The sequence below is a fragment of the Neltuma alba genome, unplaced genomic scaffold (assembly GCF_004799145.2).
Source record: "Neltuma alba isolate B1F8T4 unplaced genomic scaffold, ASM479914v2 tig00011571_pilon, whole genome shotgun sequence".
Lineage (NCBI taxonomy): Eukaryota > Viridiplantae > Streptophyta > Magnoliopsida > Fabales > Fabaceae > Neltuma > Neltuma alba.
The window spans coordinates 15,610-159,788 of NW_021636225.1; the positions used below are offsets into that span (position 1 = coordinate 15,610).

The window sequence follows — 144,179 nt, forward strand, 5'->3', positions numbered from 1 at the left end:
TCCCCATCAATTTTGGTCAGTTTCATATGCCCTGTTGATTGATGAGCTGATCCATAATTTGGTTTTATCAATCAGGTGATCGATAAAGTAAGGTGTCTTCAAGGCATGGTTATCGATTCCTTCATCGATTACACCCTACTCTGTTCATCTCGGTTTTTCAGCGTTTGAACAGAGCTTCCTGCAAAACAAATTTCTATCTATTTTGATACTTAAGTTAGTTTCCTAATCATCAAAACTTTAAATCTAAATACTCAAATTGAAGAAGTAATGTGATATTTCTCACAACTCATTGGGATTTACCATTCCCAATTCTCTTCTAAAGTAATTGAACTTCTGCTGGTCGAGAGGCTTTGTGAAAATGTCTGCTATTTGATACTCAGTAGGAATGACATGGTCTTGAATGAAGTGATGTCGAACATCAATATGCTTGGTTCGAGCATGATGAACTGGATTCTTAAACAGGTTGATTGTACTTGTGTTGTCACGTAGGATAGGGATTTCCTTCAACTTGATTCCCAAATCTTGTAATTATTATTTTAACCATAAAATCTAAGCACAATAACTGGCAGTGGCAATGTATTCTGATTCTGTAGAAGATATGGCCATAGTGCTTTGTTTCTTACTAGACCACGAAACAAGACAACCTCCTATGAATTGGCATTGTCCACTAGTGTTTTTTCTGTTTGTTTTGTATCCTTCGTGATTAGTATCTGAGTATCTCATTAGATATTCTACTCCTTTCTTTAGATACCATATTCCCAGATTTAGTGTTCCGATAAGATATCTGAGGATTCTCTTGACGGCTTCTTCATATGATTGCTTGGGACCTAATTGATCTCTGGCGCACATTCCCACGCTAAACTAAATGTCTAGTCTGCTCGTCGTGAGGTAGAGTAGAGATCCAATCATCCCTCTATATTTAGTCAAGTTCACATCCTTGCCATTCTCATCCGCGTCCAACGATATGGTTGAGCTCATAGGTGTATTTGCACTCTTAGTTTGCTTCAGACTATATTTCTTTAGAAGTTCTTAGAGATACTTTGTTTGAGATATGAAGATCCCATTCTTCTTTTGTTTAATTTGCAACCTGAGGAAGAAATTCAATTCTCCCATAATTGACATCTCCATCAATAGAATTTTATCTTATAATTCTTTAGGATACCTACAACACAAATATTAGTTCTTCAGTACCCAACTTCTCTTGGGTCCACACCATGTTAGCTACAATGACTCTTATGCTCTTATATGGATTAAACCATATGATTTCTGAGCAAAGAAGGTATCAAAAGATTTTATAACTAAAAGATCATCAATCATAAATTCTTTTGAAATTAGATTTGATCATATCAACTTTATGAAAAACTAAAAGCTTGCATGAAAACAAGTTGGCTATGAATGATCATGAATTTGAAAATGAGGATTTATTCAAATCATGAGCGTTATATAAAAATATGCACATGAAGCTAGAAGATAAATAATGCTTCTTTTGAAATAAGGTTTTTAATGCACTTATTTAAAACATGAATGTTGAAAACAAAGTTTTAAAAAACTTGTTAAAAGCAAATACTTTTGTTCAAAAAAATGTAGAAGTCAACAAATTGAGAAAAAAATATCATATAGCTTCAATTTGTAAGACCAGATCGGATAACATGTCAAACAATAGTATTAACATATTAGAGAGTTTTTCTGAGAGTAAAAGTCATATGAAGAAGATGTTAGCCGAAAGGCTTTCCACGATGGAGGTTCAAAGACTTTGCTCACACTCAAATACATGATTTTTGAATAATGAAGTACATTAACTCGTTAGTCCAGATGACTAGCAGGTTAAATAGGTTCCAAAAGCTATATAAGTCATTCCATTGAAATGGTTAATCATATAATCGTGCTTGGAATAACTCAGTCAATAAGGATAAACACATTAAGCATAAGGCTTTGACGTATTGGAATCTTTCTGTAAAGATAGACTTGAAACTCACATGGATGGTTAACTTGTTAGACTGAAGGTCTAACTCATTGAAAAATAGGATTTACAAGTTCAAGTATAGGATAACACATTAAGATCAGGAATTAACACGTTAACGATGAAGAAAACTCTATTAGAAGGATTTGAAGCATTTCTGACTTTTAGCACTCAAAATATTAACTTCCAATTTTGAAAATCATTTGAATGTGAAACAAAAATGAATATCTTTCAAATCATTTGTATGCACTTTCACAATGAGTTTTAAAAAATTTGGATTGTGCATTTGAAAATACAAACACATAGAAAACTATGCACAATTCTATTTTCAGTCCATTTAGCAATTGGAAAATAATTTGAAGATCACAAAAGATTGATTGCTAATGGAATGCAACAAGAAACAAGTATTTATTACCCAAATATGAATTTCATATTAGTACAGTAAAGGGTAAATATTAGATATCACCATATTTTCTCTTGTCCTTGTGACAGCTTGCTTGATTTTGATGGATTAGTGTTGATTTTTCTTCTTTTCCACATTCAGCACCAAAATCCATATCAGATAAGTTTTCTCAAGATTTGTTTATCAATTCTTTTGTGGTCATAATCTTGAGGAAAGGCTTGCTCCTTTCTTCCTTAGGTACTTGGAGGATTGCTTTTGCATACCCAATGCATCTTTCTGCGAGGTTGAGACTTTTGCTTCCTCACTTTGGGTGCTTGCAATGTTCTCTCATAAAATGTAGACTCAAGGAGTCATTTGCTTAATGCTTGAAAGATTGTCCTTTTCTTGTTCTCCTCAAGGTAATCGAATTTTACACTATGGTAGTCTATCCTTGAGATGTAACGTATTCCTTTGGCTTGTATCTATTGCTTCCTATAATTGGACTTTATAGTTCTAGCAATAGGTGCTCTAAGAGTTTTCTTATTGATCATATGAATAGCTCTCTTAGGCGCTTTCTTCTTCTTTAGGCCAATATGTCCGTTCTTAGGAATATCCTACAAAATTAAAATACTAGAAGGACATTTTGGTACCCATTTTGCTTTGGATCCTTGAGTGTTAGCATTGGACCTTACTTATCCTTTAGTTCCCAAACAAATTTATTTCTCACATTCGGATTTCTTCTAAAATAGCATGTGTGAGAAATGTGATCTGATTTACCATAATAATTGTAAATAACAGAATGATAACCATTATGAGATTTTATGCAAATATTACGTTGGTCAAAAGAATGCAAACTTAAATGATTTCTTTATAAGTTCTTTCTTCCCAGGAAATTTTCCGGCATGATTAAAAACATTTTTACTTTTAAAAATAGAGTCAATGACTGGTTGAACAACAATTTTATGCAAACTTTCAAAATCATTTTTTTAAGTAATGTACGAGAACAATTGAGACCATTTACCTTAAGTGCATCTTGAGCTCCAAATAATGATTCATCATATTCGTCCATACTGAGCTCTTCTTGATGCTCATCTTCCTCTTGTTCTTTTGTGTTGACAAACTTATGGAAGTATATTGTGATTTCACCTTCTTTGATCTCTCGACTTCCATTTGTTCATTGAGAGTGGATGATTGTGTATCCTTTTCTTGATTAGCCTCAAGTGAACTGTCTTCACATTTAGCTTCAACACAAGGGTTAGAAGTATAACTAGATTCAAGAATATCCAAAATATCCTTGGCATTAGAACACAATTTGATTTTCTCATAATCAATTTCAGTTAAAGCACTACGCAGAATTTTCATTACTCGAATTTTCAAAGAAAACATTTTCTTTTCTTTTTCGATCCAATTCTTTCTTAGTTTAAAAACAAAATCATTTGTAAAAACATATCTCATATCAAAATCAATGGTTTTCAAAAATCGTGTCATATGAGCTTTCCAGAACCAAAAATCAATATCTTTGAGAAATGATGGAATTGTATAATCAAAACCTTCAAAATCAGTCATGATCTTTAACACTTGAGATTGTTAGATCCTTTAAACAAGTGACCTGCTCTAATACCAAATGTAAGAATAGCTAATCACCTAAGAGGAGGGTGAATTGGGTGTTAATTAAAATCAAAAACCTTTTCACAATATAATGAAATTCATAATAAATTCTGAGTATAAAAACAATAAATTAACATAAGCATAATCACAGTAGTAAAATGGTTTAGCTAGAAATATAAAGAGGTAAGACAAGATGTAAACTGTGATTTATCCTGGTTTGGTCCTCACTGACCTACGTCCAGTCCCCAGGCTCCCCCTAGGATTTTCAATCCACTATCTCCCTCATGTTTAACACGGGTACTTGAGAACCACTACAACCACAAGTTTGATCTGGGCACTTTTGACGCCACTTACAATCCTTAGGCTAATCAGTCTATTCAACAGCAACCTCACACTGAGGTAAATACTTCCCCTTACGCACCGTAAGGATACAATCTAATAATGATAATAAAGATTGAATATTTCTTCTCTCAAAGAAGTGATAGATGAATCTTAAGCACGTTTGGGAAACTCTCCTCTCTATCTTACGAATACATATGTTATAGTCTTTGAAGTACAGAGAAAGGGAGTTTTCTCTCGGAGCTCTAAATGAGAATATATTGATTCCGTATTTTAGCATTTGATGTTGTAAGCTCAAACTCTCTCTGTTTTTTTTTTGAATGCTCTTCTATTTATAGATGATGTTGGGTACTTAATCGTTGAGCATTTTCTTCCCGTTTGGCTCAAAGAATATGACCGTTGAAACTAGCTGTTAGAAGCTTCTGACAAAAGTTGATTCTCCACATCATAAATTTATTATGGCTCCTTACCTGAAATAATCTTTCTCAGATCAAGTGATAAGTATCTGATAATCTTAGAAACAATAAGTTGGAAAACCTAGAATCAATCATCAAATATTTAGATATTTAGAAAGTAAGATGAACTTACTTGACCGATGTCTTGATCGATAAAGCTTTGATCGATCAAGTTATCGGTCAATTATATGAAGAAAAGATATCGCAGATATATGCAATTATTGAATAGATTATGGATCATATGATGATCAAACAAATGATCGATAAATGATGAAGTATGAACACAGTGAACTCCAAATGAAATATGCAAGGTTAATCCCTTTCAAGTTTCGTTTGCCTTCATGTCTGTTCAATAGAGAGTTATGTGTTAAAAGAAGGCTGAGAAAAGCATGAAGATAAAGATTCAAAAGAATCTAAAGATCACAGTGAATAGTTGTTACGAAATGAACTAATTCAATGATCAAAAAGGTGATCAAAAACTGTTTGATCGATCAGGTTATTGATAAAGCTAAGTATGAGAGAAATAGATTTTCAAGCAGTGTTGATGGAATACTTTATTGATAAACGGATGACAAAAAATTTGATCAATAAAACGAAGTTTAACAAAGATATTCATAAAGAGCACAAATCCTAAGATGATCGAGTAAGCAATCGATTAACGATTAATCGATTAAATGATTGATAAAATATCATTGAAATCTCTTTTTGGAAAAGACCAAGAAAGACTTTGATCGATCATGTTATGTGAAAATAGAAGATTCAGAGATTTGAATGATCGATTATTTTATTGATAAATGAGTGATCGATTAGGTGATCTGAAAATGGCTTAAAACAAGTAAGTGCAGTGAAGGTGATGATAATCGATCATTTGATCGAAAAACAATTGATCGATTAAAGACCTTGAAAGAAAATTTTGATAGAACACATTATCAATTAATTATAAGTAAATTACCATACAATGTTTGAACAAGTTATCGATAAAATAATAATTGATAAATTGATTGATAACAAGTGAATTGTTCAATATAGTAAATAAGTCAAGGAAGCATACCAGATTATCTGAGTCCTAATCGATAATGACTTGATCGATCAAGTGATCAATATTCCTATTGTTACATGAAATGAAGTTTATTTCTTTTTCCTGATAGCTTATCAATCAACCAATTATCAATTAAATGATCAATAATTTACTGCAAAATCTTAAACTTGAACAATTTTATCAGTGATTGAATATATGATCGATTAACCTTTAATCGATAATGTTATCGATTACTTGTGCTTTCATATTTTCAAAGATAGATTATAACTTGAGCACCTTAGAAATGTATGTGAAGATATAAGAGAAGAATTGAAGAGATAGTACTAGGAACTTGATAAAGTGATCGAGTATATAGTTGCTTGATCATCAATCAAACATTAGTTTACTTGATAACTGGCTTTGAGTAACATCTGATAATGGCTTTTCATTTCTTCATTTCTTCTAGTGCTTTTACTCAACAACATGTTTGAGTAGCATGTTGCTCAAGAGCTTAATTAGTCAATGTAGAACTTCTGGTCTTTGCCTCAATAAATTCAAATTCTGATTCAAGCAAAACGAAGGTCAACTTCGAGTGATCATAAATCTTCCAATTCAACTCCAAATTTTGTAAATGACCTATGCCTATAAAGCTCTTTGAGTCTAATTTCTAATGCAACATTAACCACCCAAAAATTCATCATAGTCACAAAGTTATCTTCATCATAGTGACTGAAGGTTGGAATAAAGGCGTTAAACCCAACTGCAATATTTCAAGCAACATATCTCCCTCATATGAAAGTCTTTGAAGTTGATTTTGGTGTCCATGAACCATTTCTGAGTCTAGTTTCATATGAATCAAGTTTCACCTCAAACAAATTTGTGGTTTAAGAGATATTAGAGAAATATCGAACCTATGTCAAAGCTAAATGAAGAACAGAGCATAACAGAGTATGTGTTTTATCGATAAATTGATTGGTAAGTGGCTGATCGAGTTATTGATTGATAAATGCCCTTGAAAGTCACCTCTGAAGCTTATTTTTATTGTTTATATGAAGGGTGACTCAATATATGATGATATAACTTCCGGTTTGTGCATTTTAGCTTCCGATTGAGCCATGCAAACTTCTAATTGAGTATAGCAACTTCCAATATCAAATCTATGAATTTGAATCTTGATATTTTCATTTGATCTTCCGAGTTCTTATTTTCTCAATCTCTCTTCTTCTTCTTCTTCCTCTTGATCATTTTTCATAACTCAAAGTTTAGCATAATAACTCATTTCTTTTTGTGAAGAAACCACACAAGATATTAAGTACGGTAGTTAGTCAAAGTATGAGACAAATAATTTATGCAAACTTTTTGCTCTATTATTTGACATCATCAAAACTAATCATATCTAACAGCTCTTTCTTCCTTAAAGAACCCAATGACAAGGCCTTTTTGGTTGTCTCGCACAATCGGCCCTTTAGTAAGCTCTTCAATATCAACGTATAAAAGATTCCCATCCCATGTAGTTTCCTTAGGTGATGATTGGGAATTTCCTTCACAACCAATCCTAGTACAAGGTATCAGAATATCCCTCAATGACGCAGGGTTAGTTTGCAAAGTTGGTCTTTAAGAATCTTTCTTAGTATCTAACCATTCTTTCTTACATGGCCGTAACAGGACCTCTCTTATAAAGATACCTTATGTTCTTTATACATTTCTCGTAGCCTTTGAATCAAGTTTTCCAATCACTATCTCATTCGTCTTTAGGATTTCTACCTCTCTTGAAGAACCCTTGTTTCTTTCTCTCTCTAAAGTGCTTGGAATAAAGGAACTAGCTCTGTTCCCACCCCCTACTCCACCTACCAGATAGTCAGGAGGCCGAGTTTAGAGGTTCATGTCATTGGGATTCATGGAAAAGCTTAGACACACTTCTCTTCTTTCTCTCTCTTTGGAACTTCTTAAAATTTTTCTTTTGGTAAAAAAAGAAGAGAATAGTAACTACTCCCCATGGTTTGTAGTATAAGTCACTTTAAAAAAATAATTTTGTTTAAAATATAAGTTATTTAGAAAGTAATTAATATTTATTTATCAGTTTTATCTATGTAATTAATATTTGAATGTAACTTATTATATTTCTTTCTCCCATTTATAATCTCATTTAATATGGATAAAGTTGAAACAAAATTTCAATTTGAGAAAAATTTAATGAGCTAACTATTATTTCTTTATTATAATAAATTAGTTAAAGTGACTTATATATGGATGAGATTATCTAAAATGTTTTTGGGCGGAAAAATAGAAACAAGCCTAACGTGGTACCACTTTTTTGTTTTAAAGATAAAAATAGGAATAGTAGCCTTAAAAATCCATTATTTTTTTTTACCACTATTCTTCACTAAAATACTCATTTTTACCTTTTTTAAATTAAAAAATAAAAATAAAAATCAATTATGCATTTTACCAAACGTTAAATGATTTTCAATTATAAGGGAGGCCCACAATACGATCTTTGCTAGGGTTAGAGCAAAAATAATAAATAGAAGAAGTTGCCGTAACATCTCATAGTGGCCAAATCAAGCGTCAATCACAAATATGGTCTACAAAATCAAAAGTTCTTTTCCTACGTCTACAAAAAAAAAGAGGTAAGATTGGAGGTTTGAGAAGAAAAAAATAAATAAACATGGTTGCAACCAAAGAAGAGAACAGATTGTAGTCACTATGGAAAAAAACAAACAAGACCAAAAGATTCACCTGATGAAGAGCTGTTGGAGAATATGGGGCAGTAACCTAAAAAGGTAGGTCAAAGGACATTTCAAAGAATGTTAGAGTATGTTTTTAGTATTTCACAACAGGGGTACTCATAGGACAAGACTGGTAGAGCCAGGAAAATAAGCCAAGCCCGTCGGATCGGCCCGTTTAGGCTCAAAAGTTATGAGGGCTAGGCCTAAAAGTTTTCCCCTGAAATGGAAAATAGGCTCTACAAGGCTAGCCCTATAGGACCAAGAGCTTAAAAGGGCCGGCTCTATAGAGCCGAGGACTGGCCTGTTTAGGCCCTTTTATAATTTTTTATTGTTTTGAAAAGTTTTTTTTGTGTAATTCTAATATTATTAATTTTTTTTACATTGTTAATGATATTTTAAATATTTAGTTATTATTATCATTTTAAAAGTAAATTTCACAGAATTGTTTGATTTATTTAGTTTTAGCTAATAATTTGTCCAACAAATTTTTTTAAAAAAAGGGTTAATTTTTACTTTAATAATGATATGTGTTGATATTTTTAAATTATATATATATATATTTGATAAGAGAGTACTCTTATACTTATATAACTTGTGATTCTATAATTTGAATTAGAAATTTATGTTTTGCTAAAAAAAAGAATTAGAAATTTATGAGTTTTAATAATAATGTTTCTCAAACTAAAGTAAAATAATTGCTAGACTGCAAAATTTAAAAGTGAAATTTCTATAAAGAAGAAAAACTTGATATTTTTGTTACGAAAGAAAAGTATACTTATGAAGAAAAGTAATTGATTATAGTAATGATGAAGTTTTAAAAGATTAATGATAGTGTTTGTTTATTACACATTCACACTATGGATGAAACTTTTGGATGTTGTTATTTTGTTAATGAATGTTTTAGATGTTTAGTGGATGATGATGGATATTTATACATGATGATATTTTGTATTTGTGACTTAATTTTATTCATATTTATGTCTTTTATTAATAATTTCATTGGTTTATTGTCTTTTTTTTTTGGATAAAAAATGTGAGAAATATAAAAAATAGCATTTTTTCTTAATCAAGCTGAAAGCCCGCAGGCCGGCCCTAGGCCCGTTAGCTTAAAGATCGGGCCTAGTAAATTAGAGTATTTTTAAAATTTTGACATTGTGGGGCCGGCCCTTTTAAGCCCGCTAGTTCTGCAACGCTGGTCCATATTCCCACCTCTAAAGACTGGGAAGACTCTTGTCCCATGTCTTATCTCAGAAAATTGGATGGGATGCCTTTTGCATCCGTATCCTGTCCCATCCCAAAGTTGTTAATGTCTTAGGACAGGACAAAGATATCCTACCCAGTCAATACTTATACTCAAAAAAATCTAAAGCAAATTCATCCATGATAGTTGAAGCAAATGAATTATATAAATAACAATAATCTGAAGCAAATTCATCTATGACAGCTGAAGCAAATCCATCCACCAAATATAATAACAATAAATATAAAAAAAAACATATGATAAAAGAATTTCATTGATCACCATCAAAACCACATGGTCACGCAAAACAATATAACCTTAAACTCTCAAGAGGAACAATATGGGGTTAGAAGAATCTATAACCGCATGACCTGTAGAAGAGGCCAAAAGTGACCTTAAAAAGAAGTAATGGGTCAACAAGAAAGCACTAGGGCACCCTTCCTCTTTCAATATTGCCCACAGTCCATTATTTTCTCAGTCTTGTTTAGGTCACAAAGAGAGTTAAAAATCTAACCTTTTAAGTAGTAGAAGAAGGATTAGGCTAGATGTGAAATACATAAATCTACGAGACAGTAAGGTTGAAGAAAAAGGCTGCAAGTTCTCGAGAAATAAGGAAGGCAAACAAACGAGGTGGGATCTAGCATAGGTTTTGCATATAACCTAGATTTTGGACTGAATTGGACCTGTTGCATACCGGATTGCACTACCACCACATCTTTCTAGTTTACATGATGTGTTGCATGTGTTGTAATTAAAGAAGTATCATCTGGATCCGTCTCATGTTATTGAGCCCCAAGAGGTCGAGTTGCGAGATAATTTGACCTATCTAATTGAACCAAAGCAGATTTTGGACATTAAGGGCAAACAATTAAGAAACAAGACCATCCGCCTTGTTAAGGTTCTTTGTAAGGGCATGAGTCTCGGTGATGCTACTTGGGAGATTGAGGACTGGATGCGTTGCAAGTACCTTTACTTATTTTCTTAGTAAGCACCTTGAGTTGCTTCTGTTTTTAATTTTTGTGTGTGGTTATTTGAATTTTGAGGACAAAATTCTAATCAGGTGGGAAGAGTTTAGGATTTATGCCCAAAAAAAAAATTAGTAAATTTTTTTTAAAATAATAAAATAAATAATATAAAATAATAATATGGTATTATTATAATAAAATAATAATAATTCATTATTTTTTTAAAAAACCACATTTTCCACTGAATTCAGTGGAAAAAAAAGGCAACATTTATGAAGAAGAAGAAAATTAAAGATGGAAGGGAGAAACTAATGAAAGAAGAAAATAGGGAGAGGAACGGTTGAAGGTTACAGATAAAAAGAGAGTAAGAGGAAAAGAAAAAAAGAAAGAAAGGAAAAGCAAAGGAGAAAGAGAGAAAGAGTGTGAGAGGGAGCAAGAAGCAGATCGGCAATCATTGTAAGGAAGAGGGCAAGCTTTGGAGATAATTTAGGTACATAAAATTATTTCTTTTTATCAAAATTTCTTCATGAATATTTCCTATATATTTTAAGCTTTATAATGACAGTATTACTATAGTGACAAGAGAAAATTTTGAGATTTAGGTACGAAGTAATTATTGAGTTTTGATAATAAATGACTATAGGAATTTAGAGGTAAATGAGTAGTTAATTTTAATCGGTTTAGACTTGCCCATTTGTTGGTTTTTAGTATTTAAATTAATTTGTTTAATTGAAAAATCTGTTATATTATATATATATCATATTTTTTACCGATCAAAATTAAATTAAATAATTTATTTAGGTTGTTCGACATATCACTAAGATTTTAATCGGTTTAGTTTTATTTATTGGGTGACTGGAGGTTTTAAAATTTTAGCTAAAAAATTTATTTTTTGTGGAAACAAAATATGATAGTTATATCATTAAAATTTTGATTAAATCATTCATTTATAAATATTTGAGATACTATTGAATTTTTATGGTTTGACTTTGACGTTTAAACTTTAAATGAGATTTTTTTAGAATTTAGAACATAATAATCTCATATTTGCAAATTTTAGAAAATTCTTTTTATTAAAGTAAATAATTCAGAGGATGTAAATAAATAATTTGGCTTGTTAAAAAATTATAAGTTAGTTATAAAATACTTAATTTTGGATCATGCGAGTTACAAAAATTTAGAATAAAATTTAAATTAAATTAGAAATTTAACAAACTTAATTAATTAATTAGCTTATATTAATTTATGGTTAGATTAATTGTGTAGATTAATTATTGGTTGAGCAAAGGATTGACCTTGTGGTAATCCTTACTATTGCTTTGGCAAGAGTTAACCACTTTCCACTTGTTATATGTGCTAATATGTTGTTTGAGTATTTTGCTATTTTAAAATAATGATATTCTATTTGGAACTCGAGTAAATATGTTATACCTTTTGAGCTGTGAAAATTGTCTTGTGGGATTTTTGAAATTGTGATTGAGAAGTTTGAAAAAAATATATGATTTATATCTTATGGATTATACTGAGAAAAGATTGACATTTTTTGTTATATTGTGAATGATTGGTTGTTATTTGGATTTTGAGTTCAATCCTATTCTACCACGTGGTAAGGCCACCATTGGTACATATTGGTTGGCTTTCTTCATCTCCCATAATGAGAGATATGCCTTTGTGGCTTCTTATTCATCCCCCAAAGTAAGGGATAAGCCTATATGTTTGATGATCCCTCATAGTAAGAGATAAACTTATGTGGCTTGTGTACTAACCCCATAGTGAGGGTTTGGATGATTGAGATTATCTAAATATGCACGTTTTATATTTCTATTAATATATCTCTATTTTTGAGAATTAAGAACTATCCCACTTGATACCTTATAAGCACATGTTAGTATGTATGATGAGTTAGAAAGTTAGTTATTGAGGCTTTTGTCTTGTCCTGTGGTTTCTACCATCTTCAAGTGGTGGTCTATTAGGGAAGACCCCGGAGACTTAATGTGTTGTTGTAGCTTGTATTGCCTCCCTTCTTTTGTTTTGTGCTGATTTATTATATATTGCTACATAGGGCTCAACTCCTTTAACGTGTAAACTAAAATTTTGATTATTGCTTTTTGATGAGAGCACTGAAACATCCTTCTTTTAACCCCTCAAAGTACATATTTGAAAGTGTTACAATTCAAGTGATTCACGAAACAAGCACGTGAATTGAAACTTGTACTTGGTTCTCGGGTTACTATTTACAGGTTAAATTCTAAATTTTTTTTATCTAACTTGAAAAATCATAACTAATTATAAAAAATCATATTGAGGTGGTGCAAAATTCTATTTGAAGCTCTTTCAATTCTCTATAGGAAAAAAAATATAAAACTGAACTTAACCTTATCAATTTGTATAGTTTATTTGTCGAAGGTTATTGTTTATTTGGTCAAAACTGTACTTTCTAGTTCCTCTGCGCTAACTTTGATCAAGCATAACTCTTAGCACACACATTCATTTTAAGTGATCTATTACTTGTCTTCAAGCTCAGGATGTGTAATTTAACCATGCAAATTTTTACGGGCAGAATCAATCATTTACCTTACCTCCACTTTGTCACTAATATGTGGCTTCTTTAGGGATTCTTTATCCCTCTAACTTGCATTAATAATTCATAATTAATTTTTCCTCACATAATCTCATTCCATCAATCCATAAACTATTCTCATACATTATCATAATTAATTATACATGCCATCGTCATGATTTAATATCACATAACATTAATGACATATTTATGTCATACATTAACATACAAATTATACAATTGAATGTATTTCTTAAATTCTTTTCATCTCTTCCTTGCTTTACTTCTTGATTTCTTCTCCCATTCTCTTTGCACTTGTATCCTTAGGCTTTCTTCTTGCTCCTTTTTGCTTCCAACCATTAATGTTACTTGCTCAACCTTTGCCATTCCTTTTTCTTGATGTCTCATAGCCCTTGTTTTAGAACTTGATCTTGCATGGGACTTGGCCTTTCTCTCCCCTTATTCTTTCTCTCTCTAGAATTCATTTTGTAAGAGTTTTCTCATGGTTTTATGAGCTTAGATTGAAATGAGGGGAGGGGAGGGGTATATATAGAGTATGTGAACAAATAATCCTAGCCATTGATCTTGAAATTGCAATATTAAATCTTGGCCATTCGTTTTTTCCTCTGTTTTATGGTAACAAGTGTCCTCATAATATCATGCTTGCCCCATCATGCTTACATCATCAAACCACATGTCGTCAATCTAACCGTATACATGTTTTGCATCCAACTGTACACGTGTCTTTCATCTAACGATACACTTTTCTCTTCCATATCCCTCATCATTTTGGTATTAAAATAGGAAGAAAATTAATATAAAATTCATGCCAAATACAACCCTTATCGGTTACTTTTGGTATTAAAATAGGCATTCCTCCACCTATCTTGCCGTTCTACACTGTATCGGGTACTTTTTCGAGCGCTAACTTCCCTCGGACCATTGGGACATATTCTGGCACTATTTTCTTACCTCAAATAAGTCCATATAGCATTATAAAATATGCTTAAAGAAAAAGTAATGCACTTCCCTTGTTCTTCCATTAAAATAATTAATAATATTTATTTCGGAGTAAACTTGATCGAATTCTTTTTACCGATGTATGACTCCCAGAATATGTCTCTGGGTACCAATACTGTTTATTCATCATGGGGAATTTCTCTAATTTTTCTTCAGTCAATAGTCAACCTCTAAACAGTTGATTTTGACTTTCTTTGGATAGTGTATAAATAGGCATTAAATTCTATTAAAGCCAACCTCTTCACTTCTGGGGACAAAATTATTTTTAAAACCTGTGATAATTTCTCAAGTATTTTTTCCTATTTTTGCCCAATTATCTGGGGCCTCTCTGTATTTTAAATAATTCATTTTCAACAATGTTCAAAATTAGTCAAAATCCTGAGAATTCCACAAATTCCATCTAGGGGTATTTTCGTCACTTTTAGTCTCATACAGGCCTCTGAACCTTATTCCTATTTTTCTGAAATTTTTTTGAAGTATTCAGGCCAACTTTCCATCACTACTTTTTTTCCGGCTTGAAACTTTCTAAATTTGCGTTTTAGGTCTCTACTTAGGTTTAGCCTCAGGAATCCTCTCACCGAGGCTCCTAGTACAACTTTTAGCCCTTAATTACCTCAAACCCTTATACTGGACCCCTGAACTTCCTATATAGGCCTTAACATACCATTTCCCTTTTTTAGGGATTTTTCTAAGATTTTCGGGCACAATTTCTATTTTTGCCCTTACTAGTCGAAAACTTTACAAAATTAGAATTTTACCCCTAGTTTGGCTTGACTTATAATTCACCTCCTTGAAACCTCCAACATAACCTTTAGCCTACATTCACCTTTATTTCTTATTCTTGGGCCTCGAGACTCCACTAGAGTCTTTAACTTTCCCTTTTCTCAATCCTTGCAAACTTTCTATTTACAATTTAGTCCATGGGAATCCCTTTGTCCCTCAAGGGAACCTCTGGGATCTCTGTCAAGAAGGATCTGATATCCTATCCATTTTAGGCCTCTAGTACTTTTAGGCCTAAAATTCGAGATGTGACAAGGGCCATTAGAAGGCCAGGGGCCTTTAAGACTTTGCATGTGACACTCTTTTGAAAGTGTTGACTTTTGATTAAGGGACTCTATAGCTTATTTTAAAATGATTTATCAGTTCATATGTTTGAAAGTATAAGTTTTGTTTGAGTTAATGATTAAATAGTATTTCTCGACTTTGGAAGTCCAAAGCCCAAGTTAATGATTGATGTTACTTGTGACATAAGTTTATTCTTTTTAACTATGATAGCAATTTTATAATTTAAGGTTTCTTCTTTCTATCATGGTTAATCTTTTCAATAAATTATTTGATTTAATCTAAATGGGTTTATTTTGGAATAATAGTCGTCACAATTTGGTATCAGAGCCAAAAATTCTGTGAACTGGGGGTCATTACATTACATTTAGTGGCCATATACAATAATGTCATATAACCTTTCCTGTTACTTTGTGTTTGTACTTGACTTTACTTGTTGTTTCTTTTTTGTAGGTTCCATCCTTAGGTTGGTACGGACGCGATCCTGACAAACTGATCTGGGTGGGGACGAATTCACAAACCCTCTTAATCAACCATCAAATCCTCTGCAATTTAACCATGAGACCTTACTACAATAGCTAAAGGAAGTGGAAGTTACAGTAGTAGATAAGAGGGTAAGGAAGTTAGAGGAAGACTTAAAAAGCAAGAAAGCTGTTGAAGAGTTCGAAGAGAGGAGGTTTCATGAGCCGTCTGTGGGTAATTCTGGAACCCATAGGGGTTCTGTTGAAGGAACTAGAGAAGAGAGTAGTTTAGGAGGGTGCGACAAGAAAAAGAGGAGATTCTCAACCTTAAGAGTGTATGGAAGGACATAGAGTATCATTACTTGAAGACTTTTGATGGGGATATATGTCACATCCCGCAAAAATTAACACTGATAAGAGGGATGACAAATTGAGTGAAGGGCCAATAGGAAAAGTAGACTAACAGAAGAAGCCAGGCATGATATAAAATCTAGAAAAGGTCTGGACTAATATTTTCAAAATTATCGATCTAGGAACGGCAAAATGGGAAAATGTAAGAAAAATTCTAGAAAATTTTTCAAAAATAGAAAATTAGTAAATTAGAGGTTTTAAAACCTCAATGGAGGCCCTAAAAGTGAAAATAGTGAGAAAATAGCTTATTACAGAATTTTCGGAAAACAAAGGTTTTTTGGAAAAAATAGTGAAAATAGAGCAAAAGTAATTCTTTTAAACATGTAGAGGCCTCAATAATTCTTGAAAAAATATGATAAAATTACTTAATATTTATTTAAATTTATAAAATTGATTTCAAGCCTTGAAAGTGCAGGTATTAATTTTAGAATATTTATTAGCAAAATCTTATCGGTAAAGCCCTATTTTGAAGAAAATTCAAAATAATAGTTAGAGGTTGAGATAAATTTCAAAATTTTTTGAAAAGATTTCCTATATTAGAAAGGAGTTTTTGATAGAGAGAAGTAAATTTTTAGAGGCCTAGAACTATTTTTGGAAATAGTAACCAAAATAGTGAGTTTTAGTCAAAAAAATTGATATTTATGTGTAGGCCCCACTTTTTCTTGCTTTTTGAATCATATTTGGACTTCATATTAGGCCAAGAGGGCCCAAAAATTTCATGCAAATGGTGGCCCAAAAATTAAGGAGTCTTAAGCTCAAATTAAGTCAACATATCAATGGAAAAATCATGAAACAAGACACTTGGCAAGATCAAAAAGTTTGGGACACTTGATGAAAGCCACATGGCCTCTTAGGTGGCCACATCTGGAGCCACAAGTGAGGAGAGGGAGGTTAGAAATTTTCTCTATAAATACCTCCCAAAACACCAAAAATTTGACCAAATTGGAAAATATAGGGGAGGTGCTGCCAAATTGAAATCTTGAGCTTAGAAGTGAGCCTTAGACAGTGCATTTGAAGGAGGAAACACCAAGGTTTGGTCAAGGATTTATCAAGGCAAGTTTGAGCTTGATTTTAGTTAAGTTTAAAGCTTGTTATGGTTAGAAATTCAAGTTGCAACCTAAGGTTGTGGTGCTGTCATATTTTGGTTAGATTGAATATGGTTTTGGAAGAAAACCAATTTAGGGTCCTTAAGCATACCACTCGGTCATGATGTGTTCTAGGGGTAGGAGTTTGTTTCAATGTGATTCGATGATTCCAATGAGTTTAAAAGGTGTTTTTGCGTAGGGAACCACCAAGGAAAAGTGTTTAAAATCATTGGAATCAAAAATGAAAATTTTGAAAGTTGTACTACCCTATTCGGCCAATTCAAAATGGAAGGGAAGGAATGTGATTTGGTAATATCTAATTGGATATTTGGATTCTACATGAAAAATTGTGTAAAAATGGCCCAAGAGTTTAATTGAAACAAAGATTCTAATTATGTTAAAAATCAAGGAAAAAGGGGCTTAATTGAATTTAATATCAAGGCATTAGTGTTTATGCTTGAATTATTGGTGATTTAGAATGTGTTTATGCTTGGAATGATAGGCATATTGCAAGAAATCAAAGAGGAATCCAATATTCCCAAAGAGGCCAAATTGGTTCATCAACTAAGAGGTAGTATTGAACACATGCACATTTGATTGCTTTCTTAGTTGTTTAAATGTGTATGTGTTACTTGTTTGATATTGCCATGATGTGATTGAGCAAATTATGTGATTATATGTTGAATATGCCTTGGCAAAATGCATGAGGAATGGCTTGATGACTTGATTGATTGCTCTCTTTTCATGGCAAATGATATGCATATGATTTGTTGCGTAATGATGTTGATTTTATGTACATATGTCACATTTTTACATAGCATGAATTGCATGATGATTATTGTTCTTTGCTACTGAGATTTCTATGAAATCTCATTCTATTATGTTCAAAATTCACTATCTAGGAGTTGGACCAAGCAAAGACAAAGGGAAGGAGGTCATTTTGTGAGAGAATTGATCAATATGCCTCTTTGAAACAAAGTTTGTAATTATTATGGATTATTGTAAATTATGTTGAATACTTGTTACAATGATCAACAATGACATGTATGTGCATATTTCATCAAAAAGTCATGTTTCCCTATGGTATGAGTGATTACAAGGGTTATATGGATTAAAAAGAAAAGAAAAACCAAGAATGGTAACTTAAAGGGATAAAAGTTGACTTTTTAAAGGCAAAGTTTGACCAAAATTTTGTGTAATTGGTTAGAGCTGAAATTTGATAAGCTTATAGATCTCATTTTTAGCTTTACAAACAATGGGTATTTTATTAAACTTGGAGTTTTGTAAGGAAATTATGCCCTTCTAAAGTTAGGCATAAATTCTGAAAAGTTGAAAATTTACCAAATAAATAGTACCACTTTGAACAAAATCTGGGATTAATGAATGAGTTCTGGATGCCAATGATATTTTTTCTTTAAAGAGCATGTTAAGAGCTTTTCATAGAACTTGGAACTATCTCATTTTGATTTTTCTGGAATTAGTTATGAATTTTCAAAGTTTGGCCTTTATTAGGGTTACAATGAATTAGTAGCCACAATTTCAAGAAATTTAAAGTTTAAATTTTTCCAACTTTGAGCAATAAGAAACAATTCTAAATGATTCCAATTGAGGTTAAATGAGGTCTAAAAGTAAGGTGTGATGATATAGATCCTGATAAAGATAAGGCTTGGATCGATGACATAGAGAGACCAACCGAGCTAAGAGGTGGTGGAGGAGCATAAGCGACATAGATGACTTGGGGGTTACTTGGAAAGAATTTAAACAAATGTCCTTTGATAACTACTTTCCCCCAGCCATGAGATAAGGGGAAAAAAATAGCTTTTTATGCTCTTCAACAAGAGAACATACATGAGGATGAGTTTTTTTTTCAATGAGAACATGAGGATGAGTTTATTGCCAAGTATATTGACCTCTTCAAGCATGTTACCTACCTACAGCAGAAGGATAACCTAGAGTGGATGGCCTAACAATTGATTGAATGGGTGAGGCTAGAGTTAAAGCAACAAATAGCCTTATATGAGTTTAAGAATTTCAAGAATGCCTACACGAAACTCAGGATGGTTCCCGCAGGACCCGAGAGGTAGAGGAAAGCTAGTGCCGAGATAACCAAGGCAGGTTCTCCAATTTTATGAGGCTGATTAGAGGAATTAATAAGAAGAGTAGCTATAGTTATGGGAGCTGGGGGAGCTCAAGTAGAGGAAAGAGCCAGAGTCAAAAGTATTCAACCTATAAAGGCTTTATACAGAGGAGACAGGCTCAGGGGAGCCATATAGGAGGAGATCAGAGTGTCTACCGTGAGTCTGCCAGATCCACACTAAGTATTAGTGGTCCTTGCTTGAGATGTGGGAAGAATCATAAGGGCAGTGTTGGAATGCTACAAATGTCATAAGTTTGGACACCTAGCTCACAATTGTCTGGAGGCACAGCAACAAACTCCTAGTTTCAGATCCACAGTTCTAGGGAGAGTTTTTGCCTTGACTAGAGAGGAGGTCGGTACGTCTCCTAATCTAATTAGAGGTACTGTTTCTTTTCAAGGACATGATATACTTGTGTTATTTGATTCTGGTGCCACTCATTCTTTTATTGCTGTAGATTGTGCTTGAATGTTTAAATTTCCAATGCATGATTTATCTTGCTTATTGAAAGTGTCAACTCCAATAAGGATTAAGTCTCATGCTTAAATTTGATAATCATGAGTCTATGATTGATTTGATTTGTCTACCCCTTAAGGGTATTGATGTTATTATTGGCATGGATTGGCTATTAGCAAATAATGCCATTTGGATTACAAAAGGAAGATACTAACCCTTCCTTTGTGCACTATGATAGTTGAGGCTATTAATGGTCTTTTGTGGTTATCTGCTACTCAAGCAACTAAGTGTATTTAGAAAGATTGTCAGGCCTACACTATTTTCTTTTCTGTTAGTATGGATAAGGAAGTTGGTATTGAGCAGATCAAGGTAGTAAAAGAGTTTCCTAAGGTATTTCCTAAGGAAGTGTCCAGTTTACACCCTAAGAGGGAAGTTGAGTGCTAGGGACAGCTCTAATTTCTAAAGTACTATATAGGATGTCACTTCTGAATTGGTAGAGCTAAAAAAGCATATCAAAGAGTTACTTGATAAAGGTTTTATTAGACCAACTAGTGTCTCACCGTGGGGATCACCACTGTTTATGAGAAAAGAGGATAGGAGCCTGAGATTGTGTATAGATTATACGCAGTTGAACAAAGTGACTATTAAGAATAAATATTCTTTGCCTAGGATTGATGACTTGCTAGATCAGCTAATGGGCTTAGCGGTGTTTTCCAAGATCGACTTAAGGTATGGATATCACTAGTTAAGAGGTAGAGCAGAAGACATCCCAAAGACGGTATTCACACCAAATATAGGCACTGCGAGTTTTTGGTAATGCCTTTCAGTTTAACGAATGCTCTAGCGGTGTTTATGGACTATATGAAATAGATCTTTAGGTTGTACTTGGACAAGTTCATTGTGGTGTTTATAGATAATATCTTGATATACTCCAAGAACGAGGAAGAATACCAATAGCATCTTTACATTGCATTTTAAATATTGAGAGATCATCAATTGTATGCTAAGTTAAGCAAGTTTGAGAGGTCACGTAGTATCTACCAAGAGAGTGGCTATTGATCCTAGCAAGGTTAATGTCGTGTTGAAATGAAAATCCCCAAAATCTGTCATAGAGGTGAGAAGTATCATGGGTTTAGTAGGGTATTACTGGGGGTTTATTAAGGGATTTTCTCAAATTGCCATGCCTCTAACTAACTTGACCAAGAAAGCCCAACTGTTTATTTGGAATGAGAAGTCTAAGGCAGCTTTCTAAGAATTGAAGGCTGATGAAGCCTTAGTCGTTATAGGCTCTCCAAAACAATCAGTTCCGAATGGAATGCACTGTAGAGGCACAATCCGAGTCGTGTTCACTTCGAGGAGCCTCACTTGTTCCTATGCAATCTTGTGACAAAATTGTGCGGAGATAAAATTTGGGGGATTTTAAAACTGAATTAAATTCCAATGCAATCAAAAGGAAGCAGAAAAATCTTTTGGTCTTTTTTTCTTTCAGTAAATTAAAACAACAGTAAAGAAAACAATCAAAATGATAATTTGTAAAGTTAATTGATAAAATGCCCCTTAGAGAATTGATTAAGCCTTCATCACTTTAAAATGTGTTAGGAGTTTACTTTAAAACCAATCTTAGCTAGTTTGGAAACCTTCCAAACTTTGGCAAACTAGTATGTTAATGAAACCTTTGACCCAAAGACTCATAACAAAACTAACCACCCTCATGAATGAACACTTGGTGAGACTGATACAATGGTAACAACAACTTAAACACAATAACCAATAATGCTAGCAAGGTACCATAATTAATCAAAACCAAACGTGGAATAAAACCAATCAAATTCACAGGACTAAATGTAGAATTTTCATTACAAAACAAATACCAAGGCATAAATTCTTAGAATCCAATCCAAAATAACAAGATAGTAACATTAAAGTTCAGCTTTAATAACAACACAGAATTTCTAACCAAGAACAACTGAAATGTTATTAAATTAACAAAAAAGATGAAGTAAAACTCCCCAAATTAAGTCCTAAGCTCAAACCCTCATCAAAACTCCTTAGGGCAAAACATTCTAGCCTTCATGACCTTAGAAGCAGCTCCTCCAAGCTCTGAAATCACAGCACCAGCCATAACAGATGAAGGTAAATGATGGATGGTGCAGAAAACTGATGGAATGAGGTGGGAAAGAGGTTAAAATTGGTGGCAATCAATAAAAGAACCCCAAGAACCCTTGAAGAACCCTAGGAGACAAAAATAGGAGTGTTTGGACGGTGAATGGCGGCTGGCTCGCGTGGTCTATTTCCCAAAATCACAATCTGAGGTTTAAAACCTGATTCTATGTCAGCATTTTTTTGTCATGACCAAACATACATTTCATCGCAACTAAATAGTCAAAACGAACTGCTACATTTAGTTGGGCCTTTTCTGGAATTGCTGTAATCTGTTGGGCCTCAACTATAATTCCCTCGAACGTAGGTCCTTTGGAGATATTTTTCGCACAACCCATGACCTGAAAATCAAATTAAGCACTTGTAACATCCAATTCAATTTTGTAAATGATGATTACTTAAAATGATGCAAATTTGACCGTTTTGCCCCTACAAAGTGCTTAATGAGAATTTAAATCCGTAATTATAGATTACTAAAATTCACATCAAAACATGCATTTTAAACCAATTAATTCCTCTAAAAACATGCAATTGGACATGAATTAATACAGTAAAACTTGGTCAAATCAACTCCCCCACACTTAGACATTTGCGCTCCTGAGCAAAATGGAAAGAGATACAAGAGTTGTGAAAAGACTGGAGTCAGGCACAAACGATAACAAGTGCTCCTCACAACCAATCAAGCATACATCAAAAACTAATAGTAACTCAACTAACCCATGGGATGAAAGCGACAAATCAAATAATAGGACTCTCTAACAAGCAAAAATAGTGAGAAAAACCATGCAAAGTGTTTAACCAAAACAATCAATCAACCAAAGGGAATGAGCATCAGAGATCACTCAAAGGATAAAAGTGTATCGCTCAACTCACCTTAATTGGGTCATTTTCTCTCAAATCCACTTGACAAAACAAACTCACGTTTGTAATGATTTTACTATCTCCACTAAGAATGCAACGATACACTAGATCAAAAGGACTTTAAGGGGTGTAATAATGAATGAAGGCTAAATGGAATGAATAAAACAAGTACCAATATCCAAAATTGATTTCTAGCTAGCTTTTTATTGATTGAAGCACAAAACTTTAATCTTCAACCTACCAAGAAAATTGCCTATTTCAAAAATTTTATTCTAAGGATCCCTTATATATATATATATATATATATTTTCCTCTCTTTCTTTTCAACATTTTGGCATTTCCAAACCCAAGAAGATAAAGTACAACATCACAGATGCAGTAATGAAAAGTGTAGTTAGGGCTTTGAATAAACAATACATGTGTTGGTACTTAAATTTGAAGAAGGCTCAAAGGGGTGAACAAGGATTAAACGAAGTAGCTTGTGTTTGGATAAAGGGTTTAAAAATGAATGCCTTTATCTTATCCAGAACACCAATGCATATGAAGCTTTGACAAAGAACCAGAACAAGTTCTAGAGAATGTAAAATCAAGTGGACAAGTCACACTAGAAAGGAATTTGGCCACAAATAACTTCCAACAAGGTTAGATCTCTCATATGCATCCATAATGCTCAATCGAATGCAAGATTAATCCCAATGCATGAATAAATTCACTAAATTTGCAAATCACAGAATGAAAACCATTTGAAAAGTTTCAACCACCCATGAATGAGTCAAGAATTGAAAGAGTTTCAATACAACTTGAAAATCTTGAAAAAAAGTTTCCTTGCAAGAGTAAGTAATCAAAGTCCAAATGTGGGTGAGTTTTAGTTAGACCTCTGCACACCATACAAAACAGCTTCTATGGAAAACCTTGCATACTTGTCGTGACTAAAACAGTCATTTGTCGCGAGCACAATGATCATAGAGCCACAGAAGTGAAACTTCGTTGCGGCTAACTTGGCACTAGTTGCGATGAATCAACAAACTGAGAGCAAAACACACAAGAAACAACACTTTATCGTGACCAAGATAACTACTCGCTGTGACCAGAATAAAGGCAGAGGCAAAAGAAGAAACAAATGAGCACAAATACTCCCCTCCCCTATACTCGAATGCTATAATGTCCTCATTGTAAAAAACAACACCACAAAAACTTGAGGCCCCACGAAACACACGAGAATGAGTGAAACATAACAGAGAGCAATTAAAGCAACAGGGAGCTTATACAAATACCATTACAACTTAAAGTCAAAGGCAACATCAAGAGCAAATCAAAGTCAAGGTTCAAAACAGTATAGAATCCAGGTAACATCCAAAATCAACCACAAGCAGAAAAAGAGATACAGCAAAAGGGAAATAATTAGGGGTAAAATGGGCTCTAGTCCTTGTCATCTGCCCTCCTCTCCTCTGTAAGTGCTTCCCTATTCAACAGCTGGGAGCTAGAGGGTCCAGTAGGTGGTTCAAATGGCCCTTGTAACTAGAACAACTGGTGCTGAATGCTCCTTCAAACCTAGGAGGCAAAGGAATCCCAAACTGTGTAGTCAAAGCTAGCATCATAGGATCAAAGAATTGTTGTCGCTGGGCTTCTTAAGTGAGGACATAATTCTACAAAGCCGTAATCCTCTGGTCAAAGCTATCCTGGAGTGAGGCAATTTACCGGCTGAGGCTCTCCATAGTGATACTAGACCCACCGGTTCCCTCAGCCTCTTCTGCAGTGTCAGCAAGGTCGTCTTCAGCAACTCTCTTGCCCTTTTTTTGGCAACGCACCTCTGCAGCCCGCTTATTGGAGGGCTTGTAGCATTTAGTTTGGATTCCCTCAAATAAATTGTGATCATCCTCCACCGGCATTCTCATTTTAATACAAAGCTCAGAGATCAACTGGGGGAACACTAGATTGGCTTTGGTGGAGCGAGCACACTGCAGAATAGACTCCAAAACAATCAGAGGAATGTCAACTGGTTCCCCTGCCATTAGCAAATACAAGAGCAGGGCACCTTCCTTGGTGGTGTCACAGATGTGGGCGTTGGGCATAATGTTATAACACCAAAAGTTAAGCCAGATTCGAGCTTCGTCATTTATAACCTTCCTTTCCAAGTAGAACTAGTCTTTGCCCCTTTTAACCCAATTGCCACCCTCTACACATAGTGTACTGATGACGTCGTCCCAGTCCACATCTTTCAGATTCTTCCTGTAATGCTGGAATTTTGCACTCCTTCACCATCAGCAACTTATAATGCCATTGAATAGCTTCTTTTGTTAACTGTATACCCATTCGGTGCAGCCTGATCATCGGTTTATCCTCAACCCTTGTGGTAGTGTAAAACTCCCTAACCAAGTACTCATTGCCAGGCTCTCTCTTTTTCATCATTTCTCTAAAACCCCTTTTAATGGCACACATTCATCAGAATTCGGGAATTCCCTTTCTAGCAGCAGGTTCCGAGAATAAATAATGGTTTGGGCTTGCTCTTTGGTTTCAGTTGGGGCATTATTAGGAGACATCTGCAAAAGTAAAACAGCACACACAAGACACAAACACACATGAACAAAACACATAAAAGCAACTTCCTAAACTACTAAGAAGGAAAAAGAAACTATGCTAGATAAATCCTGAGACACTGTACTCCTCTTCTCAACTAAAGCTGAACAAGCTGAACTGGTTTGAAGAAAGGTTCAAAAGAATTAAAAGAAATCGATTGCAAGTGTAGTTCAAAAATAGTCAGAGAAATCCGGAACAGAAAGGTTTCAGCCTATTCGTTGTGACCAAACAGGAACCTTGGTCACAACGAATATACATAATGGTTCCTGTTCTAGCTTCTGTAAAAACAGCTGGTCATGATGAAGAAACATATGTTGCCGTGATGCAATATGACAAAAGTTCACGAAAACCAGGGTTTACGCAGAGAAACCAAAAAATCCAACAATACCAAGCACAAAACTTACAAACCAGTTCAATTTATCAACAAAACACAGCCCAACAACAGTGTATACATCATAAATACCATTCTAACCACTCTACCTAACACAAAGCATCAATGAAACCTGAACACCCTTCCTTTAAAAACTAAAAAAATGAATAATAGAAGGAACATGGAGGGAGAGACCGTAATCACCTTTAACATATAGGGAAAGGAGTGGAGCAAGTAGGTTGGAGTGAGGTGACGGCCTTAGGGAAGTGCACAAACGATTGCTGGTAGAATTGAGTGAAGTAGAGCAGGTTGAGGCAGAGGAAGACTGGGTTGGCAAACTGGATGGTTTCTGATGAGGGAAACTATAGAAATTGGGTTTTGGGGGTGAAAGGACTAAAAGACCTAGGGTTTTTGGAGGCCCAAAGGAATGTGGATGCTTTTGGGGGAAGATTCAAAGGGCAAATGGGGAATTTCATTGAATAAATAAGGGCAAAACAGAGAAAATACGAGTCTAAAATTTCTAAAAATAAAGCTTTTTTGTCACGACCAAACAGAATTTTAGTTGCGATTAAAAATTGTTCAGAGGCTTTCGGGAAGTCAAGAAAGGCAGAGTTGGTCGCGACAAACTAGGTGCTAGTCACGACAAATAACATAGACCGAGAGCAACCTTAGGAAACCACTAACAACCCTTCTGGCTAACAAACACTGAATTCTAAGCCCCTATACCAAACCAGTGACCCAATACCCTTAGCAAAACAAGCCCCAGTAACAAAAACCTCTAAACTAAAACAGGACTACCCCCAAAACAGCATCATGCAGCAATCATCAACTAGAAAAACAGCATACAGCACCACTCAAGCCAGAACTTGCAGCAAAACAAGGGAGGAATAGAGTAAAGGAAATACACCAGCAAAAAAAAAAACAACAAAGAACAAACAAGACAAACTATAAAAGCAAAGAATATCTACACTACTAGAGAGTTTCCTCCCTCACACAAATCCAACAATCTAAGCAACAATTGATATCACGAGCCATCTTAAAATGATAAAAGATAAAGAGAGTAAAGAAACAACCTGAGGTTATGTTTCTACAGGCTTGCCACAGAAAAGCTTGAGGAGATGTCCATTAGCTAGATGTGTAGTGCCATCCTTTTTATCCTTGAGCTCAAATGCTCCATAGCCAAGGACCTTTGTTATGGTGTAAGGTCCGTCCCATCTCTCCTTCAGCTTCTCGTCTCTAAATTTGAACTGGGCTATGAATTTAAGGACCCTGTCACCAAGCTTGAAACTCTTCCTCAAGATACTACTATCGTGAATGGCCCTGCAATTTTCCTTGTACATCCGAGAGTTGTCATAGGCCTCTGGTCTCATTTCATCTATCTCTTGAGGCTGAAATAGCCTTTCCTTGCCAGCTTTGTCTATTTCCTTCTTGCATGTCAAAACAGCCCAATAAGCTTTATGTTCCAATTCCATTAGTAAGTGGCATGATTTTCTATAGACAAAGTAGTATGGAGACATCCCTAGAGGGTTTTTGAATGCTGTTCGGTATGCCCACAGCGCATCATTGAGCTTCAAACTCTAATATTTTCTCGAAGGCTTTGCCATCTTCTCTAAGATCCACTTGATTTCTTGGTTAGATACCTCTGCTTATTTGTCTGAGGGTGATAGGCAGTAGAGGTTTGTGTGTGACCCCATATCTAACAAGTAGGCTACTAAGAAGCCTATTACAGAAATGGGTTCCTTGATCACTCACTAAAGCCCTGAGAACCCTAAGTCGACTAAAAATGTTAGACTTCACAAGCTCAACTACGGTTTTGGCATCATCTTTTTAGGTGGGAATGGCCTCTATCCATTTGGAAAGATAATTAGCTACTAGAAGGATATAATTGAAGCCATTGGAAGGAGAGAAGGGGCTCATAAAATTGATACCCCAAACATCAAACATTTCACAGAATAACATGGGCTTTTAAGGCATCTCATGCCTCCATCTCACTCCCCCAAATTTTTGGCATGTCTCATAAGATTTACAGAGTCCATAGCAGTCTTTAAATAAAGAAGGCCAGTAAAACTCACTCTTTAAAATTTTCCAAGCTGTCCTCTTCGAGCTGAAATGCCCCCCAAAAGACATGGTATGGCAAGCAGAGATAATTTGTTGTTGCTCTTCTTAGGGCATGTATTGTCTTATAATCCGGTCCCCGTATAGCCTCTATAGAAATGGTTCATCCCACACATAGTATTTGGACTCTACTTGGAGCTTCTACACATGATGAGTGGACATAGAAGGCAGGGTTGGTCCGGTCATGAGATAATTCACAAAGTGAGCATACCAAGGCCCCCAAGAGCTATGGAACATAATATCTCATCAGGAAAAGAATCAAAGATAAGGTGAGATTTATCAATTCTCCTTGTATCTAAGGGTAACTGGCTCAAATGATCGGCCACATGGTTTTCAGCTTCGGCTTGGTCCCTAATCTCAAGATCAAACTCTTGTAAAAAGAGAGCCCAACGAAGCAACTGAGGTTTTGCTTGAAAAGATACCGTGTTGCTACATGATTAGTGAACACAACAACCTTGGAATTAATCAAATAAGGTCTGAACTTATCTAGAGCAAAAAATCACGGCAAAAAGCTCTTTCTCAGTGGTTGTGTAACTGACTTGCGTAGCATCTAAGGTTTTTGATGCATAGGCGATCACCTTTGAGAGTTTATCTTCCTTTTGTCCTAACATGGCTCCAACAGTAAAATTAGAGGCATCATAAGAGATCTAAAAGTGTAAGTGCCAATTTGGAGCAACTAGGATGGTGGAGAAATTAGTTTAGCTTTCAAGGGCAATTTTACAAGTTTCATTAAATTGAAATTTGGGATCCTTTTTAAAAGGTTTGAAAGTGGTAAGGCAATTTTGCTAAAATCTTTTCTAAATCTCATATAGAACCCTGCATGCCCCAAAAAGGATCAAATTTCTTTGAGATTAGTAGCGTATGGAAGGAGAGAGATAATTTTAATTTTTGCCTTGTCTACTTCTATGCCTTTACAAGAAATCAAATGGCCCAAAACTATGCCTTCATTGACCATAAAGTGGCATTTTTCAAAATTCAATACTAGCTTCTTTTCAATGCATCTTTGTAAAACCTTTTCTCAGCTAGACAAACATGCAGCAAAAGAGTTACCATACATACTGAAGTCATCCATGAATATCTGTCACATCTAGTAATATGGTAATTAGGAATAAGAATATCCCTAAATATTTAAAGGCCAAAAATGACAAGGAGAAATAGAATAATTTTGGCGGAAAATAATTATTATAATTTTCCAAGCCAATTATGAAAAGTTTGACTAATTAAGGAAAATTGGTCAAGAATAATTATGGAAAAATAATTCTGAGTCTCAGAAAATTAAGAAAAAAATAAGGATAATGTTTTTGAGAATTATATGGGATTATAAAATTAGTTTTATGACCAATTTGCCCTTAAAGAAATTACAAAGGAATTTAAGGGCAATTTAAGCTAGTTTAAGGTCTTTATTTGGAAAATTCCAAATAAATATTTTTAAGAAGAATAAAATCCCAAGAAAATTCCTATGATATTCCAAGAAATTATAAGAGATTATGGAATTAAAATAAGACGCTCAAGTGTCCAAGATTTTTCCCAATTCCTCTGAAAAGTGGAAAAATCACTAAAGAGAAGGAAATTAGTTTTCTATTTTATTTAATTATTGGGAAATTAATTTTGAGACGAAGAGGGAAATTTGGAAAGATAAAAATGAAGAGAATAATTTATGGATCTGACAAGAAATAATTACAGAGGCCTGAGTACTGTAATTATAGAAAAAAAGTTAAACCCGGAGTAAAAGTACACTAATAAAGCAAGAAGTGGAGTCTTGCACTTTGCTTGGCCCACAAGTTGCCACTTGTTAAGCCTTTAATGGATGGTAATTAAAGCTTTCCAAGTGTCAAGCTGCCAATGGAGAGGATCTTGACTTTGAAATTAATTACATTATGATTTAAGTTAATTAAGAGAGAGGATTAAGACTAATTAGGCTCTTGACACATGGCATATCATTAATGATGGTTGGTGGGATATTTTGTGAGCATTGATGAGCTTTTCCTCCCCCATAATCAGACCTCATTTCATGCTAAAGAGAAAAGAGAGAGAGCAAGAGTGATTTTGTGAAGAGATCAAGCAAAAGCAATCATATTTGACCTTCCAACGAAGATCCAAGCTTGGTAAGTTGTCTTAAGATGTTGGTTGCTTTGTTTTATTGATTTGTATGGTTGGAAAAATTACTTCTTTTCCCTTCTTGTTGCTGGCCGAAATGGGTATAGTGTAGGGAAGGAGGTTTTGTTGTTAAACATAGTTAGAACACTATGATTTAAGATGGTTTCAAGTGGTTTAGTGTTGTTTTGAAAAGTTTTTCATGGTTGAACTTCAAGAGGTTTGGTTTGGCAAAGACCAAAACTGAACCCTAGGATGTGTTTTCCAAAGTTTTGAGGCTACCATTGTGTTCAAACTGAAAAATGGTGTAGGGTAAACCTAAAGAACAAGTGTTGGAAGCCATAGAATCAAAGTTGCAATTTTTGGGTTTTGAACCCTAATGGTTCGGCCAAGCTGAACCTGAAGGAAGGAAATTTATTTTGTTAAATCCAAGTAGATATTTGGAATCTACATGAAAAATCATGTAGGGTTGAGTCAAGAGGAAATTTTTAGGGTTTATGGAAACCAACTCTAAAAATTCAAGAACAAAAATGGAAGCTTTAAGGGGTTTAGGAGTTACTTGAGTTATGTTATTGATTTTATGAGGAATGGTTGATGATTCTTGCTGCCCTTTTTATGGATTGCCATGTTAGGGTTTGGCACTTGTGGGAGCAAGAAGGAACAACAAGAAAAACAAAAAGCATTGGATCAAGGTAGTGGGATCTAATTAGCCATTAATGTTAACTTTGCATTGTTATTTATGGCATGTATGCTTGCTATTATATGGTTGAACTATGATGTTGTGATATGGTTGCTCCTTGCATTTGTTGGCATGGCCTTGCATGTTGAGGTTGCCTATTTATAAAAAGATTAGTTCTCCTATGATAGCTAATGTTGAAATACTTTATAATGATGCATGTTAATGTTTTGGTTGATTGATCTTGCTACTGGGATTTCTTAAAATCTCATCCCCCAAATATAATCCAACATTTTAGGGCTTGAAACTCCTATGAGCAAGCTGCAAATTGGAGACTAAAGTATGGTGTCTTGCCATAAAATTCGTGGACCCTTTTTGGTTATGTATATATTATACTAACAGTGCTGTAGGAACACTGTTACTGCCCTGTTTACACAACTTTTTGATTATTCTCCCAAACGTGTTTAATCACTAATTTTGGCATGATTATAGATAACGTCCTGAGCTTCAATTTGATAGCTAATACATTAAAAATGGCCAAGTATACGAATTTTAATGATTTTTCAAAGTTGAAGGTCAGAATCTGGGAAAAAGGGTTTTTGGCAAATGGACAGTGTTGCATTTCACAAAAACCTGATGCTTTTTCATAAGGAATTGGATCATGAGATTATTTTTTCTTGAAAGAGGACTTAAAGAGCTTTAAATATAATTTTGAACCCCCCCATTTGGATTTTTGTGGAATAAGTTATGAATTTTTGACATTGGGCTAGAGAAACTGGATTTTTACCTAATGAACAGTAAAAATCCGAAATTTAGTGTTTTTAAGGTAAAAATTGAGTCCAAGACCATCCAATGTGGTCTAAAGTGGTTTTAAATGAAACCTAAGTGGATATAATAGTAAGGTGTGACAATATCTCCATGCAATCCCCTAAGAAATCATTGAAGATTGACATAATGCATCTTCAAAAAGTTCCTTAGGCATTGCAAAGTCCGAATGGCATTCTTCTGTAAGCATAAGTCCCAAAATCACAAGTGAAAGTTGTCTTCTCTTGGTCCTCCAGTGCAATAGGTACTTGAAAATAATCGAAAAAACCATCAAGGAAACAATAGTGGGATTTGCCTACTAATCTTTCTAACATTTGGTTGACAAAAGGGATGGGGAAGTGGTCTTTATGTGTAGCATCATTAAGTTTCCTATAGTCAATGCAGACAAGCCAAGCATTTTGGACTCTAGTGGGTATGAATTCATTCTTTTCATTTTTCACCACAGTCAACCCACTCTTTTAGGTACTACCTGAATAGGGCTAACCCATTTGCTATCTGAAATGGCATAAATAATTGCAGCACTTAGGAGCTTTGAGATCTCCTTCTTAACTATCTCCTTAATCAAAGGATTGACTCTTCTTTGATTTTGTTTTACTGGTTTTGCTCCTTCCTCTAAAAGGATTCTCTGAGTGTAGACAGTTGGGCAAATATCAGGTATATCGGCTAGAGTCCATCCTATGGCTTTCTTATACTTTTTCAAAACATTGAGCAACATGTCTCTTCTTCTAGGTATAGGTAGTTGGCAATTATGATTGGGAGTTGCTCATTAGATTCCAAGAAAGCATATTTAAGGTTAGGTGGTAATGGTTTAAGCTCAAGAGTAGGGGGTTGGACTAAAGAAGGAATCAATTGAGAAATATCAATGGAAGAAAGTGCAAGATTACTCCCCTCTCCCTTCTCTGCCATGGAATGAACCCCAAGGTTGACTGAGTTCACCACTGATCCCTCCATCTCTCCAGGGGTTAAATCAACTAGCTGTTGATCATTGTTAGCAATGACCTTAGAAACCATATTTGTATCACTTGAACAACAAGTTAGGGCATTATCAAATAGATACTTCAAAGTTAGAAGAAATGGTGCAAGAGATTGGTTCACAAGGTGAAGTAGGAATTTCTATGGCCCTTAAACTGAGGCCTCTTCTATGGAGCAGGTGCGAAGATGGAATAGTAACAGTGGATGGGCACTCTGGGTTTGCAATACTGTGAGGGGTTTATCACGGCAACTAGTACATTTCGTCATGACAAACTGAAGGAGTAGAGCTGACACCTCTTGTGATAGAATTGTTCCTCGCGACCAATCCCTCTTCTCGTCGCGACGAACATAGAAGACAGTAAGCTTTATCTTCAGAAATTGCAATGCTTTGCCTCTCGTTGAGATCTAAATCTCCTACAATACTAACAGAAAGCTCCTCTCTAAGAGAGTTGTCACTAATGACTGGAGGTATGGTGCTTATGCAAGATTCAGATTCGCAAGATGACAATAAAAGTAGACGTAGGGCTGGTCGTGTACAATTAACTATTGCACAGTTAAGACACGTCTCACTGCCACCACATGAACATGTAGAGGGAAAAGAATGAAGTGGAGGCTTCATCCTCATTAAGTAAGGATTTGCATGAATAAAATTTAGAAATATCAAAGATAACCTCACTTAATTCAAATTCAGAAATAGCATTATCAACAGCAACATCAATAACATTTAAACCCAAAAGAGAGTATTCCTCATATGGATGCCTCATTGCTTCATACATATTAAAAGAAACTACTTGCTCTCCCACCTCCATGGTTATAACACTGTCTTTCATTTGAATCATCATGTTCGAAGTCCTCAAGAATGGTCTACCAAGAATGAGTGTGGAAGATTCAGATTCGCAAGATGACAATAAAAGTGGACGTAGGGCTGGTCGTGTACAACTAACTATTGCACAGTTAAGACACGTCTCGCTGCCACCACATGAACATATAGAGGGAAAAGAATGAAGTGGAGGCTTCATCCTCATTAAGTAAGGACTTGCATGAATAAAATTCAGAAATATCAAAGGTAACCTCACTTAATTCAAATTCAGAAACAGCATCATCAACAGCAATATCAATAACATTTAAACCCAAAAGAGAGTAATCCTCGTATGGATGCCTCATTGCCTCTTACATATTGAAAGAAACTACTTGCTCTCCCACCTCCATGGTTATAACACCGTCTTTCATTTGAATCATCATGTTCGAAGTCCTCAAGAATGGTCTACCAAGAATGAGTGTGGATTTATGAGACAACTCATTAGCCATGTCAAGCACATAAAAGTCAGCAAGAAAAAGCAAACCCTTGACCTGAACTAGGATATCCTCTAGAATCCCCTCAGGTTTCCTAGTTGTTCTATTGGCCAATTGGAGTGTAACAGTAGTGGTCTGTAAGATACCGACTCCTAAAGCTCTATACATCGACAATGGCATAACATTTATAGCCGCCCCTAGATCAAGTAAGGCTCCTACTACGGCAACTTTTCCTACAGTGCAGGGAATAGTGAAAGCACCGGGATCTTGGCATTTGACTAGGATTTAGGGTTTGAACAAAGCTGAAACATTTGGGCTAACTTGAACTAACTCATTGGGTTTAAACCTTCTCTTATTAGTGCAAAGTTCTTTTAGGTATTTAGCAAAAGGTGGGGAATTCTTAATCAAATCAATGAAAGGTAAATCCACTTCAAGCTCACTAAAGAAATCCATAACCTCTTTCAAAGTTTTAGATGCTACAACCCTTTTAGACATAAGATATGAATTGGGAAAAGGAAGTTCTTTACAGTTTACCCCCTTACCATCATGCATTAAGGCTCCCTCTTTACCCACTTCTCCTTTTTTTGTAGCATCTTTTATTTGATTTTTCAGCACTTCCTTGGGTTGCTCCTCATGGCATTCATTTGTGTCACCAACCTCTTGGTCACCTCCTTGTGGTTCCTTAGATTTCTTGAGCAATGCCTTCTCTTTAGAGCTTTCAGAAAGCTTTATGGGTGAGAGAGGTAGGCTTTCTACTTCATTATCATTGCCCTCCTTTTGAGCGAATTGAACTCACTTCCCACTCCTAAGCTCAATAGCATTAAGAGACTTGGGATTTATGATAGTGTTTGAAGGCATTATACCACTAGCTTTAGCATTTATCAATCATGGTATTGAACATTTAAGTGACAAACCCATTCAGATTCTCATGTCTAGTTTCAAGCTGTTCAATCTTTGCGTACACAGTGGCAAAGTTGTTCTCAAACTGACTTCCTATAGCCACTATCTTCCCTTCCACTTGGCTCATCTTATTATCTAGGGAAGCTATCTTACTGTCACTCTTAGACATCTAGCTAGACAAGTTCTCAATCCCTTTCAAGATAATTTGCAACTTACTGCTTCCACCACTTGGTTGTTGTGGGGGATTAATCGGAACAACAACAGTAGAGGGATTAGGTCTCTGATAGTTACTTGAGGAACCACCTTGGTAGTTATTTCCTTGGTAATTCCCAACTTGACCTTGATTGTTGCCTCCCCCCAGTTGAAGTTAAGGTAATCTTCTACCCGGGGTTGTAGGTATTAGAATATGGATCCCGTTTTTGGTATTGGTTCGGCCTCTGTTGATACATAGTAGATACATTTTCAACAAGACCGATACAATCTTCAGTTCTATGCATTGGGGAGTCACATATGCTGTAAGAAGCAGCGATCAAGGTTAAAGGCTCAGTGTGAGGTTGATTGCTCCTTAGATTTTGGATTGTGGAAGCCAATTTAGCCATGTCTTGGGCCAGTTTAACAAAAAGTGGATCCCTGTCTCCCTTGTACCCTCTAGCATCTCGGGGGCTCACATGTTGGCGATTCAAGGCAAAGGTGTGAATTAAGGCCCATGCAGCTTGTGGCTCTATCAACTCAACTAATCTATTATCTGCAGCATCTAACACCTCAGTATCATGTGGCAATAACCCATTACAGAAATACTGAACAAGGTGCTCTTCAATAATCTGGTGATTCAAGCACTTGGTAAGCATATCTTGGAATGAGCTCTAGAATTAAAAGAAAGTTTCTCCTTCATCTTGCTTAGCAGAAGATATCTCCTTCCTAGTAACAAAGATCTTCGTAGATGGGAAGTATTTGTCAAGAAAAGCTCTCCTTAGTGTAGTCCAAGATTCATATGGATTGTCCACATATAGTGGCAGATTCATATACCACTCCTTGGCTTTCACCTCTAGAGATAGGTGAAAAACTTTCCACAGCACATCTTCAATCCTCGCCCCAGCTGGCTTTATAAACAAGCATTGCATATGGAGATACTTTAAATGAATGTATGGATTTTCACCTGAAAAACCATTGAACTTAGGAAGTGAGTGTATTAATTGACCCTTAAGTTCAAAATCATTTTCAAAAATAGGCAATACACCAAGTAAAGATTCAAAATTAGCATCAGACTAAGTAAGGTCTTTAATGGTTCTCCCTCTTTATGGCCCATTAGTACTATTGAATCCTATATCCTCACTGGCTCCCTAATGTCCATTACCATTCAACCCATTGCCCCTAGTTGGTTCATTCTGCCTAATGTCATTTGGGTTCATCCTATTACCACCTGTACCTTCCATGATCGGGACTTCTACAAGTGTTTCCACTAGGTTTTCCTCCTCTTCACCAATAGGTGGGTCAGGATTATGGGGCTTAATGGTTGCTATCCTACGCTTTCTCCTCAACCTTCATAAATATCTCTCCAACTCAGGTTGATAAGGCACTAACGGTGAGTCCTTCTTCGATGAAAGTCAAGAGATGCAAAAATTCCTTGCACACAAGCAATTCAAATAAAATGGATGAATGAATGGAGTGCAAGAGTATAAGGTATGAATGAATGATGAAAGAATATAACTATACACTCAAATGAAATATAGAGTGAGTATGTATCAGCCAAGACTTAAACAAATTTTTAGCTGAAAAAGGTTTTTCGTCACAGCTAAACTTGAGTTCATCGCAACTAAAGTGTTCACTGAAGCAAACCCAGAAAAATGGAAAGTAGCTCGTCGTGGCAAAACAAGGGTTGGTCGTGACTAAAAATCTTTACAGAATCGACTTCAGAATAGGACAACAACAAAAACAGAGCACTCACAAAACAAGAGGTATTAACTGCGCCCCACAAGGATCAGAAAGTTGTAGTAACAAGCCAATAACCACATATTGATGCAAGAAATCTAAAGAACTAACAAAAGAAACACAAATGCAAAACTTGAAAAAGAAATCAAGATATTTATGATTTTTCTAAAAATTTTCTATGCAAGAGAGAAAAACACTATGCTTAACACTAAGGACTCTAAGACAACTACAATGCAGATGCAACTACTAGACAACCTCGATCACATGGTTTGGACCCAAGCTCAACACTTAAGTTGACACCAAAATTACAGGAGGAACCAAATCAATGGCTCCTCAGCAACGGCACCAATTTGATGAAGCCTTAGTCGTTATGGGCTCTCAAAAACAATTAGTTCTGGATGGGAATGTACTATAGAGGCACGATCCCGGTTGTGTCCACTTCGAGGAGCCTGACTTGTTCCTATACAATCTTAGTGACAAAACCATGCGGAGAGATAAAATTGGGGGGATTTTAAAACTGAATTAAATTTCAATGCAATCAAAAAGGAAGTAGAAAAATCTTTTGGTCTTTCTTTCAGTAAATTAAAACAACAGTAAAGAAAACAATCAAAAGGATAAGTTGTAAACTTAATTGATAAAATGCCTTTTGAAGAATTGATTAAGTCTTCATCACTTCAAAATGTGTTGGGAGTTTACCTTAAAACCAATCTTAGCTAGTTTGGAAACCTTCTAAACTTTGGTAAATTAGTATGTTAATGAAACCTTTAACCCAAAGACTCACGACAAAACTAATAACCCTCATGAATGAACACTTGGTGAGACTGATGCAATGGTAACAACAACTTGAACACAATAACCAATTATGCTAGCAAGGTACCATAATTAATCAAAACCGAACTTGGATTGAAACCAATCAAATTCACAAGACTAAATGTAGAATTCTCATTACAAAATGAATACCAAGGCATAAATTCTTAGAATCCAATCCAAAATAACAAAATAGTAACATCAAAGTTCAGCTTTAATAACAACACATAATTTCTAACCAAGAACAATTGAAATGTTATTAAAGTAATGGAAAAGATGAAGTAAAACTCCCTAAATTAAGTCCCAAGCTTAGGCCCTCATCAGAACTCCTTAGGACAAAACATTCTAGCCTCTCATGACCTCAGAAACAACTCCTCCAAGCTCTAAAATCACAACACCAGCCATAACAGATGAAGGTGGATGATGGATGATGTAGAAAACTGATGGAATGAGGTAGGAAAGAGGTGAAAATAGGTGGCAATCAATAGGGGAACCCCAAGAACCCTTGAAGAACCCTAGGAGACAAAAATGGGAGTACCTAGATGGTAAATGGTGGCTGGCTCGTGTGGTCTATTTCCCAAAATCACAATCTGAGGTTTAAAACATGATTCTGTGTCAGCGTCTTTTTCGTCATGACCAAACATACATTTCGTCATGACTAAATGGTGATAGCATACCAAGAAGTGTTCAATATGGAGGTCTTGAAGCCCAAGAAATACTCATCCAATTAGAGGCCCAACCAGCCCTCCAAAGTGCTCAAAGGATTTATAGCTTCAGAATGCTTACATGGAGGATGATATGGATTATTGCTTGGACGATGATATGGACACATGTGGAGGTTGACGTGACATATGGAAGGCCACCTCGAAAGCCACCATGGCATATGAGTCATTAGAGTGTAAACACTTGGACCTTAAGAAAGACAAGAGCGCGTTCTAAGAGCCTAAAAGGAGAGTTGACGCCAATTCCTATGTAATTAAAGGCCCAACACAATCATATGTACCTGGAGGAGTCCATTGGAGCTATAATCTTTTAAATTGAGGCCCAAATGCATTGTGTTATGGACCATAGGAGTTCCAGAACGTGATTCAATCATATTCAGGCCCAAATGGGTGCCTAAAAGGCTCATACATGCTTATGAACGTGAATAGTAATTATAAAGATCTATTTGGACGGTCCAAGAAGATTGAAGAAGCATCAAGAGTGATCTTATATGATATTAAATAGGATTCTATTTGTTTTAATTAGTTTCCTATTTTACAGTTTCCTATTTTGTATTGATTGCTTCTTGAAGGCAAAGACTTACTTATTTTGTATTGCATTAATTAGTAGAGAGTCAAATAATATCCTTCTCATTAATGAAGGGATCCTGCTAGGTGGTGTGTGATCTAGATTATTCTATCTTGACTAGCAAGTTAGAGTATTCTAGAAAGTCTTTTGATTTTCCTAATTTTGTTGTATTTTCGCATCTATTTTTGATGTATTTTATTTTGTTAGTGTCTTAGGCTCTAAAAACTTATATTGGGCTTTTAGGGCTTAGGTTATCAATTAGGATTTTCATATTAGGGTTTTCAAGAGTCTTAGCCTATAAATAATTCAGTATGTATTGTTTTTAAAGAGATGATTTTGAATAATTAATAAAATGAGAATTTTATTTCTCTTTGTGTGAGCCTTGCTTGCATCCTCGTATTCTCCTGAGAATACTCGACAGTATCAAGGGATTGATTAACCTTGTGGTGTCTTCATGGCTAGGGTTATAAGAGACAGGTTCTCTTAAGGTCCTACTTAGATCAACCATACGTCCGTTACTTGATTCTAGCCGGTCCGTACTTCCCCTCATATCAAGTGGTCAAAACGAATAGCTGCATTTAGTTGAGCTTTTTTTGGAATTCCTACAACCTATTGGGCCTTAACTGCAATTTCCTCGAACTTAGGTCCTCTGGAGATATTTTTCGCTCGACCCTTGACGTGAAAATCAAATTAAGCACTTATAATATCCAATTCAATTTCATAAATGATGATTAATTAAAATGATGCACACTTTGACCACTTTGCCCCTACAAAGTGCTTAATGAGAATTTAAATCCGCAATTATAGATTACTATAATTCACATCAAAACATGCATTTTAAACCAATTAATTCCTCTAAAAACATGCAATTGGACATGAATGAATACAGTAAAACTTGGTCAAATCAGCTAAATTGACCACGGCCCTATTGTTGACCATTCCAGATCCTAATAAATTGTATACCTTTTACACCAATGCTTCACTTGAAGGTTTATGGTGTGTCTTGTTACAGGAAGGTAGGGTGGTTACTTATGTATCTAGGTAATTGAGACCACATGAGGAGAATTATCCTACCCATGACCTAGAATTAGCTGCGATGGTTTTTGCATTGAAGATCTAGAGGCACTACTTATATAGATCATAGTTTGAAGTCTTTAATGATCAACAGTGTCACACCTTACTTATATAATACCTTAGCATTCATTTAGAACCATTCCAGACCACTTTGGATGGTCTTAAGCTTAAAAATTTCAATTTGGACGTTAATTTTCGGAAAATTACTGTTCACTGTCCAGTTTTCAGATTACAGGTCCAACTTTGAAAAATCATAACTAATTCTAGAAAAATCGTATGGAGGTGTTCCAAAATTCTACGGAAAGATCCTTCAATGCTCTTTAAGGAAAAAATATTCAACTGAACTCATCCTCACTGAAAACGTACAGTTTATTGGATTAAAATTACTATTCATTTGGTAAAATCTGGACTTTCCAGATTCTGCGCCTTAACTTCGAAAATTCATATCTCATTGTATACACATCCAAATGAGGTGATTTACCACTCATTTTGAAGTTTGGGATGTGCACTATAAGTATGCCAAATCTCGTGATTTAACTCATTCATTTAATAGGTCAAACTAAAGCTCAAAACTAACTGCTTCAGGACCTACGTTTTATCCTTTAATATCTCCTTACTTTAATTCTTTTTATTTCTTTGACATACATAGGATGGGCTTAATCTTTCTCATTCATACTCATATACTTTCATTCATGCCATAAACATCCTAAGCATATACATTGAATTGGTGGCATTCATAACATAATTTACAGCATAGGAGAATTATACATTGAATATTCATATCAATCATTTGCATTAATAATTCTCCACTTCTTCTCCTTGCTTCTCATGCCATTAGTGCCCATCATTGATTTGACCTAAATGGTTGGTTAGGGAGGGGGTGAGATTCGGGGGAATCTCAGTAGCAAACAATACCATATTAATCATGCTAGATGGATGCTCATGCACTACACGCAACTTGTTTATTCTCTTGTTAATTAGTGACATACTAGCATGCTCAAAGCTAACTTCTTGATGCATGGCCATGGAGACATAATCTACTCATCATGAATAGCAATTACAGCAACTAAAACATGTCACAACAACATGCAAATAACATGTACACGGCAACACACAAGCATACCATATCAAGCAATGACAATAGGTAAGTTCACTACCTTGCACCTCAAGCTTTCCTTTCACTTTTCCTTTGACTCCCTTGACTTTCCAACCATGTTAGCTTTTGGTCAACATCATCAAACATCCTCTTGGATGTTCCAAAGGTCCTAAACATAGTCATAATGATCATACAATCTATTAGGACCACTATATTACATAAAGTTCAAAGCTAGCTCTCTTGAACCTCAACCCTTTCTCTTAGTCTTAGGGTTTTCTTTCTAACTTTTCTAATATAAATCTTATCATTTTCCATCCTTAAGATCCATTTCTTGTCAATTAGGACAAGTTTAGATGGCCTTAGATTCAAGAAGATCAAATCTGGAAATTTTGGTTCGCGGGTACTGTTCACGCAGAAACTCTATAATTTTTTACTCAACTTTGAAAATTCATAATTAAATCTAGAAAACTCCAAATTGAGTGCTTCCAAGTCTCACTGAAATATAATTAAGTTAAATTTAAAGGAAAAATAGTTTCAGGAACCAATTCTACTCAGAACAGTACCAGAATTGTACGGAACTCGACAATCTCCCAAAAGTTCAACACTGTTTCCAGATTTCAAACCTTAACTTTGAAAAATCACCATAAATCGTACACATATCCAAATAAAGTGTTCTGCCCATGTATTTAAAGCTCATAGAGTGTACTTTAAGCATGCCAAATTTTAGAACCAGATATAAACAGTAACTAATTTGAAAAAGCCATCAAATCAGCACGTAATTCTTCCAATTTTCACATAGATCCACTTGGATCTACCATACTTTGAGGTGTTCTAGCAAGATCTAACAACCAAACTCCCTTCCCTACTCATCAACCATTTCGACCAGCCATCAAAAGGGAGAGAAGACATATTTTCAACCATAAAAGAGAAAGAAACCAAGGCAAGAACACATCTAGAGTCAAGAACTCACCTTGAACCTTGATTGTATGACCAAAGTTGATGCATTTCTCTTGGTTTTCCCTCAAAACTCTCTCTTTTTCCCTCTCTTCATGCCTTGCACGAAATTCCCATCTGATTTAGGGGAGAGATGAGCTCATTAATGTGTACAAAATATCCCACCAACCATCATTAATGTTATGCCAAGTGTCATTAGCCTACTTAATCTTAATCCTCTCTCTTAATTAACTTAAATCATAATGTAATTAAATTCCAAAGTCAAGATCCTCTCCATTGGTAGCTTGACACTTGGAAAGCTTTAATTACCATCCATTAAAGGCTTGACAAGTGGCGACTTGTGGTCCAAGTAAAGTGCAAGACTCTGATTAATACTTTATCGGTGCACTTTTACTCCGGGTTTAACTTCTTTTCTCTAATTACTGTACTCTGGCCTCTGTAATTATTTTCTATCAGATCCATAAATTCTCTTTAATTTTAGAGAGTATCTATGAATTTTCTTAGCCCATAACACTTCCTTTAAGCCTTGCATAAAATTCATTTACTAAAATATCCTTTTATCGGCAAAACCGGCTCTTTAATTTCTTAAAGCCACTCTACTGGCCTTTTGGTTGCGGGACTAATTTTATAAATTAGTACAACCTTTCAACCCTTTAACCTCATTTTTGTATACACTTTTGAGGTCTCTTGCTATTTTAAATAATTACCTCACATGGTATACTTTTTACCGGTAATAACCTCATAAATTCCGTTGAAGTTGCCTCAGGGGTATTTTCATCTTTTCTCTTCATAGAAGAGTCTTAGAATATTATTTCCCATTTTCTAGAATTTTTCTTAGAATTTTCTGTACCCTCTTCCATTTTTACCCCTGTTGGTCATAACTTTCGGAATTTACAGTTTAGTCCCTGCTTGGACTTAACTTCATTAATCCTCTCTTTGAGGTTTCTAACTTAACCTCTAGCCTGCGTCTAGTCTCTTTTCTCTCTCTCTGGGCCTTCGAGACTTTACTAGAGTCTCTAACCTTAATTATACTCGAGTCCCTGAAAACTTTTACTTTGCAGTGTAGTCCCTGAAACTGCTTTAACCTCCTTTTTCATCTTTGAGACTTCTGCTCACAGGGGTCTGGTAACCTATTTAATTTAGGCTATTTCTGAAACTTCTAGGCCTAAAAGTCTGGATGTTACAAACAGAGCCTAAAGTATTTAGTAGATCAGAAGAAACTGAATAATAGACAACACCAGTGGATGGAATTCATCAAGGACTACAACTTTGAGCTTAAGTATCATCCAGGTAAAGCTAACGTGGCTGCAAACGCTTTGAGTAGGAAAACAGTGCATATGTTTCACATGAGTTTGAAGGAACACTGTTGCTTAGAGAGATTGAGAGATCTCTAAGTGATATATGAGGCTCCAACTACTTTATAATCTATTTTGGGTGATTATCAATTCTTTCAAGACTTGAAGGCCGCACAGATGGAGGATGACCGGTTGTTGAGGATCTGAGAAGAAGTGGAGACCTATGTTGTGCCTGATTATGAAATTATTAAAGAAGGAATCCTAAGGTACAAGAAGAGGATTTATGTCCCTGATAATGATGAAATAAAAAGAATATGAGCAAATAAAAAAAATATTATAGAAGAGGCGCATCAGAGTAATTACACGATACACCCGGGGATAATCAAGATGTACCAGGACTTGAAAAAGAACTACTGGTGGCCAAAAATAAAGAGGGCTATCATGGATTTTGTATTGAAGTGTTTGACATGTCAGAAGGTCAAGATAGAACATCAAAGACCTTCAAGACTATTAAAGAATCTTGATATTCCCTAATAGAAATGGGACAGTATTTGCATAGACTTTATCACTGGTATGCCAAGAACCCCAACTGGCTATGATGCTATATGGGTAATTGTGGACAGATTGACCAAGTTAGTACACTTCCTGCCTATAAGAGTACTTACTCCTTGGAAAAATTGACAAAGTTGTATATAGATGAGATTGTTCAACTTCATGGAGTATCGGAGTATATCATTTCAGATAGGGACCTGAGGTTTACATCAAACTTCTGGCGATTATTACATGAAGCCATGGGCACTAAGCTCAAGTTTAATATTGCTTATCATCCTCAGAATGATGGATAACCGAGAGGACTATTCAGACTCTTAAAGACATGTTGAGAACCGACACTATAGAGCTAAAGGGTAGTTGGGACACTCACTTGCCATTAGCTGAGTTTGCTTATAACAACAACTATAAGTCTAGTATTCAGATGGCACCTTATGAGGCTTTTATATGGGAGGAAGTGTAGATCTCTACTTTATTAGACTGAATTAAGTGAAACAACAATTATTAGCCCAGATTTAGTAGACATCACAACCATAAAAGATTGAGCTGATCAAGCATAAGTTTTTTGATGGCCCAAAGTCAACAGAAGAGTTATGCAGATCATCGGATGAGACCTTTAGAATTTGAAGTGGGTGATCATGTATTTCTGAAGGTTTCACCTGTCACAAGTATGGCCAGATCCATCAAAGCCAAGAAAATTACACCCCAATTCATAGACCTTTTTGAGATTTTAGAGCTAATTGGACCTGTTGCATACAAGACTACGTTGTCGCCACATCTTTCTAGCTTACACGACATGGTCCATGTGTCCCAATTAAAGAAGTATCATCCAAATCTGTCTCATTTTATTAAACCCGAAGAGGTCAAGTTGCGAAATAATTTGACCTATCCAGCGGAACCAGAGCGTATTTTGGATGTTAAGGACAAACAATTAAGAAACAAGACCATCTGCCTGGTTAAGGTCTTTTGGAAGGGCATGAGTCCCAATGATACTACTTGGGAGACTGAGGAGCGGATGCGTTATGAGTGACCTTACTTATTTTCTTTATAAGCACCTTGAGTTGCTTCTGTTTTTAATTTTTGTATATGGTTGTTTAAATTTTGAGGACAAAATTCTAATTAGGCGGGGTGAGTTTAGGATTTATGAAAAAAAACATTAGTAAAAGATTTTGTAAAAATAAAATAATAATATTTTATTATTATAATAAAATAATAATACTTTATTATTTAAAAAAGACCACATTTTCCATCGAATTTGGTGGAAAAGGAGGCAACATTTATGAAGAAGAAGAAAACTGGGAATGGATGGTTGAAGGGAGAAACTAATGAAAGAAGAAAATTGGGAGAGGAACGGTTGAATGTTACAGATAAAAAGAGAGTGAGAGGAAAAGAAAGGAAGGAAGGAGGAGCAAGAGAGAAAGAGTGCGGGAGAGAGCAAGAAGTAGATCGATGATCATTGTGAGGGAGAGGGCAAGCTTTGGAGATAATTTAGGTACATAAAATTACTTCTTTTTATCAAAATTTCTTTATGAATATTTCTTATATATTTTGAGCTTTATAATGACAGTATTACTATAGTGACTAGAGAAAATTTTGAAATTTAGGTATGGAGTAATTATTAAGTTTTGATAATAAATGACCATAAGAATTTAGGGGTAAATGAGTAGTTAAAGTTGGCCAAATTTCTAAAGGTTGCTGTGAATAATAACCTGAGAATAAAATTTTTTGAAAACTTGATTTTCTAGTCTTGTGGCCAACAAATGTGGTTCCAAATGCTTCTATTTGCTGCATTATTAGGTACAAATATAACATGTCATACCTCGGGTCCTATTTATAAGGGAGAGAGAAGTTTTTTGTTCTATTTATAAGTCATATAATTAAATTTTTTGTATAAATGTACAATTCTATCCTTAAGTTATCATTATGTAGATTGCAACATCCTAATTTTCATTTCCAATTATTAGTATTGGTTAAGCTATGATTTGTGTGGGAATTAAGGGATTAGGTGTTTGATATTGATCTTGTTAAGTGTCTGGAGGATTTTAGGGTGAAGTATTAGAATGATGGCTGTGTAGCTCAATTCTATGTCATTCGCTGCAATGAATATTGTTTAACTGGGGGATGCATAGAAGGGGGCTTGAAGTCTTTGTATCGTTTATTGTAATGAACATGTGAAGCATTCAATTTTCAACCTACTAAGTCATTTGCCACAGCAGCTGAAAAACACTGAAATATAACAGCATTATAAGTTGCAAAAACATAAGAGAGTTTGAAGGTGGGGTGATTTTTCTCTGCCAAGGCTTATGGACTTTAACCTCTAGATCTATCTTTGAGCTTCCAAACTCTCAATTCTAACTTGTGCTCTCTCTTCTCTTTGATTTTTAGATTTAGGATTTTGAAAATCTAGGGTTTATGTGGGTTTTCAAAATGGCTAACCTTTTAACTGAAGTTTTTGTATCTAAATAATAGTTATATAGACTAAAGATTAAGTGTTTAAACGATTTAGTTTTGGTGGATTTTTAGTTATATAAAGTTTTGAGCTAGGTCTTGATTCTACAGTTAAGGATTTGGTTTGAATCTAATAATGTGGCGATTCAGATTGTGATTTAACACTTGGGTTATGTTTAGGAGCGGTAATATGGGTCAACTAGTGGGTTGTAGGTTGAGCCTATGTGGTACAGGTTAAAAAGGCCCGTTTGCAGGCAACTAACCTGCCAACAATTATTTACTCTTTTTTTTAAAAAAATTATTTTAAAGTATTTTTTCTTATAAAATATACAAAAAATATAATGAAATTTTTGTTTTCACTTAAATACTTGGTTGAAAGTACCAAATAAATTATATAGGCGTTTTTTCACTTTTTCAAACGGGACATAACATATATATAATAATATAATTATAATCATTAATAAAATTGAAAAAAAAATAAATACCAGCCTTCTAACTCTACTCGTTATGAAGGGAAGCAACGCCAAACATAGGCTTTGTAGGCCTCTTTTTGCGATTATTTATGAGGTTAATTATATATTGCCATCTAGGATCTTCGCATTTCTTACTTTGTTTTGATACTTTATTTGATGATGGTTATGAGTTTTGGATTATTGTATTATTAGTAGAGTGCTGTTAGAATAGTTGGAGGCTGTAAGACTTTAGCATGGGACTTATTGTGGATTCACAATGAAATTTTGTTTTAAGAAACCATTTGTGAATTGATTTGTCAAGTTTCTTGGGTAATAATACGCTGAATGAGTTTCTTCCTTCTTTCTTTTATCATAATAGTGTTTAAATTGTTTTAAAATGGCTAAATGTTTGTTTCTATGAGAAAGAGCGTTTCTGATAAATCATATTTTTCATATGCTTATAATGTATATTATAGGCTATTTTAAGGAATAGATTGAGCATTAATTGCATAAATAAATAAATAAAATGTTGATGCACCTGAGTAAAAGAATTAAACAATTGGTTTATTTTAATAGTTTTTATGAGATTCCACAATTGGATATTACTTCTGAGTTATTGTTCTAAATTCAGGGGCAGAATGGTAAAAATAAAGTGGCAGAAACACATTTCCAGTGAGGAAGGAAAGGGGAGTCCAGAGGAAAAGCAATTCCATCACTGATAGAAATTCATTTCTATCACCAATGAAAAAGAGTTCCCACCAAAAAATACTTACACTCAGTTCCGGAAATTTCAATCAAGTTGGGGGGAAATTGAAAATGGTTCAGAAATTCATTCCAAGCCAGCGAAGAAATTAGTTCCAGCAACTTGAACCCAATAACAAGATAAATAACCGCATAGGAGGAGGAAGTGGGGGAAACCGGATGATTTCATTTTCTGGCTACCTGATTGCGCAGATTGACTGATACACAGGGGATACTCCTTTGTTCATTGGTTCTCATTCATCTTTGTCTTCTCGAAATGCCTGCTTCGTCACTGATCGTAATTGCCGAATTTGATATTTTCATGGCAGAGCTACAACTTGAGTTTGAGGGAGGAGAAGTCATTGTCATGTGTAGCTAATTCTGTATATTCTTCCAAGAGCAACGCCGAATCTGAGCTACTGGATTGTAGAGGGAGTTTACATTCATCTATCTCCTTCAATTGCTTTATTAGTTGTAGAGCAATTAGAATAGAGTTCCGTAGTACTCTGTTCAGATATTGAATTGAATGTTGTGTAACCGAATGTTGTAGAGAATTTGGTAATTCATTCTTGAGTTAGAAATTAATCAGATTCTTGTTTCAATTCAGTGATTTGAACTTTGTGGTTTGATTAATTGAGTCATTCCAATGGACGTTCTGTTTGATTAAGAATGATTAGTTATCTGCACATTCAGTGATACCTAGCTCCAAATTAGATAATGCGATGAAGATGAAGCGAAACTCTTGGGAGAATTGATACTCTGATTGGTTTTTTTTTAAGTTCCAAAGCACTGTCTACGTTTTCATTTATTGTCATTTTGTTACTGCACCTGAAAATTGACAAAGACTTTTCCGTATTGATCTGAATGTTGTCCTGTCTCTACACTGTTTACAAGTAAATTGTGTTAATTTTGCTTAGAAATTCAGAGTTATTAGACCAAGTGATTCGACACCTAGGTTGCATCATTGTACTACACATCCTTTCTTTATTGTTTTTTATTGCCTATACGACTAAGGGAAAATCAGTTTCGTAAACTTTGTTATCATGAAGTATATTTTATATTAAATAAAGGTAAAGTTGAAAAGTTATTAAATTTTAAGACAAAGTTGACATATTCAAAAAAATTTTAGTTTCAACTAGATATGTTAAGAGTAAATTATGCGTAGAATAAGAGAAGTCTTTTGTTTTTTTGGGTGAAGTCCAAATAGTTAAAAGAAGGGAAAATGACCACAAAATACCATATGAATTTCAAAAAAACAAAAAAGGTACCTGAATAAACAAAATGACAAAAAAAGCATCAGGTACCAATCTGGAATTTTGATTTTTGGCTTAAAGACCGAAATGCCTTTATTATGTTTTTTTTCACAAAAAAGTTGCCCAGCCCCTCAAAACAGGTTGCAAAACCCATTGACAAAATAGTAACTTACTATGAAAGTTGTAAATCCCACTATGTGTTTTGTAAAATTCAGCATAGAATTCTATTGTCTTTTATAGAAAAGTTACCTAGCCCCTCAAAACAAGTTGCAAAACCCATTGACGAAGTAATAAATCTCACTATAAAAGTTGTAAAACTCACTATGTGTTTTGTAAAATTTGGTGTGGAATTATATTGTTTTTACAGAAAAGTTGCCTAGCCCCTTAGAACAAGTTGCAAAACCCATTGACGAAGTAATAGCTTTTACTATGAAAGTTGTAAATCCCATTATATGTTTTGTAAAATTCAGTATGGAATTGTATTGTTTTTTATAGAAAAATTGCCCAACTCCTCAAAACAAGTTGTAAAACCCATTGACGAAATAATAACTCTCACTATAAAAGTTGTAAATCCTACTGTGTTTTGTAATAATAAGGGCATTTCGGTCTTTAAGCTAAAAATCAAAATTCCATATTAGTACCTGATGCCTTTCTTTGTCATTTTGTTTGTTCGGATGTCTTCTTTGTCTTTTTGAAATTCATATGGTATTTTATGATCCTTAAAAGAATGAATTTTAAGAGATTCATTATCACTATCATGTTTTGATTTATTGGTAAAGTTGTAGCCAAAATAAAAATAGAAGTTATTTATTATCATTGACACGTCAAACCTTATAAGCGGCTGTCAATAAGAACAGGATACCTACGCAATGTTTTTCTTTTTTAAATTCGCCCACAAAATTTCTTACTTTTCAAGATACAAGGAATTATCTATAATAATGTTTGTAAAATTACAATAAGATATGATGATTCAATTGGTCAAATGAATCTTATTATAATGCAACATCATTAAAATTAGGCTTTCTTAGTATCAGTCAAAATAGATAAAATCTTGTTCTTTTAAATTGACTTCATTTGCTATGTTCAGATGAATGCATGATGTATCTATTATTCGGGCTTTCAATAAATCAAATAAATTTTTAAAACTTTTATCAATGATATTACAATTCAAGCTTCATTACTAATTGCTAATTTGATAATTTACCACATGATACAAACAAGTTCAATCAGTTAAACAGTTATTTATAATACTATTGTAAAATTCCCATTGGATAGGATATGGTAAAATGAATTTTAGTTTAGTAAAAAACGCCATCCAAATTAGGCCTTCTAGAAAAAGGTTAAAATATGTAAATTCTAATTCATTAGATTTTATCATACAAATTAACTTGATTCGATTATTTTCAGACTAATGAACCTATCATTTGGGCTTTCAATAATCAAATAAAATTTTAAAGCATTTATCAATACGAATTTTCTTACAATTTAATCTTCATTATTAATTTCTAATTTGATGATGCACAACATGATATGAGCAAATTTAATCAAACAAACAATTATCTAAGTAATGTTGTAAAACTATGATAAGACTAGATGATTCAATTGATGAAACAAATCTTAATATAGTGCACAACACCATCAAAATTAGGTCTTTTAAGAATTTGTTAAAATAAATAAAATCTTCTTTTAAAATTTTATTATATAAATTAACTTAATTCGATTATATTAAGATAAATGTATGTCAGTTTTTCCTACAATTTCATCTTGCTTATTCTTATACAAGTCTTAACTTGTCAATTCAATAAAGAGTAGTCCAAAATTTTGATACTAGTGATAAAACATACCTCAAAATGATTAACATGCAATGAATCAAAAATGAGTTATACCTTAAAAAGTGTACAAATTTATGTAATTTAATCAAACTACATAAAATTTTTTTCTTAAAATTTGACTGTACATGCAGATAAGTTTTGTAACCTATACATTTTATAATATGTTCTCTTGAATTTTTAAATTTGTTCAAATGACCCTTATTATTAGTTTATCATTTCACTAGTTAATATATGATGCACATCAAAAGGATTTTTTGGTCCATCTTCAAATGGCTTATTTTTACATGATTTGAGGTCCAAATAGTTATGGAAAAACTAAGCTTAAGAGCTAGGCTTTCGCTATCATGTTTTGATTATTTTTTTTACCAAAAAATCATGTTATGTCCATTTGTAAAACAATAGACAAAATAAAAAGAAGTAATTCAAATTATTGACATGCATGATGGACACGTTAGCTAATAAGAATACATGTTATTTACACAAATTTAAAATGTAATCAGATTTACTCAGATCCTCCGCCTATGAAGGCATGCACACGGAATTATCTATAATAATGTTGTAAAATTTTGATAAGACATGATGATTCACTGTAGAAATTAATTGTAAGATTTTGATAAGACATGATGATTCATTGGTCAAGTGAATTGAAATGAATGCAATTAGATGAATGTGCATACCGTTTCACTATTCAACAATTATATAAATTTTTAAAAAATTGATCAATATCGATTTTCTTACAATTTAATCTTCACCACTTATTATTAATTTTGATAATTCAACACATGATATGAGCAAATTTAAGCAAATAAACAACCAAATAAATAAATAAGACAAAAAAAAAAAAATGGCGGGATAAGTAGCTGGAGGGAAAACAAAATACAATAAATTACTATACAAAACATAAGGACATCAAAAAAGGGCAGGAACGTAGGGAAATATAAGTACACTGTTTTGTCCTCACTTGGGAGTCATCTGACTGTGAAGGTGGCTCACGCACCTCTCCGTCTCCCTCCCTCTTTGCTTTTTGGCGCTTCTCACATTGAGGAACGCCATTTAGGCATTTACTCATACGATACCCACTCAAGCACAAAGCTCTTGTGATTTTCTCTTTTCCCTCTCGAGGTGATTTTTCTCTCGTTTGATTTTTCCCTGCTACAATGAAGGGAAGCGCGAAGAAGAAGGCTGGTTCGGAGGCACCAATTGATGCTTCTAATGGTGGTACCGGTGATGCTGGCACTAATGGGGCTGCTGATTCATTGGCTCCTTTTGCGGAAAACAATGATGGCTTCGAGCAGAAAGGGGACGAAGGGGAGGAGACCCCTTTGCAAGCTTCGGAAGGAGAGGATGAAGAGGGAGAGGAAGAGGAAGATGAAGAGAAGGAGGAAGAGAAGGGGGATGGACATACGGTGGCTAGAGATGGTCAGGGTCCCAAGCTTGAAGATGACTTCTATGAAGTCGAAACAATACGTCGCAAAAGGATTCGCAAGGTATAGTGCGGCAAGTTCATTTCTTTTTCTTTCTGTTCTTGTTTCCTCTGTGGTTTCTTTTGCCTTGATTCCCTGCGAAATGGAGAGATTTTTTTGTTTGTTTGTTTGTTTCGGTTGGTTATCTTATAGAATGTATTGGAGGGGGTTTTGGTAATTTCTTTTTCTTCTTCTTCTTCCTCCTGAATATGGCTTTTCGTGTTCAAATTCATGACAAAAGTAAATTTCAAATGTTACAGGGTCAGCTTCAGTACCTTGTCAAATGGTGAGTGTTCCTCTCACACTTTTCTTGTCATTTTATTCTCATTGTTTTGCTGGAAGTGAAGGGGAGTAATAATTTCTTTCTTTTTTTCCCCTCAAAGGCGCGATTGGCCTGAGACTGCTAACACTTGGGAGCCCCTAGAAAATCTGAAGTCAGTTCCTGATGTCATCGATGCTTTTGAAAAGAGGTAAACCCTTTTTTTGTCTGAATTTTTTTTTCATGATTTTTTATGTTTATGTACGAAATGAGTGAACGTGAAAGACATGTCTTTTCAAAAGAAATTACGCAGCATTTAGAGTAGGTAGCTTATGAGTCTCAACGGCTGAAAAAGTTTTTAGCTTTGCCTTTCTGTTGTTGATTTTAATTAGAAATTAAATGGACTCAATAGCTGGACTAGTTAAATATGCTGGATTACAAATGTTTGTTGTTCTTTTGGTCTGTGAAGCTTGAAATCAGGGAAGCATAGGAAGCGCAAGCGCAAGCATGTTGTTCAACACACTCAAATCAAGAAGAGGCAACAACGCTCTGCTACTTCTTACAGTCTTAGACGTTTTGCACCTCCGGTTGCTGATAACCATCCACTATCTGCTCCTCTCGTTGATCCCAGCACTCCTGATATTCCTGCCCGTCCTCATACTGTGATCTTTGCTGATGATGGAGAAAATTATGGAAAAGTCAGTGGAACTGTCGAAAATGGGTTAGCAAATGTTTCAAAGCAAGGTGTTGAAAGGAATGAGGAACCTGATTATGACCCAAAGATTAGTGAACTTAAAGCAATTACAATCAATGGAAATGATGCAGATAAAGTTGCAGTACACTCCCAAGAAGCCAAGACTTCAACTGGCAATGGTCAAATGGGTGGTCAATGTAAGGCGGATTCTGGAGAACCAGGTCAAAGTGGCCGCTGCCGAGGAGCAAAGAGGAGAAAATCTGGTTCTGTTAAGAGGTTCAAGAATGATTCTCACTCAGGAGAGCATGTTGATGCTCTAAAGCCCTTGTCAGGTGGTGCAATGGAACATGCAGGCACAGGCACTCTTGCTTCTGCAGGGAACAATAGTCATCAGATAGTGAATGATGCTAAAACTGCTTGTAATATTATCAAGCTTATAAGGCCAGTAGGCTATCAAGCTTCTATAGCCGAGGGCAATGGACACAATATTTCGGTGACTTTTGTGGCTTTGAGGTTAGTTGTTCAACTGATACTCCATTTTTATTTAGTCATTACCTCTGATAATTTTTTCTAATTCTTTTTGGTAATTGCACCGCTGATCTTATTTGATGATATGGAATATCAGTAGAATTCTTCTCTGATTGTTTGACACCTTAGGAATGGGAAGAATGTTTCTGTTGGACGTATATTTCCTCTTACCTATAATATTCGTTGAGTTATGAGCAAAGGAAAAGATCCTTTCACTTTGAATAATTATTAATAATTAGAACTATTAAACTCTATAGCTCGTTGATGTTTAACATGTATTCTGTTTCATTTTGTTGAAGGTTAATGTTTCTTGTATTGTAACCATGGTTAATACTTACTAGAACTGCAAGGTATCTAATTCTGTTTGGGCTGTTCGTTCACTGCTTTGATAGTTCGATCAATGGTTGATCAGTTGACTATCTTATATAGTACAAACATTAATAATCTTATTAAAATGGAGCATACAGGAAGAGTGAATATCATATACGTGAATGCATTTCCAGTTTTGGTAAATTAATGAAATTTGTACAATTATTTATTATAGTTAACACACGACAACTGATCAAATCTTTAATTATTTAACGTAAAATACTTTAGTGCATTAGATATTATATTTCTTGGAGGTTAATGTGCAATTTGATGCCAAATGCTGCTTCATTTAATACAAAAAAGGATGTCCCTTGGAGTAGAAAGACATTTTGATTTCTACATTCTACAGAAAGATGTTATGACTGGAGGAGGGGTCAGTAAGGAGTTTCAAAGGAATTTAACAATTAACTGACTGATAGTTTAACAATTTGTCTCCTATCTCGTGACTTCCTACTAGCATAAATGCCTTTACCGATTGACCTATCAGTTTGTCTAAAACTGTTCGGTTGTGTAACAAACTGATTGTTTGAGTTGATGAATGAAAATTTAAACATCTGTGCTTCGCTTGAAATTGAACAGATGGTGGGTTTATTGCGTTCCTTGCGAGTTTATGTTGATGCACATTAGTAAACAGATGCTGACATCATCTTTCCGGGACTAAAATAGGATTTTCGAAAGAGCAAGCATCTTTCCATCAAGAATTTTTCATTCATGATTGCTCAGGGAAGAAAACAATCAAGTAGTTGAATTCTTTTAACATTTGAAGATATTAAGCCGTAATCAAATAACCTTTTGAATAAAATCACAATAATCCATGCATCTATTAATCAGGTTTTGGGGAACTTTGGGAACCATCATTTTTAAGTTTAGTTAGCTTAGCGTATGGGTTTTCGGGTGTAATTAGTACAATATGTTTGATTTTGGAATTTGTTGATATCTTTGTCTCCCATTTTGTGGGGAGACCTTTTCAAGGTTTTGGATGTGTGACCTTTCATTGATTTGAAGCCATTTATTGGTACGCTCCCCCTTGTTGGAATTTGTTGATCTATTTGTCTCCTTGACTTGGATTTCATTTCCCCTATTCATTCGTTCTGGTTGGAGATGGCATTTCTATCCCATTTAACCTTCTTTCTAAGGGGTGAACTGGATGAATTATGAAGCATGCTTTTTCACAATCGCCTTTTCTGGTTTATTGTCCAGGAATGATGGAGCCAAAGTGATGGTGGATAATAGATATCTCAAGTTGTACAATCCAATTCTGGTAATTAGTCATCTAGATGCAGAATGTTCTGTGGAATCTTTGCTTATTAATGTTATCCAGCTTCATAAACTCACAAAAATTTGTTTTGCTTTCATCAGGCTCTTGCCTAAATCTAATTACCCTTTTTACGTTGCAGCTGATCAATTTCTATGAGCAACACCTGCGGTACACTCCCACACCGACACCGTGATTGGGCAAGGAAGAGTGGCAAATTGACTTGTGTAGCGAAAACTTGTTGCTGTCAGTAATGTAGAATCTGTTGTAGATGCAGAAGAAAGTATAGGGTCAAAATCTCCTAGCTGGTTTATGATTTAGTAGTGTATGAACTATTTAAGTATCTCTGTTGTGTTTTAAAATACCCCATTTGAGTACATTCCGTGATGTCTATGTATTTATCATTGTGATAGTAATTTGTTTTCGGGTCATAGTCTCTTGTTGGCTGGTGATTTTGGTGTAATAGCTATTAAATTAGCTCAGTTCCATATCACGTCTTATAAATTGTCTATTTTAATGAACAATTTTAATATGAAGTCCACGGTATGGTTTGAATTTAATAGTACCATTCAAAGCCTCCGGTTTTGTTATACAACTAGAACATTTTTAAATATTTAATTCAATATTTCAAGTCCCGGCCACCCCAGATATATGATTAGTATGAATTTCTGAGAACATTATAAAACAGTGGCTTAGAAGCAACAACAAATGCTAGTAGTTACCATGAGCAAGTCTTGAAGAATAAATGAAGTTAAATTGATGTATGAACCAATTCTAACTATATCATGTTTGGGGCAGTAAATAAAGTTGATTTGTACCAAGCAATCACTAAAACAGTTCAAATAAATTCCTAGCATAAATATGTAAGAAAGAGGCGTTGGAGTCCCAATGAAACTCACCTAAATGGACTCCAAATCTCACCACTCCATTCTACACAATATATTTGCACAGAACATGCAATACAAAAACTTTTCCTTTCTACACAATATATTTGCGCGCCTCAGCCTTGAGCTTTAGGGGTTAGGTGGGCTCTTTTGTGGTGCAGATGGCTTCCGGAAAACTGAACCAAGCTGAACTACCCCTGCAGAAGACCCATCCCGTTGGTTTTCACCTGTTAGTGCTTTCTTCTTCTTCACCCTTTCTGCCCAACCAGCTAGGCCCTCTTGCACATGTTCATTAAATATTGCCGCCTTGTAATGAGTTCCCATCTACAGGGTTTGGAAATTATGAGAGTCAATGCATCACAAATTCTCAGGTGCATACAATCCATGTAATTATTACATGAACGTGTACTGGTTCCATGGAAATTCATCGAAATTGGGTTTCAAATGATGAAGTTTAATGATACCTTCTAATGACTATCTAACTTCACTTATAGTCCCTAAAAATTTGTATTGAACTCTTAAACTATCTCATTAAAACTTGTGAAAGTGGATGCTCACTTCAATTGATTTTTACATTGACAATCGAAGAGGCTATGGTTCCTGAAAATTTCATCACAATCACATAATGATCCAACGAAAACTCGTTTAGTTGTTTAATTTTATATTGACTTCTTGTATTACATAACTGAAACTTTCAGTTTCTAACGATTTCCTTACAACTAATTCTTGCTAGTACCCCAAACTCACCTGTGTAACAATGGCATAAAGGGGTAGAGTGCTGTAGCTACAAAGTACTTGAATAAAAACCCTGCAATTCCAAAAGAATAGATGAAGAAAGAGGAGGGAAAAGAATTGTATGAGCTTCGGCTCTTACTATGAAAACCGTTAAGAGGAAACAAGTGTAGCATTTACCCAATAACAAGCCTGGGGACAATGTAACCGACTTGTCCCATTATGCAGGAGTCAAAACCATAAGTAACCTAAGATATAAAGAAAATAGTGTTTAAAATTTACACTACTCTGAGTACTCCATGAAGAGAAAAATGGAAGAGAGAGAGAGGGAAAAAAAAAAGAAAACCTTCAGAAGAATCTGCTTACCAATATCCAAAAAAAGAATGCTATCTCAAAAGCATTTTGGAAAAGGGTAAAATGAATCAAGAAGAGAACAAATTTGGGCCGATGAAACCAAAAGTGATCATCTGATGGTTGGACAACTAAAGCACCTTCTACGGCTGCATGCTTCTCAGCTACTTCATGAGCTAATTGAGTAATTACATGCTCCAGCTTAGTTCCCACAGCCAGTAGAAGCTTAAAGAACGGAAACCAGCAACACAATCAATAAAGAGGAAGATGCAATGTGAACGACAAGAACATGACTTTTAAAAACAGAAACATATGGACCAATGTATGACTCATCTCTACAACAAAAAATGAGTTGGAAAAAAGACAGACGATTCCCACATAATAGTAAAAATGCATTCTCAGTAAAACTCTGCAGGCTACAGAATGTAAGCACAAGCTCATCTTCATGTTACCCATTAACCTAGAGAATGACATGTTAGATGGGGTCACAGCTTCACTTGATCCATTGCCAAAGAGATTCTCCCACTAGGAAATGATAGGTATGGAACTGATTGGTATAAGTTATTCAATCCACACCTGAACTCTGGTACAGGATCCACGAAATAATTGGCTTCGTGTTCAGCTTTTTGGGCCAGTGCCTTCACTGTGCTTGGATGAATATTATATACAAAAGAAAGACTTCAGTTTTTAAACTTTTAAAATGATACAGTGGCTTTGGAGGAGAAACAGGGAAAAGGTCTCTCTTTCAACATCAAAAGGGGGAAAGCACAAATCTAATGGATCCCTCCTAAATTAATGGTTATTTGATTATGATCTCTTATCTAAAACTCTAACCAAAGGGATCACGCGTATTATGCATAATTGATTCTTTCCTCCTAAAGCATATTTCAACCTTCGCATTTATCCACTCTTATAAAAGGACAGTGAAATTGGTGACTATTCAAAATTTACATCATCGAAGATGAGATATTTTAATATATTTGCAGAGTTGGAAACCCTTCAGACCAATTGTAAGATAAATAATTTGATTAAATATATGCACAGCCTGCACATATCAACAAGAAATAAGCAAAAAATTTCGCCAAGAAGCTTACAATGAAAGGAATGAAGGCAATCCAGAAATATGTATGCCACCCTGGATGAGAAAAGAAATCATCTTAGTTAAGAAATTGAAGTAATCCTTGCTGTCAACTAGCAAAATCAAAAGAAGCAATTCGATTGATCACTCTATGCTTGCAGGCAAACTTGCAAGATTATATCAGTCATTGTTGTTAAAAAAACCCATGGATCTAGAAGTTCATAGTGAACCATATAGCTTTTCTTCCATATTACACCAGAAGATTTTTATTGCAAACGAACATGCAGAAAGAAAGAGAACAATCAGAGCAACAGCATTCACAAACAACATCAGTGGCACACAACTGCCAACAACTAAAGGAGTCAAAAATCAAACAGCAGCCACAATAAATGCCTGTAAAAACATCCATTAATTCAAAGAGATGATGTGTCATATAGCAGGAAGCCATACGGCTTACCATTAACATTAAGCAGCAAGAAGATGATCACGAAGACCCAAAGGTACCAGCTGCAGCCATGAAAATATAAAGTGACTACACAGGTCAGAGAAGACAAAACATAAGATATTAAGGGCAATTAATTTGCTAATTATGTATGGTAACCTAAGAAAAACTATAACTGCAAAGTCATTTTAATGAAGCACTTACCTTATGCCAACCACTTTTTTGAAATCATCTTCAAGTGCACGCATCATATATTTGTGGAAGTCAAACTTTCGATTTTCATTCCAATGGGTCTAAAACAGTAAGACATGCAAAGAATTATGCTATTATTCCGGCTCTCGTTCTACTGGCTGATAATCAGTCAAGAGGATATGGAAAAGCAAATTCCATAGGAACCATACCATGATAAAACCAAGCCGTAATGTCTCGTAATCTGACTTTGTCATGGAGCCATAAAATTGCTTCAAAAAGGAATACTGAAAGGAACATACAAATTTATAAGGAATAAGTTCAGTAAACAAGGGATAATCATTCTAGCTGATGACCTAGCATCCATTAATAATGATGCTTCAACATGTCCATAGAATTAATAGGTTACATTGTCCAAACAAAGGATCAACCATTTTTTTTTAATCCCTAATGAAACTGTTAATCTGGACTAGAAAATATGACAAGCTTCCTAGTTGTAATCAAACTAAAATTAAAAATAAATAAATAGGAGACCAAATACCGAGTTTTAGTTGTTTCATCTGAGTTATAACCAGTAGTTAGGCAGATGGATAGATGAGTTTCTTGTGACTATAAAGCATAGAATAACTTACCAACCAGCTCAGCAAAACTGAATCTTTACCGAAACCCAGAAATCGACCCTTAATAAAAGCGTGCTGCTGAACATGAGTGACTGCTGGTTCTGTAACTGCACTAACTCAAAATGGAGAAAAAGAGCAATTAGGGAAGATATAACTACTTTCAATAGAATTTCTGGAACTTACATAAAAGAAATTTAACTTGCTTAAGCTTTAGATTATTTATTGTGATCCTCAAGCCAAATACTGACATATTTAAAGTGTCATTTTGTTGAATTAAAGACTATTAAATTAAAAGACTATCAAAGACTTCAGAAGCTAACAATAGTATTGGAAGCACATACACAATAAATGGTCAAATTGCTTACCTGGCTTTGTTTCATTGCTTTCTTTAGCAATTAAATTCTCCCAATGCTTCCACTGACGTATCTATATAAAGAAAGTTGGGTTATCAATAAAGAAGACTGAAGAGAACTTAAACAAGCAGAGGCATTTGTTAATAAGATTATTCGATACTTACTCTTGCACCTCCAAAAACAATAGTCAGCACACAGAATGTCAGGTGGACAACAGCTAGAACAAAAATAAATATATGTAGGTGATGCAGTGCTTCTGAAGATATTAATGGTACCTTGCCCTGAAATTTATTTCAAACAGATTACAGAATAAGATGCTATAGCATGCGGAATAAAATAAACATATTACATGAGGAAAATCACAAAAGGGATTCAATTCAATTTAACACTATCTATATTGTTTGAAACAGAGGGCAATAATATTTTGATAAAAATAACAGTCCAGTGAAATCATTTTGATAATCAGTTAAATGTGAGACTGAGGTATGACACAATCTAACAAAGGCTCAAGTAATCAATATGCAAAATTAATGGAATAGAATAATAAAAGTGTTGTAGCATAAATTCATAAGTTTTTTGCTGTGCCGGCATTTATAAGTAATGTTCTACTTGGCATATCAAATAAGAGAATGGAAGAACAAAAGGAACGTAAGAAAGTTATCTTGATCTTATCACCCCTAAAATGATTGGGGACAGAGAACAATCGCTCCTCAAAATAAATTTGAATATGACACGATGGTAATAGAGAAAAGGGAATTAAGGAAAAAACAAGCACCCCTTCAAAAATATTTCTACATCATCTCCATGTTCAAGCTGGTAAGAGAACCATGTCGTTCAAAATGCTTAAGCTTATAAGAGAAGGCCCATGGATGAGCTCACCCCCTCAGTCCATGCATAACCTGAACCCATCAGGATTGGAGCTCTGGTTACCTAAAGATCATGCTCAGTCCACGCTAATTCCCCTTCTCAATCAAAAGCGTACATCTCTCCCCATGGGTCTAAATTTGAATATATTATGAAGATTCATCACTGCTTGATTATGACATATTAAAGCTCCATTACCATGTAAAGGATAAGATGCTTAGTCATCTTAAAAGTTTAAGCAAACGAATCAATGTTTTAATACCCCTAACGAATATTTTTTGAATAGTTTTCCATGTAATTGAATCTGACTTACAAACTAATAACATCCTTCTCTAAATTTACTTTTATAATAGGTTGTCCAAATGACCTTAGTTTGACCAGACAGGGGATAAACGTTAAGAAAAGTAAGAATTTTTTTTTTTTTAAAGAGAAACATGGGACCAGAAAAGGATATATTATTCATCAGAAAACTTTCCTGTTTTATTCATCAGAATGGTTGAATTGGTCAAAATATACCTAATATTAGCATAGTATACTTCTTTGAAGCCAGAAATAATAAGCCACTATGTCCTACACTGTAGAAGACTCACAAGTATCTATTTGCCAAATAAGAAGGAAAAAAATAGCATTAAACTGAAGTCAGATTTTTCTTTAGAGCTATAAAGCATAAACACGATGATTGTGTATTCATATTTAAAATTTCACAAAACTCGGACGGCAGACAATATATACTTTCATAAATACATATGCTAGCTGTCTGTTTGTGTTATGCTGTGTTATGATATAAAAGCAAATGTAACATGCCCAAATCCAAGTTTTTTAAGATCCCATTCAATGAGCCCTTCAAAATAAACTGATATCAGATTTTTCTTCAGAGCTATAAAGCATGGACACTAATGATTGAGTATTGATGCACGACGTTTCTGATAACTCAAACAGCAGACAACATATACTTGCAGAAATGTTTGTTTGTGTCGTGTCGTGTTGTGTTATGATGTAAAGGCAAATGTATCATACCCAAATCCAAATTTTTAAAGATCCCATTCAATGAGCCCTTCATAAAAAGACACATTCGAAACCATCCTCTGTTTCAAGTACTTTCCAGAATTATTTCGAAAAATCAAAATAAAACTGATGTTAAACTATCCATTACGTCTATTCACGCAAACCAAAAATTGGATAGAATTGCTATGATCTGATTCTATCCTTTTTTTTTTTTTTTCTGTGTCCCCATTCCTTATTCCAATCTAATTCCAATGCATGTCAGGACTCAGGTGTGTACCAGAACCAAAAAGTAATTATTTTCATTCTAATACATAAAAATATGTACTGTACATATTTTTCTGTGCACTGTGGTAGCTTTTGTTTCTGACACGTGTCAAACAGTATCATGTATTTAAAAAAAATGCGTTGGCAGTTCATGATTCAGGACTCGATGTATGCAATGACAATTGACTGTTGGGTTCTTATCATAAACCAGTTAGCAGTAACAGTAGTCTAATCCTTCTCATTGGTTTTTAGAGCATAAACAGAAACAGGGCAGCTGGGTGTTCTAAGGAAAAAGCTAAAGTCACTGCAAGACTAATTATGTAAATGTAAAAAATAAATAGAGTAACTGCTGAAACATGAAAGGATTAAAATGTATTTTGTTGTATAAGGCAAATTACTGATTAATTAAAAAAAAACAGGACATCCATTATTCCAATTTCCCCATCATTTATGCAAATAAAGTTTCAGAGACCTAGATTTCAATTGTTAGAAACATGTAAAAAGAGAATCTTATTGCCTTAAACCTGCATAGCAATTTTATGACAAACAACTGTTACCAAATACTAACAATAAAACACCTAAATCACTTGATATGATCCAACAAAAATCCAAAATTGAGATGATATATAATCAACATATGATCGATGTTGTTTATATGATGGTTGAGGAACGGAGCCAACTATGTACAAGAACAAAGACTGGACAATTTTCAGTTGAACCATTTATACACATGCATACTGACATAAATGCCACTGTGAAATCTAAAAAGATCACAGTTCCAGAAGAATCTCAAGAAGAATTCATCAATAAAAATATTTACATAAAACAGATGGTCTAGATTATTGACCAACTAATTCCATTCACTACACAGCCCGTTGCCAACAAAAATCCATTGTATTGTAATATTTAAGGGAAAACGAGTATCTCATGAGTTACTCCCATCCAACAAAGTTGTTGTCATAACACGAGTCATAGCATGGAACGAAACTTGGGAAAAATATATGGACTGGATAAGTGAAAAAGTAATCAAACGCAAAATAATATAGCCGAGACTTACAAAAGGAAATGATAGGAAGAAAAAGAAGAGACAATGAGATGCCGAAAGGGAAAAAAGGAAAAAAACAAAAAACAAAGAAACCAAATTATAAAGCCAATTAGTCAAATGTCTTCATATATTGGTGCACTTTTATCGCTCCCGGTGCATTTTCAAGTCTGCAATAATGCCAAACGTCAAAAAAGCATTTTTGTTTTATTAAATTTTGTCATAAGGAATGTTAGATCCTCATTCCTAAGTTATTTGATGGCAAGACACTGAAATCTCGTCACTTGTGGAATAATAGTTCCCTTGTCTCCTTTTTATAAAACTTCGTCACAAAAGATGCTTTAGATCGTCCTTCCTAACAAAAGTGATTTGATGATTCGATACTGAAATTGTCCATACCCTTTCTGAAACGTTTCTTTCTCTCCACAAATAGGAAAACTCGTAATCGAAACCAAGTTCATATCGTCCAAAGGAGACTTTTCTGAGGAACAAACCCCTGAATCAGCTGAAATCAGATTACAATAAACTGATCGACGCTAAATCTTATTGCTTATTACCTTACGAGCGCAGTATCCAGTCGCGGACTCTGACGATGGCCCCTCAGCAAGAAGGTGCCTGAGGCCAGGAAAAGACAAGGATGTCTGAAAATGGGCAGAGCCATTTTCTGATTCTTTATGTTCCTTTTCATCAAGCCCACAAGGAAGCATATGGCGAATCAAACTCGGATGAACACAGATTTTAGTGATGCCATTTTGCGTTACCGTAAGAAGCAAAGATATAAAACCCATCAGCATCAGTTCTGATCAAACAGAGGGAGAACAAAAATTAAAATGAAATGCAACCTTCAGTTTTCAGATCAGAAATGTACGGACGTCAAACGACATTAACAATGCATGAAAGTGAAATAGGAAAAAGAAAAACCTTCTTTGATCTTCTGCAACGCTTGGAAAAGTGGCTTCTGATTCTTCTTCTTGAGGTACTTCCCCCCATAATGAAGAAAACGTTCGACGGCGAAAGAAACGGCGACGATGACAGTGCAAACGGCGGCCACTACCCATGTCGGAGTGAATTCTAAATTGTTTTCATCATCACCACCACCACCTCCACCCATTCTTCTTCTTTCTCTTCTTCACGATCTCTCTTTCTATATATCTGACCTTCGCCTATCGTCTTGCCATCAATGGACCCTCTGCTTGTGGAGACTCTGCACTGCTGTCTCTATATTTTTCGTGTTCTTCGACACAGGCACGGTTATTTTCAACATTTTCTACTCGTCATTCAACTTTTTTGGCCGACGACCCCAGGCTTTCTGATCTCTATTTGGATTTAAATTACAGGCTAATACAAACTTTAGTCTTTTAAATTTGTTTTAATTTTAGTTTTAATTTTTTAAATTTCAAATCATAGATTTTAGTTCCTCAACTTTTTTTTATTTATAATATTAGTCTCTATAATCCAATAAAAATTTGAATCATTTTACCCCTTCAAAACCAAAACTTATGATTTAAAATTGGGTTAAGGTGTACCTAGCACCCGAACTATTTTTCTAGGTGCATCCAGTGTCCTAAACTAATTTTTGGTGCACCCAATGTCCCAAACTAATTAAAACAGTGCATCCATATCTCAGGCTAATAGAAATGTTTTCTTTGACCGTTAGTCTGCTGACTCAGCATAAGTTGACTCCAATCATCCCACATGGCGCACACATTGGCATCCGACGTGTACATTATGACTCAATTCGGTTTATTTCCCTCCAATGCCTCCAATGTTTTACTCTGCCACTTCACAACCAAAAAACGGAGTGCCACCGGTCCAAAGCAAAGGAGAGAAAAGAAATTAGGGTTCAATCCTCAGCCCCATCTGTCATCGATTGATTGAGGTAATCGACGGAGGTGAGGATTGAGAGCAACAGAGGGAAAATTAGGGTTCAAAGCTTATACCCCATTTATACCCCATCTGGTTGGTGAGCGAGCCTGGAGCTTTTGATCGACTCAGAGCAGCAAAGGGAAAAAAGTGAGCGTTTAAACTTGTTCCCCATCTATCGTTGGCGAAAGTGGAGGTTTCAGGCGATTTAGAGCAAGAGAGGAAAAAAGTGAGTATTGAAACCTTCGACCCCCTCGATAGCTAGTGAAGCTGGCTTTATATTTCTATTCTGTTCTCCTTCGTCGGTGTTGTCATCATTGCTGAAACCTCCTCCTTCGTCTATTGCAGCCCCCTTCAACGTTTGGATGCTCAATGGGTGAATAAAATTTTGATTCAACGGTGACGAGCAGGAGAAGGATTGCTTTGGTTAAGCAAGTTAAAGTGGAGACGGAGTATGAAGGGCCGAAAAGGTTTTGTCACTGTGGTGTATTGGCTCCTAGATGGACAGCTTGGAGTGAGAAGAACCTTGGTAGAAGATTTTATGGATGCCGAAAATACAATCAGGTAAGTTAAGTTCACTGTCATATCGTTTGGAAATTGGTAGCCGAACCCGTTTGCCATTTTTTAGAGATATGCTATTCTGTTAAAGCTTTTCCTGGTCATGTCACTGCTAGTATTCATACTCATATCTGTTAAGTTCATATTGATTTTCCGAAAGAAATTGATTTTGGTAACTTGTTGAACCTGTCAAGGAGGAGGCTACGGTTATTTTAGCTGGCGTGATAAAGAAATGGGTCAGAGACCAATTGAAGTGATCACTGAGTTGTCACATAGATTCACTGTATGATGGGAACTTGAGGCTAAAAAGAAGACTTGAGGGTGAAGAGTTAGGAGCAGAGATGTGTAGAATATATCAAGAATTGAACAAGATGGAGAGGAGGCACGGCAAGTTTGTAGCTGCAGCTGAAAGTGGGAAAAAGAAGATGAAAATACTGCAACTTGCTTTGTTGTTGTCTTGGCTTTGTGTTTTTTATTTCCTTGTAAGGTAGTGAACCATGAAAATACTGCAGCTTGCTTTTTGATTTTGTTGGGATGTAAAGTTGTTTAAAGATGGAAGAAGCACTGAACCATGTGATATTTTTGCTCATAATCTTAAATGATATCCTATTGGCAGTAAACATTTGTGATCATGTCTTTTGAATAGAAAGCAATCATGGTTCCATGTTATGGCTGTTAATTTAACTGTTGTGATGAAAAAACAATGAAAGCCATATTCTTTAACTAACCTAGTATGAATGCAGTGATATTTTTCCCCTTTCTGAACAAATTATGCAGAGAAATACGGGCTGTCATGACTATTGAAGCAGTAGGTGATAGTAACACAGTCTAGCTTATTTGTTTGATTCATTGGCTCCATTCCATTTATACCTGACTTGTGTGGCTTCAAGTCAGAAAACTCATACCTGACAGTAACATATCAAGAATATTTGTTTTGGAATTAAGTAGATTGTGCAAGATTTGCTCTGGCTCATTTTATCAATAAGTATTTCAACTTCATCTGAAGAACCTAAACCGAAGAGCCTCTTCCATAAGGAAGAGTACCAGCTTTGGTAATAATACAAAGAAATAATACAAAATAACAATAACCTTTGTTGATGGCTTTCATTTACAAAAAAAGCAACAACTAGTTTGTCATAACATGGTCATTCCAGCAGCTTTGGTTTAATACAACAAAATGGAAGCAAAATGACAGGATATAAAAGTTATGCATAATCATTTGCATCAATGAGGAACTACTCTTCTTTTTTGAAAGAAAAATATTTACATGTACATATAGGATTAGCCTTCAAACCAAAAAAGGACACAAAAGTTGTACAAGATATCATTGTTTCTTTGCCTTTAACTCAACTATTCTTTTCGTTCATTATGCTTGAAGTTGTGAAGTAGTCTGGCTTGGTTGGCCCATCCATCTTAGACCGGGTGGCTTGAATGGGAGGTTAGTTAGGCTTGAGACTGTGGCCCCATCACCAATGAATGAAATTCTCCTCTCTTCACCATTTGAACTTTGAATATTGTACATTGGGGATAGGAAACCGTATGACAAGATCAACATCATGCTCTATATCGTCTCTAGCATTCCCTTCTTCAATGATGACTTGACCTCACATTCCAAGCTGTTATACCAATAGCCATTAATTATAAGTGACATTAATATATAATAAAACATATATACCCCAGATCGGTATAATAAATATTGATCAGTAAGTAAACAAATGCGATACAATAAATATTGATTATTATGCCAGCAAACACATGCGGTACAATAAATATTGATCATACATGTGTTATAACACGATTTGGAGTCAGCATTGCAGATATAATATGTAAAGAAAAGAACAAGCCATGGTCATTATGTCTAAGTAACTTACATTGTACACAACCCTTCCAGCTTCTACATCAAATGAAATCCCCATACCACAGTCAACTCTCTTCTTGTAGGCACTCCTCCTTTGTGGAAGTTTTTGTCTTAGTGGTTGAGAATGTGCTTCTTGACTCGGCTGATTGTGTTGACTACTACTCGCTATATCTGTTTTGGGTCTTCCTCTTTTCTTTTGTGTCGCATTTGTGCCTGTGGATGGAGGATGCTACATGAAACACATAAGAAAATTACATTAGTCACACATATTATGTGTCACGAAAATTTTTTATACAAATGTGAGAACGCAGTAAACATTACCTCCTTCCATGTGGACTTGTTGTGGCCCTCTTGCCTACATATGCTACACCTAAGATGTGGTCCAGACCTATTCAACTTCTCAATTGTTGGGGCAGGCAACACAGTATGGTCTTGTGTGGCATTTTGTTGGGCAATCCCTTTCTTTCTCCTCCTTGTTGCTTTCTCAGTTCTTCTTCTTTTGAGACTTGGTCTTCCGGGCAACTTGCACAATTGTGGGGGGTCCATATGTTGGAAATTTGTTATGTTTCACAATTTTTTCCCCCTTACAGGCTGAAACTTTCTCTCGTATGTAGCCAAGAATGTGGTCTTGTGATAGTATTGTGAGATGTGATTACTGGGTTCCATTTTCTCATGATAAATTGTGCAAATTGCATGCTGGCAAAGGATCCAGTCAACTCCCATGCTCTACAAGTGCATAATCTCCTCCTCAAAAACACAGTATGTCTATCTGAGCCCTCAGTAATTTCATACCCATCATCCTCGTTAAACACAACTTTACAACCTGCAGCTAACTTCCTATTTGTCTCATATAAATCAACACACTTTGGGCTAAACTCATTCTTCTATTGGCTAGCAACTTTCTCACTATTGGCCCATTTTTGCATCATTTTCTCTCTTATTCCTTCAAACATATGTATGATTGGAAGAAACCAATACTCATAAATCCAAGCATTCAGGCTTTCGTTACAATTATTGTCCATAATCCACGACTTACACTTGGTGGAAAAATATGTGCTCTTACCCATTGCATTGGATTATAAGACAAAATTGCTTCTGCTGCTTCTTTGCTCAACCCTTTCATTTCTTTCAAGTTATCCACATACTGCTCTTCATATGTACTTCACGTACAAGAGAAGAATTTCTTTTGCAGTTCACGTCTCCTCCAACATTTGGACCAATTAGCATAAATATGTCTGGCATATAGCCTGTGCTCAGACTTGGGCAATATCTCTTGTACGGCTAAGTGTAACCCCTGCATGGCATTAAACATTAATTATAAGTGAATGGATTTAAGTAATAAAAAAGTAAAGCAACAAAAGTAACAATTAATTTGTCTAAAGAAAGTCAACAAAGCAACACGGTTGAGCTAAGTGTGTACACATACACAGTTTAGTGTTGAATTCATGGAAATATAAGTGAGGCATGTGCAAGTGGGCAACTTGGCTTTTTATTAATTTAATTTATGAGCCCAATGTGTCCAGATCTAAAATAGTAGCAGTAGTTTTATTATTGTGGTTAACATTTATTCCTGTGATGTGGCAAGAAAAAAACAAAAAAAAGACATTTATTCCTGCACAGTACTAATTAATATCATAATCAAAATTTTTGAACAGCTTGGGGGACACATGTCAGAAGCAAAGGCTAGAATCATGGCTGGTCACGGCATAAATAATTGTAGAGCACAGAAGAGATAGAAACAAATAGTGGAGATGTGTTTGGTTTCTTGTGGCCACAGTGTCAGTGCCTTCCTATTTCGATTTTGTCATCATGGAACATTTGAGTTGCCATAAATAATCATTTACTTTTGTTCAAATTTTAGGTGCATTTACTTAATTTACCCAAAAAAGGAAGCTACAACCAAAAACATATTTTGCTTTAACAAAAACAACAAATATGTTTGTACACACGGTTGAGCTAGGTGTGTGCACATACACGGTCTTGAAAGCAAAATAAATACTACCTTTTGCATATTTGACATTAGCATGAATTTCTCTCCATCCTCAAGATCAAGTGATCACCTCAACTATTGTAAAAACCACCTCTAATTGCATTTATTTTCTTGTTGAGTTAATCCAAATGCTAGTGGATATAGACAGTCATTTGCATCAATGCCAGTTGCAGTGAGCAAGATCCCTTTGGCTTTACCTTTCAAAAAGGTGCCATCTAACCCAATAAATGGCCTGGAACCCGCCTTCCACCCAACCTTCATATTAAATGAAAAAAAAAATATTATTACAACATGAGCGATTAAATTGAAAAATCAACAAATATAAAGTGGCATAAAATTCTTAAACCTTACCTTACAAGCATTGAAGCATACATACATCCTCCTGAACTCTCTTCTCCCGTTTTCCAAAGCTTCTTTGCTCAACTCAACACTAACATCGGAACCTGGGTTTGAAGTTCTCAGCTCGTTACAATACGCTTCTAAATTTTGAAATTCGTCCTTATAGCTTCCTTCCATTTCATCCATTATCATTCTCTTTGCTCTCTTGCATTTATGGATGCTCACATGTACCTTAAACTCAATCTCAACATCCTTTTTCATTTTGTTAGCTTTATATTGTGGCATTTCTTGAATCTTCCTTTTAAAGTGGTTAGCTACCCACTTTGCACTAGCTCTTTTGTTCTTAAAAACCCCAAGGCATCTATGCTCATAACATAGGGTCTTCACTTTCAATCATGGCTTGGACTGCTCTTTTGAAGCATACACAACAAAAAGACAATCCTTTTGACATACAACTTTAATTCTTGATGAGTCACTCTTTATAAGTCTCAAATTAACTCCTTTTAATATTGCATAATGATTAATAGCCCTTTTCATTTCTTCAGCATTGGCAAATGTCATGCCAATGCTAAAGAATGGTGCTTTCTATGATTCCGATTGCACAAATTCTTCTTCTATCGACACATCCTCCTCCCCTTCAGATTCAATGTCTTCTTCTACGGACTCGTCCTCCTCCCCTTCAGATTCATAATCTTCTTCTTCGAACTCATCCTCCTCGCCTTCATATTCATAATCAAATGAAGCATTTGTTACAATACAAACCAATTCATATTAACACATGGGTTCAAGTTACAGATTAGTCAATATGAGCAAATGGGAAAAACACCATGTTGTTAGTTGGTAAATTTGTTGCAACTCTAAAAATCAATCAAAGGGCACTATTTGATATAGAAATTCGCAGCCTTTTCATGTACAGACTACTCCATCATGGAAACAAGTAATTCAAAGTATGGTTTAGATAGACTTGAAAACTTTCCCTAAACGAAATCAGTAGTTCTCTAAAAATGACTCCATCATGGAACTAATGCTCACTAAAAATGACTCTGTTTGCGAAAGAATGAAGCTACAACAAAAACATTGCAGTTACGTGACTTACTGGTTTCCCCGTATGGGTTCTCTGCGTCGACTCTGACTCGTCTGAGTCCACCTCTGAATTGTTCCCTCCTATCACCACATCATCTCCATCAAGCTCCACGTCATCCAACTCCTCTTCCACGTCGACGGCCTTTTCCCTCTCCATGTCATCTAGACCCACTGCCAGATCATTCTCACCGAGGTCCACATCGATTCCAACATTCTCATCTTCTCCCATTGTCTTCTAGCTCACCTCCATCGATTACCTCAGTCAACCGATGACAGATGGGGGTGAGGATTGAACCCTAATTTCTTTTCTCTCCTTTGCTCTAGACCGGTGGCGCTCCGTTTTTTGGTTGTGAAGTGGCAGAGTAAAACGTTAGAGGTAGTGGAGGGAAATAAACTGAATTGAGTCCTAATGCACACGTTAGATGCCAATGTGTGCGCCATGTGGGATGATTGGAGTCAACTTATGCTGAGTCAGCAGACTAACGGTCAAAGATAACATTTCTGTTAGCATGAGATATAGGTGCACTGTTTTAATTAGTTTGGGACACTAGGTGCACCAAAAATTAGTTTAGGACATTGGATGCACCTAAAAAATAGTTCGGGATGCTAGGTGCACCTTAACCCTTTAAAATTTGAGGGATCAAAACCAAAATAAAGGTAAATTTAAAAGACCAAAAATTCTATTAACCGTAAATAATTTAACAAAATCAAATCATATTCCAAAATAATCTCGACTCTTGTCCACGCGTAAATGACCATAGTATTAAAATTAACCTGGTTACCCAAAAAAACAAAAATACGATCCCCGTACTTAATATATTAAAAACTAATTTTACATTCAATTTGATTTTAAATACTTTTTTTTAAGATAGTCATTACACTACTAGCTATACATGTTAAAGGTTTCATTAATTGTGAATCTAATTAATATACTCATGATTAGTAAATATATTCTAGAAAAGATAAAACATATTTATTACAAATAACTAACTTAACAAACTTTCTTAATCTACTCAAATTAGTCAACTAATTCTTATATTAAGGACAGGAGGTAGCATAATACTTCTTCTTTGTATTATATATAAGAGCTAATTAACTAATTTGTGTAGATTAAAAAAATAGGTCAAATTCGTTATTTATAACAAATATGAGTTAATTTTCATAAAATACTCTTTTTAATTATGATTATTCTTGAATGGCACTTTCTCAACATGTATAATTAATAAGGATACTTTAAGAAAATGAGTTATAAATTTGAAAGATAAAGTAAATTAAGATTTTATATTTAAAACCAAATTTAATCATTCAACTAGCTTTTGTACTTAGAACTAGTAATAATAATAACCCGGTCACCCACTCCAATACCTTGTTCAACGTTTTTAACCGAGTTGATTGGCCTCTTTAAGCTTCAAATGAAATTTTTGAGTTAAGAAATTTTGTGCTTTATTATTCTATTTTGTTGAATTAAGTGTGATTTATAGATAAAATATTTATTTATCCATGAATTAATATTTTTAATTTGAATGTTACTTTTTTCATGATTACACCCTGTACAAATATTTTTATCCTTTTTCATTAGATATATCATCTTAATTATGATTCGGTGGCTCGATCGTGATTGGATTACTGGCTTGTAAATTATTGATTTGACTATAGTTTAATGACCACTCTAATTATCAATACCTTGCAAAAGATGGATGATTCCACGTAGTCCTTAAATTTTTTAAAAATTAAATTAGGTTTTTTTGGCCAATAATTAAATTAGGTTTCATTCTATGCGGTAGGTATGTATTTTCTATTGGATTTTGGGCTTGGATCCGCCCTTGATGGGCCGGATTATTTGACCAGGTATAAAGAGAATATACCAATCAAATATTTAGACGATATTGTGATATGTTTGACTTGGTCAAACACCCTGAATCATATCCAATCGGTTATGATATAAATCTAATTAATTTATATTAAATTAATTAATTTATATTGTGTAGATTAAATATATATATTAAGTATATATATTTAGAATTAATTGTGATTGATTCTGGATTTAAATTCAAATATCATGATATTAGGAGAAAAGGATATATTTATATATCTTATCTCAGATTTTATCTGATGGGCTCAGTGGATATTTTTGGCTATCCAAAATACCCCTGACAAAAGCTATAAATAGAGGCTTCCCCCCTTCAGTTCAAATTACTCCAGTAGTAGAGCTTTCCTACTATATCTCTTTCTCTCTCTCTTATTTCTTTCTTGCAAAGAGGTGCTCTACTGTGCACTTAAAAAGCTTAGACTTTTATAGTCTAGCTTAAACGTGGGCTAAGAAGATCCGACCAACCCGACCCGAGATCCGACCCGGTATGTTTTCGATCCATTGTCTTCTTATTCTAACATTGGTATCAGAGCCATAATGATCTTGAGGCTATCAATACATATTATTCGTTTTTTCCGCTGCCATTAATATGCCCGTATATCATTCGAATTCAATATGCTTGTGTTTTAAACTCAAATACACACTCTGCCTATATATTTGAAGCTCGAAAACATTACCTGTAATGCCGTGAGGTTCAAAAACATGATCAAAATCCATTTTCCAAAAAGCTCCAGCGTCGGCCGTACAATCCCATTTTTGGATCTTTAAAAATGATGTTTTTTAAAGACAATGAACCCATAGAGTTGTAGAGCACGAAAATACGAGTTCATAGACACCTAAAATGCATAAAACGGAGCTCGGAGGTGGAAGATATTGAGGTTCGAAAATGGCGAGTCGCGACGGACCCGCCAGAGCTCTAGCCGGATCTGGGGCGACCCGGCTGGAGGTCAGGGACGACTTGACCAGCCCAAAACGACGCCGTTTTGGGCTAGCCAGGACGCAGTGTTTCACTTCAAGTGAAACGCAGTGTTTCGGGTCTGGTTGACCCAGATCCTCCATGGAAGTCAGGTTGATAGACCGACCCGACCCAAAAAAAACTTTAAAAAAAAAATTTTTTGAAAATTTTTTTGGGGTCCACCTAGGGACCCTTTGGTCATAAAAAGCATATGTATACACTCCTTAAGACGTGAGGAATCAGATGGACTAGGTCAGGTAACGGCGAGAGGCCAGAAAGATACACGCGCCGGTTCCGAAGAGTGGGCAAGCCTACCCCTTATTTAAAAAAAAAGGAATGTTTATTGGGGCACGTGAGGGCACGTGAGGGCCTATTTTTTAGCCTTGTTCGACCTGAAATATTTCTAAAATCATGAGCTACAAATTGATATATTATGTGCTTATTTTTTATGATCTTTTGGGTACGAAAAATAGCAAATAAATGTTTTGAATATTTGTTTTTATATTTTTCTTAACTTCTTTTTTTTGGTTTAGGAAATGGCAAACTCAAATTCTAACCACTCTTTTGAAATATATCCAACTTATTCTCTTCTTTCTGATGCTCCAAAGTCTTCAAACTATTATGTTGAAGAAAGTACAAATAAAAGAAAAGCGCTTCAATCACAAGTAAACTCTAATGTACCTAAGGGGAGCAGTGGTAAAAGGAAATATGTTTCTGTAACATCCCAACTTTTAGACCTAGAAGTATCACACATAACCTGAATTAGATAGGTTACCAGACCCTTTTTGAGCAGAAGTCCCAAAGATGAGAAAGGAAGTCAAAGACAATTTTAGGGACTAAACTGCAAAGTAAAAGTTTTCAGGCGCTCAAGTATAATCAAATTAGAGGCTCCAGTAAAGTCTCGAAGGCTAAGAGAGAGAAAAGAGACTAGACACAGGCCAAGGGTTAAGTTAAAAATATCAAAGAGAGGATTATATGAAGCTAAGTCCAAGCAGTGACTAAACCGTAAATTTAGAAAGTTGTGACCAACAGGGGTAAAAAAGGAAGAGTATACAAAGAATTCTAAGAAAATTTTAGAAAATGGGAAATAATATTCTAAGACTCTTCTGTGAAGAGAAAAGATGAAAGTACCCCTGAGGTAGCTTAAATGGAATTTATAAGGTTATGGCCAGTAAAAAGTACATTGTTTGAGGTAATTATTTAAAATAGCAAGAGACCTAAAAAATGTATAAAAAAAATGAGGTTAAATGGTTGAAAGGTTGTACTAATTTATAAAATTAGTCCCGCAACCAAAAGGCTAGTGGAGTGGCTTTAATAAATTAAAGAGCCGATTATACCGATAAAAAGGCATTTTAGTAAATGAATTTTGTGCAAAGCTTAAAGGGAGTGTTGTGGCCTAAGAAAATTCATAGATATTCTTGAGAATTAAAGAGAATTTATGGAGTAGGCAGAAGAATTTTCTGAGTTTCAGAAGGCCATAAAGAAAGTTGGAGAAACATAGGCCAAGTAAATTTGGAGGAAACTTAAGGATTAAGTTTTGATCCAACAGCTAGGATTTAATCTCCCTTCTCCTCCACCACATGTGACACTTGGCATTTTCTAGAAGAATGAGGTAAGCATGATGCAAGAAAGTGATGCAATGATGATGTAAAAGTTCACTTGAACTTCCAAGATTGCCCTTACTCCTCCTTCTAGCTACCAAGGGCATTTTGGTCCATTTAAGCCAAATTTTTTGCTATAAATAGGCCCTCCCTCCTTCACATTTTTAGCCAAGCTGAAGAATACTAGGGGAAACTTTTTCAATTTTGATTCTTGAAGCTTAAATCAAGAGGAAGACACCTACTTTGATCAACCAAGTTTAGATCTAAGGTTAGTAAGTTGTTTCCTCTTGTTTCTTGCTTTGAATCTTTGGTTTTTATGGTTGAAAAGTTTGGTTTCCCTTAGGGCAAGGTGCTGGAAGAAATTAATAAGAGTTAAGGGAGGATGATTTTGATGTTAAACTTGGTTAGAACACATTGATTAAAGGTTGTTTCAAGTGGATCTATGTGGAAATTGGAAGAATTATGTGATGATTGATGCCTATTTCGAATAAGTTATTCTTTGTATCTGATTCTAAAATTTTGCATGCTTAAAGTACACTCTATAAGTTTTAAATCCATGGGTAGAACACTTCATTTGGATATGTTTACGATTTATGGTGATTTTTCAAAGTTAGGGTTTGAAATCTAGAAACAGTGTTGAACTTTTGGAAGAGTGTCAATTTCCGTACAATTCCGGTATTGTTCAGCATAGAATTGGTTTCTAAAAATATTTTTCCTTTGAAGTTAACTTAAGGAGCTTTCAGTGGGACTTGAAACCACTCAATTTTGATTTTTCTAGAATTAATTATGAATTTTCAAAGTTGAGCAAAACTTGTGGAGTTTCTGCTTGAACAGTACCCGCGAACCAAAATTTTTAGATTTGATATTCTTGAATCTAAGGCCATCTAAAGTGGTCCTATTTGACAAGAAATAGATTTTAAGGATGGGAAATAATGAAATTTGTGTTAAAAAAGTTAGAAAGAAAACCCTAAGACTAAGAGAAAGGGTTGAGGTTCAAGAGAGCTAGTCTTGAACTTTATGTAATCTAGTAGTCCTAATGGATTGTATGATCAATGTGACTATGTTTAGGATCTTTGGAATATCCAAGAGGATGTTTGGTGATGTTGACCCAATGCCCACATAGTTGGAAAGTCAAGGGAGTCAAAGGAAAAGTAAGAGGAAAGCTTGAGGTGCGAGGTAGTGAACTTACCTATTGTCATTGCTTGATGTTGTATGCTTGTGTGTTGCCGTGTACATGTTATTGAATGTTATTGTGACATATTTTAGCTGCTATGATTGCTATTCATGATGAGTAGACTATGTCTCCATGTCCATGCATCAAGAAGTTAGCTTTGAGCATGCTAATATGTCACTAATTAACAAGAGAATAAACAAGTTACGTGTAGTGCATTAGCATCCATCTAGCATGATTAATGTGGTATTGTTTGCTACTGAGATTCTCCCGAATCTCACCCCTCCCTAACCAACCATTTAGGTCAATCAACGATGGGTACTAATGGCATGAGAAGCATGGAGAAGAAAGCGGACAATTATTGACGTTAATGATTGAGATTATGTTCAATGTATAATTCTCCTATGTTGTACATTTATGTTATGAATGCCATCAATTCAATGTATGCGTTTATAATGTTTATGGCATGAATAAAAGTGCATGAGTATGAATGGGAAAGAGTAAGCTCATGTTATGTATGTCAAAGAAATTAAAAGAATTAATGCAAAGGTTAGTTAAGGGATAAAACGTAGGTCCTGCAGCAGCTAGTTTTGGACTTCAGTTTGGCCTATCAAATGAATGAGTTAAGTCACGAGTTTTGGCAGACTCATAGTACATATCCCAAGATTTAAAAGGAGAGGTAAATCACCTCTTTTGGATGTGTACACAAGGAGATATGAATTTCTAAAGTTTAGGCATAGAATCTGGAAAGTCCAGATTTTACCAAATAAACAGTAATCATTATCCAATAAACTGTATGAATTGGGTAACAATAAGTACCATTGGGTATTTTTCCCTTAAATAGAATTGAAAGAGCTTTCCATAGAATTTTTGAACACCTCCATATGATTTTTGTAGAATTAGTTATGATTTTTCAAAGTTGGACCTGTAATCTGAAATTTGCATAGTGAACAGTAATTTCAGAAAAGTAACGTCCTAAAGGAGATTTTGAGCTCAAGACCATCCAATGTGGTCAAAAAGGATTCTAAATGGATCCTAAGATATTATATAAGTGAGGTGTGATAGTTCCTGACCAACGAGAGGAAGAAGTTTGCAGACCCAAGGACATAAATTTAATAGAACAAATAGCAGAAAAGCATGCTGATGAATACAAACATCAAAAGTGTCTATTTTCAAAATTGAGTTATTATGCTAAACAAATTATCAATGAGCAAGATGCACTCTTTTTCTCAAACATTGCAATCCAATATAGAGAGGAACTGGCAAGGAGGGGACACATATTTAGTGAAGGATTTTTTTAAACAAAGTCTTTGTAGATGCTGGAAAGATGTTAAAGAGAGTTTGAGAGAACCCATGATAAAATATATCATGAACGAATGAGGTTTTTTTTGTTCACGTTTATTTTTCCCTTTTTCATTTTAATGTTTACTCTTTGAGACTTTATTTTTGGATTATCCAAATTTTTGTAAACATTTATGCTTCGTTAAATAAATTTTTTTTTATTTTAAATGCTTTATTTGAGTGGGAGTTTCATGAGAAAAACTCAAATTGGGGATATGTTCAAGGAAAGTCAGAGATAAGAAAGGTAAGAGACTAACCAGGAGTAATAGGATGGGAGCCAACCTAGTTGTCTCCTGATCATGAAAATGGTAAGACTCTTACCCGGACGACCTATGACCTACTTGAATAACGTGTATGTTGCATACCGTACTAAAATGCATTGTTGCCTATGTGATAGCACGATGTCTCAAAGAGGAATCAAGTCTATTATAGCTGACCTTGTAGGAGGTGACAAGTTGAACAGAGACAATTACAACATGTGGCGTTGTAAGATATCATATGTCCTCAAAGAACAAGAAGTCACTGATGTGTTGACTATTTTTCTTCCAGAGCCTGAGGCGAATGCATCGCGAAGGGACCAGGATGGCTACGCGGCCTAGAAAAGAAGGGACACTATCGCCAGAATTACCATGCTAAGTGCCATGACTGACGATGTGTTGGTGCAATTCGAAACACACCCTTCCACCTCTGCCATGTGGGCAGTGCTGAAATTCGAATTTGACGGTACCTCTACTGCAAGGCTTAGGAGACTCATCGTCAAACTTGATAATTTCAAGCTGGGTCCTAACACTCCCATAAGGCATCACCTAAGGGCAATGCAGAACTTAATCAGGGAGCTTAAGGAAGCCGGAGGCGCCTTATCTGATGAGCAACAAATTCAAGCTGTCATGAGATCTCTCCTAGCAAGTTGGGATACCATGAAGCACACTATTACTCATAACGAGAGTATAAAAACCTTTGCTGATGTAGCCCGCCACCTCCAACTGGAGGATGACCGGATGGAAACTGTGAAACCTATTTAGTAAGGCATATTTAACTGAAGGGAAGGGAAGGGTAACCTCCCAAAACCAGTCCAAGAGAAGCAAAGGCTCTCAAAATAAGAAAGGCGGCCCTAAAGTGAAGAAGGGAAAGAATTCCTTCAAGAAAGGCAAGAAACCTACAAAGAAGCGGAACATAACAACCATCAAATGCTATGCTTGCCAACAAAAGGGGCAGTATGCCAAGGATTGCCCTAAGCAGAAAAAGACTCAGGGGCTACAGACCACGTGAGCAAGGATCATGGCAACTTCACAGAATTTCATCGGTTACCAGCAAGAAGCAGATGGCTTTATGTTGGGAACAACGCGAGAGTAGAAGTCAAAGGGATTGGTACTTGTGAGCTGACCTTGCATGGAGGAAAAACCCTAGTCCTGCAAAATGTCCTTTATGCTTCGAAAATCCTACGAAATCTTGTGTCTGTTATTTCCTTAGTTAAATTTCATTTCAATGTCTTTTTCCATGATTTCACAGTAGACATCTCGTATGGGACCAATTTTTCAGTTTCTGGTTATGTTTCAGATGGTTTCTTTGTTTTAGAGAATTTCAATGACAATTTTTCTAGTTCTTGCTATGCACTTTCTTCCGATGTCAATTACGATATATGGCACGTTAGATTAGGACATATTGGTCAAGAACGCATAACCAAACTGGCAAAAGAGGGTTTGCTAGGAAACGTGTCCAAAAAGGAAATGTCTCTGTGTGAACATTGCCTTACTGGCAAGAGCACAAGGAAACCTTTCGGAAAGGCAACCAGGGCTAACCATCCTCTTGAATTGGTACACTCTGATATTTGCAGACCAATGAGTGTTAGGGCACGTCACGGAGCATGGTATTTTATTACCTTCATCGATGATTCTTCCCTATATGGCTATACTTACCTGATTTCCCACAAATCTGAGGCATTAGAGTGCTTTAGAAAATATCTCAATCTAGTGGAAAATCAGCTAGGTTCAAGAATCAAAGCCTTAAGAACTGACCGAGGTCAAGAATACCTCTCTGATCAGTTCAAGGAGCTCTGTGAAGAAAGGGGTATTGCTAGGAAACTAACAATCCCCGGCACTCCTCAACAAAACGGAGTTGCTAAAAGGAGAAACAGAACTCTCCTCGATATGGTTAGATCAATGATGGCACAAGCTGAGCTTCCAACCTCATATTGGGGAGATGCTCTTTTAACTGCCACATTCATACTTAACTGAGTGCCTTCTAAATCAGTCACAACAACCCCTTATGAATCATGGACAAACCGCAAACTGGATCTAAGTATTCTAAGACCATGGGGGTCAGCGGCCTACATTCGTGATTCTTCCCATAAGGATGACAAGTTAGAACTAAGGGGCAAAAAGTGTATCTTTATAAGATATTTTGAGAACTCTAAGGGGTTCTTCATTGGTGAAAATGATGACAGCTTAGTGATTGAGATAGAGTCAAGGGACGCAACATTCATAGAAACCGAATTTCCTAGCAGAGGGAGTATTGATCGAACAAGCTGTCTTTATGAGGATGATAGCAATGAGGTACAATAAAGTGTTTCTCAGTCTATTGATCTGAGTGGGAGGGTTGAACCATTTTCACGAGGTTGAATCATTTTCACAACAAGGCCTAACCCAGCCACAGGAAGAAAGTCCCGCAGCAACCCCACTTAGGAGAAGTAACAGAGACAAAACTCCTAGGAGACGCTTCTCAATTGAAGGAGCAACCTTCATTGTTAGTCCAGAAAATGATGAAGAAGACCCCGTAAGTGTTAAAGAAGCACTAATAGGACCTGCTAAGGAAAAATAGCAAAAGGCCTTACAAGAGGAAATGGATTCCATGGAGTCCAACCAAATATGGGAATTAGTTGATCTACCACCTGGCCGAAAGGCAATTGGGAGCAAGTGGGTTCTCAAGTATAAACATAAGGCTGATGGATCAATTGATAAACCCAAAGCAAGGTTAGTTGCCAAAGGGTATACACAACGGGAAGGAGTGGATTACGGAGACACCTTCTCACCTGTAGTACATTTCAACTCGATACGACTAATATTGGCTCTAGTAGCAAGTTTAGACTTAGAGTTACATCAGATGGATGTAAAAACCGCTTTCCTGAATGGAGAACTAGATGAAGAAATCTATATGGAACAGCTTGAGGGCTTCATACAAAAAGGGAACGAACAAAAGGTTTGTAAACTCCTGAGATCCATTTATGGACTCAAGCAATTATCTAGATAGTGGTACTTAAGGTTCCACAAAGCTATAAGCTCCTATGACTTTGAAATGATCGAAGAAGATCACTGCATTTATGTCAAGCGGTTTGGAGACAACTTTGTCATTCTATCCCTCTATGTCGATGACATACTCCTAGCTGGTACCAATCTTAAACTAATAAAGATGATCAAAGAGTGGTTATCCTTGAACTTCGAGATGAAAGACATGGGCGAAGTAGAATGTATCTTAGGCATTAAGATAAGAAGAGATCGTTCTAGAAAATTGCTGTCATTGTCACAAAAGGCATACATAGCAAAGATTCTTGAGCGTTTCAATATGAGAGACTGTAAGCCTATGGATACCCCTGTGGTTAAGGGACATAACCTAAGCGAGGAAATGCACCCTACAAAACAATGCGATATAGAACGCATGAAGAGAGTCCCATACTCAAGTGTTGTTGGTAGCCTAATGTATGCCATGTTGTGTACCAGGCCAGACATATGCTTCGCAGTCGGACTTGTGAGCTGATTCCAATCCAATCCAGGAATAAAACACTGGGAAGCTGTAAAGAGGATTATGAGATATCTAAAAGGAACCATGGACTATGAGTTGTGCTATCAAGGAAACAGCCTTCGTGCGGAGGGTTATTTCGATGCTGATTGGGCAGCAGACCTGGACAAGCGACACTCGACGTCAGGCTATGCTTTCCTACTGAATAACGGAGCAATCTCCTGGAGCAGTAAGAAACAAACATGTGTGTCTCTTTCATCAATGGAAGCAGAATATGTAGCATGTTCTGCAGCTGTCCAAGAAGCTGTGTGGCTCAAAAGATTCTTAGTATGATTGGGAATCCATGGTGGAAGTGAGGGACCAACTCTGATTCACTGCGATAGTCAAGCAGCAATAACCTATGCAAAGGACCCAAGTACCACAATCGTACTAAGCATATAGACATAAAATATCACTTTGTAAGGGATATGATCGCTAAGAAACAAGTGATAGTTCAATACTTGTCTACTCATAAGATGTTGGCAGATCTCCTAACCAAGCCTATAGCTAGAGATCCTTTCGTTAAGCATGTAAAGGCCTTGGGCATGCGTAGAGTATGATGTATTGAACTCCTTTTTCTTTTTGATCCTTTTTCTTGTTCAAATACGCAGGCACAAGGCATGTTGTACTAAACTTTTTGTTTCCTCTTACTTAGTAATTCAATGCATTTTATCTAGTTCAAAGAAAATTTTCTTGTATATACATTTGTGTATTTATACATGCATAGGCACGAGGTATGCAATACAAATATGTCGGATAGGTCACAAGGTTGGCTCACTCACACGAGCAGCTGCCTCGCTATGTTCTTATGGCATATAGAAGGTTTGACAGCAGATGATCACCATGAGATGGTAGAGAAGAATCACTGCACAAATGTCGCCTCAACTAGACTGAGATGAGACCCATAAAAGTCTAGGCCGAATCATGGATAATGTGTCATCCATGAGACCTGTAGCCAGACAAGGAACTCTTCACTAGTAAGACGTCATATATAATTGTGATGAAAGAGCTCCTAGTTCAAATGTTGGAGTGCATTTAGAACTTAAGTCTGTACGGTGCTATTAAAACCAAAAGCGACATACTCCACTTGGTGGATTGAGCACCGTAGTATGCAATTCATACTGCATGAGCTCACTCAAATCCGCAACATGGGGTGTAGATGGAAGATCCCTGATCCATTACGATGTGAGTCCCAGAAAGGAAATAAACCTTTCATAATGCCCTTAGGACTTAGATAGCATCACAAGGGTTTGGTTTAGTGACAGCTACTCTAGCCTAAATCCCATGATCAAGAATGATGCAATCTAACGGGTCAAGACTGGGAAAGCGACTATGCCAAGTCTAAATGATGAATAGTCAGAAGGAAGATTTATCCTGAAATACACATCTACGTTGGTGTCTGTGACATGTCCCTTGCAGGTTGAACATAACAACTAAGCAAGTGTGGGTACCATACATATAGGAAGGCAATCTGAGTAAACAAAATGACTCGAGAGGGATTAGATATGCCACAAATAAAGTGTATGGATAAAACTAGGGCATTTGAGGCAACAAGCATACAATTTGCAGGTACACCAAGGGTGTTCTTGTGTGCTGGTCCTACATAAAGGATTCCTAGTGCACAAGTACCCGAATCGATGACGTCATGCCCACGCAGTCACGGCAAACACTTGGTATGAAGCAATGAAAGATTTAGCTATCGCATGATGGGTAGCCCATCAAGTGCGAGTGGGAGATGTTGGATTTTGGGCTTGGATCCGCCCTTGATGGGCCGAATTATTTGACCGGGTATAAAGAGAATATACCAGTCAAATATCCAGGCGATATTGTGATATGTTTGACTTGGTCAAACACCCTGAATCATATCCAATCGGTTACAATATAAATCTAATTAATTTATATTAAATTAATTAATTTATATTGTGTAGATTAAATATATATTAAGTATATATATTTAGAATTAATTGTGATTGATTTTGGATTTAAATTCAAATATCATGATATTATGAGATAAGAATATATTTATATATCTTATCTCAGATTTTATCTGATGGGCTCAGTGGATATTTTTGGCTACCCAAAATACCCCTGACAAAAGCTATAAATAGAGGCTTCCCCCTTTCAGTTCAAATTACTCCAATAGTAGAGCTTTCCTACTATATCTCTTTCTCTCTCTCTTATTTCTTTCTTGCAAAGAAGTATTCTGCTGTACATTTAAAAAGCTTAGACTTTTATTGTCTAGCTTAAACGTGAGCTAAGAAGATCCGACCGACCCGACCCGAGATCTGACCCGGTATGTTTTCAATCCATTGTCTTCTTATTCTAACATTTTCAATTTTAGGTGATCTTACCTATATCCTAGCATAGTTTATTAATTAAATAATCAATCAATTAATTAAAAAAGTAATTATTTTGCCATCAATCATAACAATATTACTTATACAAATTTGTATGAGCAAGTATTACTTTTACAAATTTAAACCTTAATATGTAAACATTTGGAAGAAGCAAATAAAAAGCACGGTCATTAAAACCGCTTACGTGTTCGACCCTATGAGCACGTAAATTTTTTTTAACTGAGTAAAAGATGGAATTAAAAAAAGGCATAGCCATCGCCACATTTTTCATCGTGACTTGGTGAGTGCGTAGCCATACACTTAACGCTAGCTATAGTACTCTATAATATTTAAATATTTTGAAAATATCTACAAACCAGCACTCAACATTTAAAATTTTTTTCTTTTATATACTTTAAAAGTTTTATTTTGTAGTAAAAATACCTTGACCGACATTTATTGCTAAGTTTAATTACTAAATTATACGGTTTGACTGATATTTTTTATGGTTAAACTTAACATTGGATAACGATTCATGACAGAAACACTACAAGAATAAATTTTTAAAGTATTCTTTTGTGCATACTTTTAAGGTATTTAAGCTCCTTTTTTTATAATATCATTTTAATTAATAAACATGTAGAAATTGAAATTTTTTCAAATATATCGTTATTTAATAGGGTGATAAAAAAGAAAGAGAAATACTAATAATGAGATAAATAATAAAATATAATATAATATGAGAAAAGATGAGGACAGGGAATGGAAAATTAAATAAGGGCTTAGTAAAATAACATTTAATGTTTATATAAATAGGACGTTATATAAAAAGAACTAAACTAATTCAAATTTTGAGCTCATATAAAATGTATTGGACGGATTATTAAAAATAGGACGGAATAGAATATTAGTGTTTGACCAATAAAAGTTGGTCTAGTTAGTAAAAAATTGATTCATAACTCACAAGGTCATGAGTTCAAATCCCGCTGCCAATGTAAGAATCTTATTGGTAGGCGATCTATAAGTACTTCTGTAAATGCTCTTTGAGTTTAGAGGCATGTTTTGGTCCTGGTGAGTTCTCGGGACCCAACTCACTTAAACTTTTATTGTATAAATAAAACAAAAAGAATATTAGTGTTTGGACCTTTTTGATTTAATATGAAAAAGGCTACTTTAGCCTATAAGAAAAATAACTTGATTGGTCTTTGTAATATTCAAAAGCAATTTTTTTATTCGTTGGAAAGAAAAAAGGTAATTTTTTATTATAAAATGTTGGAAGTTGGCTTCTCCGCGGACTTCACTACACGAGTTTCCAAGCAAAGAACCAAAAGGGAGATTAATGAATTAACTAAACAGAAAGGTCCTTCGCTTCCGACGCGCAGTGTCATTAATTATTTTCTTAATCAGAGAGGGGAAAAAAAAACCTTGTTTGTTTTGTTTTTTAAAACCATTTTTTATTTTAAAAATAAAAAATAAAAAAATAATTTAATAATTTCTTTTTGGTTAAATATTTTTTGAAAAAAGAAATCTGCTTTTAAAAACTAAAAAACCAAAGCAATTTTTAGTTTTTTTTTTTTTGCATTTTTTTAAGAAAATTGGGAAATTTTTTTCTTCCATGTTCGATGACTTTTTTTTCATTTAAGAATTTGAGTTCTCTTCAAAACTTTACCGTCCGACTTAGTATGTTTATTTTTAAATGTAATTTTTTAAAACAATTATCTAAACAGATTTTTTTGTTGTTTTTCTAAATTTATTTTAAAATCTTTTTTATAAAATTGTTTTGAAGAACAAAAACAAGAAATATAATCAGCCAGGCCATACAAAAAAAGATCAATGGTTTTTATTTTTATTTTTTCTTTACCCTGCCGACCTATCCTAACACTTCCTTAACAATAAAGTTATAAGGCTTTTGTCTAAGATCAATTATATTAATCACTAGCATCATAAGATGAAGCTATCAGCCACCTGTTCTCCTCTGGCATAGTCCTTTTTTGTTGCAACGCCTTAATTGGAGGTGCGAATATGTCAGTTGTTCCTATTGTTCGTTGTTAGTTAATCTGGTTAGAAGTTTTAAGAAAAACATTAGTCTTTTGATTCTTACAATTTTGAATTATTTGTATTTAAGTCTCTAAACTTTAATTTGATACAACTCAGTTGCTATGGTTTTGATTCGATTCTAAACTTTGACTCATTATTATAATTTAATTCCTATTATTTTAATCATTTGAAAATTTTCATATTTTAAAAAAATAAAATTATATATTTCATAAAATTTAGAGATTAAAATTTGAAATAGTAAAAAATGTAGGAATTGGGTTGTAGTGAGTTAAAGTTTAGAGACTAAGTTAAAACGAGTTAAAACTACAGGGATTAAGTTATACTGAATTAAAGTTTAGGGACTAAGCTTGTCAAACAACCAAGTGACCATCCCACACAACAGAACTGCTTGGGAACGATCCTCTACGGCCAAGTCGAGCCATCAAGATAGACGACCCAGCCAATAATCATGCTCTGATCACCCGGTCATGATTCATCAACCAAGCTGCGGATCTTGTCTCATTGATACTCAAGGACACAGAGGTACAAGCCTATAGAATAGATCCTGTTCAAGTAAGGTCATCTACAATTTAATCCCAGGCTAGCTGTCCCACCCTTCGAGGTGCCTACAAGCCAACAAAGGGATTAGTCACTGGGTCCGCCGATGGATACCTTGATGTTTCATCAAAAAAAGTTTAGGGACTAAGCTATAATTGAGTCAAAACTATATGAAACAAAGATTAATTTCTTCTAAATTTTATTATCTGTCCAATTAAATTGCTTTTTTGTAATGTATTGCTGCTAATTGCATGTAACGGATGTTAACTTGCATATAACAGATGTTTACTTACATTTGACGAATCCCTACTTGCATTTGATGAATGCTAATCACATATGATGGATCCTTATTTGCATTTGAATTTTTGTTTTATACAATGATATAAGAATCCATATACAAGTGAGCACCCTTCATATGCAGGTAAACATTCACACTATGCATTAAGTCCATATACAAGTAGTGATTCACCATATGCAAATAAGTATTTATTATATCCAAGTAAGTATCTGTTATATGTAAATTAGCATTCATAGTACACAATAAAGCTATATACAAGTAGGCATGTGTCATATGCAATGAGTTATATACAAATGAGCATATATAATATTCAATTAGTCATATGCAAGTCAGTATTGCAATTAGAATCCGTTAGGATAATACAGTTTTTTTTTTCCTATCAAAATAACATTTGAGGACCCACATCTTTATATTCGCTGTAAGTCCCATTCTCCAATTGATTTGTCAAATAGAAAATTTTAACCAATTTTTTCATAATTAAATTACTCAAATTTGTTAAAAATAATAAATACGCAAAAATACATATGTATTTTTTTTTTTAAAAAAAATACTCTCATATATAGAGAAAAAGTGAATAAAAATTGAATGAGGTTTAAAAATGTTTAAAAAAAATTAATACAATGATATAACATATAATTAATAGATGTAAAAATGAAAAAAAAATTAACTAAAGTTGTAGATATTTTTTAAGAATATTTTATAAATAGGACTGCAACACCCGTAAAATTTTATTTTATATGTAAACTTAGAGGAGTATAACTTATTTCTAGCCATTCATTAGAATAAGTAGGTTTGGTCATTAATTTTATTTGAAAATCACTTTTTAACTTTATATTCAAGGGCATAGAAAAGCACTATATCCTCCTAATAGCTAGCCAAAAAAAAAAACTCGCCCTAAAAAATTGGAACGAGGGTTTCCATTAAAAAAATTGCATCAATGATAATATCAAAAAAATTAAGGGTGTAGAAGCAAATTTGTCTTGAGAGTTTTCACTCAAGAGTAATGTTCTCTCAAAAGTTTTTGGGTTTAAAAATGTCCCTTAAGTGTTAAAATGGAGAATATTATCCCTTACTATTAAAAATATTAACAATAAACGTCAATTTTTAATCGTCAATATTACTATTTTCATGGTTGACATTTCTACATTTTGAAACTTTCATGGAAAAATTGAATTCCCAAAAAAAAAATTGGGGTAATATTACTTCTAAGAGAAAACTTCTGAAATAAATTTATGCCTTAAGCTAAAAATTAATTAATAACCCATCAAATATCTTTTGTTATTATTAATTTTCTTCCCGTGGCCCAAACGCATAGCCAGCCAAGAAAATAAATTTTATATTTTATATTAAAAGAGGGGCAAAAGTCCAAAAAAACCAAGTCATGGTAATATTATAAAGATTAAGATTATGATAGAATGAGACTTGGTTTTCTCAATTAATTTCAACGTAACCGAGTGGAATCCAAAGTTAAATTCAAAGAGGGAGGGGTCTTAGTCTAAAACCACACAATTATTTGTTGGGAAAAAAAACCACATAATTATTACTTTCGCAAGGGATTAAATTAGGGCTGAGCAATGGGCGGGGTGGGCTAACCCGAAGGTTAGTCCATAGCCCGCCCATTTATTCATAAATGGGCATGGGCTAACCCATAACCCGGTAGTAGCCCATTTAGCCCGTATTAAATGGGCTACGGGGCAGCCCGTTTGGGCTGACCGGATTACGGGGTAACCCATTTATTTTTTTTAATTTTTTTTTTCAGTATAGTTATTTTGTATATATAACCTTATGAAGCTGTCAATAAATTTTACATGCCAAATAGCAAATCAAATATGAAATAACATCAACCATATTCAATCACACAACCTCACTTAGATTCGCAAACAATTAAAGTCTGATAAAATCATAAAAGTAGTTACCAATCATAAAGTCTCATAAACTTTGAAAATTCCAACTTTTACCTAAAGGATAAAATAAAAGCTTAGACAAGCATGAATGTTTGATAAAAGATGAATGAGAAACAATATCATCAATTAAATGAAGAATAAAAATATTTTTAAAAACTTAAAACTTAAACGGGCGGGTATGGGCAGCCCAATACCTTGCCCATAGCCCAACCCATTTAATGGGCTACCCCGCCCATTTAAGCCCGCCCGTTTATAATCTCTTATTTGGGCTAATTGGGCGGGCTTAAATGGGCAAAAATTTCATGGGTCATGGGCGGGCTAGCGGGTAATGGGTTTGTTGCTCACCCCTAGATTAAATGAGGATAATCTTTTTTTTTTTTTTTGCCTGAAATTAAATGAGGATGGATGCATGTTCGTGCTTTTATTTTCTTGGACAAAATTTGAATATTAAAATCATATTAAACATGTTAGAATACTCACTCTTGTTTTATAATTTATATATAAGAATTTCTTTTAGAAATAATATATTTTTATTTATAAAAAATACTAATAATTTATCTGAAATTTTCTCTTTCTGTCTATTTTATTGATTATTAATAACCCATCAGGCCATCAAATGGGAATAGTTATTATTTTTTCTTCCCGTGGGCCAAACGTGTAGCTATCCAAGAAAATTAATTTTATATTGTATTTCAAAAGAGTGGCAAAGGTCCAAAGAAACCGAGTCATAGTAATATTATAAAGAAATAAATAAAAATTATGATTATGATCAAACGTGATGCTTTGCTAATTTCAACGCAATTAAATCCCAAGTCTGAAACCACACAACTATTCCTTTCACAATGGATTAATTCATGATGATGAATGCATGTTCATATTTTTCTTTTCTTTTATTATTTTTATGAAAAATTGAAGATTAAAATCACATTAAATGTGTTAGAATACTCACTCCAGTCTTATATATAAGAATTTTTTTTAAAAAAATATTTTTATTTATAAAAGATACAAATAGCTTGTCTGAAATTAATATTATTTTTTATTTTTGTCTCATTAATTATTATTTAATTTGACCGTACTGGTTATTCTTTACATAAAAACAGGTATTTTGGAGGTAATCTTGATCGAAAGAGTGTTGAGTGATGTAAGTACTTTCTGAAATTTGGAGTCCGTCTGTTCACTCACTTTAGCTATACACGGCACATAACTCTTCAATTTGTGTGAGACAAATATAAAAAAGGTTAGGAAGCAAAAATGATTCCAGTTCACCGTTTTCTAGTTGCATGTGCAGCCAGACCGTTGTAGCACAAGACAGGCAGATCTTTACAATATAATATAATAGAATCGTCACCCTTTTTTTTTTTCCCCCCTCCCGGATGAAGTGACAAAATGCATTACTATTAAGAGAAGTACATCGTTAGAAGCTCATACAACCAGAAAAAAACTGAAAAATAACTTCCTAATACAAGAGGACTAATATTGACAGCAGAAATTAAACCTTCAAAATCAAAGAAAGATAAAAACTGAAGCACATCGGAAATGATGATGCTGTTGTTCCCCGAATTTGCAAAGAGAGGGATACGCTTTTTCACACATGTGATGGTCAGCTTTTCTTTGTGAGACTTAGCATGGAAGGGAGAGTTGATAATCGAAACTAGAGACGCTCTTAAGCATGCTGGCATGAATGAGCAGATGAGTGATTTGGGTTTACTCCATATAAATTTTTGGATGGATTTTCCCTGGAAGCTGATCCATGCGACACAACAGGATTTCCTGCATTTTTAATTGGAAGCAAAATAATGGTCCATCCTTGCAAGCGGAAAGCTGCTGTAATACCTGAGGAGAGTTCGTTTAACTTTGGATGAAGTATAGGCAAGGCAATTGAAACTTTCAATTCCATTAACTTTTATCAGTCTTTCAGGTGTGATTGAACTCCCAGAGTGAATGATTATGTTTCTAGCCTTCCATAAAGAATTGAGGAATGACTATCCAATTAATAAGCTCTACCGTGTTGTCCGTTTTTAGCTGAGGAAGAGTAATTTTTATCCATGAAATTAGTTCTGCAAATGTGCCAAAGTTAAATCGGACGGTTATAGCTCCAAACCACACTGCCCTAGAAAAGGGGCAGGATAGAAAAAGATGATCTAAGGTCTCATTACAATCGCATCCAAGTGGACAGAGGAGTGTGACTCTAAGATGATGTTTGACTAGCAAATCTCTAGAGGGAAGAGCTTTATTAATAAGTTTCCAAAGAAAAAGAGAGTATTCACTTGGAAGTTGAATGGACTATAAGAATTTCCATAAAGCGTCCACTGGGGGAATGATTTTGGGAAGAGACACAAATTTTGGAGCTTTTTCACTTAGTAGGCTTCATGGTTGTCTTTGGCCCAATTTATTTTATCCTTAGTGTCCTTAAAATGAAGAGGGGAGGTAAGAATTGGACTGACAATTGATGGCCTATAGCATTTGCTAAATCCCATTATCTGCATACAATTCTAGTCCTAAACTTATGCTTTTGTCATTCATAATTGCATATTTTGGATATAATTAGTACTCATTGTGGATAAGAGTTAGTGAATGGATTGTAAGGTTTTATATATGTTTTTGTGTGTTTTGTATGATTTTATATGTGTGTACTTTTGATTTCTTGTTTAGTATGAATTGCAGGAAGATTTATTAACCTTTTGGCTATTCTATCTCAGATGCCACGGGGCATCCCCTTAAGCGCCGCAGCGCTTCCATGAAAAGGACTCTCTGAAATAGGTGCCGGGACGGATTATCATAGGCGTCATGACGGATTCAGTTTATGAGGTACACAACTATATTAATTCAAACGACACCGTTTTGGCCAGGCGCCGCAGTGAATATTCAGAGGTCCCACGGTGGACGACCAGATTTCCAGGTTTAAAAGCCAGCTTGCGCGCCTTTATATCGGATGGGCTCACTGTGCTCTCTCTCTCATCCAATCTTGCAATTCTTTGTTCTCTTCGCCTTCTCTTAGTTCTCCCATCATCTTCGTCCGGTCCCTCTCATTCTCTCCATCTTCATCTCAAATTCTACAGCAATTTCTACCATGGTCGATCATGTTATGGAGCTCCATGAAGCTACAGCTATGAGAGGCTAAGCATTGTGTTCTTCCTAGAAGGGAATCTGAGCCGGAATCTTCGCATAGCAAAGGAAGTTTCCTTATGATTCATTTGTTCGACTCTGTTTATATGATTCGATTGTATCAGTGCATCATTCGGGCTCTTAGAGTTTTCCATAGCAGTTGCTTGACATTTGAACGTTTGAATTTGATTAGAATTTAATGGATAATGATTCTGTCTGCGTAAATTTAGTTGAAAGATTGTATCCCCTATTGTGAATAGAATCGATCTTAGTGCTTGAATCGAGTTGAGTCTGGTTTTAGAATTGATTCGATAATATTTAACGTGATGTGCTGTAGCCATTATCCTAGAGGATTCAGTTTCACTATGTCATAATCTCTGCCAAATGAGTAGCCTAGAATCAGATTACTAAAATCCTATCTCAGTTGAGTAGCTTTTGTAATCTGATTATAGGAGAACCGGACAAGGTTTTAACTCACATGATGACTTTGGTTGAAGGAACTTCAAAATCATAATTGGACTAGGAAGGTGAGGTAAAGCTTCTAGGGAAACAATTCATCACATAAGTAACAAATCCACTTCTGTTCTAGTCACTTCATCCATATAATCTCTAAGCCAGAAAAATTAGATATCTTAGACAATTTAGTATAGATAAACCAAAGGAATTGGTTCTACAATTAATTTGTTAAATTGATATAAAGTGAATTAGCTAGGAATTAAGATATAAAAATGTTCCTTTGTGAATTGACCTAGGTTAGGCTACTGTATTATATTTTAGCTTAATTTTAGTTTCTTTGAAGAGTCCTTATGACAAGGCTTTTTCAGCATTGAAGAATGAGAGTTTTGTTCCATTGTGAGCAAGAGGGAAAGAAGAAGGGTAATGCAACACTAGGTCAACAACTTTCTCAATATTAAGACTTGATGCGTCGACCACCACAAGTAGTGATTAATATTGATTGAGTTACCATTCCCCACTTCCGATGTGAGGTAGGGTTTGATCATATGACTATTTTGTAAGATTCCTTTCCAGATCCAAGAGGTGTTTGTAGGGGGATTTAAATAAATTCTTACTTAAGAGATCCAAGTATTTAGTTCCTAGCTAGAGTAATGCCTAGAGATAAGCAAGCAACCGTAACTTGTCCTACTGGCTCGTGACCCACAAAAAAATTACACATTTAGGCCCTCCTAAAAAGTGTGCAAGTAGGCGGGCTACTAGAATACACAAGAGGGTTGCGGGCATGCCACTAGGCTGCCCATTTTTTTTTTTTTTTTTTTATAATATATTTCGTTTCTACCATTCTAACAAAACTTACCACAAGTTCAAAAGCCAAAAGCAGCTTAGGACCTCTCCTCTTTCCTTTCCCTCCTCTTTGCTCCTTTTCCTTATCTAACCATTCGATTAATATTTTAACGATTAATATTTAAATCTTTCTAAAACTATTATTAACATAGTAAATTATTAAAATAAATAAATAATAAATTACAAACTATATTAAAATTTAATTCTAATAGTTTGCAAATGCACTAAATGTTTTAAAAAAAATTTTATAAGTAGTTTATAAAAAATTAAAATCTAAACCGTTGAAATATGTTAATCTAATGGTTATAAAAAAGAAGAGGAGAGAAGAGAATGGAAAGGGAAGAGGAGAGGTTCCGAATCGAAAGCAAAGGAATGTGTTCCAATCCGATAGCAAAGGAATTAATGTTTTCCGATTTCAAGGGTCTGGGGTTCGATTCCCATGCTCTTCAAAGTAAAAATTTTTAATATTAAAATCTTAATTTTTTCAAATTCTAAAAAACTCAAAGTAACCTACCTTTTTCACCTCCTCAACTTCGTTCCTTCTTCTCCCTTCCTCCTCTGATTTTTTTCTCACCTCATCAATTTGATTCATTCTTCTACGTCCCTCCATCAATCATCTCCTCCTCCGCCTTCTCTCTTCACTCTCTCCTCCTCTTCCACTATCGTTGTGGGGAATGGTTGATCATGCCAATATCGTTGTCGGGAAACTCAAACAGAGATTAGGCGATGGTTGAAATATTCCATTTAACCACCATTTTGGGTGGCCCATGCAACAAGATCACAATCGAATTGCCAATGTTGGATTCGCGGCTGATCTTTAGTGTATGCCCCTTCTACTTGCAACATTTTATTCAAGAGAAACAACACATTCAATTCTTGATTTGCTGATCTCTATTTTAAATTCATCTGATCTCATCACTTGGTCTGGTGATTCCTCAAGCCTTTATACGGTTAAAGATGGAGTTAAGCAAATTTGGCCACAGATAGTTAATTCTAATGCAATCTTTAATGCATTTTGGTCTCCTCCTTGGAAAATGAAGTCACCTCATAAGTCATATTGAAGTATCACCATCTTAATATTTCTGGCTTTTGTGTCTTTAGGTGTGATATGGAGGAAATGTTGGAGCTCTATTTATTACTTGTCCATTCACTAAAGCAAATCTAGCTTGGAAGTCTATTGATTAAGCTTCTAGTTTCCAATTTTGATGATTTAATCCTTTGGGTTTAGCGAACTCTCATTAAGCTTTGTAAAGATAATCATCTGCACATTGCTCTTGGAATCATTTTCCTTCTTAATACTATTTGGAGGAAAAGAATGTGACTCTTCATCAAGGGGTGAGAATTTCACCAATTGCTACTATTCAAGAATTTAAGCAAATCAGTCTTTTGTCTTAATATGCTTTTAAGCATTGCTTCTATGCTAGACTAGCTAATAAATCAGATCAATCTAATAAGGATCATTGGGTCTTTAGTGCCAATGGTTAGGATGTCCTTTTCTTTGAATACGAGAGGAGAACATTTCATTATTGCCAAAGAGTAATTTGTTATTCCGGGCAATACATCAAAGAATTTCTTTGGAGAAATACGACCATTTGTAATATCCAAGGCATGATTAGGGAAAATATTTTGAAGGAATTGTAAAGATTAAATCTCCTGAAATATGGCCCAAATAATTATAAATTTAATTTTAGGAATTTGGGACTTTTTTGTTAAAAAATTCAAGAAAAATAGCTAGGGGTTGATTTTTGACCCAAAATTTTTAACAAAATTATTTTAGGGTTCAAAAAGATAATGGAAGAAGGAAAACCCATATAAAACATTACGGATTAATTTCTAAATTCATTCTTTAATTTCAGGAAAATAGGTGAAGGATACCAGTGAAAATAGGAAACCATCGGAGTTGAAGGGCAAAATGGTCCTTTCCTTTCCCCCTTCCTCACAACCTGTCATTACGCCTTCTCCCACTTCATTTTATCATCTGCAAACGCGAAAAAAACGAAGAGAGAGCTGAGAAACCGAGAGTTCAGGAGGAAAAAGGAGGAAAGAGTGATCAGAGGCCGTTTTGCTACATGCAAGCTTGGATTCTAGACAAGGTGAGTCGATTGGTGGCTGTATGAGGTGTTGATCTTGCTTGGAAGTTGATTTCTAGTGACAGAAACTTTCGCTTAAGTCTGAAACTTAATGATGAGGAAAGAGTAATGTTTGATAATGATAATGGAGTATGTTTTTCAACTTGCATGTTGGTTTTTTTCGCTGGTTCTTAACTTCCGAAATAGGGTCTAATGATTTAAATGAATGTCTGGTTTTTGGGTGTTAGATGATAAAAGAATAAGGCCTGTATGTGCGTTCTAGGATTGCATGTTGTCTAACTTCATCGCATGCAAAGTTTCGAAGCCATGACTCCTTGCTTTGGTGAGTAAGCCATCGGGTTCAATGGAAAAGCAAGGTTGGGGATATATAAATGTATGTGAATGCTATTACATGTTCTTTGGGTTCTGTTATGCGATGACTTTTGGAGATAAATATGTAAATGTATATACGTAAGTTGAATAAGACCTACTCATCTATGCAATGTTGACCGTGCTGTTAGAAGAATTTTAGTAGGAATTGGTGATTGAAGTTTTTGTGTGCAGGGGAGAATGAAAAAAGTGTGCGCGCGCGCGCGCGCGTGTGGCTGTCAAAGGTGGCCGAATGGGGCGGGGAAAAAAATGAAATAAGCAGAGTTTGCATTATATATGGTTGGGCTTCTAGTTCTTGATTATATTTATGTAATCATGGGTTTTAGCACCACGAATTACCGTGTGTGTATATATAAGCGACTAATTATGTGTATAGTTGATGAAAATAAGTCAAGCGAACTAAATTGTTGAAGAAGGAAAATGAGGTACGAAAGAAGTTATTGATGTGATATTGAAAAGGATTCTTTGATAGTGAAGGTTTAATTATTAAAGATGGAAAATAGAAGCTAGGGGTGAAATTTATTGGGATTAAGGTATTGAACTTTAAAGTTAAGACTAGATATGAGGGTTATAAACTTTAGGAAGAAAAATAATGCCACTATTTTAACGATATACACGCACACACAATAATAGTGATGTCTAAAAGGTGGTAGGAACTAAGAATTTAATGATATTTAAACATACGTTGTTTAATACACTACAAAAAAACATGCTTTTAGCGACGGAATTTTTTTATTTAGTCACGGAATTAGCGACGGAAAAATTCCGTTACTAATTCGTCGCTAGCCCGCTTTTTTTTTAAAAAACTAAAAAATGCCACGTGGCACCTCTACCAATTACCACGTCATCACTGGGGATCACCTCCACATGTTGCTGCCACCTCACATTTGCCTGCCACGTGTGCTGCCACCTCACCTCTGCCTACCGCGTGTACTATCACCTCACCTCTGCTGCCACGTGTCGCCACCACATAATTCCCTCCTCAAAGTGACTTCTCCATGGCTTGAACCCAGGGACCTCCTCTATGCGCACGTGCGGCTTTACCAGTTGAGCTGCAATGAACCTGTTAACTTATTATGTAAAATTAAATATATATATATATATATATATATTCTACACAAACAATTATATATACATATATATTATTAAAAACTAAAAATATATTATATGATAATTTTAATCATAACTATTTTAATGAAAAAATAATTTTTAAATATTTGTTTTACTATTTGTTTTATAATGTTTTATTTTTAAAAAAAATATTTTTAATATAATTTTAATTTCTAACGACACTAATTTTGAATTTTAAATCATAAATAATTTTTTTATAAATATTTTTTAAATTTATTTTTTAATTGACATTGATAAGATATACAATTTAATTATATATGTATTATATTACATTATATTATATCATCTATATGTGTTTTATATATTTGAAGAAAATCATTTATAATTAGTCAAAAAATCTTGTTATTCAAAAAATAACTACTATAATAAAATCTAATAAATTATTCTATATAAAAGATTAAATGATTTGAATAGATTATGATAAACAGAATTCTACTACTTGTATATATATCCTATGTAATTTATTTTCTTAAAATTCTTTGCATATACCATTTGTTTTTGTATTGAAGACCAAAATCAATCTATATCATGAGTATTAATTATATCATGATTAAATTTTATTGTTTAATGATTGAAATTCAAAATTCACTTCAATATTAGTTTGCATTCATATAAATTCATTTTTTGGTTTTGAATTTCTATCATATATTATATATCTCAATATATTTTACATATGGTAAAATTATTTCTTTCTTATATTAGTTTGTATAAGAAAGTTATTAATATTCTTATTATATTTCTTAATTATTATTAATAATCAAGAGGAATTTATTTTAACAAAATATAAACAAGTTTTCCAAGAAATTGTCTTTCTATTTTCAGTGTATACATAATGATGACATGAATGATGACGATATCTTCATTAACACTAACTCCACAAATATATCAATTTATTTTATAATTAAAAATGTTTTTAAATCATTATATTCTTAATTGTTATTATATAAATTTTTGTAAGATTATAATTTAAAATAAAAAAATTTAAAATTAGTGACAGATTAGTGACGGAATTGCGACGGAATAGAATTAGTGACGGAAATTTCTGATGGAAAAAATTCCGTCGCTAAATATTTATTGACGGATTAGTGACGGACAGAAATTCCGTCACTAATAAGCGACGAAAAAATTCCTTTGCTAATCCGTCAAAAAAATTAGCGATGGAATTTCCGTCGCAATTCTGTCTGAAATTAGCAACGGAATTTGTTTCTGTCGCAAATTCCATCAGAAATTAGCGATGGAACTTTTTTCCGTCGCAAATTCCGTCGCTAATTTGCTGTTATTTTGTAGTGATAGGAATGTGTTGATATGTGTAATGTCCCTTTTCTCGGTCAAGTGTATTATAAAGGAACAAAGTTGGAGATACTTGATTAATTATAATGAGTCAAGAATGATTGAATTATGGGAAGGACTAAAGGAATTGTTCTTAAAAGTAGAAGTTAAAAACAAAACTGATTATTAAAAGGGAGAGTCTTCAATGACATAATATAAATATAAAAAATATTGTTCAGGATGATAAAAAGAGTAGAATTCATTAATGGGTCAAAAGAAATTATATTTTGATAATAAAAGATAAATGGACTAGGTATTGACCCAGCTCTACATGACCCTATATTATGGGATTTGACATTTGCCCAAGCCTGACAAGAAAGCAAGCAAAGAAGAAATCTAGGGAAGGTAAACTAGAAGAACAGACTCTAGGTAATGACTCTTTCCTTCTTATACACTTATGTAATAGTTCTGCATGTTTGTATGTGTCACATTGCCTATATTCTTTAATGAATATATGATGGTTATGTTCTGTAGTGAAAGATTGGTAGCTTATAGAGCTGTATTTAGGTAAGAGTTGTTGGAAATTGTGCCATAGGGGCCAATCATTGTGTTATGAACATTGTTGATTTATGAATTTCTTAATTATGTTATCATATTATTTGCATATTTACTCTGATGACTATCCTTGGATAACTCATGATTTATCCTAAATGTCCCTGGTCGGTCATCTATGTGGAAGCAGAGATGAAATAAGACTAGTATGACTTTGAAGATATATAGAGATATAAATCAAAGTCATAGGCACATATAAGAGTACATGGTGTTGGACCGACCCACTATGAGAGAGCTGCATGGGTTAAGTCATAAGCTTCTCTCATATACAAACCATGTCACTGTGCCCTTTGACCTGAGATCATCATGGATTCCTACATGAGAAACGCTCAGCTTTGACCTAGTCAAAAGTCACTTTTGACCGAGTGATCATAAAGACTATGTTCAGGCTTAGTGGTTTTTCATGCGGAGGAATGTGAATGGTCAAGATGGAATTTGTCCCTCACATTCGTAGAGAGATATTACTGGGCCCCTCGATGAGTGAGTCTGAGAAATTTATGGCCATACTATAATGGAAAGGTAGTTCCGTTTCTATACTCAGACTACTCAGGGATCGAGAAAGTAACGGTCATGAATAGGAGGATGACGTTCTCCATGCCTCATCCATGACCAAAATGTCGTGTGACAAAAGGGACGTGATATGGTTGTATGAAAGGTTACATCGTTCAACGATCCTCATATGATTTGGGTAGTCGTGATGTCTTGCTAGAGACCGCTTACGACTTGTGAGTCATTATAGTTAATGGCCCACTGCCAACTTCATATGGGCCTACAGGGTCGCACACAAAATAGCCCAACACGAGCTATGATGTCTAGATTCATTGAATATAAGATATGTCCAGATTCAATGAATAATATAGGGTGGACATATATATATATATAAATTCGTATATATATATATACATATTATATAAATATAAGAGATATTAATTATTAGATTTAATTTATAAGGATAAATTAGATCTATATCACTTTTAAATTTGAAATTTAAATGGATATGATATCTTAGATTTAATTTATTAGGATAAATTAAATCTATATATCAATTTTAAATTGATAAGAAATATATATCTCTTAGATTTAATTTATTAGGATAAATTAAATCTATATCAATTTTAAATTGATAAGATATAATATAATATCTCAAATTTGATTTATGAGAATAAATCAAATATAATTCCGTCATATCTTTATTTTGAATTAAATAAATAGGTGAATTAAATCTGTGGGACTTATTTAATATAAACCATATTTATTTAATTATTTTCTTATTTGTTTACGTAATATTTGATATTGTATTAATTTCGGAATTAATTTAGGATTAATTTCGAAATCAAATATCCTTCATAATACCTATAGCATCCTATATATTTGATATTAGGAGCTAGGATTTTGGGTGTGAGAGTGCAAAAGCTTGCAGATAAGAGATGGCCAGTAAATAGAGAAGGGAGGACGGATTCTTCGAAAATAAACCCTAGAAGGACAAGAGGCGCTAGCACGTCGTTCGTGATTGAAACGCTGTTCGTGTGTATACCGGTAGAGGAAGCCGATCTGAGTTGTTGACTTCGAGCGATAAAAGAGGCGAGCAGAGGCATCCTAAACGGCGGAATTCCTGAGCCACCAAGAAATCGAACATCGAAGGTAGTACTTCTTACTACTTGACTTAAACACAATCGGTAGATCCGGACAAGGGATTAAAAATTTTAAAGTTATTTTCCGTTGCGCGTCTTTCAATTCCCTTCAAGAGTATATGAAATTTGCTTTGTATTGATCATCTCTTATTGAGCCTGTAAAACTATACTTAGTTATGATATGTAATGTTTGCTTTGCATTGATTTAATTGCCATTGCCATGTGCATTACAAAGTGTGTAATGCATGAACATTGTTGATTAAATTTGATTGCAAAGCTTATAATGTTCGAGCATCGTTGATTATGTGTGGTTGCAAGTGTTGTTGATATGGCTCGTTTTGTATGTGCTAATGAATTTTGTATAACTGTGTGATGGACTGTTGTTACTACTGAGATTCCTAAAATCTCACTCTTATCTTCCATGACATATAGTGAAAAACAGGGCTCAAAGGGCAAGGGAGCAATTATTGAAGGAGTTTAGTAAGTTGGAAGCCAAAGCAATTGAATAGTTAGTCATCGAGTCTTATTTTGATGTTTTTTGTTATGTTTTTGTAGGCATGTGTGGCTAAGTTTTTGTATATATTTGTATGTAATTATGTAAAGTAATTAAGGGCTGTAAATACCTCTATAATGAGAAGAGCGATGACTTTTGTAGCTGACAGGTAAGTGCCATTGGCTCATATGGTTGTTTTTTGGTAGATGAATGTTTAGCTATTATTGTGACATCAAATACTAATTGTTTAGTCAGAAATAGCTCATGGATATTTAAGCTAGGAATTAATTAAATGTTTGAATCTATAAATAAGTCATTTTTGAAATTGTTGTGAAGAGTTTAAACTTTCTTTTTAAAAAATCCCATCCCTTATGGAGGATCAAACCCTGGGTTTGGGAGAGGTTTTAAGAGGGAGTTGATGAAAGCATTTTATTTTTCTCAAGATCAAACCTGGTTTAGTGGTTTGATAGCTAATTAACTAGCCCTTCTGCTATAGTTAAAGTAGGTGTCATACCATTTCTGGTGCTAAGTCTCATTCAAAGTGTCTACGAGCTACACTTTATTAGATCATCAACTCTAGTGTTATGACTTCTCATTCGAAGCCTCCTATTTGCATTCATTGTGTTGAAAAGTGTTTCTTGCGCTTTCTAGCATTCTCCTCCAATGTCTCATCCATTACTTGTCAGGAAATTTTCTCGTTTATTTATAATTTCTCTTCCTATTATATTGAGTAATTCCTAGAAGTAGGCTTTTTTTTTTTTGTTTAATGTACATAATATAAATTATTTGACTGTTTGTAATATTTGAATTCTTCTTTTCAATATATCATTTTGTCCTAGCTCCAAAAAAAAAAAAGACATCTTCTTCAGGCGAATTGTGTCTGACAGAAAGAAAAAGTGTATATGGTTTTTGGCTTCAGCATTCAGCATGTTAAAATATTTTTGTAGTAGCATTTAGTATTTTAAGGTAATTTGCAGTATAATTTTAATCTTAAATATTTTTTTTAGCAGCAGTTTTACCTCATATTTTTAAAAATCCGTGTACCTTGATTGATTCCCTAGCAAGTGGGGGATTAGCAAACAATCCGTCAAGAAATAACTGCCTAATATCTGGTATTATTAGACATGATTTGAATATTGTTGAATTTAATTGGGATTAATTGTCCCAAGATTGTTGAGTTTAATTGGGATTGATTATCCCACACTTTTCTTTGTCTTGAATTCTCATGCTTAAATGACCATAATATATCTTTTACTAAGATCGACATCTATAGACGAGTTTTATTTTTTTTAATATGTTTTATTCGTCACATATTAATTTAATGTAATGTATGTTTGGAATTGAATTGGGGAGTTTTATAAATTAGTTCACACAAAAAAAGTTAATTGGATGAAGAAAAATAATACTCCACTTAATATAAGACCTAATTGGATTAAGAATATTAGTTAAATTAGTTAATATGATATGTTTTTTAAAATACCCTAAATATTTTCTTTAATTTCCTCATTCCCTCTCCTACTTGATAATTGTTGGGAGAATCAATAGAATTAATTTTAAAAATTAATAAACATGTAAAATAGATCTTATATATATAAAGCTAATATAAACTCCCCAAATGAGTTTTATATTAAGGACTGAAGGAGTATCTAAATTTTGAAAAATGTTTTCACTTCTTGCCTCTTGGCTTTTTTCTTCTTAGATTTAAATATTTTGAAAGTGATCGTTTAATATATTATTTAAACAAGTTTTTGGAGAAACAAATTATTTTTATAAAAGACTATTCAAGAACAAATCACGTTATATTAATTAATTTTTAGAAAAAATTAATTTTTTGATCCTCTTAATTCAATTATAACATAATGTTTCAACCATGATTCAGTGCAACCTAATTTCTCAATTTTTAATTCGGTTAAAACTCAACCCTTAATATTTACTCCCTTAAAATATTTTATCCTTGTCACCTATAAATAAAGCTGAGTCATGACTGAGTTATCCAACTTGGCAAAGAACATATCTGAATGATTAGCCACATAAGAGCCACATCAGATAATGACTCGGCATGAGGAGAGAAGGTGGGATCGAAGATTGCGCTGGGAGCTGGACTCCCTTGCTGGGGTTGCCACTATCTTGCACTTCCTTCGCATTTTAGCATCAGATTTTTTTGGACATTCCATGTCTTGATTGGCCATATTGATCAAATGCCATTGCCACTTTCAGGAGTCCCACTCTCAGCAAACACAAATTTCATTCCCGAAGTAGCTACGAAATCTGATGGAGGATCCTTGCTTTTCTCTTCCTACGCCTTTGCATCTTGGCTTCTTCTTGATGTGCCCTCTTCAATATCATTATCATCCATGGATCCTTTTGTTGGCTTTTGAATTCTTATTTTCAAGAAGATTACTGGAAAGCTTCAACTTAGATCGAGGGAGAATCTTTGAGTGGGAGAGATCTTGAAACCTTACTAGCTCATAGTGGCATGCAATGGAAGCACTCATAGAAGAACCCGTGTTATTACTATCAGAAGCACTCATCAAACCTGCTCATTGAGATCGACAGTGGCGAAGCCGGCAGCGCAATCTTCGGTCCCACCTTCTCTCCCCGTGCTGAGTCATTCTCTGATGTGGTATTTTTCCTTTGGCCAAGTAGGATAACTGAGTCATGATTCAGTTTCATTTATGGGTGATAAAGATAAAATTTTTGAAGGGAGTAAACATCAAGAACTGAGTTTAGACCGAATTAAAAATTTTAATGAATAAGTCGCACTGAGTTATAGTTGAGAGGCTAAGTCATAATTGAGTTAAAAATTAAAGCACCGAAAAATTAATTTTTTCTTATTTTTACTTCAACTTCAATTTACAAAAACTAATTGGAATAAAAAAGTTATTTTTACTGACATTAAGCCAAATAATTTTGTGAAGGACTAATCAAACATGCATGATGTAATATAAGAAAATGACAAAGTATTGAACGCGGAAAGAGAGTTTGAAATAACTCCAATAAAAAAACAAAAAAATGCACTAGAGAAAAAAGGGGAGGGTGTGTTTACTAGCACCATGGCTGGCTTCATTAAATTTATATGTGCAAATATATCTATATCTATCTTCTTTTTTTTTTGGGTGAAAATATCTATATCTTTCTTAATTTAATTAGATGAGCAAGTACAACTGTAACATCCTAAATTTTGAATATTAGGACTTATATGCATAGTTGCGATTTGAGTGATCATGAATGGCCTTTGATAGTATAATTTTGTTTGAAAGTGGCGTGGGAACACTAAAGATAATATTAGAAAATACTAGAACGGAAGTTAAGAAAGAAAACTTATTTAGACTAGGTAAAATTAATGAATAGAAATTCAGGAGTCTTTACTCAGTGTCATACTTGTAGTTTTTTTAAACAGTCTAGGGAGTCTAGATTTTTAAATGGCACTTGATCATATTTTTGAGTGCTTTTTTTTTCATTGGAAAGTAGACTTCTCAAACTTTTAAACAAGTCTAATTTTTAGGGACCACTGAAATTAATTATGAATTTTTGAAGTCGGGTTACAGTTGTTGTGTTTTTGGTAGTGGTGAAGGGCTCGGCAACTGATATAAAATGCGATTTTTAACCTAAAAAGACATTAGAAAGGGTGGATTCATAGGTAGCTTGGTTTTACTCTGCTATAGTTTGATCCTAAGGCCTTAGGATCAAGTTGTAACAACTCTAGACCTCTCGATAAGTAAGATTACACCTAATCATCCCTCTCTACTGCCTTTAATCAACTTTCCTCTTGAAATCCCTAAGATCTAAGAGGAGAAATTGGAAGTTTTCTACCTAGGTCATGAATCGATTATAAATTATAAGTCTAATGATATAATCTAGTAATTTAAAGATAATCTAAGCTAAATAAACTAAGGAATTGAATTTAAATCATGTTATATATATATATATATATCTATTCTTACTCCAAATTTTAGAAAAGCTATATAAGCTAGAATTCTAAGTAACAATTCGAAAACCTTAAAAGGGGAGTTAGGAGTTAAGGTTTAGTCTGTAGCTTACCCGTAAGGTGTTGTAATAATGCATATTTTTTGTTTGTAGATTTGAAGGTTGGTTTGATGACCCTAAGTTCAGAGTCTTGATTTGTGACTCACAAGGGTTTGCTGTACACCAGATAACATGAATTTTTACTCATTTCTTTTGCTAGATTCTTTGTGAGGGTTTTTAATTAAATAAATACCTTTAGGATCAGTTTTAGATTTTCTGAAATAGAACAATTATGTATAAAATTGGATAGACAACTGTTTGTAACTAATAACTGAATTGCCATACTTGAATATTGTGAAACTACCAAAATTTTTGGAACTCTCGACTGGATAGAGACCTAAATCAAGGATTTTTTTAAAAATTATTTTTTGATTTTGATAGTGAACAGTGATGTTTGCCATGGCGAAGAAATTAGATTCTTTTTATTTTTCAAATGTTAATTACTGCATATGAGTAAGGAATGTTTTGAATCTCATATGATATATGTTTTTGTGTTACGTAATAGGAATCGAGAAATATCATGGTTATGATTAATTGATTTAACCCTTAAAGGAGATGTTATGATGGAAACTGATATATACTATCATGTGGTTTGCCTCTATACCGCGCACTATGATTGACCTCTTGAAGAGGACAGACAGTACACTTTTATTTGCAATACTCCAGAAGTATCTTAGAGCAGTATACTTACTATGATACTAGGCAGTAAACCTATTGGGGTAGTATACCTCTTTTCTGGGGGAGCCTATGGGAGCCTATGGGCCACGTGTGCTCTGCTAACTTTGGCCAATCCACATCACACATATGGAAAAGCATGTGAGAGTCACCAATCACATGGTTAGGACTCAACCTATGTGTTCAAATTGGCAAATATAAGGAGGATATAAGGTAGAAATTGAATGATTAATAAAGGATAATAAATGATGAATAAAGTATGCATATATGTTGATTTTCCTTTAGCTTATATGTTTGTAATACTTTTTACCCCTTATGTGATAGTAATGTCTTTAATGATTGTCTTGATTGTTAGTCTTACATGATACCTCTTAGGGGTATTGATAGGTGAGGTGGGTAGGGTTTTTTATTACTGAGACAATAGTCTCACTCGTTACATATCCATCTTTAGGTAAGAGCAGTAGAGGAGCCATGACGATGAAGGAACTAGAGCCATGAGATCACTTTCATTGATAAACGTGCTCCAAACTCTATTTATATTTATTCATTGGTTATTGGCTACCTAGGATAACTTTATGCATTTTTATATTCTCCACTTGAAACTATTTATATGTTTTGAATTATAAACTTTCTGTTGAGAGCTCTAAAAGTTGTGGATCCACAATTGAGTGTGATTAAGGATTACTTTGAAATAACCTGAATCTAGTTTTGTTATGCTATTTGTTACAAACTATGTCAATTAGCCACATGGGAGACTTTTGTAACCACATTAAGGGTGTAATTCTTTTCTAACATAGTTGTGTGCAAGAAGTAAGGCTTTTTATAACCATGATATGTAGCATTGTTAGCTGATTACTTTATCCTTTTATATCATGGTTATGTGAGAGTGAAAAAGAAATTTGAAAAAAATTTTACAACCCGTTTTCTTTAATTAGTATAGTAATGGTGTTGGCTTTACTTGCTCGTGTTAAGTTTGGCAAGTTTTCAGTTATGGTGCTACAACAACAACTTGAAATTATATAAGATTGAACGCACAAAACTTTTTGCTTTAGAAAAAGCTTTCATGTTACTAATTTCTATAGAAATTGGATGCTAAAGATGTTGTCTTTGAATAAAATAAAATTTTAGATAAAGAAGCCTAAAATTATGATATTCTAATTCATGCACCTAACACTTTACAATGATAAAAAATAAAGTAAACCCAAATTGGGATTTTGAAATTCAAGAAAAATTACAAAAATGTCCCTTTGATCTTTTTAAAAAAGTTTAGAGCCTCTCCGTCAGCAGCAGGTTTCCTGCCCACCAACACAAAGCTATGGCACCGCCCACTAACTAGGTGGCTGCCATTAGGGGCATTTTTTTCTTTTAGGAAAATCACATTAAAAGACATATGAAAAATATGAAATAAGTACTTGAATAAGTAAAATTTGTTACACAGATCGAGTTTATGAAATCAAGTCTAAGAGACCAAGAGGCCCTTCTTATAATTTAGAAACAAGGGTACTGGAAAATCCAAGAAGAGTAACATCACAAACAAGAAGGGATAACTGACCTAGGAGGAAATCAATAGAATGGTTCGTGAAGTAAAAGAATTTGCAAAGGAAGACAATGTAACAACGGTTCTCTCCAACCTGTTATTGATCTTTCTTTTAAACTTAAAATTTAATAATACTAACTATGGTAGAAGAGAATCTTAGAATAATCTTTGAAAAGACTACCATAGTTATAAAAAGAAATTTGATTCGCCAGAATTGTTAACCATGATAAAAAAGACTTAAATTAATTATTCAAAATGTCTATCATGATTATAAAAGATTTACTAAACAAATTGTATGAAAACCATAATTAATAATATTTCAAAATAATTGGGCCTTGGGCTTTACGAAGTTTAGAGCATCACATTTAACTCTAAGCCCATAACATGATATTTCCTTAATAAAATTTTTCCAAATGACAGTAATCAACTATTTTCGAAAGTTATTGTGGATCTACAACTCACAGATACAAGTAAACCTCTAGCCTTCTACTAGCGTGCAATCCAGCAGCAAATGTAACTAAGACAATCAGTCTTAGATAAATCAGAGTATGCAAAAACAACTATATGTGGTAATATACAAATACTCATCACATAACAAAAAAGAGGCTATACAAGATAAACTTGATAGCTAAGCCTCCACCGCCTTCCTTGATAGACCAGTCCTAGAGCTATTACCTGAAAATGTTAAATCACAGGATGAGACAAAAGCTTCAGTAACCAACTTTCCAACTTATCATACATACTAACATGTGCTTGTGGAGTGTCAAGTGAGACAGTTATTAATTCTCAAGAAATATAATATATCAATAGAAATATAAAACATGTAAATTAAGATAATTTCAATCATCCAAACCTCCACTATGGGGCTAACATACAAGCCACATAAGTCTATCCCTCACTATAGGGGATCAATCAGACATATAGGCCTATCCCTCACTTTAGGGATGAATAAGAAGCTACAAAGGCATATCCCTCATTATGGGGGATGAAGGAAGTCAACCAATGTACACCAATGTGCACCTTACTACGTGATAGAACAGGACTCAACTCAAAATCCAAATGACAACCAATCATTCATAATATAACGAGAAATATCTCAATCTTTTCTCAATATAATCTACAAGATATAAATCATATATTTTTTTGAAATGGGTCAGTCACAATTCTAAAAGTCCCATAAGATAATTTTTATAGCTCAAAAAGGTGTAACATATCTCATTGAGTTTCAAATAGCACATTATTATTTCAAAATATCAAAATACCCACAAACAACATATTAGTACATATAACGAGTGGAAAGTGGTTACTTTTCACTAAGGCTATAAAAAAAGATTACCACAAAGTTGCGTGCTCAAACCAATAATCCAACAATTAATCTACACAATTAATATAGCCACATGTTGATGTAAGCTAATTTTATTTTATTTTATTTTCATTCTAAATTTCCACAACTCTTATAACCCAAAAATTAAGTATTTTAAAACTAACTTATGATTTTCTAACAAGCTAAATTATTCATTTACATCCTCCGAATTATTTACTTTAATAAAAAGAATTTTTCAAAATTTCCAAATACAAAATTATTATATTTTAAATTCTAAAAATTCTATTTGACGTTTAAACCTCAAAACCAAACTATCACAAATTCAATAGTACCTCAAATATTTATAAATAAATAACAGTATTAAAATTTTAATGGTATAACTATCAGGTTCTTTTTCACAAATAATGAACTTTTTAGCTAAAATAATTATTTAAAAACCTTTACTTACCCAATAAATAAAATTAAACTAATTAAAATCTCAATAATATGTTAAACAACCCAAATAAATTATTTAACTTAATTTTGATCGGTATAAATTGATATATCTCATAAATAACATATTTTTCAACTAAAAATTAATTTTTTAAAATACTAAAACCAATAAATGGACAAATTCAAACTGATAGAAATGATATACTATAACCACCACTGGCCATTTGGCTGAGTGGTAGGTGTGTGTGTGTGTGGTGTGTACGTTGCAGGTTCGACCTTGCCCCTTGTAACAAAAAAAAATGATCTACTATAATAGATCTATAATATTATGGTTAACACTTATCAAAACTAAATACTTGCTTCAAACTTTATACCAAAATTTTTTCTAAGCAACACAGAATTACTATCATTAGATAGATCTAACTGAGTAGAACAATTTTTATTAAGGAAGTTTTGTAATTAAGAGTAGTGAGGAAGAAGAAAAGAAAATGACGAGGCGATGGTGTAAGGAAAAAAAACACTCAGGGTAAATTAATGTTAAAGACCCTATGTATAATGGAGAAAATAACAGTTTGGAACCTTTTTTTAATTTTCAAATATTTAAATCCTTCGAATAAGAATTAAGATATTACAACTCTCCCCATCTATGGAATTTTGTCCTCGAAATTCAAATAACCATACACAAAGATAAAAAAATAAACGCAACTCAATGTGCTTTCTAAAGAAACAAGTAAGGTTACTTGCGATGCATCTGCTTTTCAGTCTCCCAAGTAGCATCATTGGGACTCATGCCCTTCCAAAAGATCTTAACAAGGTAGATGGTCTTGTTTCTTAATTGTTTATCCTTAATGTCTAAAATCTGCTCTGGTTCCCCTTGATAGGTCAAATTTTTTCGTAAGTTGGCCTCTTCGGGCCCAATAATATGAGACAGATCTTAATAATACTTTTTCAATTGCGACACATGGAACACGTCGTGTAAACTAGAAAGATGTGGCAGCAGCCTAATCCGATATACAATAGGTCCAATCCACTCTAAAATCTCATAAGAGCCTATAAATCGAGGTGTAAGCTTCTTGGCCTTAATAGATCTGCCAACACCTGTGTTAGGTGAAACTTTCAGAAATACATGATCACCTATTTCAAATTCTAAAAGTCTCCTTCAACGATCCGTATAACTCTTCTGTGGACTTTGGGCTGTCAACAACTTCTGCTTAGTAGCTATTGTTAACAAAGTGAAGATCTACACTTCCTCCCGTATAATGCCTCGTAGGATGCCATCTAAATGCTAGCATAGTAGCTATTGTTATCGGTAAATTCTATTAACAATAGGTGACTGTGCCAACTACCACTCAACTCAATAGCACAAACTCTTAACATGTCTTCAAGAGTTTAAATCGTCCTCTCATTTTGTCCATGTGTTTGAGGTGGTAGGCAGTATTGTACTTTAACTTAGTGCCCATGGCTTCATGTAAAGACCTCCAAAAGTTCGATGTAAACCTTAGATCTCTATTAAATATGATGGATTTTGGCATTTCATGAAGTCGAACTATTTCATCAATGTATAATTATGTCAATCGCTCCAAAAAGTGTCTTTGAGAGCAAGAAGTGTGCCGACTTAGATAATCTGTCAATGATCACCCATATTGCGTCATATCCAACTGGTGTCCTTAGCAAACTAGTAATGAAATCCATGAAAATGCTATCCCATCTTTTTTTTTTTAGGAATATCTAAATTTTAGAGTGGTCCTGGATACTTTGGGTGCTTTATCTTGACTTTATAACATGTTGAACACTTCATGACAAATTCTGTCACATTTCTTTTCATCTTCGGCTACCAATAGTTTATTTTTAGATCATTATAAATCTTTGTTATCTCTGGATGCATTGACTAGTCACTTTGATAAGACTCTTTAAAAAAAATTGGTCTTCTTAATCTCATCATCACTAGGGATGCAAATTCTCTTATTGTATTTTAAGATTCCTTGTTCTCCAATGTTATAGTCTGGCACATCCTAGTTTCCTAATACCTCTTGAATACTCAATAATCGATCATCTTCCACTTATGCTACCTACAAATCCCTAAAGAATTCACTGTTACCCAAAATTGACTATAGAGTAACTAATGTCTCAGGCACCTAGAGATCTCTTAATACCCCCAAATCTTAGTGCTCCTCTAAGCTCATATGGAACACATGCACTATCTTCTTGCTCAATACACCAGTGACCATATTAGCTTTACTTGGTGATACTTAAGCTCAAAGTTGTGGTCTTTGAGGAATACCATCTATCTATGTTGTCGTTGCTTAACTTTTTTGGTCTACTTGATACTTTAGACTTTTATTATCACTATAAGTCTTAAATTGGGCACTATAAAGATAATATCTCTAAATCTTTAAGAAAAACACTATTAATGCATGCTCGAGCCCTCACATCGCACAATCCACAATAACTCCAAATATTTAATTGTCAATCCAATTGCAGTTCCTTAATCAAAAGGTATAGTAATTATTTCCTATACTTAAATAGTCCATTAAATCCATTAGTCAACCTTAATAATACCTGTTCATAACAACTCCCAATTTTACATTTAGAACTATATAACCTCCATCATACCAATTTTATCTCAAAATATCCAATCAAATAAATATAAACCAATCTTTAAATCATATTTCAAAATATCATATTACCAATCTCCATTAAAGCTCCCCTTTTAACAATAAACCCTAGCTCCAAATCTCCATAAACCTAAATCACAAAAAAACTAGGTTGACTAAACATTTTATATTAGCCAAGTAATTAATTTAAATCCATTAAAATTTTCACATTCTAAGACCGCTCTAAATGTTGAGATATAACTTCAAATCATCATTCTTAATATCGTTAATCCTCAGTTAACCTTAATCAACAATAATAACTCTTAATTTTCATACAAATCTAAAATTTAAAGCACCACTATATTCATTATAATTAAACATTAGGATATTACAGTTATCAGTGCACAACCTCAAGCTATTATCTTTCTTTTTCACAATAACACCTATGAACCGCAAGGAGAACTACTAGTATGATAAACCCTTTTTTTGGGATAGATTCTCACTCTTCCTTTTCAACTTTTCCAACTTGGATGGTAATATTTCACATAGAGAGCCTTTAAGATATGCTCTATCCCTTATCCAACTCAATAAAGGACTCCACCTCATGCCTTAGGAGTACACTTAGCATTTCATCTAAAATTACATCCATAAATCCATTCAAAATATCCATTTGGTCCTTTTCTAATTGTAGCTATCAATACACAATCATGTGATATAGTCCTCCTTTCTTACTAATAGTTGGTGAACCCTGTGATGTAACACTCAATTGAGTGAATCCCTTCACCTCAGTCTGTTCAATAATAATCTCCTTATCCCTACTCTAAGTAGATCAGGGGATATCCCAGCCTACTCTTATGTCATCCTTAAGACATATCTTGGAATATTGGAATGATTGCTCTAAGGGATCTACCAAGCCTCTAGGTAGTTGCGGATGATGTGTCCTAGCTTATGGCACCGATAACACTCCCAGTATTGTTCTAAATACACATTTCACATTTTTGGTAGGGTCTATTGACACTAGATTGGGACATAGAAAAATAATAACAGAGGTTCTGGCTTCCCCCAACATGGCTTTTCTTAAGTTGCTTCCTCTAAAAGTAACCCAATCGTGCAGATTCTTTCCAGCTCTTATGGCTTTGCTTCCTCTGTAAGTAACCCTATTGTGCAAGTTCTTTTTGGCTCTCATTACTACCTCTCCACAAGCTTCCTGAGTTTTGATTGACCTTTTTACCCACTACTCTGGTAGGCCCTATATGAGTGGAGCATCATCCTTGAGCATCTCTCTACTTCTTGGTACTTATACCATCATGACTAGTCCATGTCTCCAAGTTTCCAACGGTCTAACCTCATGTCCATTTTTGTTAGGGCTTCCATTATTACAGTTTACATCCTCTTTTTATCCCCTAGCCTTTTTTTTTTTAATTTTCTTATCCATTCGTCATCTGTGGCAATCAACATATCTCTCATTTGCGTCAAAAGAGTCTCTCCACTTTGATGTTGAGGTTTTTCAAGCAACATCGATGTCCTGTTTTTAGTAGGATCAATCCTTCTAGGTATAAATATGATATATCTCATAAATAACAGATTTTTCAACTAAAAATTAATTTTTTTAAATACTAAAACCAACAAATGGACAAATCTAAATTGATAGAAATGATCTACTGTAATAGATCTATAACGATGTGGCTAAAATACTTATCAAAACTAAATACTTGCTCTAAACTCTATACCAAAAAGTTGCTCTAAGCAACACAAAATTACTATCATTAGATAGATCCAACTGAGTGGAACAATTTTTATGAAGGACGTTTTGTAATTAGGAGTAGTTTTATTTACTTACCAAGATGATATGTAATGATAAAGAAAGAAGTGGGGGAGAGAGCAACGCTGCGAATGAACATGAAGAGAGAGGAAGAAGAAAAGAAAATGATGAGGATGATGGTAAAAAAGAAAACACTCTGGGTAAACTGAAGTTAAATACCCTATTTAAAACAAAGAAAATAACATTGTGGAACACGTTGTTTTCAATTTTCAAATATTTAAATCTTTGGAATAAAAATTAAGATGTTACAGACAACAAGGTGAAGGAGAAGATTGATGTTTGTACCAACATCAAAACATACGTATATAACATGAAAAACCAGATTAATGACAAAGACAAGTTGCCCAACAGGTTGGAGGCCCTTGAATGGTTGGACAACAACTAAAACACTGAGAAAGAAGACCATGAAGAGAAACTCAAGGAAGTAGAAGCTATTTACAATCCAACCATCACTACCTAGATACTTCTTAGAATTACTTGTATCTCCTCATTTTGATTTGTTTGGTTTCTTCAACTTTTATGACAAAAGGTACTTCAAAATGGTTGATCACTCTCACTGGATTTATGTAAGTGTCTCTTTCATTAGTTACTTGTAAATGACAAGATCATTGCAGAGATTTAACATGTTTAGTAATGAAAATATCAAATTTTGTTAAGTAGTAGGGAATAACAATTTGAGTATGAGAAATTAATATGTTTATAATAGGAAATAATAACTATATAGTTGAAAATAACAAGTTTGTTAAGTAGTTAGGAATAACAAGTTGAGTAAGATGAATTGACAAGTTTTGCATAGGAAATAACAAGTTTATAATTAAAATAACAAGTTTGACAAATTGTTGGAAATAACAAGTTGGGTATGACAAATTGACAAGTTATAATTAGAAATAACAAGTTTGTTAAGTAGTTAGAAATAACAAGTTTGGTAAATTGTTAGAAATAACAACTTGAGTATGACAAATTGACAAGTTTTGTAGAGGAAATAACAAGTTTATAATTAGAAAAAAAAGTTTATTAAATAGTTGGGAATAACAAGTTGAGTATGACAAATTGACAAGTTTTGTATAGGAATTAACAAATTTATAATTGGAAATAACAAGTTTAGTAAGTTGTTGCAAATAACAAGTTGAGTATGATGAATTGACATGTTTTGTATAGGAAATAACAAGTTCATAATTGGAAATAACAAGTTTATGTTTGAAAATAACAAGTTGATGTTGGTGAGCTATGAAGGCTCTAGTTTGAAATAACAAGTGTTAACAGAGTTGTTAGTAGTTAGTTAGTAAATGTAGCAGTCAATGATTGTATGTTGAATATTTTGCAGGATAAGGGAGATGTATTAGAGGAAGCATCCATGATGAGAATAAATGTCATGAGGATGTGTTGAATCTTACTTCACAGCCAGACAAGGGATAAAAGACCATGAGAAGGAGGAAGTCTCTATAGATAATGAAATAGAAAAAATGGGACAAACTGTATATATTATTACTGCATTCAAGATAGGTCTAATAGTATATTTTACTTTGTTGATGACTGGTCACATTTATTGATTATTAATGACAATTATATATTGTTGAAATGACATTTGAATTAAGATTATCAAATGTTTCACTTTAAATTGAGATTATTTCCACATTTGGTTAGCCAATGACAAGTGTAAAATGGGAAATAACAAGTTATGAAAAAAAATTCATATTAACTTAAATTTTATTTGTAAATAATATTATTTTCACATTTCATTAACTAATGACAACTATGGAATGAAAAATAACAAGTTATGAAAAGCAAGTCATATTAACTTAAGTTTTACATACAAATGACATTATTTTCACATTTCAATAGCTAATAACAAGTGTAGTATGCCAAATGACAAATCGTGAATGTAAAATTACGACTTTAAACTACAAGAATTCAACACTTTATCATGTACTTCAGAAAATGTAACACATCTATAATGTTACTATTAACAACTGACAAAAACAAAATGAGGACATCATTTTCAGAGCTGGTAAAACGGGTTGGGCCAGCCAGCACGCCTAAAAGAGAGGGTTTTGTTTGGGGAAATGCTAGCCTGCCAAAATCTAAACTTATGCAACCCGCACCGTTTTCAGCCCGGTCCGCGGCTGGCTAGCCCCTTTTTTTTTTTTTTCACATTTTGGACTTTCAGCTTGCCAGCTCCCTCGAACTAGTTCCCACTTCCTACTTCGCTTCAATCATGGACTCATCACCCATGGTCCGTAGTCCATACCAAGTTACCAACTTCACTCGCCGGCTCTCCCCTGTCTTGAAACTAAATCGTGCTCGTGTCCTAGTCCGACTGGCTCTACGCTCTCCCCTGTGAATCTCCGGCTCTCCGCTACCTCCCTGGATTCACAAATCATCGAATCAGTAAATCACAATTTGCTTGACTCATTAACTGCCCTACCTCTAGTCTTAACTCTTCAACCCCACTCGTCGGTCGGACCACTCACTCCAGAGTCGAGAGCCCATAAATCTCCCCTTCCTGCAATCTTGCTTCCAGACTCTAGTCCCTGCTCAATCTGCAGATTCGCAGGCTCGCATCGCAACTCTTTGCATCACCTTCGTTTCCGCATATGACCTCACAACCATGCAGCTTCCGTCTTCACTCTTCACTTGTCTTTGCAAGCTGCAGCACGCAGCAAGTCAGCAACCTTCATCTCATCTTCGCAAGCCGCAACATGCAGGTCGCAGCAACCTTCATCTCATCTTTGCAAGCCACAACACACAGGCCGCAACAACCTTCAACTCGTCTCCGCCTCTTAAGCTGTCTTGAGTCGCTGGAGCTCAACTCGTCCTCTCAGGTAAATCTTCCTTACCTTCGATTTTTGATCTCTTCTTCTTTGATTGTTGTGTGGCTGCTGGATTTGTTCTTCAATTTGTGCTCGTCTTTGATTTGTTCTGCCCGTTCTGGTTGATTTTGCTAGATTATTGGGATTAGCTTATTAGTGTTGATATTTGCAAGTTAATTTTAAAGAAAAATGGCTACTGATAGTAGTGGAACTGGAAGAAAGCAAGTTGAGATTACTGTTACTACTGATGATACAAATATACCAAACCAATCTGGATAAGGAATAATACCTGAATTTTCTATGCAAGATAATCCAAATAAGAGGGCAAAGAAAAATACATATGATGTTTGGAAGTTTTTCACTAAAATTGGCGTGTGGTAAATGGCAAACAAAAAGCAACATGTAATGGATGTGGAAAACAACATGTTTGCGCTGGAAAGGAGTATGGGACTTTAACCCTTAGGCATCATATGGAGTTGTGTGTATCACTCCCAAAATATAAAAACATTGGTGAGATGATGATAGACTATGCAGGGAATGTAAGATCTAGGCAACTTGATCATAACAAAGTTCGAGAACTAATTTCTGCTTGTATCATTAGACATGATTTCCCATATTCTTTGTTGAGTATGAAGCAGTTAGGGAGTTGCACAAATATTTGAATGCTGATTATAAGAACATTACTAGAAAAACTACAGTGCTGGATGTTTGGAATTTTTATATTAGTCAAAAAGAAAAACTAAAGAAGGTGATGATGGATTGTCCTAGTAGAATATGTTTAACTAGTGATTGTTGGACATCAATAACTGGTGAAGGTTATCTTTGTTTAACTACTCATTTTGTTGATGAGAAGTGGCGACTTAATAACAAGATACTTGCATTCTCTAAAATGGAGCCGCCTTATTCTGGGATTGAATTAGCTAAAAGAGTGCATGATTTATTGATTGACTGGGGGATTGAAAAGAAACTATTTTCAATTACTTTGGATAATGCTTCAGCAAATGATGTCATGCAAAATGTACTGAAAGATAGGTTGAATTTGAGTAATGACTTGCTATGCAATGGGGAGTTTTTTCATGTGAGATGCTGTGCCCACATCTTGAGTCTCATAGTTCAAGAGGGCATGAAAGTAGCAAGTGACGCTATGCATAAGATTAGGGAGAGTATTAGATATGTAAGGTAATTAGAGGCGAGGAAAATTGTTTTCAAGAGTTGTATTGAACAAGTTGAAGTTCCTGAAACAGTGAGTTTGAAGTTAGATGTCCTAACTAGATGGAATTCTACACATGCCATGCTTGAAAGTGCACTTAAATATCGACGTGCCTTTACTAATTTGGCTTTCAATGACACCAATTATCATCATTGTCCAACATTTGAAGAGTGGGCTAGAGCAGAAGCAATGTGTACATTCTTGAAGCCATTTGCACTGATGACAAATTTGATTTCTGGTTCAACATATCCTACTTCTAACATGTACTTCATGCAAATATAAAAAATTGAGTCAATGTTAAAGAGTCATATGCATAATGATAATTTTGTGATTCGAGACATGGCTGTTAGAATGCTTGACAAGTTTGAAAAATATTGGGATTCATACTCTATCATTCTTTCACTTGCAATTATCCTTGATCCACGGATGAAATTTGATATTGTAAAATTTGCTTACTCAAGACTTGATCCTATAAATTGTCATAAGATTGAATATGTTAGGAGCAAGTTGTACAGTGTTTTCAATGAGTACAAAAATCTGGTATCATCTTCATCTACATCACATATTCTTCAAGCTGAATCAAGTTGCAGTGTGAATGTGAGGTCCATTCATCCTGCAAACATAGTGACGCCTAATTTCTTTGTGAGGGATCAATCTAACTACTTGGATGCTTTTGATGTAAGTTTGAATTTGTTTAATAGTTAAATGTTTTCCTTTGATGTTACTAAATGCTAATTTTGACTGAAACTTTGCTAATGTTTTATTTTTATGATGTAGGATTATCTTGAATGCAAGAGCAAAGATAGTACAACAATAGAAAAGTCTGAACTAGACTATTATTTGGAAGAGGCAACACTTGATCCTACCTTGTTTGTAAACCTATAGGTTTTAGATTATTGGAAGAGTAACTCACCTCGATTTCCTTGTCTTGCAAGAATGGCATGTGATATTCTAAGCATTCCCATAACTACGATTGCCAGTGAATCAGCTTTTAGTATTGGTTCAGGAGTTCTCACAAAGTATTGAAGTAGCCTTCTTCCGGATAATGTGCAAGCCCTCATTTGTACTCGTAATTGGCTTCTTGGTTTTCCATTCAGTAGTAATATAATCATATTTGCTTATTTGTTATATATATATATATATTAACTTTTCAATTAAGTGCAATTGAGCAATGCAAATCTAATACTCTTTCTTTCATTATGTGTGGCAGAAGATGATCCTAACGAAGAAATAGTTTCTATCAGTCCTGAAGAAGCTTCATTTAATGCTTCGAGTGTCCCACCTGATTAGATTATATTTAGATGTGTTTTGTTTGTAATATTTAATTTTTGGACACTTGAGTTGATGTTGAATTGTTACTAGTTGGTGCTTTTTAATTGTTTTGAATGTTTATTTGTTTTTGAATGTTGTAATTTTAATAAAGAGTGTATATTTCTAGATTTTTCAGACCAGAATGTGCAAGCTTAGTTGTATGGAACTATAGATTTTGAATTTACAAGTTGAACTTGTCATGGATGCAAGTTTGGCCGTATGAAATATGGATTTTGTATGGATTTTCAAATTTTTTTTTAATAAAATTATAGGCAAGCGCAGGCTTGCATTATGCTGGCCCGCCAAGGTACGGGCTACTTTGGCCCGCACCGCTTTCAGCTTGCTCCACTGTGGGCTGACCTGTATCCGCACCGCCAATCCGCATTACCAGCTCTAATTGTTTTGCCCATCTACAAAATAGCAGCATTTTCATATCATCATGTAATGTTATTGCTATCATAATAACAAGTCTATAGTTACAACACTACCATTAAAAATTATAAGTCTCAAATAGAAAATTACAAGTTTGAAATAGGCTTATTTCAATCATCTTTCTCTTTTTAAAAGATGAAACGCCTTGTCCTCTTTGATATTACTATGCTTCCAAATGCGGACTGATACGTCACAATCATATCCTGAAATGTCATTGCTCTTTGGGTTCCTTGAACTCTGAAGTGGCCATGGAATATGTAACCGCACTTTCTGATCAATTATTTCGATCTGCACATATATATTGCTTTGTGGATTAGATTCCTATCTCTATTTAACTATGGAAAACTCCATTCCCAACTTATGGGTTCTACACCAAAAAGGCCCCAAGTTTCGCACGAGTGAAAGTAAGATAAGGGGTAGTGTAATTTTGAGTTAACTGTGGCTTTTATGCCATTAAAGCTGACTAGGTATGTTGGAAGTCAACGAGATAAGAAGCTTGAATATAAATAAATCCCCTTCATATTAGATCATCATAGAATTTAAAGATTAAAACATTTTGAACCCCTTTGACATTAAAGAGTAGATATGCTTCTGCCTTTTCTTATTGCATGAGAAATTTGGGTGCATATTGGGTTTCAAGTGGTCATTTGGAACCACTTCTTATGTCCTTAGGTTGAAAAAACTTAAACTTTACAATTTATTAAATTCGAGTTACTGTTCATGTAACCCTAATCAAGGCCAAATTTTGAAAAATCATAACTAATTCTCAAAAAATAAAAATGAGATGGTTCCAAGTTTTATTTAAAGCTCTTAGCTATTCGAAGAAAAAAAATACTCAATAGTACCCAGCCATTACCAGCCATTAATGCAAAATGGTATTGTTCATATGATAATTTTTTAATTTTTAAGAATTTATACCTAAATTTGGATAGACATAACTTTATTTTACAAAACTCCAAATTTGATGAAATACCACTTGTTTTAAAGATAAAAATATAATCTAAAAGCCTGCCAAGTTTCAACCAAAATCTCAATCAATTGACCAGAATTTTGTTAGTGCAAAAATGAAGAATTATTGGGATTCTTTTATTCCCTTTTCATGTATTTTCTTGATTTTTTAACCTCATAGGGCTATTCTATGCACATATCACATGCTTAAACATGATTTCTTAATCAAATATCCACATGCATAACACCTCCAATCATCATTACATCAATCCATAATAATTCACATAAAATTACAAATATTCTTCCAAAAGGCATAAAAATTAATTGTCTCCCAAGATAATCTCCTTGCCTTTCTCCTTGCTTGGTCCAACCCCTATTTGATAAATATTTGAACATAAAGGAATGAGATTTTGTAGGAAATCTCAGTGGCAATGAATCATAATTGTCATGCTAATCATGCTATGCAAAATGTGACATGTTACTATAAAATTAGAATGATCATACACAAGCTTTCACATACTTTCATTGCCACAGAAAGAGAGCCACATATTAAGCCATTCCACATTACATATTACCAAAGCATATTTGACATAGCAATTCACACATAATCACATAGCTTGCTCAATCACATCATGGCAACATAAAACAAGTAACATCAACACATTTAAACAAGCAAGAAAGCAATTAAATTATGAGCTCAATGCTACCTCTTACTCAAGATACAATTCAGCTTTCTTAAGTATGTGGTGCTTCTCTTTGTTTTCTTGCATAATGCCTATCAATCTAAGCATAAATGCATTCCATATTACCAATAATCCCAAGTATAAACATTATCGCTTAATAACATACTCAAATAGTCCTTTTTTCCTTTATTTTTAACATTACTGTTTCCTCTTTGTTTCAACCAATCTCTTGAGCCATTCCCACATAATTTTTCATGTAGAATTCAAATATCTGATCAGATTTAAAAAATCACACTCCTTTCCCCTAAACTCCATTTAGCCGTATAGTAGGGTTTAAGGGTCCTTAATTTCTATTTTTGATTATAATGATTTTAAACACTTTTTCTTGGTGTTTCCCTATACAAAAACACCTTTTAAACTCATTGGAATCATCAAATCACATTAAAACAATTTCCACCTTCAAGAACTAAAAGTGGCTGAATAGGCCCCTTGAATCCCTAACTTAGGATTTCTTCCAAAATTCAATCCAAACATCAATCAAACATACCATTCCAAGCTCATATTAATTGTTTCTATCCTTCCCTAATACTTTCTCTTTGTGACCGAAATTGGGCAGCATAGTAGCTTAGGCTTTTGTCATGAAATTTCAACTAAAACAACCCTTAAACCTAACGAGACTCAAGCTTAAACATACCTTAATGGATCGTTGGTTGAAGCTTGTTGATTTTTCCTTCCTTTGCAAGGTTTTATGTGCTGTTTATGGTTGAGCTTTTGGTTGAGCAAAATTTTTCCTATTTTCTCCAATTTTGGCTGAATTATGCTCTTTTAGGGGGGGTGTCTATAGACCTCTTGAGCTGGCCATTTTCCCTCCAAAATGGCCTCATTTTCTATCATCTAAAGGGATATGTGTCCCCGTTCATAACCCTTAATTTTTAGGTCATGCTAAATGTTCCTTTTATCTTGATTTTTCTATATTATTTTGGGCTTAATTAGGCTTAAATTCTCTTGACATAAGGGACCATGGGCTGCACAAATTTTATGGGCTTTCTTGGCCCAAAATGAGTCTAAAACTAATTAGAAAGGAAGGAGGAATGTGGCCCAATAAAAAATTATCAATTTTTAACCAAAACTCACTATATTGGTTATAATTTTCAAAAATGGTTTTAGGCCTCCAAAAATTTATTTATCTCTATCAAAAATTCTCTTTCAATATAAAAAGGTCTCATGAATTTTTTTGAAATTTATTGCCACCTCTTACCTTCTGTGTTGAATTTTCTTCGGAATTGAGCTTTACCAACAAGATTTTGGTAATAAATATTCTAAAATTAATTCTTGCACTTCTAGAGCCAGGGAGTAATTTTATAAATTCAAATAAATCCTCAAATAATTTTCTAATATTTTTTTCAGAATTATTGAGGTCTCTATATATTTAAAATAATTGTTTCCGACTAATTCTTTTTTACTGTTTTTTGAAAAAACCTCTATTTATAAAAAATTCTGTAAAAAATTATTTGCATGCTATTTTCACCTCTAAGGCCCCAAATAGGGTTTCAAAATCTCTAATTTATCTTTTTACTATTTTTTGTGAATTTTCTGAAATTTTTCTGTAATTTTTTCATTTTGCCATTCCTGGACTGATAATTTCAAAAATATCAGTCCAAACAAAAGTCATATTTCAACTCGAAAGTTGTTTCAGTCCTCAATCTACTTTACTACTTGATTCTTTGTCTAATTTATTATCCGCACTCCCAGAGTTAAAATTAGTGGGATGTGACATCAAGTCCTGATATATGAAATCTAAAAACACATAACAGAATGGGACGATGGCTAAACTTGAAGGGACTGGAGTGTAAGATGAAGATGGTGCCAAGAACTAGGAGCAACAGTGGTGGCGATGGCGAGCTCTGTTAGCAAATCTAGCGGCTATGGTGAGAGGACCTCGAGAGAAGAGGCATGAGAGGTAACAGCAAAAGATATGAGAAAAAAAGAAAGAGAAGGATATTTTGGTCTTTTAGATAACATTTCATAATTTCTATTCCTTTATTGAAGTACTCATTTTTTTAATTTTACTATTTCAAGGGTCTTTTAATGTAATTTTTCCTTTTCTTTTTTGGAGGAGAATTTTTTTTTTCTGGAGTGGAAAGTGAGGTTGGTGGGATTTGATCTTCCAACCTAGTAGTTCCCAAAATTAAGATATCCACTGAGCCAACAAACTTTGTTACTATTATAATACAAAAAAAAAACACAAGTTGACTTTTTTAATTTGGCTTCAGCTCGTTAAAATAATTCATGAGATTAATAAGTTATGATTGTGTAATGGCCCGTCTAAATTTAGGATTAATAGCACTTTTTTTTTTATACATAGCATATGAATCAATTAAAAATGACAACAATTCATCTAAGAATAATAAATCCAATTTGTAAAATAATAAGTCTGGATTTGTGATTAACATTCCTTAATACATAACATGTGAAATAACATCACTGCAGCAGAGTTCTTAGTATTTGATGGTTTTTTTACCCATATTTGACGGTTCTAAACCATCGAATAATGACACATCATATTTGCTATGGACAAATATTTGACGGTCAACCTTACTTGACTATTATTCACAAGAACTGTCAAATAATGGCACTCTTACTTGTGTGAAGAACCGTCAAGTAAGGGTTGTTTTTGTAAATAATTGTCAAGTAAGGGTACACTTATCTGATACTTTATAGTTATTTTTTATTATATATCTTTATTAATTTTTTATTTTTAATATTTATTATAACATACATTATATTCATAGAATTATAGCAAGCGAACAATATAAGATAGAGACGTTATATCTATGGAATTGAAAATTCAATACATCATAGATAAATATCATATAATTAAAAAGAAATTAATCACTTAAGCACTCCCTATACAAAAATATGGTCTAATAAATTCTTTGAATTCCTTAAAAAAACCTATCTTATAAAATACTTCCTAAATATTATGGTTGATTAAACACCATAATCCAAGCTCCTCTATTTCCATATGTATATATTCATAACCCTTTTAAAAAATATGGCTTCTATTCCCTCAAACTACAACACAAAATTCCTAAAAATCAGCACAAATTAACTGCTATTTGGCTAAATACAAGGAATAAAATTTGACTGAAACAAACTACTAATTTTATTTTTTTTAATCATCAAATAATTCCTAAAAATATGTAACTAGATGAAATGTTGCAGCTAATGCAGCATTATTTTTCTTAACAGAACTTTCATATACTTTTATAGCATGATTTTTTTATATAGAATCCATATTTGAATTTAGGGTTAAGGTGCAATTTTAACAACAAAGTTTTCCCGAAAGAGCACTGGGCACCATAAAGTTTATTTGGGTGCAAAAATATACATGAAGTTGTCAAAAGGGAGCATTTGGCACCATGCCGTTAATGTCCGTCAGTTTACCGTTAGAGGGGCCCAGAAAGTCAGTTTTAAGGTGCATTTTTAACAACAAAGTTTGCATCAAAAGGCATTAGGCACCATGAAATTTATTTGGGTGTAAAAATATACATGAACTTTGTAAAAGGAAAAAAAAATTCTTCAACCTCCATAAACATCCATTAATTTTATTCTTTTTGGTCTCACCAAATGCTATATTTTCTCTCTGTAAATTTTCACTTCCAAGCCGATCCATCTTTCTCTCATCATAGTCAACACGCACACACTCTCTATCATGTTGTTTTCTGAGCCTCCAAGCCTTTTATATGTATTTAAGCAAAACACATCTTTCCCTTCTAGGATATGAGGTTGATTGCTTGCATCCAAGTACTACCTCCAGTCCTTAATATAGGATGCAATGGACTAATTTGAGGAGATTAAAAATAAATAAATAAATTACTTTAAAATATTATATTTATTGTTTTTTCTCCAAATTAATTTTCTTGGCTTGTAAACTAATATATAATTTAATGATGCATATAAATATTTTAGAGAGATCATGTACTATATGCTATTGCGTCAAATAAATAAATAATATAATATTTAAAGTAATTTATTTATTTATTTTAATCTCCTCAAATTAGTCCATTGGATCGTATATTAAGGACTGGAGGTAGTACTCAGGTGCAAGTAATGAACCTCATATCCTAGAAGGGAAAGATGTGTTTTGCTTAAATACATATAAAAGGCTTGGAGGCTCAGAAAACAACATGACAGAGAGAGTGTGCGTGTTGACTATGATGAGAGAAAGATGGATCGGCTTGGAAGTGAAAATTTACAGAGAGAAAATATAGCATTTGGTGAGACCAAAAAGAATAAAATTAATGGATGTTTATGCAGGTTGAAGAATTTTGTTATTTTTTTCCTTTTACAAAGTTCATGTATATTTTTACACCCAAATAAATTTCATGGTGCCTAATGCCCCTTGATGCAAACTTTGTTGTTAAAAATGCACCTTAAAACTGACTTTCTGGGCCCCTCTAACGGTAAACTGACAGACATTAACGGCATGGTGCCAGATGCTCCCTTTTGACAACTTCATGTATATTTTTGCACCCAAATAAACTTTATGGTGCCCAGTGCTCTTTCGGGAAAACTTTGTTGTTAAAATTGCACCTTAACCCTAAATAGTAAATTTCAACAAATAAACTGTATGAATTGACAAGGGTTAAATCCATTTTTATATTTTTTTCGTTGTAGAGAATAGAAAGAGCTTCAAAAAGAATTTTGAATCACCTCAATACGATTTTCCTATAATTAGTTATGATTTTTCAAAATTAGACAAAAAATCCGGAATTAAACCGGTGGATAGTAACTCTAGAATTAACTTGCAAATTTTCAATCCAAGGGCTTGTTTCATGATTCGCTTGAACCGTAATGCTTCCAAATACATACTCTGAGAGATTAAAGGAAGAATGTTTCAAAAAGACATAGAAGAATGGGGCTCAATCAATTCCCCCACACTTAAACCTACTCCTGGCTCAAATGACATTGACTCCAGTGTTGTGGATAATTGTAAAAAAGAAGAGAGCTTGAGTAAAGAAACAAGTGAAGTATCTCACTGTTGTCAAAATAATGAGAGAAAAAAAGAGAGTGTTGAGTTGAGTGAAAAGAAAGATGAAAAGAATTTTGAGAAAAAAGAGGTTAAGAGTGATTGCAAGGATAATTCTTTGATTACTAACCATCTTAATCATTCTTTGCCTTATGATTCTAGTGTGTTGCAGGTAGTCGATTTGACTCCTAAAGAGTCATCCGATGGATTCGCATTTCATTCAAGCGATATTGAAAAACATTCTGATGGCCTAAATTTTGTTATTCCTAATGACTTGTTGTCTTTAAGATGCTGTGAACTTCATACATTGGATTTTAATTGTTACATGAATTTTGTTGTTCATTGGTGTTCTTATCGTATGCATATTGTGGTTAAGAGGCTTTCCTATTATTTGGATTTTGTTATTACTTTAGTTTATGTTGTCGGTGCACGAGGAATTGAAATGATCATTTATATTTGGGTGCATGTGAGAAAGAAAAGCTTTCTAACCCAGAGCAATTTTCACCAACTTTCAATATTAGAGTATCCTCATGTGACTTCAAGGAATCAAGATCCTTTTCAAGATCTTGCCAGGACCCATAACATAACTTACATGATTTTTCTACTCAGTAAGTATTGTTTTCAAATTATTTTTGCAAATTCTAACTTCTTTCCTTTTGATCCAGGTCAAGATTCGAGGACGAATCTTTTCGAAGAGGAAGGGAATGATAGCATACGAGGAGGCGTTGAATATGAAGGTCATGAAGCCCAAGTAACATTCCCTCAATTAAAAACCCAGCAAGCCCTCCAGAATGTTCAAGGGATTTATAGCTCTAGAATGCTTACATGGAGGAGGACATGGATCATTCCTTGGATGATGACACGGATACATGCGGAGCTTAACGTGACATATGGAAGGCCACCCCGAAAACCACCATGGCATATAAGTCATTGGAGTATGAACACTTGGACCTTGAGAAAGATAAGAACACGTTCTAAGAGCCCAAAAGGCGCATTTAAAGCCAGTTTTCATGTTGTTGAAGGCCCAACATAATTATATATGCATGGAGGAGTCCATTGGAGCTATAATCTTTTAAATTGGAGCCCAAATGCATTATGCTATGGACCATGGGAATTCCAGAACGTGATTCAACCGCATTCAAGCCCAAATGGATGTCTAAAAGGCCCATTTATGGTTCTGGACGTGAATAGCAATGAAGGTCCGTTTGGAAGGTCCAAGAAGATTCAAGAAGCATCAAAAGTGATGTTATTGACATTAATTAGGATTCTGTTTGTTTTAATTAGTTTCCTATTTTACAGTTTCCTATTTTCAAATAGCATATTTGTTCTTGAAGTTTAAGTTATTTCCTTTTATTTCTATGTAAGAAATGATGCCTCCTATAGTCAAATAATCATTAATGAGGCATCATCCCTAGCATTTATGTCTTAAGATGCTGATTCTAGAGTATTCTATGGTTGCCTATATATAGGCTACGTTTTTGTACTTAAAATCAGATTTGAATGAATGAATTTTAGAGAATTTTATTTCTCTTGAGTGAGCTTTGCTTGCCGCCTCGTATTCTCATGGGAATACTCGACTGTATCAAGGACTGATCATCCTTGTGGTGTCTCCATGGCTAGGGTTGTAAGAGACAGGTTCTCTTAAGGTCCTACCTTCGATCGTTCGTCTAGTTTCCTAACTTGTTTCTAGCCGATTCGTATCCGTTCCTTATATCACTTAAGCTCATGTGAAGTGGAAACTGAAGAGTCTAACTGACAATTGTTGGAGTACAGTACATCACTATCACATTCACAAGAGGTAATGTTTGAAGAGAGAGAAAAGAGAACAAAAAGATTTATGCATACTACTATTTATAATGCAAGATAAATCAGGAGGCAAATCACAAGACAAAACTTGTTGGAAAGACTTATTGATATTTATGCTTTTATCAATTGAAACTTTAGAGTCTTTCTCAACAATATTAGATGCTACTAACTCAATAGAATTATCATGAATTTGACTCTTCAGGCAATGGTTATTTTCAATCAACTCTTCCACAGCGGCACTCAAACAAGGCTCAACAATTTCAAAATGCTCATGCTTATCAATAACAGGACTTCTAGTATAAGAGGATGAATCATTAGCAAGTGCAGAGTAAGTATCTTTACCATATGCTTTAGTGAATAATTCAGCTAGCAAATGATTTTTTGATCATAATATTCCACATAAATGTGGTCATTGTCACAAGAGCAAGGAAAGAATTCATTCAACATTTCATAATCATCTTTAGTACTAGGAAGAGAAGTATGCTTATCATTCAATTCATCACACAAAGAAGTAGAATCATCACAACTTGAAGTTACATATTGAGCATTTGCAATTTTAATCAATTGAGGGGATTCGTAGACAATTTCTTCATCAACCTCACTATCACTCAATACAAGAGTTTTATCAAGCAAAATAATAAAAGAGTCTACTTCTATAAGAATAGGATTATTACCAGATAGTAATAGAGACTCTTCTTTACTCCTTTGTAGTTTCTCTACTTCTTATGCTTGAGTAGGTCCACTGGGTGTAGGCGTGAGAGTGGGGAACTTTCCATACTTGGTGTGGCATTTGACTCTTAGTCATCAAGTTCTTGTTCCTCTTCTTCCTCTGAATCATCTAAGTCATAGGGCCATGGAGCTCTTTCTTCTCTTTTTGTCTTCTTCCAAAGCATATGGTTGACAAATGCTTTGTTCCAATCCTCAATGTCCTCTAATCTTTTCTCTTCTTCTTTAGATATCCTAAATAACTCTTTGCTTCTAGACAACTCAAAGAAGTGGATCTTTAGAGTGTCATATGTCACATCCAGTAATATGGCAACTAGGAATAAGGATATTCTTAAATATTCAAGAGCCAAAAAGGATAAAGAGAAATAAAAGATTTATAGTGGAAAATGATTATTATGATTTTTCAAGCCAATTATGGAAATTTGACTAATTAAGGAAAATTGGTCAAAAATAATTACAAAAAAATATTTCCAAGTCTTAGAAAATTAAGAAAAAAATAAGGATAATATCCTTTGAGAATTATACAGGATTATAAAATTGGTTTCATGATCAAATTACCCGTAGAGAAATTATAAAGGAATTTAAGGTTAATTTAGCCTAATTTAAGGGCTTTTATTTGGAAAATTCCAAATAAATACTTTAAGGAGGATAAAATTCCAAGAAAATTTCTATGATATCTCAAGGAATTATAAGAGATTATGGAATTAAAAGAAGACCCTCAAGTATCTAAGATTTTTTCTAATTATTTGGACAAGTGGAAAAATCAATAATGAAAAGGAAAATACTTTTTCTTTTTATTTAATTAATGAAAAATTGAGTTTGAGATAAAGAGGGCTTTTTGGGAAGAGAAAAATGAGGAGAATAATTTATGGATCTGACAGAAAATAATTATAGAGGCTAGAGTACTGTAATTATAGAAAAGAAATTAAACTCAGAGTAAAAGTGCACCGATAAAGTGAAGACTAGAGTCTTGCACTTCACTTAGCCCGCAAGTTGCCATTTTTCAAGCCTCTAATGGATGGTAATTAAACTTTCCAAGTGTCAAGCATTAAGTGGAGAGGATCTTGACTTTGAAATTTAATTACATTATGATTTACTTAATTAAGAAAGAAGTCTCAAGACTAAGTAGGAAGCTGACACTTGGCTTTTCATTTATGATGGTGGTTGGGATATTTTGGTGCGTTAATTGAGCTCTTCCTCCCCCTAAATCAGATCATGTTTCAGCCAAAGAGGGAAAAGAGAGAAAAAGAGAGAACTTGAAGAGGATTCAAGGGAAAAACTACCAACTTGGATCAAGTAAGCTTGGAGTTACGGTTAGTGGATGATTTTACATTGTTCCTTGCTTGTTTCCCTTGAGTTGTGTGGTTGAAATTTCTAGTTTTCTTCCTTTTTGGGTGCTGGCTGAAATGTTTAATAAGTAGGGGCGGAAGTTTGGTTGTTAAAACTTGCTAGAACAATTCAAAGTATGATAGATCCTAGTGATTGCAAGTGGTTATAGGTTATTTTTGAAGTGTTTTCTTTGACGTTTCTCTTGAGGTTCATTTTGACCAAAGCAAGAAATGGATCCTAGGATGAGTTTTTCAATGTTTTGATACTTCCATTGTGTTTAAAATGAAAAATAGTGTAGGATAAACCTAAAGAACAAAGGTTGGAAGCATTAAAGCTAAAGTTGTAATTTTTAGAAAATGAACCATAATAGTTTGGCCAAGCTGAAACTGAAAGAGGGAGTTTTATTCTATTAACTCCAAGAAGATATTTGGAACCTACATGGAAGATCATGTAGGAATGAGTCAAGAGGGGATTTTTAGGGTTTAGGGAAACCAAACTCTAAAATTTAGAGAAACAAAGGTGGAAGCCTTAAGGGACAAAGGTTGTCCTTGAGTTAAGTTGTTGACTTTTATGTGGAATGGTTGATGATTCTTACTACCTTTTTTGTTGATTGCCATGTTAGGGTTTGGCATTTGTGGAAGCAAGAAAGAAGAACAAGAAAATCAAAGAGCATTGGATCAAGGTAGTAAGATTTAATTAACCTTAATGTTGAGTGTTGCATTGATTGCTATACAATTTCATGTGCTATTATATAGTTGAGCTAAATAATGATGATAATGATGATTGTGTAGCTATGCTCCTTGATTTATGTGCCTTGGCTATTGCATGTTAGAGTGCTACATGTATGAGTTTAAGTAGTTTCCTATTAATAGCAAAAGGTTAGAATGCTTGTAATTGATGCATGTTGATGTTTTAGTTGATTGATCTTGCTACTGGGATTTCATTGAAACCTCATCATCCCCCATATGTAACCTAATATTTTAGGGACTGAATCATCGAAAAGGAGGCTGCAAATCCAAGGATAAATATAGTGATGAACCATGAGGAAACATTTATATTTGGTTATGTATAAGTATGTATGGTTGGGGCTGTAATACCTAAGCAAGATGCCAAGTTAGAGCCATATTTTTATTAAGTTCTCAAATGAATTTTTTCTCAAAATTTGGTATGCTTAAAGTTCACATCATGAGCTTAAATTCAATAGGTAGCACGTTAAAAATGGCTAACTACATGATTTTTAATGATTTTTCAAAATTAAGGTTCAGAATCTGAAAAAAGGGTTTTTGTCAAATGGACAGAGGTGACTTTCACAAAAACCTGACACTTTTTTAAATGGAATTGACTCACAAGATTATTTTTTCTTGAAAGAGCATTCAAAAATATTTTTATAGAATTTTGAACCACTTCATTTTGATTTTTTCTAGATTAAGTTATGAATTTTTGAAGTTGAGCTAGAAAACTGGATTTTTTACCTGATAAACAATAAAAATCCAAAAATCAGTGTTTTTATGATAAAATTGAGCCCAAGACCATCCAATGTGATCTAAAATGGTTTTGATTAAACCCTAAGTGGATCTGATAGTAAAGTGTGATATTTTTGGTATCAAAGCGGAGGTTCTAGTATAGGATAGAACACTCTACTTAGATAATGTGTCAGTTAAAAGGAAAATTGACATATTGTTACAGGAGAATACTACTGTCTATTGATTGGATGGTTTGGTTATTATATGAAGTAGAATGGCTTGTTGTGGCCACAATAATGACTCAGAGGCGTCATTTAATGATTGGGATACTAATATGATTGATCTCACAAAAGAGGATCCGGTGGGATGGACTTTGGGGATTGCTAGCCCAGGATACTCAACAAAGGAGTCCAACAATTATCCAGAGCATGGGGCTAACCTTTTAGGGGTTACTGTTGAGGATTTAATGAACCTTCCTGGACTCAGTGACCCAGTGGATCCCACAACTAATTTGTATCAGGAACCAGTGGATCCTAGTTTTGACATTTAGTCTCACAGACAACTTGTTACCCCAAATGCACACCCAAGTAACATCCCGGACCTAGTACCAAGCCAAGGATACCCCCGACACCCACAGTACCTATCCCTGTTCTAATGGAGCCTAAGATTCATAGTCAGGATTAGCTGAGAGAGAAGTTGGAATTCTTGGGTTGGCATATCAAGAAAGATGAGGATCAGCAAGACCCGAACATTTATCTAGATTACCTTCAAGGAGTAAAGGTGTTATATCAGACTCATCGACTGAGTAACCCTTATCTAGACACCAAGGACCAGATCTATATGATGACAGACATGCTTCCTGTAACGCCTCATGTTTATACCAATTAACTTTCCTTGCGGAAGCATTTGGAATCACTTTTGAAGGCTACAATTGATGAAAAATCAAGTTCGAAAATTTTCATTTACGGGTTACTATTCATTGTCACCTTAAAATGTGACAAACTTCAAAAATTCATAACTAATTATAGAAAAATTGAAATTGAGTGATTCCAAGTTCTACAGAAATCTCTTTGGATAAAATTTTGAGGAAAAATAGTTTCTGAACTGATTGCCTTGAAATTCGAGCTCAATTTCCTTTGAAAAATTTACTGTTCATTTGGTCATTTTTGGATTTTACTGTATTTTTGCCTAACTTTGGAAAGGCATAACTTTCTGCTCGGTTATCGGAATCGGGCAAACTACCCCTCATTTTAAATAGAAACATCAGATCTCTTTGCTTGCCAAATCTTATGACCTAACTAACTCGTTGATAGGTCAAACTGGAGCTACAAACTCACTGCTCCAGGACTTACGTTTTATCCCTTAACATCTCTTTAATTCTTTTTATTTCTTTGGCATACATAACATGGCCTTACTCTTTCCCATTCATGCTCATACACTTTCATTCATGCCATAAATATTATAATTAAATACATGGCATCATTGGCATCCATAACATAGTTCACAAAATAGTAGAATTATACATATATCAACAGTCTAATCCATTAACAAGAATAATTCTCCGCTTACTTCTCCCTGCTTCTCATGCCATTATTGCCCATCATTGATTGACCTAAATGGTTGGTTAGAGAGGGGTGAGATTCGGGGGAATCTCAGTAGCAAACACTACCCATAAGCATGCAAGACATAATGCACACGCATGACATGTTATAACATTAACACATGAATGCCATGGAAAGTAAGCTAAAGCATTTCATGCTTCCATAACATATTGCCAAGGCAAAACATAACATAAACTTGCAAACATAACTTTGCAAACATTTCATCATAGCTTAGTCACATCATGGCAACACAATCACATCATGCAAGCATACATATCAAGCACACAGTATAGGTAAGTTCACTACCTTGTAACATGGCTTTCCCCTTACTTTTCCTTTGGTTTCCTTGCCTTTCCAACCATGTGGACATTCTGTCAACATCACCAAACATCCTCTTGGATGTTCCAAAGGTCCTAAACATAGTCACATTGATCATACAAACCATTAGGACCACTAGATTACATAAAGTTCAAGACTAGCTTTCTTGAACCTCAACCCTTTCTCTTAGTCTTAGGGTTTTCTTTCCAACTTTTCTAACATAAATCTTATCATTTCCCATCCTTAAGATCCCTTTCTTGTCAATTAGGACCACTTTAGATGGCCTTAGATTCAAGAATACCAAATCTGGAAATTTTGCTTCGCGGGTACTGTTCACGCAGAATTTCCAGAATTTTTGCTCAACTTTGAAAATTCATAATTAATTCTAGAAAACTCCAAATTGAGTGCTTCCAAGTCTCACTGAAAGATCCTTAAGTTAACTTTAAATGAAAAATAGTTTCAGGAACCAGTTCTACGCCGAACAGTACCAGAACTGTACGGAACTCGAAACTCTTCCAAAAGTTCAACACTGTTTCCAGATTTCAAACCCTAACTTTGAAAAATCACCATAAATCGTACACATATCCAAATGAAGTGTTCTACCTATGGATTTAAAGCTCACAGAGTGTACTTTAAGCATGAAAAATTTCAGAATCAGATACGCACAGTAACTAATCCGAAATAGGCATAAAATCAGGTGCTATAACCACCACATACCGTGTTTTAGAGTTTGATCTGGCTTGGAACCACTTGGCCTTTCTTTCTCCCTCTTCTTTCTCTCTCTAGAAACCATTTTGCAAGAGCTTCCCCATGGATTCCTTATGCTTGGACGAAATGGTAGGGAGGGGAGGGGGTATTTATAGAAAAACAGACTGAATCTGGACCGTTGATCTTAAAAATACGTGGCTCGATCTGGACCGTCCATTTTCTCTTTTGATCTTACGGTGACAAGTGTCCTATGACATCATGCTTACCTCATCATGATGACATCATGCTAACATCATCAAGCCACATGTCTTTAATCCGACTGCACACGTGCCTTGCATCCGACCGTACACGTGTCTTCCATCTAGCCGTACACGTAATATTTTCTTTTTCTCATCTAACCGTACACTTGTCACTTTTATGTCCTTTCATCATTTATGGCATTAAAATAGGGAGAAAATAAATGGAAATTTGTGCAAAAATATCTCCTTAATTATTTCTCCACCTATCAAGCCAATCTTGCACCATATCAGATACTTTTCGGGTCCTGACTTACCCTATACCACCAGGACATGTTCTGACACTATTTTCTCATCTTAATTAAGTACATATATGGTGCCACCTTAGAGGAGCATAGATGAAAATAATTAGCTCTACTGACAGGCTACTTAACCTTACTGAGTCATGCAGTAGAGATTTCGCTATAATGGGTAGACAAAAGATTGTCTAAAATATTCCCATACTGCGTTCTGATTTTTATGCTGTCCATAAATATCTTCTGGTGACTCAGCATGATGACTCGTAGGTGTCATGATTACGCTTGATGACTCAGCATGATGACTCGTCGGTGTCATGATTACGCTTGATGACTCAGCATCGTCATGATGGCTTTTAGATATTTTCTTTGGTTTTGTCTCCTATTTAGGGGACAAAATTATTTAATATTTGACTGGAGCATTTTATTCAGTCCAGAGCTCCAAAAATTCATCCAAAAATATCATAAAATTCCTCCTATTCTAGAGAAAATCTGTGAATTTTCTCAGGTCATAACTCAACCTATAGCCCTACTTAAAAATCATTCTTTAAAATGCCTTTTTTGGGCACAACTGGCTTTTAAGTATTCTTAAAGCCATTTTGCTTGTCTTCTAGGGATGAGACTAATTTTATAATTTTCTACAGTCTCTTAGATCATACATCCCCATTTTACCATAATTTTCTGAGGTTTCCTTATGACTCAAACAATTAAATCTACCTCTACATCTTAAATTGAGCCATAAACTTGTAAATTCCTTTTAAGTTACCTCAGGGGTATTTTCATCATCTCTCTTCACAAAAGAGTCTTAGAATATTATTTCCCATTTTCTGGGATTTTCTTAGAATTTTCTAAGTACTTTCCATTTTTACCCCTGATGGCCGTAACTTTCTGAATTTACGGTTTTACCCCTGCTTAGGCTCAACCTCATAAAACAATCTCTTTGAGGCTTCTAACTTAACCTTTGGTCTGTATCTAGCCTCTTTTCTCTTTCTGGGCCTTTGAGACTTTACTGGAGCCTCTAACTTTGATTACCCTTTAGCCCCTTAAAACATTCACTTTGTAGTTTAGTCCCTAAAACTGCTTTAACTTTCTTTCTCATCTTTAAGACCTCTACTAAGAAGGGGTCTGGTAGCCTATCTCATCTAGGCTATTTCTGATACTTCTAGGCCTAAAAATCAGGATGTTACACTTCCATATTTACCCTTCTGGGTATATGAGTTTTGTCGCCTGAATCAGATGATGGATTTAGGTGTTGAGCATTACATCCAGCACCTTGAAAACTTTGTTAATATTCACTATTGTTAGATAGTCAAATCCTCGTAAAACTGGTGTAGGACTGGTTTTGGTACAGCTAACCAGAGTAGTTTAGTCTAGCATGTTTGATTGCTATGTATGTTGAACTATATTGTTGTAACTGATGATTGATACTTAAACGCTGTTTTGTAAATGCATATGTTGTTAAACGAAATCCAAGCATGATATTTACTTCTTGTTCCTCTATTATGCTATCCAATAAGTTAGCACGATGGTTAGAACCTGAAGAAACCCTTCACTAGAAAGACCCTCAGGACACGACGTAAGGGTCTATCCCGATCCAATATGATTAATTTTGGAACTCTTAGAACTGCAATAAAAGACTATTAAAGGGATAAGGGCGGCACAAGCTAGCCAGGAACAAGAAAGAGACGTCATATTAGTAGCAGCGGTAGTAGCGGCAGCAGCTAACCTCGACAGGAGGTAGCCAGAGGAAGAAACCTCAGTAGCGTAAGCAATAAAACATTTGGCTAGACCGGCAATGCTAGTAGTAGACCCCGACAACATCCAGCAATGGATGACTCGCTTTTGTAAGCACAATCCGCCATCCTTCGATGGAGTGTTTGATGTCCAAGTAGTAGAGAATTGGATTAACCTCTTAGAAAAGATTTTCAAAGTTCTGGACTATCTGACTAAGCAGAAAGTCCAAATGGCTATTTACCAGCTAGGAAAGGATGCCGATCGTTAGTGGAAGAATACCGAGATTCTTCTAGATGCTCAGAACACAAGAGTGACATGGGAAGTGTTCTTGGAGTAGTTTTACGAAAAGTACTTTGCGGTCAATCGGGACGAAAGGGAAGCGAAATTCCTAACCCTGAAGCAGAAGGATAATGAACCATTTGATAAGTACTTAGCTAAGTTTATACGTCTTTCTCACTACTTCAGTTAGCTGTGTTACCAAGATGATGAGAGGTGGATGACGGAAAAGATAGCCAGAGGACTGAAGCGGTCCTTAAGGGAGATGATTGCTCTCAGGAAGTTCGAGCACTTCAACAAGGCAATTGAGGCCTATCGAATTACAGAGAATAGCTTGAACCATCATCTGATAGTTAAGTCTACTCCCAAGTAGGAGAAGGGATATCAGGGTGGCACCTCTTCTAGTGCTAACAGGAAGAGGAAGAGGCTATGGGGCAACCGAAAGAGTAAAAAGGGAGACAAGCCCCATAATGACAAGGAATGCCCAACTTGCAGCAAGAATCACGGTAACAGACCATGTATGGCCAAACAGAATGTATGCAACAGTTATGGTAAGCCCGGACACTTCTCGAGAGAATGTCCGCATAATATAGAAAAGGCAAGGTCGCACACCCGAGGACGAGTATTTGCCATCACAGGGGAAGAAACCCTGAAGTGTCTGGAAATGATCCAAGGAACGATCATTATTAACAACCACCCCGTGAATACAATGTTTAATTCGGGTGCTAGTTATTTTCTTGTCTCATATGTTGTTCTCTAAGACTCAACTTGGTTATGAACATGTTGCCTTATGACATGTGTGTGTTCACACCAACACATAATAAGATAATTAAACCCAATGTGTACTTAAACTGTATAGTTTGTTATGAGAATTATTATACTGCCTTAGACTTGATATGTATATCTTTCATGAAATTACTATGGTAATTGGATTGAATGGGTTGTAATCCTATAAACCCTGATCCTTACCCCAAGAGAAATGGAGTTAAATCTGGAAGTTAAGTTGAACTTCGTAACGAAAGCTCCGATGGGCAATAGAATAATGAATGAAGCTAAGTAAGACTAGCAGAGGTTAAGAGAAAAGTGTGTTTCGTCATAATAAATCAAGGGAATAGTGGCGATGGACGAATACATAGTGATTACCAAAGGAGGTGGTCACTTCCATCACTACAACCAAGGATTCTGGTCACGACCAACAAACACAATACCTCTCATATGTTGAGATGATATCTCAATAAGACATAACAACTTTTAGAAGTCTCAGAAAGCAAGATTAGTAAAGGCTAGAAACAGAGTGGTAGCCGCTATTTAAGAGTTATTAGATTTCCCCTCAAGAGAAAGAGTATGGGGTTGAGTCTATACACCACAAGGAAGGTGCAATGGCAACCCAAGCTAGATAAACTCTTATAGGCTCATTAGGCCAAGGCACCATGATAGAATAACTGTCTCAAGTCCTGGAATAGATTAATAGGAACTTTGAGATAGTAAATTTAAAATAGAGAGCCCTGGTGAAATGTCTTAAGGACCAAGAAAAATAGGATGAGACAGATAGCTATGCAGGGAACTAGCTTAGAGGTTGGCATGTTCCCCTTAATATTAAGAGATACTCAATCACTTGGGGTTTAGGTTGAGAGGCACCCTTTTCAGGGGATAAGGTCTTGGCCAGGAGTTTTCCTAGAGAGGGTGGGAATTGGTCCTCCATATTAGAATTTATGTTGCTTAAGATGGAGCAAGATACCCTATCTGAGCAGGAAAGGGAAGCAGCCGAGGCAAGACAAGTAGAGTTGACCTTACCCAATGAAAGTATGACTAGCCAAGAACGAAGCTAGGCTTAGATGTACCTGAGCTTAGCAGAGTACTAGAGCAAGCAAAAAGAAGAACCTCAAAAGTCCTCTCCCTATGACTTCCAGAAGCAATTGTGAATAGAAAGAGAGGCTCCCTTTTATAGGGATAAGATGTCTAGATGGCACGCTACAGACATAGCAACCAGTAAGAACTTGCGCTCCTTGTATTGGAATACCAGACATTATGCATGTTAGCGTGTGCTCCTACTAGAAAGGAAAGTAGAGGAAAGAGAAGTTACATAAATCCTCTCTCTGTACCATTCTAAAATAGTAAGGGATAGTAAGAGCAGTGTTACACCTTACTATCGTATCATCTTAGGGTTCAATTAAAACCATTTTAGACCACATTGGATGGTCTTGGGCTCAATTTTATCCCAAAAATGCTAATTTTCGGATTTTCACTGTTCATCAGGTAAAAATCCAGTTTTCTGGCCGAACTTCAAAAATTCATAACTTAATCTAGAAAAATCAAAATGGAGTGGTTCAAAATTCTATAAAAATATCTTTAAATTCTATTGAAGGAAAATTAATCTTGTAAACCAATTCCAATTGAAAAAGTGTCAGGTTTTTGTGGAAGTCACCTCTGTCCTTTTGGCAAAAACCCTTTTTCCAGATTCTGAATCTTAACTTTGAAAAATCATTAAAAATCGTATAGTTGGCCATTTTTAATGTGTTAGCAATCAAAATGAAAATCAGAACGTGACACATGGCTAAATGTGAACCATTTGAATTGCACAACTCTAGTCTTGCTTTATCGGTGCACTTTGACTCTGGGTTTAATTTCTTTTCTATAATTACAGTATTCTAGCCTCTGTAATTATTTTCTGTCAGATCCATAATCCATTCTCCTTATTTTTATCTTCTCAAATTGCCCTATTTGTCTCAAAATTAATTTCCCAATAATTAAATAAAAAGGAAACTAATTTCCTTCTCTTTAGTATTTTTCCACTTTTCAAAGGAATTGGGAAAAATCTTGGATACTTGAGGGTTTTCTTTTAATTTCATAATCTCTTATAATTCCTTGGGATATCATAGGAATTTTCTTAGAATTTTATTCTCCTTAAAAATATTTATTTGGAATTTTCCAAAAAAAACCCTTAAATTAGGCTAAATTACCCTTAAATTCCTTTATAATTTCTCTAAGGGTAATTTAGTTATGAAACCAATTTTATAATCCCATATAATTCTCAAAGGATATTATCCTTATTTTTTCTTAATTTTCCAAGACTTAGAAATATTTTTCCATAATTATTTTTGACGAATTTTTCTTAATTAGTCAAATTTCCATAATTGGCTTGGAAAATCATAATAATTATTTTCCACCAAAATTCTTCTATTTCTCCTTGTCATTTTTTATCCTTAATTATTTAGGAATATTCCTTATTCCTAATCACCCTATTGCTGGATGTGACAAGTAGCTAGACAAATAAGAGAACTCCTAAGGTAGATTGGCTTAGGCACCTAAAGAGACAAATAGGTGGCCTGGGAAATTGACTTGAGGCTTAAGAGAATGGTATTGGTTCTTGGAATAGTTTTGGAGAATTATCAGTTAGGTGACTATACTTAGTCCTATGGTCAAAAGTCTCCTAGAGATCTTAAGAGTATAGTACCACTTAGGGAAGATACCGAGAGAATACCCATGACTTCCTTCCATATAACCTTATCATTAATTAGGCTGGGCTTAATTTCCTTCCTATTAACAGTAGAAAGCCAAAGTTAGAAGAATTAGAGCCGTAAGACCTGAAAAAGAGACATTCAGGCTAGTTCTAGATACAGGAAGAACCCTTGTGATACAAAGACAAACTGAGTATTGACGGGCAGATCCTTAAGATGAGGCGAGAGACAAAAATGTAAGCTGAAAAGACCTGACTAAAAACAAATCAAGAAAGGGGTCTAAGACAGTAAAGTACCAGGGTTGAGCCTATCAGAATCAATGCCTCAGTTTCCTATTAGCACTATTTAGTTAAGCGTGTTAGGCAAGAGTAGCCCAAGGAAGGGTGACCCTAGAAAGTAATGTAAGAGAGTGTAAAAGCTAGAAATGTTAGTCATTTTGGCAAGAATGCACTGAGTCTAGCAGAAAATGGAAGATGAAAGTTAAGGAAGCTGTTAGGCTACTGAGCATCCTAAGCAGTATGGTTTCAGACTAAGACCTGAGATGATAGAGGAGCATGGCATGATCAAGCATCAAAGGAAGACCAAAACACGGAGCATGGAGCCCAAGCTAAAAGATGGAAGTCCAATATTCTAAAAGACCCATTACAAGGCATTGCAGGCCCAATGACAAGAGCAAGGACCAAATCTATGAAAGAGGCGCTGAATTGTTTGATAAAAGATCTTAAAGAGTTAGAGCCCATTTATTTGGAAGAAGCATCCCTCAATCAGCCCATCAAGGGTCCAAACATGGTGATTACATTGCTAGAAGCCAAACAAGATGATGTACAAGGCCCATGTGCAATCCAGATTGAAGAATTCACTCAAAATACCATGTGGCAAGCATGTGCCTTGGAGGAGGAGCATAAGTGACGTCCAAGAATATTCAAGAAGCATCAAGAAGGCGTCTTTATGTATTAGTTATGGTTTAATTTCGTTTTTTTTAAGTTTTCATTTTTATTTGCATTAAATAAGGCCTTTTGGTCAAAGATTGCATAAGAATATTTTAGGTTAATTTCCTATTTTTAGGTAGCAGCCTTTTTCTTCAAGAAAAGGTAATTTCCTATTTCCTTTAGCCTTAATTGGTGCCAACCAAGATAGTCAATCATCATTAAGGCACATTTATGGCATTTATGACCTAGGATTTTTTTGATTCTAGATTGTTCTTTTACTGCCTATGTAAGGCTACGTTTTTGTAATTGGGGATCAGATTTGAATGAATGAATTTTAGAGAATTTTATTTCTCTTGAGTGAGCTTTGCTTGCCGCCTCGTATTCTCGTGGGAATACTCGACTATATTAGGGACTGATCATCCTTGTGGTGTCTCCATGGCTAAGGTTGTAAGAGACAGGTTCTCTTAAGGTCCTACCTTCGATCGTTCGTCTAGTTTCCTAACTTGTTTCTAGCCGATCCATATCCGTACCTTACATCATTTGGCATCAGAGCTAAGGTTTGCTAGAATTCAAGTTCTATCCTTTTATCTATTATTTCTGTTTTCTTGTTTCATCTTCTTAATTCTATCATTCGTTCTTCGTCCCTTGCTTCCATCAATTTGTTTCTTCGCCTTTCCACCTCCTATTTGTGTTTTTTTTTTTGTGACTTTCTGTGTTCCTTTGAGCAGCAATAAAAAAAAAGAGAGAAAAAAAATTCGTGCACCAAAAAAAAAAGCAAAAAAAAAAGTGTTGTGTTGTGAAAAAAAAGAGTGCTAAAAAAAATCCGAAAATTAAAAAAAAAAAAAGGAGAAGCTGCAGATTTGAGAATTGCAATGTTAAAGATGAGTTTCCTAAAATTGAGAAGAGCTTCCATTACAAGTCACAACTAGTTTCCTAAATCGTTAAACTTGGGTGGTAAGAGTTCTTATTTCCTCTCTTTGCATGTTTCCTAATTTCTTCTTGTTTCCTATTTTTTTTGTTTTTCCTTTCTTTTTTTTTTTCCGTATTGCTTAATTTGAGTTTCTTTCCTTTTCCTTCAAGTTTCCTATTTGCTTCCTTCCTTCCATATCTCACCTTCCTAACTTGATTTGCTTTTCTTGCAAGGTGCCCAATTTCCTAAATTATTTTCAAGGTAGCACCTTTCCTAAATATTTTCTTCCCTTTTTTTCCTTTCTTTTCTAATTCATAGCTTTCCATATTCTCCTTTCTTTTTTCCTTTTACGTTTTTTTCCCTCCTCTTTTCCTTCCTTTTCATTTTTTTTTGGGTACCTATCCTTCTTCTTTTATCACATATTCCTTTCTTATCTCTTATATTTTCTGGTTCTTGCAATTCTGGTTGTGGAGATTACCATTTACTAACATTGTCTCTTGATTTTGTTGAGTTTCAATCAAGAATACTATAGGAGGCAAGTTTGAGTGGTAAAAGGCGAGAGTGTTATCACATCAATTTAAAAGCCAGATTTGAGTTAAAGACGAGTGACACTACAATTTCTTGAGTGAAACACGCGAGTAGAGTGGTAAGGTCCCTTCTTACTATTTCATTTCTCTTTGATCACACTAACGTTTCAATTTCAAGATGAGTGACAGAGGAGCCAATATGGTCAACACAGATCCTAAGCTGTTCATGAGAGCCATGAGAGATGAATTTCTCAAACTCAAGTTGGAGCTAGAGGAGCTAAAAGCATCCAAAGCAAGTAGTGGTGACGAGGAGGTGATTAGATTTGGTTCTTCATCCTCAAAGAATAGGAGCAGACCTGAAAAACGTGATTTGGACACCTATGACCCAAAGATCAAGTACCCTACCTTCAAGGGTAATATAAATCCAGATGCATACCTTGATTGGGAGATGAAGTTTGAGCAAATCTTCAGAATGAATGACTGGCCAAAAGAAAAGAAGGTAAAAATTGCTTCATATCAATTTTCTGACTATGCTATTGTTTGGTGGGAAGATTTACAGCTTAAAAGGCACCTTAAGGGCAAAGGACCACCTCATACATGGTCAAAGCTAAAGAAACTCATGCGCAACAAGTATGTCCCTGGTTACTACTACCGAGAGCTAAATAGAAAGTTACGACTGTTTGGCCAAGGCTCTATGACTGTAGATGAATATGTGCATGAACTTGACCTTCTTAAAATGCGAGCTGGAGTACAAGAAGGAGAAGAAGCAAGCATGACCAGAATCATTGATGGGTTAAGGCCTGAAATTAGAGACAAAGTTGAGATGTACACTTTTGTTGATAAAGAAGAGCTAGTGCATAAAGCCATCAAAGTTGAGAAGCGATATAAAGAAAAACACTCCAAATCCTCATCTCATGGTTGGAGGGACTCTAGATCAGCATCCAAGTGGAAGGATTCTAAGGCTAAAGATGTTGCAAAATTCACACCAAAAGCCAAGGAGGAATCCAAGCCCAAGATTGATGGCGGTAAGAAACTTGACTCTAAAACTTCTTCTACTGATAGAACCTCTTCTCTTCAATGTTTTAGATGTCATGGAAAAGGGCATATTGCTTCCCAATGTCCCAATAAGAGGGCCATGATTCTCAAAGATAATGGCGAGTATGACAGTGTGCATTCTAGCGATGAAAGTGATGATGACATGCCTTCTTTGGTGACTGATTCTGAATTGGAGATTGATGAAGCTGAACCTGTTAAGGGAGAAGCATTAGTGGCTAGAAGAGCCCTAAACATGCAACCAAAGGAAGATAAAGAGCAAGAGCAGCGAGAGCTCATCTTCCACACTAGGTGCTTCATAAAGAATAAGGTATGTAGCATGGTTATTGATAGTGGTAGTGTTACCAATGTTGCTAGTACCTTACTTGTTGAAAAGTTGGATTTACCTACTATGAAGCATCCTAAGCCTTATAAATTGCAATGGTTGAATGATAGTGCTGAAGCTAAGGTCACTAAGCAAGTTTTGGTTTCTTTTTCTGTTGGCAACTACCATGCTGAAGTTTTATGTGATGTAGTCCCAATGCTTGCTGGACATCTTTTGCTTGGAAGAACATGGCAGTTTGATAGTAGAGCTCACCATGATGGTTACAAAAATTGTTATTCTGTACCTTTCAATGGAAAAATCATTGTATTGAAGCCTCTTAGGCCTAAAGAAGCTTATGATGACCAAGTGAGGATTGAGAAAGAATGCAAAAAAATAAGTGAGTGGAGTGAAAAAGAGAGTACAGAAAAAAGAAAAGAAAAGGAATGAATATGAGAAAAATGAACAAAAGAAAGAGAGTCTATTTGCTGGAAAAAGTGAGGTTAAGAGAGCATTATTGAGTGAGCGAGTCTTGGTGCTTGTGTGCAAGGATGCTTATTTTTCTACTAACCAACTTAACCCCTCTTTGCCTTCTAGTGTTGTGGCTTTGTTGTAGGAATTTGGTGACCTATTCCCTGATGAAGTTCCCGATGGGCTTCCTCCCTTAAGAGGAATTGAGCATAGGATTGATTTCATCCCTAGAGCTTCTATACCTAATAGACCAGCTTATAGAGCCAATCCCGAAGAAACTAAAGAGATTCAATGCCAAGTTGATGAACTCATGAGGAAAGGCTTTGTAAGGGAAAGTTTGAGCCCATGTGCTGTTCCAGTACTTCTAGTGCCCAAGAAAGATGGTTCATGGCGAATGTGCGTTGATTGTAGAGCCATCAACAAAATAACAGTTAAGTATCGTTATCTTATTCCTAGATTAGATGACATGTTAGATGAGTTACATGGTGCTGCATTATTTTCTAAAATTGACCTAAGGAGTGGTTATCATCAAATTCGCATGAAAGAGGGAGATGAATGGAAAACAGCTTTTAAAACTAAATTTGGATTGTATGAATGGTTGGTTATGCCCTTTGGGTTGACCAATGCACCTAGTACATTCATGAGCTTAATGAATCATGTTTTTCATTCATTTATTGGAAAATTTGTGGTTGTTTACTTTGATGATATTCTTGTTTACAGCAGAACTTTAGATGACCATGTTATGCACTTGTGTGAGGTGTTTAAAACTCTTAGAGAAAATAGCTTGTATGCTAATTTTCAAAAATGTTCTTTTGCATGGATTCTGTG

General features: G+C 34.6%; 5 protein-coding genes, 1 long non-coding RNA gene and 1 other non-coding gene across 8 annotated transcripts; 3 read left to right on the forward strand and 4 right to left on the reverse strand.

Annotated features, from left to right (window-relative positions):
* Positions 1-25,312: 25,312 nt before the first annotated feature.
* LOC114715017 (uncharacterized) lies at positions 25,313-27,326 on the reverse strand. Its single transcript, XM_028899821.1, has 2 exons — positions 26,946-27,326; positions 25,313-25,447 (listed from the first exon to the last, which is right to left on the reverse strand). The coding sequence occupies exons 1-2, from the start codon at positions 27,324-27,326 to the stop codon at positions 25,313-25,315; spliced, it is 516 nt and encodes a 171-aa protein (XP_028755654.1).
* A 6,380-nt stretch (positions 27,327-33,706) lies between these two features.
* LOC114715018 (uncharacterized) lies at positions 33,707-34,898 on the reverse strand. The gene is made up of 3 exons (XM_028899823.1): positions 34,744-34,898; positions 34,372-34,544; positions 33,707-34,062 (listed from the first exon to the last, which is right to left on the reverse strand). The coding sequence occupies exons 1-3, from the start codon at positions 34,896-34,898 to the stop codon at positions 33,707-33,709; spliced, it is 684 nt and encodes a 227-aa protein (XP_028755656.1).
* Positions 34,899-44,393: 9,495 nt separating this feature from the next.
* Positions 44,394-44,753, forward strand: LOC114715019 (uncharacterized). Its single transcript, XM_028899824.1, has one exon. It carries the CDS (start codon positions 44,394-44,396, stop codon positions 44,751-44,753), a length of 360 nt encoding a protein of 119 aa, XP_028755657.1.
* A 6,665-nt stretch (positions 44,754-51,418) lies between these two features.
* LOC114715013 (chromo domain protein LHP1) lies at positions 51,419-55,506 on the forward strand. The gene is made up of 6 exons (XM_028899819.1): positions 51,419-51,936; positions 52,173-52,198; positions 52,296-52,382; positions 52,641-53,378; positions 54,963-55,023; positions 55,160-55,506. Exons 1-6 carry the CDS (start codon positions 51,607-51,609, stop codon positions 55,211-55,213), a joined length of 1,296 nt encoding a protein of 431 aa, XP_028755652.1. The 5' UTR covers positions 51,419-51,606; the 3' UTR covers positions 55,214-55,506.
* LOC114715012 (MLO-like protein 1) lies at positions 53,160-64,111 on the reverse strand. Of its 2 annotated transcripts, XM_028899817.1 has the most exons (14): positions 63,763-64,111; positions 63,399-63,640; positions 59,831-59,947; positions 59,679-59,739; positions 59,326-59,420; positions 58,906-58,980; positions 58,709-58,797; positions 58,520-58,569; positions 58,079-58,119; positions 57,000-57,209; positions 56,814-56,881; positions 56,649-56,709; positions 55,917-56,225; positions 53,160-53,236 (listed from the first exon to the last, which is right to left on the reverse strand). In XM_028899817.1, the coding sequence occupies exons 1-13, from the start codon at positions 63,950-63,952 to the stop codon at positions 56,031-56,033; spliced, it is 1,494 nt and encodes a 497-aa protein (XP_028755650.1). In that variant the 5' UTR covers positions 63,953-64,111; the 3' UTR covers positions 53,160-53,236; positions 55,917-56,030. The 2 variants fall into 2 exon arrangements, with proteins under 2 accessions (XP_028755650.1, XP_028755651.1); XM_028899818.1 differs by lacking the exons at positions 63,399-63,640; positions 63,763-64,111 and adding an exon at positions 60,546-62,476.
* A 559-nt stretch (positions 64,112-64,670) lies between these two features.
* LOC114715016 (uncharacterized) lies at positions 64,671-65,941 on the forward strand. Its single transcript, XR_003737511.1, has 2 exons — positions 64,671-65,268; positions 65,457-65,941. It is a non-coding gene; the product is annotated as an uncharacterized LOC114715016 (long non-coding RNA).
* Positions 65,942-85,979: 20,038 nt separating this feature from the next.
* Positions 85,980-86,197, reverse strand: LOC114715021 (small nucleolar RNA U3). Its single transcript, XR_003737512.1, has one exon. It is a non-coding gene; the product is annotated as a small nucleolar RNA U3 (small nucleolar RNA).
* Positions 86,198-144,179: the final 57,982 nt, after the last annotated feature.

Excerpts from the sequence above, each read along its gene's own strand:
- LOC114715017 (XM_028899821.1), bottom strand. The coding sequence starts at position 27,326 with ATGGAATTGGAACATAAAGCTTATTGGGCTGTTTTGACATGCAAGAAG. Across the intron at positions 25,448-26,945 it reads AGCTTTTCTGTGGCAAGCCT|ATGTCTCCTAATAATGCCCC; the intron begins GTAGAAACATAA and ends TTACTTTTGCAG.
- LOC114715018 (XM_028899823.1), bottom strand. The coding sequence starts at position 34,898 with ATGTCTAAGAGTGACAGTAAGATAGCTTCCCTAGATAATAAGATGAGC. Across the intron at positions 34,545-34,743 it reads AGACATGAGAATCTGAATGG|CTCTAAAGAGAAGGCATTGC; the intron begins GTTTGTCACTTA and ends GCTTTCTGAAAG. Across the intron at positions 34,063-34,371 it reads GGGAGCCTTAATGCATGATG|GAAAAGTTGCCGTAGTAGGA; the intron begins GTAAGGGGGTAA and ends CCTGCACTGTAG.
- LOC114715019 (XM_028899824.1), top strand. The coding sequence starts at position 44,394 with ATGGCCAGATCCATCAAAGCCAAGAAAATTACACCCCAATTCATAGAC.
- LOC114715013 (XM_028899819.1), top strand. The coding sequence starts at position 51,607 with ATGAAGGGAAGCGCGAAGAAGAAGGCTGGTTCGGAGGCACCAATTGAT. Across the intron at positions 52,383-52,640 it reads ATCGATGCTTTTGAAAAGAG|CTTGAAATCAGGGAAGCATA; the intron begins GTAAACCCTTTT and ends TGGTCTGTGAAG. Across the intron at positions 55,024-55,159 it reads AGTTGTACAATCCAATTCTG|CTGATCAATTTCTATGAGCA; the intron begins GTAATTAGTCAT and ends TTTACGTTGCAG.
- LOC114715012 (XM_028899817.1), bottom strand. The coding sequence starts at position 63,952 with ATGGGTGGAGGTGGTGGTGGTGATGATGAAAACAATTTAGAATTCACT. Across the intron at positions 58,798-58,905 it reads TACGGCTTGGTTTTATCATG|ACCCATTGGAATGAAAATCG; the intron begins GTATGGTTCCTA and ends TTACTGTTTTAG. Across the intron at positions 57,210-58,078 it reads TTGCCTTCATTCCTTTCATT|CTTCTACTGGCTGTGGGAAC; the intron begins GTAAGCTTCTTG and ends CCGTTCTTTAAG.